This window comes from Tympanuchus pallidicinctus, unplaced genomic scaffold (assembly GCF_026119805.1).
Source record: "Tympanuchus pallidicinctus isolate F22 unplaced genomic scaffold, pur_lepc_1.0 scaffold31, whole genome shotgun sequence".
NCBI classification, from domain to species: domain Eukaryota; kingdom Metazoa; phylum Chordata; class Aves; order Galliformes; family Phasianidae; genus Tympanuchus; species Tympanuchus pallidicinctus.
Genome location: NW_026294749.1, coordinates 3,770,827 through 3,887,685, shown reverse-complemented (window position 1 = coordinate 3,887,685; position 116,859 = coordinate 3,770,827). Strand labels below are relative to the sequence as shown.

At 39.6% G+C, this 116,859-nt stretch overlaps 1 protein-coding gene and 1 long non-coding RNA gene across 4 annotated transcripts; one reads left to right on the top strand and one right to left on the bottom strand.

The window, feature by feature from the left end:
* Positions 1-365: 365 nt before the first annotated feature.
* PRPF4B (pre-mRNA processing factor 4B) lies at positions 366-27,411 on the bottom strand. 3 transcript variants are annotated; one of them, XM_052697566.1, is made up of 19 exons: positions 27,271-27,401; positions 22,893-24,089; positions 19,123-19,296; positions 18,695-18,850; positions 18,007-18,088; positions 16,193-16,403; positions 13,935-14,008; positions 12,453-12,543; positions 11,639-11,786; positions 10,408-10,545; positions 9,032-9,185; positions 6,660-6,774; positions 6,032-6,183; positions 5,493-5,579; positions 3,697-4,460; positions 3,134-3,179; positions 2,521-2,607; positions 1,674-1,719; positions 366-546 (listed from the first exon to the last, which is right to left on the bottom strand). In XM_052697566.1, exons 1-15 carry the CDS (start codon positions 27,306-27,308, stop codon positions 4,257-4,259), a joined length of 3,021 nt encoding a protein of 1,006 aa, XP_052553526.1. In that variant the 5' UTR covers positions 27,309-27,401; the 3' UTR covers positions 366-546; positions 1,674-1,719; positions 2,521-2,607; positions 3,134-3,179; positions 3,697-4,256. The 3 variants fall into 3 exon arrangements, with proteins under 3 accessions (XP_052553526.1, XP_052553528.1, XP_052553527.1); XM_052697568.1 differs by having other exon boundaries at positions 2,521-4,460; positions 27,271-27,411; XM_052697567.1 differs by having other exon boundaries at positions 1,674-2,605; positions 3,134-4,460.
* Positions 27,412-27,465: 54 nt separating this feature from the next.
* Positions 27,466-92,598, top strand: LOC128087735 (uncharacterized). Its single transcript, XR_008209968.1, has 3 exons — positions 27,466-28,754; positions 44,364-44,473; positions 90,802-92,598. It is a non-coding gene; the product is annotated as an uncharacterized LOC128087735 (long non-coding RNA).
* Positions 92,599-116,859: the final 24,261 nt, after the last annotated feature.

Here is a 116,859-nt window from a genome sequence, read left to right as displayed (position 1 = left end):
TAAGCTGCCTGAAAAGGTATCTCTGTGTCCTCCTTCATTTATGCTTTTCCAGGCTCGCACACAAAAAGTTTATGGAAGAAATTCCCTGCCTTCTGTAACCAGTGATGTAAAGCCCAGGTGTCAGCCTCCACTTATAGAGGCCAGTCGTGTTACCAACCAGGCAGCTCATTATCTCATCTCTTTCAACTATTCTTCAAAAAAATTAATGGCTGTGCCACAGCATCCCCCAAGTCTTTAATACATCTGATACCTAAAGCAGACAGCACCATGCAGAAATGAAATGGTATCTTTCAAAATTCTAAACAAACGTGTTTAGAAGCTTTGCAAAAGTAAATTTGTGAACACAACAGAAGACGAGATGCAAGTAAGTTTAAGCATACTTTATTAACTTCAAGCAGCAGCCACTTGCCAACATTCTGCACAGTTACAATCTGACACATGCTGTAGAAGATTGCTTTATCTCCAGTAGTCTCACAGACTGGTCTGCCTTCTGTGTACAGGTCAATATACATATAAAGGTTCTTCAGAGGTTTATTGCCACTTACCCTATGTATGGAGATAAAGTATTATTAAAAAAATTCTACAGGAATCATTACATTCAATCAAAGGCTTTTGAACAGTTCCTATTTTTTTTTAATTAAAGCAGTATACATCATAGTAATAAAAAGACAATCTAACTGCATATTTAATTTGTTTCAGTGCAAAAAGAAGGAAAAAAAGAGCATTTAATCTTCCAAGGAGTTTGAGTTAAATGAATACAAAGGGCTGCTATCTTCTTTAGTTTGCCAAACATTCTGAAAAATCATATTAAACATGTGGAGTTCCTTGTCACCACGAGGGAGAAGCAAGCAGAAGCCAGCAGACTTAACTAGACTTTATGTAGGACCTCAGGTGAAGATGAAAAGTATATCTTAGTGTATAGGAGGAAAAGATAAATTATCCTCTTAGGTCAGCTGAAAAGTAGTTCAGCAAGAAAACCATGTTGTCTAACTGCTGTGTTTGTAGCAAGCTGCAACCACTGGAATTCAGATGACTGCTGTGGCCAGCAGCAGCCTCTCTGCTATCCTCAGAGGCCACAGGAACAGGTGTTGCCCCAAACTGGAAACGTTTCTTAACCGTGGTCAGGAGGTTTTCACTTCTAGAGGCTTTTGAAGCCAGAATTAAAGATTTTCGGTTGCAGCCAATACAAGAGCTGAAGGCTGGGAGTGGATGGAAGACTGAAACCCACTTGTTTTGAATAATGCCTGTCAGCTACTCCCTGCAGCAACAGATGTGTTTGGCAGAACGAGTAAATCTGCTGAACTTAAAGAAAAAAAGCGCATCATCTGCTTAAATCTTTACCAGTTAAAAGTGTTCATTTTAACCAAATGAACAGTGTTTAACCAAGTCAACAGTGGCAGACTTTTCTGAATGACAGGTCTTGTACTGATCGTTCTATGAAAACTGCATTAAACAGCAATGCCTACCTGCCTGCATTTAATCACAATAAGAAAAAAATCTTAAACCAAAAATGAAACAAGCATATCAGAATTAAAAAAAAATTGTAATACAGTTAATATGTCTCAGGAATTAATACCGTAGCAGTGTTAATTCTAAATTGGGATGCTAGAAACCAAAAGATTAAGACAGAAATGTATGAAGAGTATTTTTCATATCTTTTATAGGACAGAAACCTTTGTTCATGTCTTCTGGTAGTCATCATCTTCTTTTGAGCTGCACCTACAACACAAAGAACAAGTGAACGAGCAACTTTACGCTTCTCCAGAACAGCTTAAAACAGTTCTGTAGGTATTAAGGTGCATTTTCCTACTGCTTTGTTTCTGCATCACCAACTCATTTGTTTCACATTCCTATTTTAAGAATAAAGTACAAAGCATCAGCAAGAATAAGCTGCTAATTCCTGTGTAAAACTGCCCTCAGAAGCTCTGCCTATGTTGTGAAAGTGCAGGTTTCTTTCTGCAGTTAACAAGCAGACAACTACTGCTTCATTAAACGTGAAAGCTGAATTTACTTCTGCTACAAACAAGATACCTTAACATGTGGAAATAAGGACGGATTATTTCTTATCAAGAATTTTACAACTGAGGAGAGACAGGTGGAAGGTTCCAAATAGCTTACAAACGACCCATCTCCTGCCTGTTTTTGTAGTTAGGCCATTACATCTCCTCGGTGGGGTATTCCCCACCAGCAGAATGACTGCTTTGCCTCATTTTTCCATTCCTGCGTGCACTTCGCGGAGTGCATGACTGTTGTCATTTACGGACCTAGATGGATACAAAAACCCTTCTTAGTTCAAATAAGTGTTATAAAATAAGTGAAACCAGTGGGTTTATCACAGGTTTTCAGAATATATTGATCAAAAATGTAAAGAGGAACCTCTTAATAAGAGTAGTTTAGAACAGCAGTAAGGATCTGAAAAGTCTGATTCTGTTTTTCTCTTGTTGTATAACCAATTCAAATGTTTCAAGCTGTTTTTAACTTGTTGCTAAATGTTTATCTACACATGCTGTCAGAAATAACCTTGTTAGGAAGGTGAAGTTGGTGTCTCAGCAAATCAGACCCCATGGAGTAGGCGTTGAGTGGCCTGTGACTCGCTTTCCTTTTTCTCTTTCAGCACCATCAAAAGGAAAAGTGAGAAAAACAGCACAAACATTAGTTAAAGCCTGAATTTAATCTCACGTCCTACAGGAATAATTTCATTACAATGAAAGCAGACAGTATCTGTAGGGTTTTTGGCTTTCTTTTCGTTTAAGCAGTGATAATTATATATCTAATTAATATAGCCTATAGCTCTTCCAAAGATCATAGCTTTTAACAATCCTTTTAATTAAATGATTAATAGAAAAGGCAGGGGTGGTTCTTTACAAATTACCTGATTTACCATCACTGAAGACAGATTCTTTTAAAAATGGCTACAAATGCCTTGTTCACAAAAGACTTTATTATCTAATGATGCATACTGAAAACATACAGAAATCTGCATGGTCCACTTTACATGCAGCAGAACAATCTTCACTTTACAATAAGTAAGTGTCAACTGTTTTATGCAAGGAGACAACACTTTAAAGTCACATTGTTGTTTTTAAAGAAAAGCTTCATTTACAAAAGAAATAAAAGGTAAAGAAGCAATTACCGCTTTTAAAAAGCAGCTGCTTTGTTCAAGAGTGGAAGGTTTATGCCTGTATTGAAAGACAACATGATCACAAATAATGAAAACAATGAAAACAAATGAAACACTTTTAGCATAAAGCAGTACACTTTCAAAATGACATACAAATAGTTAAAAAGTTTCCTTATGTGGTCTATCTATCCTTTAGATATAAGTTCTTTCAAATGAGATCCCAACGTATGTAATTACTAAATGAAAACTCTTCCGTAAGTATTGGCTCTATGTCATAGTGAACTGTATTTAACAAAATGTATACAAAGTCTATAGCAAGTTGATTAAAAAAATTAAAGTAATAAGAAACAGTACACTGAAGGCGCTCTATCCATCAAGTGCGCGCTCTCAAAATTGTAAATGTGATGAACAGAACGGAAGTTGTAACTATGCCACAGTTGCAATGCCAGAAAATAAAAACAAGATCATTTATCAAACATGCAGGGAATTCTGCCACAATGCTACTGTCTCTCATTTGTCAGTTGTTCCAGTAAAATAACAGCTTAAACACCGGTGATGTTGATGGGTTAGCTTACCTTCAGTGTACTGAAAGTTGTACACAACCTGCTTTAAAAGAGGAGACCATCCCTGCAGGCAGGCTCAAGAAGGAACAGACCCCCTTCGGCACTGACTACACCAAGGGCATGCTGCTGTGGCCTGCACACACACACCTAGGAAAATGTGAATATAAACAGCATTTATGCTGGCCATTTTTTAAAGACAAAAATGAAGCCAAGTCTGCTAAAAACAAATCAACCACCCAGTATTACTGCTCTTTTTTTTTTTTTTTTTAAACAGATGCTTTTTTTCTTTTTTATAATATATACGAACTGCAACCATATACATTAGCATTGTACTTCTGTGCAGTCTTGGCAATTAAAACAGTTCTACAGTGAAAATTTTCACATAAGACACAAAACAGAATTACTCTAACATTTCTAAAAGAAATATCAGCCTTGACGTTAATTCAAATGTATCTTTTCTTCCTCAACTTTGCAGGGCAAATATTTATGTTTATATACATTAATAACTGCTGTGAAATTTCTTCAGTCTTTGTATCTTAATTACTCAAACCCTTTGAACTTCTTCATCTGGTTTAAATTTTTTCCTGGATGAAGGCGTGCTGCAGAGCCTGGTTGATGCTAATCCGTTTAGCTGGATCTAACATTAGGATCTGGTCCAACAAGTCCTTCAGCTGGTGTACTTTTTTACGCTGGTCTTCTGGGAGTCGCTGGCACCCAATCAAGTCTGCTAACAGGTCCTTAGTTGGATTAATGGTGCTCATTACAGTAACTTTCTCCTACAAACACAAAAATGGCAACCTTGTACAACAGTGGAAATACACAAAACCGCCGTAATTCTTACACCGCTTAAGCAGCTATTTTTTGCAGGGTTTTCTTATCTCTCATCAGCAATGCTCTTCTTCATCACATGGGCTCATAAATACTCATGGCAGGCAAAGGAAAAGAGCGAATATAAAACACTGGGGCAGGCCAGACTGCATCTTTTGCTGGCAGCTAATTGTATCTGATGTTCCAGTCCAGGCCAACTGCCTTTTTTCCTGGTACTGGGCACGACTGAAGAGACTGGCTTCATTTCACTGCACCCTCTATTCAGGTATTTATATGTATTAATAAGATTCCTCGCCCCTGCCTTCCTGTCTTCCAGGCATAATAGTTGTTATTCTCTCAGCCTTTCCTCACAGGAGAGTTACTTTAGTCCTCTGATCATCTGGGCCCTATGCAGAGCTCTTTCGAGTATGTACAAGTTTCTCTTGTACAGAGGAGCCCAGGACTGGACACAGTACTTCAGGTGTAGCCTCACCAATTCTGAGAAGAGAAAGATCAGGTGATCCTTCTTGACCTGCTGGCAAAAACTGCCTAATGCAGCTGAGAATAACACTAACCTTCTTAATGGCAAGGGCACACTGCTGGCTTATGGACAACTTGGTACCTATTAAGACCCCAGGCCCCTTCCTGCAGAGCTGTTTTCTGGCTGGGTGTACTGGTGCCCAGGGCTGCTCCTTCCCTAGTATGGGACTTCGTACTGCCCCTGCTGAATATCATGAGATTCAGGCCAGCCCACACCTCCAACCTGCTGAGGTCCCTCTGGATGGCTGTTTTGGCCCTCTAGTGAATTAGTCAGCCCCACCACTGCTGTGTCACTGTGCATTTACTCAAGGTGCAGTCTACCCCACCATCCAGTCCATAACCATGTAACCTGCGTACACCCCTGCTAAATGACATTCTGATAGTTTACAAAGTTTTGTTTGTAATTAAAATGTTAAGGTATGTTTGAAAGACCAGTAACAACAGACACGTTAAGGACTTACCCTTTCTGTCACTTTATCTACTTCTATATACATAAAGTTGAGATTTTGATCAAAGTGCTGATCTTTGAACACACCTTTTCGAATCATCTGGAAAATCAGGGAAAGACAAGAATTTTAGCTAAGCTCTCTGTGTTAATGAATTTCACAATTAGCATCAACATCTACTAACTGGGAAAACATGAATAACTTACTATTTCTGAATTACTTATCAAATAACTATGCTGAATAAAAAAATAACATTCAAACCAGTTGAAGAAGGACATAATACCTTCCACTGACTTACACTTTTTTTTTTCAGGTCTGTGCCATAGAAGGTTTCTGCTTTCACTTTACACTTAGTCTACGAAAAAGAAGCTGTATACTTTCACTTCATATAATTTTAAATTAATATAAATTATACATTCAGAGGATATCTGATATATACTTGCTGTTAAGAGATGTATCTGATAAAGAATTTCAGGGAGAAAACAAAGTATGTTTCACTGTTCATAACAGCAGTTTCAGATATCAAGTTAAAATCAAGTACTTATTTTTCTTACCTTGTTTGGCATCTTTCCTTTGAGATCCATGGCTAGTTTCAACATATGGTTATTGGTTTTGCCAGGAAAGAGTATTTTTCCTGTATAAAGTTCATATAACGTGCAGCCTACAGACCACATATCTATACCATAGTCATAGATTTTTCCTATAACTGAAACAGAGCAAGTCAAGTTAATTCCATAAAGGCAGCTTTGAAGACAATACCACAAAACCAGACAAATAAAAAAAGTCTGATTTAGAAATTCTATCGGTGCTTCTCCTCTTAGGAATAAGAAGGTGAACAACTGAAAGATTTTTCACTTTTACAGTATCCCAATTACAGAAAGGGAGGTTTTTACCTAACACCCAAACTGATCACCACAGCTTCATTTAGACAAAGTCATAACAGTACCCCTGCATCAAAGCAAAGCTATAACCCATCAGAGTGACTGCATGTTCTCACTGAGCTGACCGCCAGCACGCATGAAGAATCATAAAACATGCTTTCAATTGGCTGAATTTTTTGACTGCCATCGTATTTTCAGAGTGATGGTTTGCTGAGATCAAACAAAGAGTAATCTCAAATCAAACCTTCGTTTGCCTTACTGATACAGCCTGCTTAATTGTACTCAATCCAAATGCACTTACTGATTTCAGGAGCTCGGTAAAATCTACTGACTAGATACGGCGTGATGTCGTTATCTGCAACATGGGAAGCTGATCCAAAATCACAAAGCTTTAATATCGTTTTAGATTCATTCACCTGAAAGTTAAACATAAGTGAATATTAGCACTATCTGTACACAGAATTGGCAACAGCACTTACGACTAACACTGTAAGAAAAACATTCAGCCTTGAAGTTACGGTTTCTTCCCATGTTTCAGTCTGTCTTTGCATTCTAAGAAAACTGTCAAACCTTAAACTGAAAGTGAAAGTTAATACCTGCACATCTAAGAAATACAAAGAAGTCAGTTTCATGTATTTATTCTCCTACAGATTTTACTAGGCTTTTTTTTCTCACTATTAATTCTTTATTGCTGCAGCAACAGTGAATATTTTAGAAGCAGGGGGAAAAAAAATAAACTCTCAGCATAACTTAGCAGCTTCCATCAGTAGAAGTGTTAAAAGCTAAACAGAAAATACGCCCAGAATTAGCTTTCAAATTAGCTTTCTTTGTCTGCACAGACACTAATAGTGACATCTCCCATTGCTTTGGAGATTTGTGGCAAGACACTAACTGAAAGGCACAGAAAGGATTACATATGCATTAATATACATTAGCATCTATTTAGAAAATAACACAAACAACAAAATGATCCCACACACATACATCCAATTACTTTCTAAATGGGTAGTAAATACAGCACATAATTTGACACAGTGTCCATATAACTCCTCCAAGGCAATAGGGCATCAGCTTTGCTTTGCCTCATGCGACTTGGTACCAGAGCTAGCTGGAAAGCTAATCCCTCAAGCAGCCACTAAACACTACCTACCCCTAAATAAGTCAAGTTAGAAACGTGTATAGAGAGAATAGAGAATACCCAGCTCAAGATCAGTCCAGAATGTGAACAAAGACATGTCAAACATCAGTAAGGAACATGTGAGTCACTTCTGTGTTGTGATCTGAGGCCAAACATGTCGGGTGAAGAGCAGCCCTAAGAACAGAACTACTGCATTCAGCTTCATAAACTGGATAGTTACTTAACATGAACCAACAGCCTTATTACCAACATGAACACAAGTCTGCTTGGTGTCAAATTTAGTTTTGAGAAGGAAATATAAGCCTCCCTGTCAGATTCCTGATTTATAAGCCATAAGAAAGAAACTTCAGTACACCCTAATGTAAACAACTGCAAGAAAGTGAAAGTATGCTGCACCTTAGAACAGAATGCAGAAATTTCTAAGAGATGAAGGGAACTGTGCATAAATTGAACATGTAGCAGTAAGAAACTTAATTTTTAAATGTAAAATATCTAGACCAAGATGTATGTAGTATGTAGTACTATTTTCAGTAAATCTTGGATATGTTAAAGACTTCCCATTGTGAAAACAAATCCATTCATATTCCTTCCTGCTTCATCATCACTTTCCAGAATCTACTTGGAAAATGCTACCAGTACGTATTAGTTATTAAATCTGTTAGTTTATTTCTGTTGGTGAACAAACCATCTGGAATTCACTACAGTGATTCAGTAGCAGAACTGGAGGCCACCAGTAATATGCAGTGTTCACAATCTCTTGGAAGTATGGAAAAATACCCTTGCTGGACCTGGATTTCATTCTAGATAACTAGATTTTTATCAGCTTAGACTTCCACCTCTACCATCCAGAGTGCCACTCATAAACTAGAGTACTATTCACATATCTCATGTTCAGCTAGTAAATTTTACAACAGCGATGGCAAGAAATCATAGAATGGCCTAGGTTGAAAAGGACCACAATGATCATCTAGTTTCAACCCCCCTGCTGTGTGCAGGGTCACCAACCACCAGACCAGGCTGCCCAGAGCCACAAAATGGTCATTTTTAAATCTTCAATTTTATCCATAAAAACCGAAGTCAAACCATTTGATTCCTTTGATGTAGCTCTCACACTCTGCTAAGCAGAATGTTTCAAGGGGAAAACAGCACAGTAAGGACTTCTTCAGTCATCTTATTCAAATGAACAAAATCTCCTCCCAGCCTTAACCAAACTATTGTCATTTTTTCATTCTGTAGAAACAAGAACATTTTTCAGGTACTGGTGAAAAAAGTCCTAAGACTTCTCCTAATAAAGAATACTGTCCTTGGAAGACCTACTTTGTAAAACGGTACAAGTGGATGCAGGTTTGTGTAAATGAAATACTTCATTTACATGCTGTATTACACTTCTTTATTTATACCATTATAGCTTTTTTTCCCCAAAACATTAATTTTTTAACATTCGGAGGTAAAGTGAACTTTGACTTAATTTCACATACTTGATTTTACGTTACAGAATGTCCATACAAAAGATTTTTCAATTAGTTATTACTTACCAAAATATTGTCTGGTTTAATATCTGCATGTAGGATATTGCATCTTTTAAGAAGTTTTAAAGCCAGGAACAACTGCTGGCTGTAGGAACGCACAGCTTTAATATGGAGACCAACATCTTTCCCATACTTTTTCAACACCTCTCTTAAGTTCATACTATTGTAAGAAAGAGAGAAAACAAAAGAGCTCTGTGAGGGGAAATATACTTGCCTTCTCAACTGTAAGAAAAACATGAATAAGCTTGTTAACTTCAGAAATTCTGGAGGAAAAGTGACATTCAACTTAAGATACAAACCTCACTATTTATAAAGCAGCAAAACAAAAATGCTGGTTGATCAGATCTGCACTATACCACATACTTACTAGACTGGACATAAACTTCAGAACATATTTATAATCCAGATTAATTGGAGAGAATTGATTTGCACACGAACAGCATTTTCTGAACAGCTGTGTAGCCTTTGGGCTCAGTTTCTTGAGAAGCGATTAAATAGAAAATATGCAAAAGATGGAAACCAATGAGGCAATGCTTCAATGACTTGGACAGCAGATGAAAAGACAAATCCACAACAAAACCATGACTGGGTGTAAACAGTGCACAAATGTCTTATGAAGAGACAGCACAAAGAAGCTCTATTGTCAGTAATAACCTTTATGACAAATATTAGGCACTGCATAAAACTTGCACTGCTTCAACAAATGATTTATCTTCAACTCAAACATCTATGGCAAAAATTAAAATATACAGGGAAAATTTAGGATACAAGCAATTGATACAAACAACATCTAAGCAGGAATAGGAATTAAGGCAACCAAAGTGTCTAGATCCACGATAAAGCTGTCTACAATTAGCCTGCCGAAAAATCCTCATTATTTAAAGGCAAGTTTACAGAGCACTGCAATCATCTGTAGGTTGTTGCTATATATCTGTTTGTCACAAAATATACAGTATTTGCTCAACCTCTCTGATTACACATTCTTAATCCACACCACAAGGTAAAGAATTCTGTAAATCTAGGAAGAATATTTTCACTATAAAAAGGCATTAAGAGGAGCATTAGTGAATTGAGTAATTTATAAATAATTTAATGTGATTAAATTAATAATTTATTAATAATAAATTACATCATTTCAAATATTGGCCAGGGATGGAGTTTACAACACAACTGACTATGAAAAATTTAACTAGTTCAGCAGATTTTGGATTTCTGCCTCTAGATTTTTTTTTTTTTTCAGAATTGCTTAAATTCTTCAATCTTGGCAATGGAACAAAGTACCAAACTTAAAACAGCAGTCAAGAACAGAAAGATACAGATTACTTAGTTGACTTAGTTGTACTTTACTGTTCACAAAGGACACCATACACTTGTCATCTTACCTCAGTGGTTCGAATACCAGACAGAGATGTTGTTTGTGGTAGAAATGCCTGAACAATCTCAGACAGTGAAACTTGTCATCGGGATCTGCATCATTGAGCTTCTTCAAAAATTCCAGTTCTTTTAGACCAGTTTTTTGCCTGCAAACAAAGAAATACAATTAGAAAAGAAAACAAGTGAGATTCGAGTGCCTTGTTTAAACCTTGAGATTTACCTCCGCACTTTTAGTTGTCAGTTTTAATAGTACTACATGATGTAGCACTGCTTGAAAAAACCCACAGCAGTGGTTCACTCTTGTTATGTGTCTTTGATCACCTCTGATTTTGTAACCTAGTTATTCTCCTCCCTCCTGTTTGTTTTGAAGTTACTTTACTTACACTATTTTAAAAATTTTAAACTAAACTGACAGTCAAGAACACACCCAAACCAAATCATCTTAACACACCAAGCTAGCTTACTACCTCTTTTTTTCCCCTGAATATTTCTAGGTACTATTCATATAACTCAAAATGACTCAGTTACACACAAACCAAAACAAGTTTTAAGACTTCCAGTGTAAAATGCATGGAGATTTCCATATAAGTTATCTGTAATGGATAAGTACATAATGCATGGCTGTGGCTGTTATGGCAGCAGATGCTGAAAATGAATATTGGAGATTCTGAGTCCTCACATAACATAGCACAATTTAATACAACATCACCCTAGTTAAGGGTCATTCAGTCTGGAAGACCTCCAGTGATTTTCTTTCCAATAGGCAGAGCATCACTTTCTCGTATCTTCTACACATGCGCACACATGGAGAATATGCAAAAATAATTAAATATCTTTGTCTAAGTTAGAGATGATTGACTAGTATCCAACCCACGGCTTCCCAAATGGATTTGGTTCATCAAGCCAGAATTTCACAGTCTTCGATTCCCATCTCAAAAATCTTAGGGCTGGGCAGACAACATAATCAATGTTAAGCTTATTTCTTGCCACCACTGTTCCCTGCAGTTTTGCAAATGAGAAAGTGCCTGATGAAAATGCAAGTACCCTTCTCCTGTGAGTGCGGATACATAGTCCTCAAGCGCTTCCAATTACATGGCTCATATTAGCAGAAAAGGCAGGAACCACAGCTGTAATCTGTTACTTCACTTGAAACAAAGGAAGATTCAAATCACATCATGAAAAACTTACAAAAGTCTCACATGCTTTACTATAGTATTATTAAACAAAAACATTACTTACATAAGTTCATTGTTCCTGATGATTTTAACCGCTACTTCTTGGTTTGCTCTCGCCATATCCCTGGCTCGTACTACATTACTGAAGACTCCCTGACCAGTGTAACCATAGACATTGTAACGTTTATCTAGAACTTCACCTATATTAACACCTGAAGAACAAAAATCAAGCAATTCAAGTAAGAGTTACGCATCGTACACACAATGAAACGTTATATGAAAAATAAATGGTTCTAAATCATATCAACAGTATAATCACTTAATTTCATAGCATACTAGCACCAATCTTTGTGGAAATTATGGGGAACATCAACAATTCTAAATGTGGAATTCTTCCCTTCTTGAGGTTAAAACCTGCATGCTCATTTCATCCATTACAGGTGTATTTATTTTGGCCCTTTCACCTGCAAATGAGCTTTTAACACTGACAAGTAAAACATGTTCACTCGCTCACTATCTCCATTCTGAATTCTAGGTAACAGCTACCACAAGGGCCACTATATTATCTTGGATGCCAGATTTCTTGGTTTCAGATCCTGGCAAGCATTCCTTCATTCCTCCCTTCCTTTGTGAGAGTGATCTCATGTCTGTAACTATGGACAGGTTTTAGTTTTACCCTAACCAAAATTTTATATCTAGGAGCAACTTCTTGCACAAGTGTGCAAGAACAGAAAACTGCTTTGGGCACACCATATGCAGCATGGCACTCACAGCAGAATATTCACATGACAGCGTTTCAGTACTTTTACTTTTTTCAGTTCTTCTCCATTTAGCACCCTCCTTCTTGCTACAGTTGCAACCCAGTAAATGAAACTTACGATAATAGCCTTCTGCATCAGTCCAGTTATCCCTGAGATTGGGGTTTTCTTTGAAGTCTTTTCCAAATCCAGCAGCCCTTAGACGAGCACTCTGAAACAGAAAGAACAAACGGAACAGCTTTGCCTGTGTGCTCTAGCTGTATGTTTTCTTTAATGTTTACTTATAAAAATCAGAAGTCCACATTACTGGGCACTTTTTTTCCTACTGAAACAATGCTCTTCTCCACACTACAAACACATTTATCTTGTAGGAGAAAAATACTACTGAACACACAATGCTACTTAAATACCAGCATTTGAAGACCGCTGTAAGGAAACAGAATAGGGACATCGACAGAAATATTACTAAATGTGACAAATGAGACACGTTTCAACTATTACCTGCAATGAATTTCTACAAGTCAAATTAGAATACACAGTTTGGACCATATTAAGACTTACTACTTACAGTATATTTGTAGTAATAAAGTTTAGCAATCTAGGGGGTAAATGTAACTGTGTAAGCCTCAAATTACTTTCTGTTCATTCAGTGTCACCTCACAAAATCCATACTGTTACACTTAGAATCACAGTTGCTGCTGACACTGCTTAACTGAATTGACAGTATTATCTCAAATACAAATTCATGGGTAGTAAAAAATATCTGACTGAACATCAGTTTTTGCAGAGCAGAAAGTGACTACATACAAACTGTTTAAATCCCTACTTGTTATCGTGAAGACTTTAAAAGCACCTAAACCACCACTATTCCTGAACTATTTATCTTTCTCCTTTGGTGTGTGCACGTGTGTGTAGGCTTTATTACAGTGACACCTCCTGTCAACAATCTTTCTGTGAAAACTAATAGATTTCATCTGCCATAAAGCATGGTTAACTGCAGAATTTCCATCTTAAGAAGGAACTTGTTGCCTTGACTTTCTCAGTGACTCGTACCAGTAGCAACAAGTATTTAAGGAACTGCCAAGATTAGTAAGCTCCTTCAGCACATTTTGAAAAAGCTGCTGAAACAGTGTAAGAAGTAGAAATGGGAAATGCTTCTCTTCATCCAAAAAGCCTCCACATCATTACAACACATCATGAGCAAATTAAAATACATTACACAGACTTTTAAATTAACCTTACATGAACCTCTGAAGAAGGCACACATCTCTGAAGAAAGAACAGAGCAACACAGCAGCTTTAACGTAAAAAGTTAATATAAAGTTTGTTACTGTGTGCCATGACAGCTCTCTTTTGAACAGTGGGTGAAGTACTTAATTCTTTGTTTACTCTGGCCAAAATCCTACTTGTTGCAGGTTTTCTTTCACTGAAATATTAAAAGCTACTTTGTCTGCTTCAACTGATCAAAATATTAAAATTATCAACTCAGTTACTTTGCTTTTACTAATCAATGTTCCCACAAACCTCAAGTGACAGCAACCCTTCAATAAAAAAAAATAAGCAAAAAAAGAATCATTCATTTCATCTCCAAGAATTACCTACATCAAAGTATGCAGCAAACATATCATCTGATTCTGTGAACATATCAGGAGCCAGCAGTTTCTTCTGAGCTGAACCTTGAAAGGAAATTCACATTATTCAAAGTGAGGAAGATGGCAAGCAGACAATTAGCAGTGCAGTCTGTGACTTTATATTGGTACAACACAACCTCAAAATCAACATGGTGGCAAACTGAAGATTTGCAAGGAAAGTTAAAGCTAATTTACATTATCCATATACAAAAATGAGATGGTTAAGTTCTTAAAAAATTGTACCTCTTTGAAAAATTAAGTATAGCAGCTTTCAAGCAATCCACAAACCAGGAATATGAGGTTGGTACTTTATACGATCCTTACAAGTGACTGCACAAAAATAGACATTTATACGTATTACAAGATGCAGACAAGTGATTTCAATATACAAGTGTGGGGTTTTCTGATAATCACCAAGTATTTTACTAAAAACCAAAGTTGTACAGCCCAGAAACTGTTTCTTTGGAAAATGTTTTCTTCAGCTCCATCAGAAAGGATCTCATGTAGCTTACAGTGAAAGATGAAGCTAATCATGTTTAAAAGACAAACAACCTTAATGTGGAGATGATTATCCCTCTGTCACCTTTCAATCTTTAAAGTCTGAAAGACATCTTAGTTGGTTGACAAGATAAAAGCAAAGAAATGTAAATTAAGTTTACATATGTGAATGCAAACAAACTTCAAACTATTTCATAACACACAGTATGGGAGTAGCATTCCTTCATTACCATGGTCAGACACAGGTACTGTTAAGGGCATACAGCAAAGGAGAAAAATAAACAGTTAACCTTAGAATTCTCCAGTCTCCTGAAGGAACCACTTTCAAACAAAACATCAATCTTCTGAAAGCATCAAAAACTCGTCCATCATACTGACACTGTTATTTCAAGGTACAGACCCTCCTAGCAGCTGCCTTGATTTTTCCTTTTAATTTCAATTACTCACATTTTAACTGGGCTACAGTGATTACTAATGATTGCATTAGTGACTTACTATTGTGCCTTTGTAGAAGGTCAAGTTATATATTGCTCTGACAAAACAAACAGATGATCCTGTTTCCTCCTATTGTTACAGCCACCTCCAATCCAACCTACCAATATACTGAAGCTCCTGCAGTGCATTGGTGCAACTGATCTTTTTGTTTGTTTGTTTTAAAATCCTCTCTAATGTCATTAAAAAGCCCATGTAGTTAACAGTTTTATTTCCATTATCTTTTAGTGGACAAAATTAGAAAGCAAAAAATATATTAGTGAGTGTTTTATATAAAAAGGACTGTTCCACCTTGTGCTATGCTAACAGAGAAAAGATACACAAGAGTTTTCTTTTACCTTCATAACAAGAGAATAATCTCAAAATGCAATCTGCACAAGGGAACACCAGGACAAACTGCTCTGTACCAGTCCCAGAGATGTGCAGCTTTACTATTTCAAGGAAGGATCCACTAGAACATAGCCAAGGATATATCTAGTAGATGATACGAAATACAAGCTGTCCAGCTGTCTCCTGAAGGGCTGGTCAGGTTGAACAGCCAGTTCAAGTATGTCTGCATGGCAACTGGAGACACAACTTTGGCTGGCTGGAAGACTTAGGGTATACCAGCCTCAAAAGAGGGTCCAAAAAAAAAAATATTCCAAACAAACAAACAAGATCTATGGTCTGTATTCCTTTTGCCACAGCGGGACCATGGCAGGCAGGAAGAGGAGGACAACAGTATTCCTTCGGCAGGAAGTTACACATGGGCAAGCTAGCAATGACTCTCAAAAGCCCCATCATTCTAAACAACTTCAGATACACATGCATTCTTCAAACAGTTGCTCTAACCAATAAATGAATGAATGAAGTCATGGTTTGCAACTCTCTCCAAAATGAAGATAAATAAATTAAACTTGTAAGAAAAAAGTATGCATAAGTGAAAACTTTTCATTTAAAAAGAAGTGGTTCTTAATTATCAAATCAGACATCACTATCTGCTCTTCCATATTTATGGAATGAACTGTATTAAGAGTTACTAGAAATGGAGAACACTTTGTTCATGTCAACCTCCTTCACAAACAAGCTTTATTATTTTAATACTATGTTTGAAATATCTTAATGTTCAAGGAAATACTGCAGACTCTGTCCAAAAAGTCAATATGCTCCCAAGTCTAGAGGTATATAAAGAAACAAAGGAATACATCCATTTTGCACTGTTTTAATACACTGCATTCAAGTGAGGTTTCAGATTCTTACCGTTGTTCTGTTCCACTGTCATGAGGTTGTGTTTGGCTTTTACTGATGCCTCAAAGGTGTCCACGTTTTCCCGTTCATACTCTTTCACATCAGCAGCGACCCTTTCCAGGATGTCATCCGGTGAATTTGAGCGACTGCGCGTACTGCTCTGAGGACTGCTTGGTTCAGATGGCACAGATATATTACTGTCTTCTGTCTGGCCCTTGTATTTCTAAACAGAAACACAATTATTAACCTCAGCATTACAGTTTATCACAGTTTAATTATTTTTATTTTCATCCCTAATGGCTTGTGCTGAACATTAAATCTTTGCCTTCATAATCACCTACATCTCTAATGGCAAATTCTACAGATACGTAGAATTGGTATCATAGAATCACAGAATTGATTGGGTTTGGGTTGGAAGGGACCTTTAAGATCACTTCGTTCCAACCCCCTGCTATAGGCAAGGACAGCTCTCTCTAGACCAGGTTGCTCAAAGCCTGGCCTCGAATGCTTCCAGGGAGGGGACATCCACAACCTCACTGGGCAACCTGTTCCAGTGTCTCACCACCCTGACAGTAAAGAATTTCTTCCTCATATCTAGTTTAAATCTACCCTCTTCCAGTTCAAAGTTTCTTTTCATCCTGTCACTACATGCCTTTATAATAAGTCCCTCCCCAGCTTTCCAGTAGGCCCTTTCAGGTACTGGAAGGCTCCTATGAGGTCTCCTCAGGGCCTTCTCTTCTCCAGGCTGAAGACCTCAGCTCTCTCAGCCTGTCCTTGTAGGGGAGGTGCTCCAGCCTTCTAGTCTTCATGGCCCTCCTTTGAACCCGCTCTAACAGCTCCATGTCCTGCTTGTGTTGGGGGCCGCAGAACTGGATGTAGGCTATGAAAACTCATTCTACTACAGCTCAATAAAACTGAAAAAGTGCATGACATTTCAGGCACTTCTGTATTTCTGTATTTCCTTCCTTGTGCCTGCCATAATGTTAGTACTGACAGGTTCATTATGACAACAGTTTGGAAAACAAGGAGTAAAATAAAGTCCTTAAAAAATAATTCAGTCATTGCTCTGAAGGATTTTATCATTAAATTTATATAAAAATCAAAAGATGACCATTATTTTTAGTGCTGCTTAAATTAAGTACTACATTATAACCAGTGTTTTTATAATTAAGTATTAAGTAAAAACGTCACAGAATTTTGCCTGCTGTGTTCTGTGTGCCAAATCCCGCCTTTAAAAGAAAAGCCCACTTGTTCTTTACAATTACATCCCCTCGGCCTGGACTCTCTTTCATTGGACTCAATTACACATTACTCATCACCACTGCCACCTTCTTACCAGAAGCAAAACCTTAATGGCAGCAAAAGCATACGTCTGACTAAATCGACTTTCATGAAGGGGAAAGCAATTCAGTGGCTCTACTAAGTTTTGGAAAGGGACAAGTGCTATTTGAAACGAACTAACCACTTTGATTAACTGATACCTAAGTGTTAAACTGATATTATAATATCAACAATGCAGCCCTGAGGAAAACCTGTAGGTGAGAATAAATGAGAATATTTTTAACATGTCACATCATAGGACCATCAGATAGTGTTTGATTGTGACACAAAAATGACTGATGGGAGAGTTGCTTCAGTCTTAGAAGTAATGCTGCTGCAGTAGGAGTGTCAGCTCTGACCAAGACTAATCTTTAGAATAATTTAATTGGAAAAAAATAGTAATAGTGAATACTATTGTAATAGGCTAATACCCTTCTCCTTCATCACACTTTACACTAAAAACGTGGAATTTATTTCCATAACCCCTGTGATAATAGAGCCATTACCTGCACGATTGCTTGCCGCTGTAACCTTCGCTGTCTTATTTCTGCTTCTTCATCCTCTTCTTCCAAATCAAAATCTTCAAGACTATAAAAATACAATTACTTTTTATGTAGCATCATAAACGTAATATTACATACTGAATCCTACTAAATGCTGTTTTTTGGTGCAGAAAAGCACACAATAGAATATTGAACCAAAATTGTTAACCTGACTCAGAAAGCAAAACGTATTAAAACCCAGTGTGTTCATTCATGTTTCCTTACTGATAAAATGTGTCCACAGATAGCTTGAGATGAAGCCTTTCATTCCCAACTGCAGACTTGACTGTTATGAATGCATTATCTCATGCTGTCAGATTAGATATTTAGCAAATACAGAGAACAATTTGCTAGTAGCAGTTAATCCTTTCTGGTTTTCAAGCAATATCCTAAGATACACACCAGACCAAATTATTTTCAAAAGACATTTATCAAGTCAAAATTAGTAACCAAACCATGCATGAGCCCCTAAAGGTCTCCCCACCAAACAACAGATCTCAATCATCCCAATAGCAATTGGACAAGATTAAAAGTAACATAACATGATTAAGGTTGTAGATGACAGCCCAAAAACTACAGCATGAAGTTTTGGTTGGTTCCCATCATTACTGGATCTGCATTTTAAGACAGTAAATTAGACCTTAAGACTTACTTTTCATCGGATGAAGACTCCTGTTCAGCTTTCATGCCCTCAGAAAGACTGCCTTTAAATTTGTCTTCTTTAACTTTGCTCCTACTCCTACGTCTGTGGCCACCACGTGACCTGGACCTCCTTCGAAGGCGAGACCTACTTCTTCGGCCTCTATCCCTGGTAACAGTAAGGGGGATTTTTTGTTTGTTTTGTTTTGCTTTTTATTTTCTTGTTTTTAAAAGAAAGAGAGGAAAACCTATTCATAAAACAAAGACACACAGCAACTCCAAGTAATACAACAACTGAATTTATGGAGGACAAGATTAATTCAACTATGCCAGCTTATAGATAAGCAGGGACTGAAAAACGCATTATCTCTTTACACATAAGATACCTTGTGACTTTTGTATCCTGTAAAACAAAGGAACAAACCCACGTGGTGTCCTTACCTCCTCCGAGGGGACCTACTCCTCCTTCGTGGAGACCGGCTGCGTCGAAGGGGTGAGCGAGACCTCCTCCGAATGGGTGAGCGGGACCTCCTTCGGGATGGAGACCATCTGCTGGGCGGGCTGATGTCTTTTGATCTTTCACGTCTAGACAAAATATCATCTCTGGTCCGCGTTCTTAAAATGAAGAAAGAACCACAGTAAAATAAGGAGCGAGCTGAAAACAAATCCTCCAGTTCCTTCTAAAATCTCACTGTTAAGTATCTTCCTGCAGGCGAGGATCCATCAGATGGATTTCTGAGTGCAGAAATGGGTATGTGTGCTGCAGAGCTGGCTGCCCTCCATGTACTCGTCTTCCCAACCTGGGAAATATGTGCCCACACACAGGTCTAGCTCAGGACAACTCTGGAAGCAGAGCTAGTTAATCACTACGATAAAGCTAAGAAATTTCTAAAACAAAGCTTGCATTTATGTCTTACATAAATAGCAGCCTGTTTTCATGTTGATCAGAAGTGATATTCAATAAATAAAACCTAAAACCAAATTCTTGAATTTTTCTCAGCAATTCTACAATATGGAGTTTAAATTTAGGACAAACTATTCCATGACAACTTCCATGTGTTTTCCAATCTGGCTTCTAGAAGTGAACAGCTTCTGCATTCCACATAGTGCAGTAGTGCAGCTAAAAGCAATTCTCAATTAACACTTCTCAAATTAAAATAACTATAAACACACACACATCATATATATATATATATACACTATGTTCATTCTTATCTATACAGATGAACAACTATTTAAGAAAAAAAAAATCCTTCATGAACCAACCACACTAAGAAGCTTAATGGTATCCCAAGACAGCAAAACTTCAATCCAAAACAAAAGCTAAAAATATCTGACAACAATTCTGATGAGGCTGTAATAGAAATTCTTGGAAAATATTTCCACTATTGTTCAATTAAGATGCTGCTGCTCCATTTCTTTTGTTTTTACATCTTTTAAATTGAATCAGGACAAGATATTTCAGGTGCTGTATCTCATGAATTCACAGTCTCTCAGGTCTGAAAGATCAACTCTACCCATTCTGAAATGATGTTTTTGGTTTTTTTAGTGACTGCTATTAACAGCTTCAGTTACCCTAGCTGCATATAATGAACACACATGCAGAATTGATGGATAACAGTAAACAGAAACAAAACACACACAGAAGCAGTGCTGGTTTCTGCAAGAATGATGGAGAAGATCCCCTTTTCGCTTTTAATTTATGTTACATTTTTGTGAACAGTGTCACGAAAAAAAAAGCCACACAGGATGAACTGACAAGCCTTCTAGTTTACAACGTGGTTGTGCTGCCAAAAGCCAATCAAAATAGCTGCAAAAAGAATCCCAATCAGTTCAGGGATCGCATACATGTGATAGGAAGTAGAAGGTGATTAGAAACCCATACGCTGTACAGTAACATACTTCAGCCAGGGAACTAAGAAGTATCTTACACAAGTGGAACACTGGGAGCAAATATGAAAAATCAAATTCCTGGGAATTTGTGGTTGAAACTGCTCACTGGAGCTCCTGAAGTTATCTGGCAGCCTGGGTAGTTACAGGCAGTTAAAACTCAAACATGGCAACATTGGTTCAAGATGTCCCACAAAGAAAGCCTGTTCACTTCCAGCAGAAAATATTTCTCAGCAGTCCCCCACTGCTGTGAAGTAGTGTAGCAAAAAAAAAAAAAAAAAGAGGTATTACTAAAGTTACTCTTCTATGAACTTGACAGCAAAATTCTAGACACGTGCATCTCTTGCAGTAGTGTTTAGACAACTAATTCAAACTGGCTGCAACACAGCAGCCTGCACTGAAATGCAGTTTCACTAGAAATGAAAACTGAAACTAAGACAGACAAGTACTATGTCCAAGCAACGTATTGAATGCTCGTTCACCAGGAACTGGTTGGATAAACTGGTGCCATTTACAATATTTGCTTCATCTCATTAACACCACAGGGGCCGTTTTCCAAAGTGCCTGCAGTGTTGCTTGTCAATAGTATACAAAGCAAGCTGGTAGTTGCGCCTGTGGAAGATACCCACGTTTAAAATTATCCATCATCAAGATGCTCAACTCTCGCTTCCTGGATTGTTTTGTTCAATGCAGCCACGTCCAACCCTGCAGCCTGGCACAGCTGGCACTGCTGCTGCCTCTTCCCCGCACCATCACGGCTGTGGCTCTGTCCCTCTGAGCACCCCTGTCCGGCCCTGGGCACTCACCCACTGCTACAACAACCACACAGCGGTGTGTGATTGGGACAGCCTGGGTGGAACCAGGGGAACGGGCACTGCAGTGCTGACTCCGGCTCTCCTGCTCGTCTCAGACGTAACAGGTCTCACTTCCACTGAGCATGTTCCATGTACTTAAGCACCTTGGAAAATAGCACTGTGTTTAATTTGTAAGGAAATCGTGTCAGTTTCCAAAGTTGACAATTTAAAAAGACACTATATGCAAAAACATGCAGCCACCTTCAATGTGTATCAAGGAATGCTTTACAGATAAACTAGTGGAACTGAAAAAAATCTGTCATCTCAAAGATTTTTCTTTAAAAAGCACTCCATTATTAGAGAGAAATATCCCTCACTTCACAATCGTGCCTTATTCACGGCATCACTTTTGGCAGCACGTACATTTGTGAACACCTGTTTTCAAGGATGAAGTACAGGAAGAGCAAAATTTCAGTAGAAATCTCTGGAGAACACCTCGAGAGCTCACTAGGAATTTCAGCCACTGCCACTGAACCAGTCTGGCGCATTAGTATCACAAAAACAAAAAGGGTCAGAAACAGGGTCAAATATCCCACGATGTCTAGTTTTTTTTTTTTGCTTTGCCTTAATAAAAAAATATTTTAAAAGTCCTTTCTTATATACATTAAATATACTATGTATTCTATATGCGGCCCAAGACAATTCCTTCTTGCTCATTGAGGCCCAGGGAAGCCTAAAGTTTGGACACCAATGGTTTAATGGGTTAACTTCCAAAAGTGTATACAATTTTATTGTTCTCTGCTAAGGAGCTTGCTATCCAGGCCTCACCAGATTCAAAAATGCTACCGTCTGATGGTTTATATTAAATCTTAAAGTAACTGCTTTCAGAACCTAAACTGCATTTTAAAACAAATGACAAAAGTACTAAAGTACTAAAAAGATTAAATCCTTCCTACCTCATTTATGCATATGCAAAATATGGCAATAATATACAAGTTTGGGCCCACTATCAAAACAGACCAGTAATGCTACCATGACTCCACCAAATTAAAGAGACAAAACATTTCTAAGTAAAAAAAAGACTAAGAAGCATATCTGAAAGTCTAGTTTACACCATTCACACATGCTATCACTTTTCAGTAGGTGTGTGGGGAGATGCCAACAATGACATTTAAGAGGAGAGGGAAGAAAGTTCTCCCTTCACAGGAATTCCTGAAAACAACATTATATTAACTTAAGAACCAAAACAGAAGCTAAAATCTGAATTCAACACAGCAACAAAAAGCAAAACCTGAGCTACAAAACTTGTTCCGAGACCTGGCGAGAGCAACAAACAGCAAAGCTGGCTTTGTGTGTCTGTCAGCTGGGGTTAGTATTTTTGAAAGATGACTGCATGTAATGGAAACTCATAATACGATACACAACCTGATTCTCTTTTAACAGCTCTATTCAGAATGAAAGAGAAACACCAAACTAGAAGACGGTTTATCCCACAGCACATTTTTGCAATGGTTCATGACATTTTACCTGGGAGATGAAAGACGCCTCCTTTCTGATTCCCTTCTCTTCCTTTCTGCAGATCTACTCCTCAATCTTCTAGCTGGAGAGCGGGTTCGAGAGGGAGATTTACTCTGTTTGGATCGACGATCATTAAAGAGAGGGGACCTGCTTCTTCTTGACTTTTCACGTGGCTTAGGAGACAAGCTTCTTCCTTTTGGGCTTCGGCCAGGTCTTCTGGGGGACCTGTTTTCTTTCCCTGAAGAAGCGTCTTTAGAAGGAGATTTAATTGGCTTTTTATCTTTGTCAGTCTCTGATCGCCTAGATTTTCTATCTTTGGACCGCGATCGTCTATCTTTGGATTTGCTTCTGAGTTCTGCTGGAGATTTGGACTTTCTGCCGCGATCTCGACTTTTGCTTTCATTTACAACTGGAGACTTCCTGCGATCCCTTGATTTACTCTTATCGTCAGCCTTGTTTCTGTCTTCTGGGGGAGATTTAGACTTCCTATTTTTCTCCTGAGATCTTCTTTTAAGCATTGGAGATCTTGATTTCCTTGAAGTCTGATCTTGAGACTTACTTCTTTTACAGGGGCTTTTGGATTTTCTCCTCTCTTTCGACTTGCTTCTGGTTGTTTTCTCTTTGATTCCATCAACCGCTACCTTGCTTTTCTTTTTGTCAGATCTGTGCCTAGTCCTTTCTTTTGATTCACTCTTATTTCCTTTTTTGGAACTAGCTTTATTTTCCACAGGTTCTAATTTCCCCTTAGTGTTTGACTTAGTTGCAGGTCTAGTTCCATTTCGTGCCTTTTCGTTAATTTCCCCCTCCTCTTCAGATCCCGACTCATAACCTTGTAATATTAATCCCATACCAGACTGGACTTTGCCTTCCATTAATTCATTTTCAAGTTCAGCTTTCAATAAAGCTCTTTGTTTCTCCAAGTCTTCCAGAGGAGCTAAAAAATCAATTTTAGTTCTTTTAGCTGGTCCATCTTCCTTGTCAGAGGCATCGGCTACCTCTTTCCGTTTATGTTTCTTATGTTTGTGTCTGTGTTTATGTTTTTTGTCCTTATCTTCTTCTGATGAATGTTTATGTTTCTTGTGTTTACTTCGGTGTTTGTGTTTCTTTTTTTTGTGTCGGCTGTGCTTGTTCTGAGGTTGATCTGCTTCTGACACTTCCCCATTTTCTTCATTTGTACTTTTCTCAGATGCGTTAGCATCCTCAGCCCTGCAAAAAAAGAAAACTAGCCATCAGTACCAGCAATTCACGGCAGCCCTTAAACTCAAGTTAGTTTGATAGCCTCTTTTATGACAGAAGCTGACTGGTATTTAATTATCTGCTTTTGGAGAATTAAAAAAGTACGAGCAATGTAATGAAGTTGTAAGAGCAGGCATAGTTTGTCACCAACAGACAGCTATGACTGCAAAAAGAAATACTAGCTTAGGAGGATGGAGCAAATACACCAACAAAACAAACCACGTAGGTTTGTTACTGGTTCAATGTTACTGGTTCAACACTGCCAATATTATACAACAGTGCTGTGCATTTATACCTCCTGTTAGTCCAGTATCTGTTTTATTCACTGTTCCATTCCTATGCCAAATCCAAGCTATGTCCTCTAAAAGTACTTTCAAAAGACAGAGCGCAGTTTTCCTCCAAAGATCAAAACTTATTTCAGGGGGTGATTCTGACCCCCTAAGTAAACCATCCTGCAGAGTCTCAAGCACAGAGGCTGATTCTCTTAACTATCATTCCTCTCCGTATGTGCATACACATGTTAGACAACACAGAACTGTTCTTATCCTGCATTTATGTATGCGATGCAGGGAACAGCATCAAAGAACAGGATCAATTAAGAACACCTAATTTCAGAAAAGCTTTCCAATAGAATACAGAAGCTTATTAGCTTCCTGAGGAAAAAAAGTATGTTCTCTTTAGACCTGTAAAATGGCACTGGACAGAAACAAAAAACAAACAGAAAATAAGTATAGAACAGGTTATTAAAATAATAATGGTGGTCTCTTTAAAAAAAAAAAAAAAAGAAAGAAATCTAATTTCAATTAGCTAGTCACAGCAACAAGCACTTTAATTAGACAAGGAGTTCAAAAATTACATAAGTCAGTGCGCACGCTCCACACATTCACTTTTATTGTTTTCCCTAGAAGCTGAAATTGGCTTATCAATAGACATAAACAGCTCTCAGCAAATACCTTCAGAACATCAATTACCAGCTACAGCAAGATGGATATTTGCCTTTTAAAACCTGCTGCCAAATCACATCTTAGGTGCCAGCATCGCCTTTCTGCAAACTCACCCCCCCTGCACTAGTTTTGGAACTCGCTAACGCTCTGTGTTTTAGATACTGCTCTATCCCCAGCCTCATTCATTGAAGGGAAGCTCTTGGGGTGTGATGGTCACAGTGATGGTGAGATGCACACAGAAATGTAGAGATACCCTCAGAACCCCACTAGGTTCATCCTACAGAGGTCTCTGAAGAATATGACCCGTGATCCATTGGTATAATCGTACCAGAATTATTCTTAGCCAACTAAAGGATGCCACCTCACTACAAAGTCAATTTACATTCTCCTCATTAAGGACGGGGTCTTCAAACAGCACAGTTAATGATTATCTCCTATGTGAGTTAATGCAAATTCATATACTAGAAAACAATCTAGACTTATTGTCAGCGTACTCTGAAATAATTTGCTGAAACTGTTGACACTTCATTGCTCAAAAATATCCTCAGTCCCTTTCCAAGGGAGCAGCCTATTTGAGTTAAAAATATGCTAGCTTCTAACAGAAGTGTTAATGCTGCACGTTTCTTCTTTTACATCTCTACCACTACTGCTGCTTACTCAACCAGAGCAGGAAGAAGGGCTTTTTTCTTAACTGCCCCCTCCTGTCACCCGACATCACCACACAACAGACTATGCAAAACAAGACAAACTGCCTCCAGAGGAGTTTGTTTAATGGTATGTTTGGCACAAAAGACGCACAAAAAAAAAAAAGTAGTAGATTTAAAACTTTCTCAATTTGGATCTGCAATCCCGAGCAATGAGTTAGCAAAAGGGCAGAGAAACGTGGCAAGGAGCACATTAAGGTGACCGTGCATCTTTCAGGACTTCTCAGCTGGCTACAGGGAGCTGCGAGGGTCCCCTGTTGACACATTCATGTTTTTTCAATACATTATAAGAATATCGCAGGTCCATTCGAACTGCTCCAGAGAAGCCTCCTTTTGCCAGCATTAAATCACACAATAGTTTGGGCTGAAGGGACCTTAAAGCCCAGCCAGCCCCCTGCTGTGGGCAGGGCTGCCATCCACCAAATGAGGCTGCCCAGGGAAATGGTTCGGAGCTACTCCACGTGCAGGCACTGATTTATTTCATGTAACACCATCAAAACACAGGCAAGCTTTTAATTCGTTTAACAGCTTCAGAGTTGTAATTACATGGAAGAGAAACATTTTAAGAAGACTTCAGAAGGCGACGAGGCCATGAGGTATCTTTATGCTTCCATAGGAGTTGTGACATCTGTGTTACAGCCTCACTGTCCCTTTTTTTGGGATTCAAGGAGAAGAACTATGGGAAGCCTATGAAGATTTGCAGAGATTTCACCCATTTCTTCCCTACCTTTGGGCTTTCTATCGCAGTCGTCACTTTATTTCCCTTATTTACGGTTCCCTACAGGGCACTGAGCATATTTATCGGCACGCTCACGTGTTCCACAAGGTTCACACACAGACGAGGAAAAGCAGTTTTCCACTCCTGTGCCTAACGGGTAAAAATCATCCTCAGACAACGGGAGAGAAGGGGAGCACAGACAGCGTTCCACGAGGCCGAGCTACCCGGGCGACGCCGAGGAGTGGCGAGGCGGGCTCCGGGCGCTGGAAGCCCGCGGAAAGCATCGCGCAGCCCCCACCGCCGCCAGCCGCCACTCACGCGGCGGGCCGGAAGGAGGGGCCGCCGGCGACAAATCGCTTCTCGCTTCCAGCAGCGCCGGCACTCTTGGTACCGCGAGAGCCCGCGGCTCGGGGAGTCGGGCTGAGCGCCGAGCGGAGGAGCGGGCCGGGCCCGGCGGGGCGGGAGGCGCACGCGGCCGGAACGCACGCGCCGCTCCGGGCGCCGCTTCCCCTCCCCCGCCCCGAAGGCCATCCGCCGAGCGGCCTCAACCTCCTCCCCGCGGCGGGCCGGGCCGCGAGCGGCTCCCGGCGACCGCGTTCGCACCCTTCTCCGCGGAGCGGCCGCCCGCCGCCCTTTCCCTCCTCGTTCCCCCCGCCGCCTCCGGCCCAGCCGCCCCGCCGCCGGCCGCCCTTCCCCGCGCCGGGGCCGCTCGCCGCCTCCTCCCGCCCCGGAGCGCCGTGTCGAGCGGCCGCCCCGCCTGCCCGCCCGTCCCACCCGTCCCTTACTCGGGCGCTCGCTGTTCGGGCTCCGCCGCGGCGGCCATTTTGAACTTCCAAACTCCTTCGCTGCCGCTGGGGAGACGCGGGGCCGCGGCGCACGCGCAGCCGGGCCGCCGGGAGGGGTTGGGGACGGCGGGGTGGCGGCCGCCGGAAGCGAACCCTGCGTGCGGGGCGGGCTGCGAACCGCCGGCGCCGCCCTCAGCCTCGGGGCGCGCGGGCGGCGGTGGGGAGCAGGCGGGAGCGTGGCGGCTGCGGTGCTGCTGATCCTTCGGCTGTGGTTAAGACGGCCCAGAGAGGACTCTCGTCGTTCTTCTGCTGGTTTGCCCAGCGGCACCGCCTGAAGATGAATGAATTTAACTGCGAACGTGCTGTGCTCCGCCGGCGAAGCCCAGGAAAGCAAACCTCCGGGCGCTACCTCGCTGTGTCTCCGGGCTCCGAACGCACGTTGCTGGCCCGGTGTGAGCGCTGCTTGTTCCAGCATCAGAAGCGTGATCACAGCACGCCTGGCTCCACATTCAAGGTCCGGCTGGATGGGGCTCTGAGCAGCCTGATGTATTGTAGGGATCCCTGTTCATTGTGGGGGAGTTGGACTGGATGACCTGCAAGGATCCCTTCCAACTCAAATGGTTCTATGGTTCTGAGTCAAGTGTCAGTCAGTCCTAGCATGGACCAAGATGGAAGTGTGTCATACAGCACAAGAGATGAAGTTGACCAAGAAAATAAAGAAAACCCTGCAAAAACATCTGTCTCGTTGCCACTGTTGATGTCAGATGCTGTGATATGAGCCTGGGGAGTCAGTGCAGTAGTTCACCTGGCCCTTGCTCTTGTGAAGTCGTGAACATCTTGTTCAGAGAAGAAACAGATCGGTTTCAGCTTGAGGAGCCCCAGCCTGCAGTTTCTGCTTCTCTTTCAAGTTCTGTAGGCTCTGGCAAAAGAACAAAAGTGAAGAAGCAGCCCAGGCTATTGCACCTTTAAGCTTGTATTGTTTCCAGTGTTAGAACTCAGACTATAGTTTGGATCCTAAAGCTAAACTGAAGGCTGAAAATCGCAAAAATTAGAAGAAAGCTAAATGTAATGATAGATGGTTAGCTCATCCTATGAAAGATGTCTGCACCTTAAAGCCGGGCTCTAAAAGAGCACAGTGTTCCTCTGGTTATATTTACAGCGTGGAGCTGAAGTCAAAAGATGTTCAGAAAATCCAGGAAAAGTGCCTTGATGTGGATTGAAGTTGTCATGTGACTCACTGGGTCCTAATGGAAAATCTGTTGAACTTGCTCAAGCAGATACAAGTAACTTAGCAGGGCTTGCTCCATGGAGGTGTTTTCTGTCATCAAGTGCCTGCGGAATGGCACAAGAATTCTTCCAGGGGAAACTTTATCTCTTTTGGTGCAAGAAGTATTCATCACCACTTGAAAATGAGCAGGTGAGAAATCTCCATGCAGCTTGCCATTAATGGGATCCATCCAAATGTCTCCACTTTGATTTTGCCAGTAAGTCAAATATATTTTATATTGTAGTACACCTGCCTCAGCTATATACTTGTCACTGCATGTAACTTTTCATGGTCAACGGTAATTAGTAGAGACTTTCAGCATTGTATATGCTATTGTAAGAAGCTACAGCAAACCAACTGTTTGAAAAAGAAGACCTAAGAATTACAAATATGTTGTACAACTTCACTTTTTGGTGCCGTCCTTTCATTTTGCAAAATCCTGGCTCATTTTATAATGTGAATTCTGAGTAGTTGAGCATCATATTCCAGTAATTTCAAAATTGTTTCTAAGGGTCAGCAGCTTTGCTATTGTTACCAAGAAACATATAGACATGTTACTGAGGAACATGGCACATATCATGGTGGGGATGGATTGATAGTTGAACTAGCTGATCTTAGAGGTTTTTTCCAATCTTAATGATTCAATGAAGATTACTGTTTTGTTTGTTGGTTTGTTTTTTTTTTTATCTCTTAAGTTATGTGAAGTAGCCAATAGCTAAATGTTATCTCTGTTCGTAAGGGTAAGACTGACAAAGTAACTTAATCTGTATTTCCTGAGTCAGAAAAGGACAAAATTCCAGTGTTCCAGGGCTGATCTTCTTTACACTGACTGCAGGTGCTGCCTTTGTACTAAGTGATAAAGGAGGCAGGGAATTACTTTTTTTTTTTTGCTTACCAAAACAAGCTATTGGCAAACAAGCTTGGGAAGAAGCTCTCTTTGGATAGGCAGCTCATCCCACTATAGCTTTATCTCTTTCCCCAGTTTCTGAGAAACTACTGCTCAAATCTGATTTGTCAATTGCTACATTCCCAGAAATAGGCATGGTTGTTCAGTACGTTAATTGTAGACAAATGGAAAGAGGTGTTTCTGTTACTAACTGCACATGTGTAGGGGAACTGTTGTATCTCAGCTTGAACTGGTGATTGAGCACCTGGTGAAAGAGTGTGGCTGACCTAGGGAATACAAATACAGGGCAAATTGTTTGCATCTGTGCTCCCCATGTGCACCCACCAGAAGGGATGGAGCTATCCTGGGCTCTTATAGAGGACAGCCACTGAAAGGAGAGCATCTCTTGGGCTTAGGCTGCTTCTTTAGAAGGAGTGCTGAATAGCCAGAGATACCTTTTGCCAATTAGTTGAGTTTGATTTTTCATTCTGTGTATGACTGCTGGCCTATCCATGAATCCTTTACCTGGTATTGCTAAGAACCTGTGAAAAACTATTTTGCTTTTCAGTGAGCAGAAAAAGGCGTTTTGCCCATGCAAAACCATGAGTTTAGTGCTTGCCTTGAAGTTGCTAGTTAATATTTCGAAAAAGCTGCTTACAGAGGTTACTGAATGTTTTTCTGCTTATGTGGTTGGAGTTACAGATAATACGCAGTGACTGTTATGGCTAATAGAGACCATAGAATCATCAAGGCTGGAAAAGACCACTAAGATCATCTAGTGCCCACTAACCCATATTCCTTAGTGTTACATCTATGTGTTTCTTAAGCACTTCCAGGGATAGTGACTCCACCACCTCCCTGGGCAGCCTGCCAGAACCTTTTTAGATTTTTCCTAATATACCTAATATATTGAGCCTCCCTTGGCTCAACTTAAGGTCATTACCTCTTGTTCTTTCGCTAGTTAACTGAGAGGAGAGGCCAGCTGCCCGAAATTCCTGCCACCTGGGTTGAGCTGTTGGTTCAGTTCTAATTGCCTCAGTAAGGTCTATAGGATGAGGTGATGAATTACAGGAGTGCTTTGGAAATGAGCAGCAGTCAGATAAGAAAACAGTCAGTGTTAACTGCCGGTATGTGGAATTCCTGTGATTGTGGCGAGGCCACACTTTGCATCTGTGTTGTGGTATTGGTTTTAAGGACTTTAGATTCTGTTCTGCTGTCCAGGTTTGAAGTCTACTTGTTTACCTTTGGGATAGGTGGGGTTTTTCTGAAATATAACTCTTCAGTTATTGGCTAGAGATAGACTTTCTATAGAAAGCATAGCAGAATTTTTGAAGGGAAAGTAACTCAAAAAATAAAGTCACTTACAGAGCTGGAAGCAGAGAGTGTTTTTCTTCTTTCGCAATTGCAGTCTCTTCACTTACTTGCATGTAACTGAAAGTAGAGAGCAATGCTGCAGTTCACACTAACTAAAAATGCAGAGAGAGATCTGAAGTTGTGACAGAGCTCCTGCTACTTATGTAACACAATTTCAAACCAGATGATTATTATGTTGAAGAGACTTACAAGTACCTATCCAAGCAGTATTTCCTGAAGTGAAAGGAGATCTGTTTTGTACTGACAATTTCAATCCCTACTTAATGGTTTGATTTCCTTCTTGTTCCTTCCTTTCCTTTTTCTGAAAGATCACAATCCACCTTTCTTGCTACTGTAGTGAGAGGCCATTCTGGGACTTCTTTCTGAGATGTTTGTTTTACAGTTTCCATCACATTCGAGGGGCAATGAATTTTGAAGATAACTATTCACTGTTAACACATGCAGAAAGTTTTCCTAATTTTCAGCTTTCTAGCTGAAGTAATGGTTAAAATTGTATAGGTTGTATAGTGACAGTTTACCATCTCTATCAGGAATAGAGTCAAAAGAACTGATAGACTAATTGTGTTGCTTGTTATCTTTTTATTCTTTAGAACTTATGAGACAAACTAGAAGCTGCACCAGAATGGAATGATTTTATATTAAAACCTTTACAGAGAAGGGTTAGTGGTTTTGATTACATTTACAATAAAACAGTTGTTAATGCAAAACCTACAGCCTCCAGTGAGTGCTTTCTGCAAACTAAGTTTAGGCTGTCAGAAAATGTGCTTAGAAGGTATCTAAAGCATATTGCATCCCGCCACAGAAGTCCTTTGATACTCGCCTATTTTGCTTGTTTCTTAAGTATTTCTTCTTCTAGGGGTTTTCATGTGCTCCATAATTTGATGTGCTCCACATCAAAATAACTGCTACAGCTATATATTTTTTGGTGAACACACTTCAATTTGTGGTTAAGATCTGAGAACTGCTTGCTATCCTTTGTTGTTGTTGCCTGTTTGATGAAGGGGAGAAAGAAGAATCTGAGCATGTTCAGTGCTGAGCTCTCTTTGCTTTTGTCACCAAATTGTGTCTTCGTGATCAGGAGCTGTGCTTTCTTCTGAGGTACTATCTATCTGAACTGAATTCGGCCTCATAGGGCATGAAAAAAGAGCAACCTACAAAGCACTTTATAACTGTATGAAGTTTAACAATAAATAACAACATAATAAATAACAATAACTAATAATCTGCTCCAGCTGGATCATATAAGTCTATAGGGCCCAATGGGATTCATCCCAAGGCACTCTGGTTTCTGTCTGATGTCATTGCAAGACCTCTATTTTCAATCTATTTTAGTGGTCTTGGGAATCTGAAGTAGTTCCCACCCGACTGGAAGCTGGCAAATAATGTCCCAGTTTTCACAAAAGGCAAGAAATAAGACCTTGATAATTACAGGCCTTGTCAGTCTCATTTCAGTGCCTGGCACAAATGATGGAGATTATTCTGGGAGTTAGTGGAAAAACACCTGAAAGCAGTCATTGGGCAGAGTGAGCATGGATTAACCAGGGGGAAGAAAGAATTCTTTAATCAACTTTGAGCAGGTTGCCCAGCTGGCTGACCAGGGGAGGTCATTGATGTAATGTTTTTGGATTCCAGTGAAACTTTGGATGCTAGACTTAATGATCTCTTCCAACCTGGCATGTGCTATGACTCTGAACTTTTTTGTTTCTTAAGGTAAAACAGCTGTTTAGAAACAAAATGAAGACAGTACAGTGACGTACAGGGAATGGATATTTCACGTTGTGTGCATCTTTGTCTTTTTGAACTTCATGTGTTGGTAAGAGTTTCTGATTGGCTCAGTTTCACCATTTTTAGAATATTTTTTAGAATATCCTTTTTAACAGTTCATAATCACTTGATTAGATAATTAGCTGTCCGTTAGTTTAAAAAGATTCTTTTTATTATTTTTTTTTGAGTTAGTAGCAGCAAATTTCTCTTCAGTCATCAGTGTTTCATCTTATTCTATGAGAACTTTCCATCTGCAGCAGGTAAAGATTCTTCTTTCATATGATGAAGGCTCTGTGTTATCTGAAAATTTCACTCCTTTTTATTAATGAACACAATCCTTCAATTGTGGGGAGAGAATATTGTAATGCTTAATATGTCCAATCGAAAGGGTGCTTCAGGTATGAAGCTCTTCTGTCTTTGTAATAATTTGACTGGAATATCAGTCAGAATTCTGATACTTCTGAGTGAAGGCCAGTTGTGCTCCACCTAACAAATTTAGATCATTCTGACAAAGAGCTTGGTCTCTTTCTGATTACCTTCAATGATGTGCATATTGTAGTTCATACTTCTGGCAGTTCCAGTTCCTTAGAACTCAACCTGCAGTTTCCTTGACTTGTGGTGTTTAGAATGTTGTTGTTTGGAATGACCTGACTGTGCTTCTCTGACTTCTACCAGACGTTTTTATTTAATGAGATTAACTAAAACAGAGTGAATCTGACAAGAAAATATATATTTGATAGGTTGCTTTCCATTTCATCTAGTTCCATTCAAATATGGCTAACTTAAAGATTTCTTAAGAGCAACTTTCTAAGGACTCTCTCTTGTTTTGTTTCTTGCAGGAGGAATCGGGCATTCTTGAGGAATCTTGACATCACCAAATTTGCCTTTAATTTCACTTTTTTTTTTTTTAATTGCAATAAAGGCTGATGTATCTAGCAGCAGTTCCTCTTCATGCTGATAAATTCTACCTAAATGCTAAGAATTCATGCTAAGAATCACTTCCTCCGAAAACAAGCATGAGATGAATTAATCATGCCTGCATTTCTCACAATTACTTTGTATTTTAACTGCTAACTTTTACTAGTTTTAATACAAAACCACAAAGTATTTTTTCACTGCTCTAGATAGACTGCTTTGTTGCCACAGTTGTTTAGAAGCTACTCTTCTCCCTTGACTTCTATCTTGCCTGATCTGGTGAGTGGCAACCCTCTCTGCAGCAGGGGGTTGAAACTGGATAGATTTTAAGGTCCCTTCCAACCCAAGATCTTCTGTCATTACTTCTAAGAAACTGCATTGGCTGATGTTTTTTCTTTCCATACCGGTTCTTGGTTTTCAGCTGACACTTTTCTTTTAAAAGATCAAAGTGGTTCAACCAACTTTCTGTGTTGCATGTGGAAGAAAACACAGTGTTCACAGTGTTAAGTGCAAACAGCAAGTGTGCCTTTTATTTAAAGAGTCCTGCTAACCCATGGCTTGCAGGAAGGACCCAAGTGTTTTTCAGATGGTGTCTTCCTTCAGAAGACTTGAACGGTGTTCTCCTTATGCAGAAATCTGTTGAGATTTGGCCTCTCCAGAGCCCCTGAAAAATTCATTGAGTATTGAGGACACCTTACTGTAGAGCTAATAGTGTTTTGTGCTTTAGGGAGACAAGGATGATAACTAAGAAAGCTGGATTGCTTTCCATTGGTTTCAGAGGTTTTGAAATATATGTATTTTTTTAATAGAGCAATTAAAAAAAATCTGAATACCGAAGTGCAGTGGAACTGGAAAAACCTGTGAGAAGTTGCTAGAGCTCAGGATGAGGTTAGGAAATGAACTCGAGTGAAATTTCATGCAAGGGAAACTACTGCTGGAGGCTTGGCATAGTGAGCAAAGAATAAAATAGTATAGTATGTCCTGGAGAATGAAAGTAACTTAGGTGATAGGATCACTTGAAGTTTAGGGAAGGGATTTTGTGTCTCAAGTAAGCAAACTAGCATTAATATAGCAGCGTATGTGATTGCTTCTTTTTCACTCTTGCTGATATTACTGGAACAGGAATTAGTTCAAGCATCAGAAGTTTCTGATGTATCTGATAGTTTCAGTACTGCCAAGGCATTCAAGTGTAGTTTTCCACTGTGGAATCTCAACTTTTGAGTTCTTAAACGTCTTGTTTCCAAAAGTAAATATGTTTGATAAGTCAAGAAAGCTCACAGTAGAAGTTGTGGAGTACTTGTCTGCTTGTCAGTTGCCTGACTGTGTACAATCACTATCTTTTTTCTTTGTGATCCCTCCCAAATTCAGTGCATAGAATTGATAGTGCTTTGTTAGACTTGTCTGTACACTTAGTACTCATTAAACAACAAGCCAAAAAGCAATGAAATTAAGGTTGCCGAGCTAACTTTAATTTTAGCAGTTCCTAATTTTTTATTTCTAGTCTTAGCAAACTTAATGAGCAGCCAGTTTGATTGCTTTCTAATATAAGATATATTTTGTGTTAGGGAGCTGTGTTGAGAATCTATCTGAACACAGTGAAATAAATTACCAAAAAATCCATTAGCTTTACCAGGATATGCTGTGTTCTTAGTTCTCAGGCTATGAAACTATGCACGTTGTTACACGTTTCTTCCTTAGGCCCTGAGACATCTCGACTCTCCAGCCAGCTTCACCTCTATAACTGCATTCTGGTACACGTGCTGTGTTGGCAGTGTTGTATTGGTGACCCTACTCCACTGGAGCATGGAGCTGGCAAGGGCTGTGTGCAAGGTCAGGTGTTTGTTTATTCGTAATGCTTTCTTGAGTATGCTGTATGAAGGAACACATGACATATGCAGGCTTGGTGGGTTTTTTGGTGATTGTTTAGTCTAAAAATGGTCATCAAATTGACAACTTATCCTCCCCACTGAGCCAAATGGTGTTTTCTGTAGATGAATGTATTCTTAGCCAGAGGTACAGTGCTTCTGTCTTTACAGGGACTTAAGCACATCAGGTACCCATTGCTCTAAAACAAACACTGTCTTCTCAATCATGTAGCAGGCTTTTTTTCCCCATATTGTACAAAATGCACTGAACATGAAGCACTGTGTATCTTAAGCTTGGCTTTTTTTCACTGGAAGTATTTGTTGCCTCACTGATAGCAGTTTTAACTATGTAATTATAATTTTGTTATTTTTAGCAGCAGTATAAGAAGGAATGCTTGCAAGTTGGATATTCCTAATAAAATAAAAAGTAACTAATCCAAATCAGTTCCTTACAGTATAATAGTTATATTCTGTAAATATAATAGAATCACAGAATCGTTTGAGTTGGAAGGGACCTTTACAGGCCATCTAGTCCAACTCCCCTGCAATGTACAAGAACGCCTGCAGCTACATCAGGTTCCTCAGAGCCCCATCCAGCCTTATGTTGAGTGTCTCCAGGGATGGGGCTTATGCCACCACTCCGAGTTTGTCTTTTATCTACACTTACAATGGGAGTTGGAAATTCTCCTGAAGAAACTTAGAAAACAATTTAATAAAATGTATATTTTGATGCTGCTTCTGTACAATGAAAGCATTTTTGTAGAAAGCCAACAGGTTCAAATCAAATGAGATTATTGAAAATCATCAATCTCTGCTTTCTCATTTAAAAAAAAAAAAAAAAAAAAATAAACAGGCTATTTTTTTATGGCAACAAGTATATCAAAGATGGAAGTGACTTTCCAAGTGTTACTGTTGTCATTAGCACTTGTGCTTATCTCACCTTGTTTTTGTCTTTGCACTGAGTACCACTGTAGCACTGTAATTTTATGATGAAAGTGTGCATCCAAAATGATAATTTCTTCCTTTATAAAGTGTTTGTAAGTGGCAGTTCAATGTTGCTGCAAGCCATCTGCCTATTTACTATGTTTATAATAAATGTGGAAGTAAAAAAAAGTAACTATTTCCTCAATGTTAAATGTATTCAACAGCATTAGATCTAATTCTGCCCTACTGCTAAAATCAAATATCTTGTCTAGCTCTTCTGAGAAGCTTTTTTCCCCCTGTGAGTTTTTCACAAGCATAATACAGAAGGATCTGCAAGGTTTTTTCTTATTGATTTATAAGATTATGCTATTTCAAATGTCCCTTTAAAACCGTTCTTTACCTAAAAGTGTTTTAAGTCTTTTTCAGTCACTGAGGGTAATATTGGTTGATGCCGTATTTCTGGGTTTCTTTTTGAATTAGTGTACTTAATTTATTTCTTAATTTCTGGTGTGGAGTTTAAAAAACAAAGAAAAGAGGGAGAAATCACAAAACATCGCCATCCCTTTTGTGTTCTATTTATGGTTAAGTACTCAACACCAGACATTAGGTTAATGGACATTGCAATCAAATTCATTAGAAGCAAGCAAATGAAAGAGAGGAAGAGATGAAAGCTGAAGATAATCCCTTGTGGTCCAACAACAAAAAAAAAACAAACAAAAAACTAGAAAGAGGAATTCAAGTGGATTTTCCCACAGTACCTGTCATAGGTATGGCCCACATTATAGCAGAACTTGCTCTTCTGTTTGTTTTGATGTAAGTAGTTGTGTAGATCCCTATTGTAGAGCAATTTATTGTGGCACACTTGCTTATTTAATGCTTGCAAGCTTGCTTACTTTAACAAGAAAGCTTTCCACAGGTAGCAAGCAGCTTTGCTGTTAGCTGCAGAGTAGATGGACATGCTAATGTCCAAGTGCTACTGTTGTCATTATCACTTGCGCTTATTTCACCTTTGTCTTTGTGCTGAGTAGCACTGTAGTAATTTTATGATGAAAGTGTGCATCCAAAATATAATTTCTTCTTTTATAAAGTGTTTGTAAATGATAGTTGTAACAAATTCAAGTAGCCAAACTGTTCTTGTGTTTGCATTGATGTATTTTGAAATAACTTGCCTCATTATTCAGGTGTTTGTGAGATATAATTGTACAAGGTTAAACACTTTACACTGTTCTATAACTACAGCTGGTTTTGAACAAGCAGATTATGGCAACCCAGGCTTAGTATAGGATTATATATGAGGCATGTTGTCTGGTAAATGCTGCACACCTCTGTTTCAGAAGTAAAAGGTGCTTCTATGGAACAGGTCCCTTGAACTGTCCCTGGAACAATGGTTACAGTAAAGGTGAAGAACTTACTTAAATTTTTACTATCTAGTTCTGATTTGAGTTTTGCTGTGCTATCTTTCTGGTAAAACAAGTTTCAGATTAGCTCTGTTTCTTTCTGAAAACTTCTTTGGAAGGCCAAATTAACAACCTGTTGTTGTGTTCCTACTGCACTGCAGCACTGGCACGACAAAGTCTGCTGTGACCTGCAGCCAGCTCACTGCAGTGTCAGGAGCTTAGGCTAAATTGCTGGTGGCAGAATGGCATACAGATAACCTGCTGTGCTGCCTTGGCTCTGAAAGCACTGTCTGTGCTGCTGTGTACAGTTCCAGAGTGCCAAAGCACTCTTCTTCCCCAGTAGTATCTCTTTATGCCCAGGTTATCGCTTGCTTAGGAAATACTTTGGGAGTTCAGGAAATATTTCAGACTTAATTGATGTTTTAAAATTAAAACTTAAAAACAAAGCAAAGCCTTTAAACTAGAAGAGGTCACAAGGCTGAGTTGTCTGAGAAAGTGAGCTTATAACCAAAGGCAGACTGCCGGCAGCCTGGCAGTCTTTGTTTCTTTTTTTTCCCAGAAGATGGCAGCAAAGGAGCAACACGGTGATGGCTTTTGCTTCTCGAATGCTTTTCAGTGTTCCTGTGGCTATAAACCTCGGTGAAGTCCACCTACTCCTGCAAGCATCCAATTGAAAATGATGATTTTTACATACAGAATGTATGGCTTAAGAGTCTTCATTCTTTTCAGTTTTAAAAAGTAGTGTTTGAATAAAATCTATTTCAAATTTATATTGAAAAGGTAGTTTGCAGGTTTAGTATTTTTGACTGTGGCTTTAGGGGTGTGTACACTTTAAAGGATGAAGTAGCAGAACAGCTGAACTGCATGATGCTGTATGTATGTTAGTATCTGAAGTTGTGCTCAGTTTTGTCAAATATTTGGCATTTTCTGTCTTTCTAGTTTAAAAAAAAAAAAGAAAGTTGCATATCAAGATAGTCCTCCCGTGGCCATTCTTTTTCTGACAGAAAATAAAGCTGAATGCGTATTAAATACAGTGAAGCTTTTAATTTCTGTAATAATTCAAATGCAAGAATGGCTCATGCTTTCTGCTGGCAGTGCTTGTGAGTTTATGGCTTCATTTCACAGGGAATACTCATAATACTGAGCAGTGTAAGCGAATGTTATTGCTTTCTTTCAGCAATGATGTATAACTTTGTCATTTAAAAATGTGTGGAGCTGTACTCTATTACCAACCTGTGGTGTTTTCTGATTATGTGCTAACTGCCTAACGCTGTAACTTTCATGGAGATGTGTGGCCATAACTCTATTTAAGTTACAGTAGAAGCAGTTAGCAAGAAGCCTCAGAGATAGGGCGATCTTACCTCTTCAGCTGATGAATTTTATCTGCTAGTTCTTGTAAAGAAGGGAACATTATAGTGGCATGTGTGATAATCAGCTCCTGATATTCACTGTTCAGAAGCTAACTATGAAGAATGAAACTGATTCTCGACAGGACTGATTTATTGAGAGTCTGGACTGACTGTTTCATTAAGATCATAAATATTGTAGCATGGGAGACCTTTATGGAGCCCAAAACTGAAGGATGCTCATTATAATCCATTCTGATCCAAAAATAAAGAAAAAACTTTGCTGTTGATGGGTCTGAATTGCCCACTGTTTCAAACATGACTTATTTACATCTGAAAGACGAAAAATTAAACCATCCATATTATAACTTCAGGTTCCTTTGGATTCTTGTTCCTTAGCCTTAGAAGATCTCCTAGGCACATGGTCCTTCTTTTCTCCTTAAAGAAAAAGAGGAACTATGGGTAGTTTGCACTGCAGACATGGCATGTGATTGCGTTGCCTGCAATGTCTGTAGTGCAGACTACAAACCTTTGTCAGAATTCTGAAATTTGTATTTAAAGCTGTTAATTGTGTTAGAAACAGGCAGCTGGGCTTAAACTTTATAAAGATTAATTGAAATAGCTAGAAAGTCCAAGTAGCTCTACTCTTGTACAAAGCATTTAATCCACCAACAGAAGAAGGTCGTTCTGTTCTGTCACTGTGAAAGACGTCCTTTAAATGTATAAAAGTACAGTTTTAATTCTGATTTCAATGAATAGAAGTGTTAACAAAGAATGTTTTCCCAGTCTGTTAACCAGCACATGATATATGTTTCAACTACTGTGCCTGTATCAGACTAGCAAAAATAATACAGAAATCAACCTCTGCATTTTTTTGGTCTAAAGAATTGTCTATCTTGTAAGAGTTGGGCATCTAGATCTCTCAGTGTTTTTCTGTGATAGTCTTTTTCCTTGAGAGAACACAAATATTTAGGGAAGAAGGGGGAAAATTAATACAAAGAGTTATTCAGAGTGGTTCTGCTTGCCTTTCAGAGTTGGCTTTCATCTTGAAGCCCACTGTTTGAATCCCAGATTTTTTCCCCATCGGCCTTTGGTTCTACTGAGGTCATTGTTTTAGCTCTCATGTCTTGTATGCATCAAACACTTCAGCAACTCCTCTATGTACTTTAGTTCCCTCATGCAAATGAAGGGCTTTTATTCGTTAAGCAATGTAAGCTTTATTTCTTTGGTGCAAGAAAGTATTAAGCTACATGCATAATTGAGGATTAACCCCACTTTTTGCATCTTTCTTGTTTTGAGTCCTTTTACATAAAGTAACAGCCATATGATTCAGTCTTTCTTTGGAATTAACAGGGATGCTTCTACTAGTAGAGTGTAACATAAGCTAGTTTCATTGTTTTCTAAAATACTTTGTTTTCAAGATGGCAGGCCTTTGTCTTCACAAATGTATCCTGAAAATAGCTGTGTTAGGATGTTTAAAGAATGACTAACCTGGTTTATTACCATATAAAATGTGAATTTAGTGCTTGTATTTAGTTAGTATTTACTTAGTAGTTAATTTTTTACAGATATTATTTGAGAGGGCATTGTTTCCTTCTGCTCAGTGTTGATCAATATTCTGAGTAGAGATGTAAGCACCTTTCAATTCTCCTGTAGTTGACTTCCACGGGACATGGGTTTTCAAGTTGTTCCCTAGGTATTTCTCCCTGTAAAATTACTGTGTGCTAAAGATGTGATGTATCCATGGTAGATGAATTTGTGAACGGCCAGCACTTCCTCTATTTCTGAGCTTTGAGGAGTTCTAAATGCTAGGAGTGTAGACTTGCGTATTTTTCAGGTATTACAAGCAAGGTATGGGGAAAAATCTGGCAAAGGAAGGAATTTGGAATAGCACATCTATGATCTGAAAGTGTTTTACAATTTTGTTTTCTAGAAATCCTTTCTTTGTTTATAAGCACATGTAATTCTGACACAATTTTTCTGTTTGAGTTAATTCCTCTTGTGGGCTTGAAAGAGTAACAAGTCATGCCATGGAGAGGCTAGAATCTGTCTTATATGCAGACGGACCATTTCTGGAAAACATAAGTAGGCAATCCAATCAACAAAATACAGCAATCCAGTATGGTTGTGTTGCATTATGCAGTATTGACTGCTAGTAAATTATTTCAGTACAGGAAACTCACATTCTGGGAACATAAATTAGTAGTTGGAAGGTAGCAAAGTAACTGAATTACTTGCTAGACAGATCTGATAGGAAACGTTATGCTCTTATCCCTCCTTTAATGATAGATTTCCTATTTAACTAATATCCTCAAATATTCATGATAAAAACCATCCAAAAACCTAAAATAATACAGTTGCTGAGATACTTTATTCCTTCAGATCACTTAGGCAGGAAAATAGGTGCCTATTTTCCAGCTATGACAAGGTTCATTTCCTTTCTGTCAGGAAGTCTTTTAGCTGGGCAGAGATGTGTGGGAATACATGCGGACATCAAAGCCTTCCACTGCCCTTACTGCAAGTACAAAAGAAGGCTCAAGGCCTCTCTCCGATACAGTGTGTAAGGATTGAAACTGGTGGATTACATGTCCTGTTTTTGTTGTCGCTTAGATAAACTGCTGAAGGAAATAAAATGACTGCACAGTTAAATATGGAATGCTTTTTAAGAGCGCTTCTTTTATGCGATAGAAGGAATTTTCCAAATTTTGGACTTTGTGATTTCTCTGGCATTTGTGGATGTTAGTCTTCAAGGATGTGTTTGAGTTGCTTACACAAGAAAATCCTGGCTTAAGATGTGCATTCAGAAGACGCCTATGACAAGCTATAGGTGTTACAAAGACAAGGACATCTTGCATCCATAGTGCATTGACTGAGAAAGATGTCTTTGCTAGTTTGGAGGGCTGTGGACTTCAACCAGTTCACTGTTTCTAATTCTGTACTGGTACATAATTGCCTAAAAAGAATGGGAATGCCTTTATGAAACTTCTTAAATCAACCTGCATGTTTTTTGCATATTTCAAGGGTTTTTTTTTTTCCCATGTTGTACATTGTTTGTCCATTTTGGCTACATTCCATTTCATTTCCTGGTAAGCTCCTACTTCAACGTTCTGTTCTAAGGTTTATTGTTGGAATATTGAAAGGCACAGCCTCTCTCTGAGTAATGCTCTGGGTTTTCTTCTGTCTTAGTCAAGTAATTTGTTTATGTAGACTTTATATTACTATGGTTATATTAAGTCCTTCATTATGCCAAAATGAAGGCACTTGTATTAGCAATCATGAATTTAAACAGAACATACTTTCACCACTGTCTGCTTGGAATGTTTGTCTGCTCTATCTTGTAGGCACTTGCATAGTGAAGCTTTCTCCTTTTTTGAAGTGAGCGTTTTACAGGATTAGAAAACAAATTTAGCTGAATGAATTGAATATGAATGTGCTATGTTGCTTTAATAGCCTTCTGAAATCTGCTGCTTAATGTATATTGTAGGTGGGTTGACAGGACAGTGGGAAGATGCTTAGCAGCTTGTGGCAGTGTTGAAGTGAATCATGCGAAGAACTCATCCTATAGCATAATATTATAACCACTATCACCTACACTGGGAAAATTAACTTTTAGAAAAGTTTAAGGAATGAAATGCTTTTGCAGTGGCTTGTCAGGAATACGGTGCACTGACACTTGGATGATGTGGGTGGTGCTCCATCTTGCAGTGCTGGAACCCCAGGTGTAGCGCATGGCAGGAGAGAAGGGTGGGCAGATGTCTATCAGCCTCTTCACACTTACGTTTCCTGCCAGACATTTTGTGCTGCTGGCACAGATGGCTTTCAGTCGATGTGGCAGCAAGTGTGCCATGTGTACTCTATTCAGTATTCTTAGCTTAGGGAGAAAGCATCTGACAGGCTTTGAAAGTTAAAAAGGCAGTGGTACCTAAAGAAGAGATAACATCTGGGAGGTTCACGAGGCACTGACCAAGCACTGCTGATGATGTTCAGGTGCAAAAGTAAAACAGGTGACCAGAACCATGCTCAATAAATTAAACTGTTGCCAAAAATGAATGAAGGAAGTTCCTTTTTCTTATTTTAACCTTCATTATCTAGAAGGTCTGCAGTTCAGAGCAATTTCTTTCTGCTATTGTTCTGCCACTGACTTGCTATGTTATCTTCAGCAAATGCATGTAATGAATTCTGGGAAGCTGCTTATTAGCTGTGAAAATGTAGTTTGTTATCTAGATATCAAGCTTTTGACAACTGCTCCTGGAGTTGTTGTCAGCCTCTTCCTTTCTGCTTCTCCATGAACCATTAGAAATGAAAGAGTAAAAACAAAACCTTACAATACATCATGCTGACAAATTACACAGACGTTTAATTACTACAGAATGTTGTATCCCCTGCATTAGTTCCTAGAAGATAACATTAATGAAACTGGAGTTTGAGAGTTACTAGTGATAATGTTGTCTTAAAATGGTGTCTTGAGAATTACTGCTGTACCACCATTGGTGTCAGTACTTCAGTTCTTGTCATCTCTTCACTTTTGTTTAACTCAAAACTATTTGTTTTGTGTGTTTTTCTGTTTAAAAAAAAAAAGAGAATAGATTTTTTGGGGAGGAGACAAGAGGGGTTGGGCCGGATGTCTTCCACAGGTCCCTTCCAACCTCAGCCATTCAGTGATTCTGCAGTTGTGTTTTATTTTCTCAGTTCGTGGTTTCTGTCTATTTAGGTGCATTTCAGGATTGTGGTACATGAGAAAAATATGAAGATTAATATCTCAAATTAGAAATTGCAGGTGGGAATGCAGATGAAAGAAGAGGGTAGTTATTAAATATCCCAATGCCTTTATTACTGAAAGACATTGTTTATGTTTGTATCTGTGACCTAGATGTTGTGTCTTTTCAGAAAATTCCTTGTGTGCTTTCTTCATTAAGTTACAACGACATTCCCTTTATGTTATTTCCTTTTACTTTTTGAAAATTTCCTGTTCTGCTGCATTTTCCTGTTCTGAGGAAAGGATTTGTGTTTCTTATTATTATTTATCTGTTTCTTTGAGAATGCTGAAAGTCAGCACACTGAACTTGGATTCTGGGGGAAAAAATATCAAAGTGAGAATTGGAAATGATTCTGGGCAGTTGATATCAATGAAACTTATGGTGGAAGCAGGTCTTTGACGCATAAAACAGACCATTACCTTTAACTGCCCTGACTGTTATGTAAAATCATGCTTCATTAGCATCAAGATCATGTGAAAGATGAGGATGAGTTGTAAATGTGAATCCACTGGTTTTTCTTCTGAATTTCACCCTTCTCCCCCCTCAGTCTTGTGCTCCCATAGAGGATACTACATATTTGCTTTCTTTTTGTTGGTAGGTAAGAAACCTATGAAGTGTGTTCTTATTACTCCATTAAACCAAGTGTCAGCACTTGTGGAAGCATGCTAGTGAGAGGCCTTGCAGATGTCCACTCTGATCACGAGGTTGGTAAGTAAATAATTCTCTGTCAGACAAATTCTGTACTTTTACTGGCTTTAAGAAAAAACAGTGCACTTTGAGATATGTACTTCTTCCCATTAATAAAAACAAATAAGCAAATAGATACCTGTAGGGAGCTTGGCTCTCTGAAGGCTTTTTTATTCAAAGGAATTGCTTTCTGTCCCCTCTTTACAGTTCAGTCCCCCCTCTGTACAGTTAGCAGTACGTAACTTGTGCACTGATTATTCTAAAAAATGTTTGGAACAGAAAATGTGACAAATAGAAAAAGGTGACGATATCTGTACGTACCAAGGGACTGGACAAATGATAGTGACACGTACGTTTATGCATTCACTCAGTGGTTGTGTTTCCTGATTTCCTGCAGTAGTTGCATATAATACTGTTTCTTCACACTGTTTTGTTTGCTTGTAGTTTTGGTTCCAACCTCCCACTTCTGTTGGTTGAGGAAATGAACACGTTTCTGTTGCTGCTAACTCATTTCATTTTGCGGTGTTGTCAGAGCGTGAGAATGGATGAGAAGGAGCATTAGCTAGTCTTAGTAAAGCTGAAGTACATGTTGAAAGCATGTACTTAGTAGCCTCAGAGACTGTCTAGATGTTGAATTCTTGTGTATTTAAACTCTGTGTGATAAGTGATGTACTATTTGCTTTGCTTTTTTGAAACTCCAAAGGTTAAAAGTAGGATAAGCTGATTTCCACAAGTCACTTCTTGAAATATGCTGTGGTTCGTGAAAAGAGGACTTGATAGTGGTGATTATGATTGCAAATGTAGAGCTATTTATGGAGAATCTTTTGATACCACATGTAAAATCTGAAAAGGCATCTATCAAAAGGTTAGACTGGACATTAGAAATGCTTTACTGTGAAGGTAGTAAGGCACTGGAACAGGTTGCCCAGTGAAGTTGTGGATGCCCGCTCCATGGAGGCATTCAAGGCCAGGCTGGATGGGGCTTTGAGCAACCTGGTCTAGAGGGAGGTGTCGCTGTCTGTAGCAGGGGGTTGGAACTACGTCATCTTACAGGTCCCTTCCAACCCAAACCATTCTGTGAATCTTGAAGTAAATTCCTTCCTCGCTCTGAGCTTTTCAGAAACTAAGTAATGTAATAACAGGCCTTTTTCTAATGTTCTCAGCAGCTGGGTAGAAATACAGAATTGCAAACATTACACTCTTTGATTATTCAAATTGCCTTATTTTTACAAATTTTTTTACAAATGGTTGTTTACTGTTCCAGTTACAGAGGTAGGTATTTGCTTGCATTTGTTTGTTTTCTAGAAGGTATTATGTATGTTGTATGAACAAGAACAAGCAGTAGTTGGAGAACTTGAGGGAAATGGTAGTGGTGGGCTCCGTAGAAAATAGAGCAGAACAGGAGTAACCAATTTCTTTATGCATTATAATAGTAGGCACAAGACATTGTTTCCTTTTCTATCAGTTAAGCTTTAGTTCTAGGACAGAGATGAGCATAGCAGAAGACTCATATTGAAATTGCTCCACTACTGAAAATCTATTTCTTAAACAGTTATGTAATACGTCATAGTATTTTTCTCTCTTTTACAATATGCTTTTTCATTTATTTGTGCTCTGAGTTTAGTGCAGGCACTAGCACCTACATCATTACTGAAAAAGTGTAGTGAAGTCTGAAGGTGGCAACTCTTCATCGTAACTCAGAATTGCCATGAAATTTAATTTAAAATGCATCTCTGCACATATCAGTATCTATGTATGCATAATGAACTCCAGAATTTAAATGTGTATTGGTCTGGTCCATTTACAGTGTTTTTACTTTAAGGGTTCTGTCATATAGAAAGCTCAAAGTGATCTGGGAGGAGAGAGGTGAATTTACATGAGATATCTGCATTACTCAGTGACTGCAAAGTCAGATCACTGCCTTTGGTGGCACAGAGTCAATAGGTTCACATTTTCGATAGCTTTGCTGTCAAAGCCTGCAACAGGATTTTCTGAAAAGTGCTCCTGATGACAATACAGATAGGGATGTAAAGAATTCTGTGCTGCCTTAGTAAGAATGTGTGGGAAAATGTTTACTCTTTTGTCAATCACAACTTGAAAACCCAAGCTTTTCTTCATTTGTGCAGTAAAAAAATTTTCTCATATACCAAATTGCTCAATTATATTTCTTGTTAGGTCTGAGAGGAAAAAAAGAAGTTGTTTGTCTGTGTAAGCATACTCTGAAAAAGTGAACAGTCTTTTGTTTGTTCTGTTCACATAACACCACTGCCTGAGAACCACAACCCTGTATATAGAAAACCCATAAATGCTCACGGCACCACATTTTTAAACTGGTACGGTATATTTACTACGTCTAAGAGTTATGTTTAGTCTACTTTGTTTCTTGTTTAATCTGACATCTCTGTAATTCCACTTCTGTGGTGGAATATGATGGGCATTCCCACAAGGCATCTTAATTTCATTTAAGACACTTAAATGTGTGGGCAGATTCATCTCCACAGGGTTGCTTACTGCCTGCCTGTAGTTAACTTTACAGAGGAAACACAGTTGGCTAATTTAGGATGAATGCTACTGTAGATGATTTGATTTTGATTCCTATCCCATAACATTGTTAGTTGCTTTTGCCAAAGTAGACATCTTCAATATTGGCTTGGGGGGAGTATGGAGTACTCCATACTCCATATGGAGGAGTATGGAGGACACTTAAATACAAAGCATTTTGCATTACAAATTCATAAATTGTGATATCTGGTTGATGTTAGGTAACAAATGCTGAAACTAATGCCCGTGTCTCAGTCTGGATTCTCCTATAGTGTGTATACAGTGGAGTTCTAGTTGGACTTAGTACTGGGGGAACCCAAGGTTTAGATCCTGGATTTGGTGTTTGCCTGGTCTAAAAGATCAGAGGTTTTGATTAGGAACAAATGGTAGTTGTGCTGACTCTGGGCAGGATTTAAGCTCATAGAGAAGTATGTAGCAGGCCTCATTTTTCAATGTAGAATGAGTTCTTAACACTATATGTGTTATGATTCAATTCTTTATTTTGAGAATTGCCCCTTAGGCAAAATTGATGGAATGAGGTTACTTCTCCTGTGTAACTACCAATGGCACTGGAGAGAACGGCCTCCAGTTGTGCCAAGGGAGGCTCAAGTCGTATATTAGGAAAAAAATTACTGCCTGGAAGGGTGATCAGGTGCTGGAATGGGCTGCTCGGGGAGTGGTGGAGTCACTGTCCTTGGAGGTGTTCAAGAAACATTTACATGTTGTAATAAAGGTCATGGGTTAGTGGGAAAATACTAGTGGTAGGTGGACAGTTTAGCTGCATAATCTTGAAGGTCTTTTCCAACCTTGATAGTTACAACTGTGAAGTCAGAACTATGTATTCTGACTCGTCTGCAGTGTTCACTATGTAGAGCTGGAATGATGTGCAGATACACAAGCATGTGCTCAAGTGTGCATCTGTGCTGTGTGTAGTTGTGTACTGGAGCAGTTGGATTTTAACTGTGTAAATGCATGCATGTCCGCTAAAGACAAAAGACCAATTGGCAGACTTGTGCTTGTAGGAGGTTGTGTTTTTAACGTCTGTTGAGTGGTTTTAATTTCAAGGAATGGATATATCTACAGGTAACCAACTGAAACTAATAGAGAAAACTTGCTGAAAAATTGGAGCAATCTCCGCTTGCTTATTCCAGTGGTTGGCAAAAGAGCTGGTGAAAGGTATTGCCTTATTTTATGTGAAAGTGTTTTAAATCTAGAAACTCTCACTCGGGAAGAGAGCATGCTGTAATTGAGGTAGATTACTGAGCTAGGAGTCAGGAGAGCTGTGTACTGGTCCAGCTGTGTCACTGGACAGAGTGTTGTAGTCTTGTTGGTGATTACTCATCCTCTGACCTACTGTTTGGCAGTTCTGGAAGCTGGAGACTGGCTGCTTGTGTTTGTGCGATGCTTACTGCTGGTACTGATGGCTGATACACTTTCAATTTCTTACAGAATCCAGAAGACAAGTTTGGATCTTCTCACATACATTAACATTGTTCTAGCGGGGCATTTGGCTGTAGTTTTTGCTACGATTCTTCCCTTGACAAACAACTTATCTAAAAACTCATTAAGAAATATAACCTGTGTTCAAGAACCTCATTAGCCACTTCCCAGCCCACCTTTACATTCAAATCCCTTTTTATGGGACATTAGGATAAACAAACTTCTAGCAGAGCATCCTGGCAAATAAAAAAGCTGCTGGCATTGTCAGACTTTTGTGCTGAAAGTCAGGAGTGGCCTGGAAGAAGAGGAGATAATGGTCCTTACCTGGCAATTAGAAGCATGTACTCAAATCAGTTGAGATGGTTGTCCTGTGTTATGGTAGAGTTTGTAACTCCAACTTGATATAAGGAGCATGGGGATTTGTGTTGCACAAAGCAACGTTGGTTGTTTTTTTTTTTCTGGTTACATTTTCCTCATATATTCTGCTTAATTACAAATGATTAGTTTGATGCTTGAAGGCAGAATCTGTTGAAATTTACCAAAGCTGACACTCAACTGTATAGGTGATTTCTGTGCTGAAGCCTCATTTTCAGTGTAGATCTCTGTATAAAATAGTAAATTATTCAAGAAAATCCATTGATGTGGTGATTCTCATAACAGGATGAAAAGATCATTGAATTGTTCACTGGCTTTTTTAAAGCAAAATGTGTCTGCTGTAATTTGGCCCAAGTCAAAGCTGTATTTAGGGACTGAAGTCAAGCTTAACCAAATTCAGGCAGATGAAAATTGCTCACTTTAAGGAGGATCAGCTTAGAGGAAATAAATATTTTCTAACTTTAGGCTGTTAGAGGTCTGATTTTATTCTGATGTTCTTTGACTATCATGGTTTTGTGGAGTCTGTCATTAGTTATGAATGCTGCTCAGGAAATGTAACTTGCTAAAAGTAATGAAATTAACATTGCAACTTCCTACTGGGTAGAAGCAAACAGTGGCTGAACTGTGCTTACCCTGTTCTCTTAACATAATTATAAGAAATCCACTGGTTCAACAAGAGAAATTTCTCTTTGCAAAAGTTTCATTTTCCTTAATTTGAAGGAAAATATAAGTAAAAGGAGATATGTGGGGAGTAGCTTTTGGCAAACAGTAGAAGGCATCTTAAAGATAGAAGAGAATGTTTAAATTTATTTTTTATTTTATTTTTTTTCTGAAAGGATGATGCTTTTTTTTCTGTTAGAAACTGATACGCATCACAGACTACACCTTCCTGTTGTACAGCCAGAGCAGGAAAGGTTGGAAACATGCACCAGCCACAAATTCTTGGTCCTTCTTCGTATGGGTGTGTAACAGTTGAACATTGCAGCTGAGGCCATGCATCATTGCTAAGAAGAAATAATTTTTTACACTTTATAAGCCAGTCAAAATGCTGCAATATTCTACTGGTTCTTTAAATTGCTTCAATGGTAAATACTCATTTTAACAACAGCTGTGCTTTACTCAAGTATTCCAGCAGCTTTTCACTAACTTTGCTTTGGGGAAATGTTTTGATCCTTGCTGATGTTAAACCCAGAGGACATTGATTTTGCATGTTCATTGTTTAATAGCATTTAGTAGCAGCAAAAGATATGAACTGCAGAAAGGATGTAGATGTGTGGAATTTAATTAACTGAGCTGGAATTCAGCCAAAATTCAGATCAACAGCCCCAATCTTGCAAAAAGCACGAGGGGACTTCTAATAGTCGTTAAGTGGACTGAGCTTTAGTTTTAATGTCACCTTGACAATTGCGGTGTAAGCAATTTAATGCCTACGTTATTTAGGGAATTTTTTTAGTAATGTTGTGAAGAATGGTCTATACCACTTAGCAAATTACTAGAGGTTACTTTTGACAGTATTCTGTCTGGTTTTTGTTTCATTCTTGTAAGCATTAAGCTCAGCACTAGCATTTGAGAGCAGGCAGAAGTACAGCTTGGAGCAGCAGAGCTGCAGGCAAAGCATGGTGCAGTTGCATGCTCACTGGAATTTTTAATGTGCTGACTTTCTTTTCTTTTTTCCCCACTGTTGTTTATGCAGGTTGCACAGTAGCAGGTTGTACAATTAAGAATTGATTGTGAATATAAAATAAGTGCTTTATTTCTTATTTTCTAATATGTTTATTAGCCCATTGTAAGTTTGCAGAAATATTCAGCATTAGCGTATTGAAAAGAGTGTCTGCTGATAGCAGTTTCTGTACATGGAAGGTATGATTTATAGAGCCAAATCCTTTCTTTACAGTATCTTCAGGCACTGCAGTGAGACTGTTGTGAAGTATTTTAGTATGCCTGTTTTTAATAAGAATGTGACGTGGTCCATCAGAAATGCTTCTTTGCACTGTAGAAAGGGAACAAAATATAGGTACAGAAAGTGGTAGTCCTAACATGTTTCTCATTTTAGTATAAGGCATCTTGGGATCCTAGCCACGTCCACACACCCTGATCTTTCAGGAATAGCTATTATGGAAAACTGATGTGTCTATCATATAAAACTATCATTTACTAATATTAAATATTTTTAATCAGTAAACTGTTGCTAGCTCAGTTTTCATATGTATTACAAATTTTCTTAGTCATATTCTGGTTTCAAGCACATTTTTTCTAGGAATATCAAAATATGCCTTGTTTTTTTTTCCTGTGTAAACCAATAAATGTAAGCAATATGACCTCTCTTAAGTGTGAATGTATGCAATTACAAGGAGAAACTGAGGAATGTTTTCTGTGCAACTGCTATAAAGTTGTTAAATACTTTTTCCTTTTTAACAAACTGTCCCTTGCATTCCTTTTCCTTCCATTTCCCTTGTCTGTACTTTTCATAGAGTGCTTGTTCCACGGAGTGCAGCCTCAGCATAGGTTGGGGATTGTAACAGAGTTGACAAAGGACTCTTTGTCTTGTTACGTTGAGCTGAAAGTTCTGCTGCTATAAATAATGCATATTTTAATTGGAAACTGCACAGGGAAATATCTGTCTCTACAGACTCACTGGTATCAATGTAATCCTTTAGGGACAGATTCGGTTTATGTGCTGGACATTCAACTAATTCCCCAAATTTGTGGTGGGTTGCTTTTTTTCTTTTAGTACTACCTGTGGTAGAGTTCTTTTATCTAAATCAGGACAAACGTCCTATTTAGCTAACCATCTGGGAGTTTCTGCTGTCGTATATTATGAAAGTTGCCTACAACACTTTGCTAGGCAATTGCAAGACTGGATTCCTGCTGATATCAGAAATTCCATTTTCCTTGATCAAGTATTAATAGGATCAGGCACTGTACCTAATGAAAATACGTATTACTATTAGTAGGGGATGAGTTATACAACAGATAATAAACATATTCATTTCTTGCCAGATTTCCCTGGGATTAATCACACTGTCTGATGTTGGCCACAGGTTTAGTCTTGCATGCACAATTACTCACACATGGCTGGAACATGAAGTTGAAACACTAATGGCATCTCAGAGGATTAACACAACTTTCTGTACCATTTTAATTAAACTGATTTAAACTCACACCTTAGGGCCTATTTTAAACATCATTCTACCAACGGCGGTGAAGATGTTTTACCACCTAATTGGTGCATAAATGTCTGAACGCAAGTCTATGTGAAGGCTACTAGATGGCTTTGGGATAGAATGATTTTTGTCTTGATTTGGATCATTTCTATGTTCGTATTTTTGCCAGTCTTATCATAGAATCCTTAGAGTTGGAAGAGGCCTCTGAAGGTCATGTAGTCCAACTCCCCTGCAATGAACAGGGACATCCACAAATAGATCAGGTTGCCCAGGGTCTGTCCAGCCTTCCCTTGAAAGTCTACAAAGGTGGGGCATCAACCACGTCACTGGGCAGCCTGTTCAAGAGCCTCACCACTTTCACTGTAAAAGATTTTTTCCTTATGTCTAACCAAAATCTACCCTCCTTGAGTTTGAAGCTGTTTCCTCTTGTCCTACTGCCACAGATCCTGCTAAAGAGTCTGTCCCTTTTTTTCCTGTAGCTCCCCTTTAGATATGGAGGAGCTGCTTGCTTCAAACTGATTCAGTGGTGCCAAGAAGAATTTAACATTCTGTGTTTGCTTTGTATTTCATGTATGTGTGTATTAGAACAGTGGATAATACTTCTTTCTCCCTCTCCAATTTGCCTATCTGTAGAAAACCACGGATTAGTGTGGTCCATCATTTGACTGCCAGTGTTGTTTTATTACTGTCCAGTTTGCTGTTTGTAGGCAAGCCTGTGAAAAACAAACCTAGGTTGTTCCTAAGGATAATAATTTAGGATTAAAATAAGGCTTAAATTTATAGAATTCCAAATTGACATGATGTCTTTCCAAAAGTAACTGAAGGTTGGATCCAGAAAATGTTGTAGCAGCAGCAGACACCAAGCTTTGAGTGTCTAGAGCAACCTGGTGTCTTGGCCTGGGTTGTATACTGAACTACAGGTGAGTGTCTCAGAGTCTAGTCCAGAAGATATTGATGCTGTGAGCAGAAAATTTCTCTTCAATTTGAGAGTCAAGGCTGAATGTAGGATTGAGTTTTGCCCTCGATCTTCAGATTTACATGCTTCCTTATGGACAGAATTCAGTTCTCGTAGAATCACTTGAGTTGGAAGGGACCTTTAAAGGACATGTAATCTAACGCCCTTGCAATGAACAGGGACTCTTGCAGCTACATCATGTTGCTCAGAGCCCTGTCCAACCTGACCTTGAGTGTCTCCAGGAATGGAGTATGTACCACCTCTCTGGGCAACCTGTCCCAGTCTAACCCTCTGTTTGATGGCTACAGTTTGCTCTGACCGGAAAAAGTAATAACTTATAGATACTAATGTTTAGATATCACATGGCAGTTTGAATCACTTTTCTTGCATGGAAGGGCAGAGTTTCATATTGTGTTTCCTATGAGAATACGAAAGATGAAAGCCTTTTGGAAATGGGTCTAATTAAGTGCTCCTGTGAAAGTATTATTTATGCATGAAACACGAGGGTTTTAATTTCTATTCCAGAGGATATTTAGATCTTTTATACTGAATGGAATGGGAATTAGTCCTGAAAATTATGTTGTGTAGACGTTTCCTTCTTTTCCTACTGACTAACAGATACTACAGATGAGTTTGTTTGAAGCAGTGGTTTCAGATGTTCCTCTAGGTTTTTATGGACAGGGCCCTTTCTTTAGAAGTGATGAGAATATCTGGAAAAACAGATTTTTTTACTGAAGACTACAAAGCAAGTCAAGGGCGAAAGTTAGAGAGGGGATCACAGAATGAGTCTGGTTGAGCTGAAAGGGCCTCTGGAGGTAACCTCGTCTGCTTCCTCTGCTTAGGTAAGCCCACCTAGAGCCAGTTGCCCAGGCCTTGTCCAGGCAGCTTGGAAATATATCTAATGGAGACTCCACAACCTCTCTGGGCAATCTGAAAGAACAGTTTACGTCTATCAGCACTTTAAAATATACCTGTGCTTTTTTAGGACAGAAGTAACAATAGAGAAGAAAGCTAACTTCTTTCCCCAGGAAGATCCTTCTTGAAAACAAATTCAAGGTAGCTAATAAAACTAAAAAGGAGGGAGAAATCTGACTTTTGTAGAGTTACTAAAGCCTTATTTTTGTTATTGTTGGAAGACCAGTGGTTAAAGCATTAGCTCTGCTCTGCAAGGTAATGCATTGTTTTGATACGTTATTCTTTTCATGCTTGTACCTAAGGAGGAGTTATAGAAACATATGATATACATTTGTGGATATTTGCATTGCTCAAAAGCATCTGAGATAATTTTTCAAATTTATTGAAAATCTAAACTGTTTTTAACTTTTAAGTTCTTTTGAATGATTATTGTGTGTATGACAGTATAAGGCCAACAGAAATAAACTGACTACAAATACAGCAGCAGTGCATGTAGGAAGTATCCCAAAAACCATGCATGGGTTACCTTTCCCCACGTACAGTGCATTGGTTATTTTCACAATAAGCAGCTGCCTGTAGAGCCTCAGGTACAGAAGGTATGCAATGAGGTGACACACAAAGATGCACCAACAGATGAGGGGTAGGCAAAAGCTTCATTCTGTAAACTGATGTTCAGCATTGTTTTGGGCTGTTGCCTTGGAAGCTCCACACCCACTGAATAATAACACCCAGTGAGTGGTGACAAGGCACCACATAGCCCAGGAAAGCTCTCTGTGTTCCTATCCAGGCATATTCAGAGGTATGCCCGTAACCTCTTGCTGGGAGTGCTGACTTGCATCTAATCCTTGTTAACTTGCTCTGTTCTGAATTGTAGTGGTTAACTGCTGTTAGGAGCTGAGGAATTTTGCTCTTTATAGGTGGGGCTCACAGCCTTGTCTATTCAAGCCTTGCAGGAGAACAGAATGTGTTGCTGTAATTATTAGTAATTTTTATCCTCAGGGAAAGAAGTGTGCAGTTCTCCTTTTCTGCGTCATGGGGAATACTTTGACAGGAATTCTATTGCTTCCTGTCAGTGTGGGTCAACAAGGAGCTGGGGCTTCTTGTCCTGTGTGCATGTCCCCACTAGCCCTGCCTCTGGAGTTATGTGTGTGAGCAGCTGTCCGGGATGAGATTGCTCGGGGGACTGACACTGACTCACTTGCTTTGAGACAATCTCTTTGGCTCTCCTTGTATTCTAGCAGTGGGTGTGTCCAATGTTAGTGTTACAGGATCAGAAAATGCCATGCGATGGTAAATAGCTGTGTTACCATTGTTGCTATTCTTTGATCGTACACAAATACAAGGAAATGGCAACCTAGTGTAAGCATTTCACATACTCAGTACATCACTTCCTCAGCATTAGCATGACTGTGTCGAGGCATCTGTTTCTGACTTTTGGAAATGATGTCTTGATGATTGGAATGCCTTTTCTTTGTGAGCCAACCACTGTATGGAGATGCAGCATCTCCATTCTTACATCGCAGTTTTAATTCCTGTTTCCTTAACAGCAAGTAAGCAATGCAGTGCACCTTTCACAGGATGCAATTAAAGCTGTCTTAGTCACAGCTTAAGGAAAAAGCAGATACAGGTCATTTAATAGAATATCTACTAATGAAGTAGACAAATATGTCCCGTTAACTTTGGAGATTTTTTTTTTCCCAGTCAAATACTTGCCTCTTAGTGGATAGACATTGCATTGTCTTCATTCTGTTTTGTTTTCCTTCCTGTAGATAACAGATATGTTTAAATGTTGGTATCAGACATGTTACTAACATTGAATCCATGCGCTGTTCTGCTGGCATTTTACTCTCCAGTCTTCTTAAAGAGACTGTGCTAGTCAGCACTGAAATCTCCTAATCTGGTATCAAATCCCTTGGAGCCAGGTGTGTAATCCAACTTTACAAACTTTAGTAGCTGGAGAAGTGCTTTGTCTAAAATTAGGCACTTGGATTTATTCTAGAGCCAGTGGAGGTAGTAGTTAATTCCTGGGTGTAATTAATCCTCCTTGATGGGAGCATAAGGGGAGAGAGGTGGGGTCTCTGCTCCCTGCAAACCTTATGTTGTGAAAGCATCTACCAAGGGACATTTTTCCAGCTTAGATTTTTTGTCAAATGTTGCCAATAATCAGACTACTTATTAAAACTTTTTCTTTCTGGAGTTTCTGCTAATTGCAGTCCATGCTGCCTAATGCTGAATGTGGAATTCAGTTGAGTAAGAAAAGCAATATTGTCCATCTTTTTTTTTTTCTGCTATACCTTATAGAGTTCCTCAGGCTAAGATTCATGCAAGATGCCTACTGTATAACAGATTTGAAGAGGAAGTAATGCACTCTTGTTTAGATTTTAGGGTCAACACCAAGATGCAGGCTGCATTTTAGATCAGTAGCATAGCATGATGTTGCCTTCATTATATTCTCACACAAAACTAAAGCAGCATTATTTCAAAGTTTGTACATCCTGCCTCGTCGCTTGTGGATTCTTTGGTGTCTAATGCTGTAACCCTTTCCTCTATGGGGAATGTGAGATCTCTTCTGTCTTCACAAACCATTGAATGATTTAGTATTTTAGAACCCCCTTGCCTTTCTGTTGAAGTTGCTTAAAACTGGCATTGGTTTTCCGAATTACTTACCAAGAGGCAGAGGGACAGACCCACGTCTGTGTTGAGCACTAAGACGTGTTTTGTTTGCATAGGAAATTTGGCCAAAGTGTAGAGTTGTCAGTGTGTTGGAGTATTGAGAATTGACTGATTTCAAAGCAGAATTGGCCCCAAAAGCCTGTGTCACATCTTCTACGTTGCTGTTCTTTGCAGTCCATTCCACAGAACTTCTCTGTGCCACCTCACAGGAGGTGGGTTGTGTTTAATGAAAACATTATCTAAAACCAAAGAAGAAATGTGCTACTTCTATTCATAATCTGTTTCAGTAATTTGTCAGAGCTGAACTATTGCTTATTTCTGAATTTGTTGCTATTTTTAGCTTTAATGTCTTACTCTTGATTCTTGCAGTGCATTTCTGTTGTAGGTGAGGCAGCCCTTAGACACCAGCTGTCTTTCACCATGAAGGTGTGCATGCACACCATAATCAGATCTTTTATATTTTCTTTTTTGATAAGCCAGGTATGCCAGGCCCCTGTGGAGAAGCATTTTCTCTAGCCTTCCTGCTACAATTATTCTTTATTCTGTAATTGCAATCAATGTGGTCAAAAAGCAATGTATAAGTTGTCAGTCTATAGTGTGTTTTCTGGATGGCACACAACTCACAGGAGTGATATCCTGTTTCCTCTCTGCTTTGCACAATAAAAATGTATGATAATCTGAGAATGGCAATGCCAACATTTTTTTGTTGTGTTTTTTTTTTACAGTGTGGCTATGAAGATGCTAGTACAGCACAAGCTGTAAAACAGCCAATGTACCCCATACATTTTTTATCATCTTAAGTTTTCCTTTTACAACTCTTGCATTCATTAGCAAGCATTTGTCGAATCACGCTGTTCCTTTGAGTTTCTCAGATGCCGCACTTGAAGTCAAGCAGTGTGTGCATTCATTAAGATATTGGCCTATCACAACACATTTCCACTTTTCTTACTATGAGATCAATTTGAATTCATTATTGCCAGCTGTTTCTACAGTGCTGTGATTAGTGATCCTTATTCAGTCAACTCATTGCCCTGTATAGGAGAAATAACAGGGTTGTTCGGTTATGTTAATTTTTCTGGCAAACTTACCATCACAAAAGAACAGCATTTGTTTGACCTAATTTTGCTCTTTTAAAATGCTTTCTGAAATAATATTTCACAAAGTAATACAATTACAATAATAAACAAACATGGTTAAGCTTACCATTTTTGTCAGACTTTTATCCAGAATGGCTTTTCTATTATGCTTCTCTTGTGTTAATAGTCAGGTCAGTTTTGTTTGTCCCTCTGTGACTCAAGAGATCATCATCTCACTCACTTCTTTACCCTCTTGTTCATGAAGCTGCCACTGTTCCACACAGAGTCACACTTAGTCCTTGATCTCTGAAGTTGATCAATAGATTTAAGTTTACCGTTTCGCTTCATGGCTAAACATTTATTTTACAAAGTGTAGTCTGTATAATATCTTTCGAAATGTTTTAACCATGTGCTTTGAATGGTTAAATGCTGGCAGGTCATCTTTTTCTGTACTGCTGCAGAGTAAAGTTAAGTTTAGTTGTTTGAAACTGTGCCTCTAGCTGGGTGATGAGTTGCACGGGTTGGAAAAGGTGCTACTAGAGAAATAGATGGATTTTAAATCATTTTCTATTGCTGTTACAAAACAGCCAGGCTAGAATGAAATGGCAGTGGTTCAAGTGCATGCTAGACAGACCATATGCTCCTTAAAATGGAATGAAGTTGGTGTTGTGTATCTATATTGCTAAGCATAAGGACAACAGATCCAGCTTCCAGAACTGCTGGCAGGAGTCCTACATAGAAGAACTGTTTTCTCCTTCTACCCTTTAAAAATTGTTTAGGAGTGAAGCCAATGCCTGTTCCTGCCTGTCTCATGCTGGAGCAAAATATAACTAGGAAAACATGCCTGTTGTAAAGGAGTGGATATCATTGCTCTACTTTAACTATATGTGTAGCTAAGTTCTAGAACTGTTAGCTAACATTGCAATACAGTTCCTTCTGAAATGCGGGTCTGCAGAGAAGCTCTTGGGTCACTGAGTCTAATCCCTTCTATCCCAAGAATTAAATGAATTCCGTTTAATTTATCAAATTCAATTCAGAGAGTTTTCTGTCTTATTGGAAACCTGCTCCAGAGCTTTGCTTTTCTGTCTCCGTGAAGTCATTCTTATTTCCACTATAAGCTCTAGACCCATTTTTCTGAATTTTTGTATGTTTTCATTTGCTCTTAGAACTGTTCTTCCAGTGAACATGCTCTCTTCTGCAGAACTCGTAAGCAACCAGAGGCAACAGGAACACTTCTCTGGTGTCTTGCACACCAGCATTTTGGACAAGGCTTCTTTCATGAACTGTGCTTAATGCCATAGAAATCAAGGAATCGTGCAGTATCCTGAGTTGGAAGGGACCTACAAGGATCATCAATTCCAACTCCTGGTTCTACATGGAAATTGAAAAAAAGCCCAGTCTTAGGAACATGTGTATATTGCCCTTAAGCACACTACTCTGGATTGGAATCATGCTGTTTCTCCCTAGGGTTCTCAAAGTACTTTTTAGATGATTATGATAACACTTACGAAAGATAATAATGGGAACAGTCAAAATAAAATCAGATGTTGTAGACTTGTAGGAGATCATCTACTTCCACTGCACTGTGGTCTTTGTCACGATATCTAGTGTGCAATACAGTGAAGTGAAAGTTATTTTCTGCTTCCAGAAGTGGAACATCAGCCCCCTGCTTTCCACCCCTCCTCAAAATGGCCTGTAAGAAATGGACTTGGACTGTACTTTCATTTGCACAATTATATAGGCAAGTAGCTCCATTTGATAGAATCACAGAATGTTGCTGGAAGGGATCTTAAAAGTAATCCAGTAGGAAGGAATAGGCAGGAATACCTTCTGGTAGATCTGGTCGCCCAAGTCCCATCCAAACTGGCCTTGATTATCTTTAGGCAACCTGTTCCAGTGCTTCACCTTTTTCATTGGGAAGAAACTCTTCCTAATATCTAAACTAAATCTATTCTCTCTCAGTTTTAAGCCATTACCCCTTGTCCTATTAATACACATTCTAATAATGTGTCCTTCTCCAGCTTTCCTGTAGGCCCCCTTTAGGGACTGGAAGGCTACTATCTGGACTCCCCAGAGCTTTCACTTCTCTAGGCTTAACAACACCCAGTTGCCTCAGCTTCTCTTTGTAGAAGTGCTCCAACTCTCTGGTTTCTTTCTTCTACGTTAATATTTCAGCAGTGCGCAGGGTACTTCCCTTTTGGAAAAATTATTAAGAATTAAAACTAAGAATTGGTTGGCTGGATGGAGCCAAAGGGTTGCTATCAATGGCTCTGTGTCAGGATAGAGGCCGGTCACAAGTGGTGTCCCTCAGGGTTGGTCTTGGGACGGGTGCTCTTCAACATCTTTACCAATGATACAGGTGATGGCATCGAGTGCATCCTCAGCAAGGTTGCAGATGACGCCAAGCAGAGCGGTGTGATTGATACATTGGAAGGAAGGGAAGCCATCCAGAGGGACCTGGACAGGCTGGAGAAGTGCGCCCATGAAAACCTAAGAGGATCAATAAGGCCAAGTGCAGGGTATTTATACAAACTGGGGGGAAGAACTCATTGAGAGCAGCCCTGTGGAGAAAGACTTGGGGGTCCTGGTAGATGAGAAGCTGGACATTAGCCAGCAGTGTGTGCTTGCAACCTGGGCTGCATTAAAAGAGGAGAGAGAGGTGATTGTCCCCCTCTGCTTGGCTCTTGTGAGGCCCCATTTGGAGTGCTGTGTCCAGGCTGGGAGCCGTCAGCACGGAAAAACTGGCTCTTTGTCATTTGGCCAAAGAGACGAGAGAAAATGTGGGGTAGAGCAAAGTTCTCCTGTCCCTATGCCCTGCACAAAACTTTCCCCGGTCCTGGTTTATTGGAGTAGCAGGGGCTGGAAACAAGTGGTGTCATTCTTCTGCTGTCCAGAGTCTTATTGCTGGATAATCTCTCTGCTTTTGTGAGGCTCTTGCCTGAATAGAAACACAGGGGCCAGCCTTAAGATAGGGGTTATTACAAGTAACTATGTAACTTTACGTATCGGCAAGTGGCAATTAATTAGTCACTTTTCTAGACCTATAAAATGTGTGCTAGGGCACTGCTAGTAGTAGAGGGATAGAGAGGTAGTGTTAGAAATATGAATATTAGGTCAATTGTGTCTGCTTTGATTTCTTGAGAAAATTCTGGCTGTCATCTGTTTCCCAAACTCTCCAAAGGGGGGAATGGGGTCCTGTGTTCCTGGACACTGAAAACTTGTTCTGGTAGGTGGAAACCTGCCTCTTCTATTCTACATGAATGCTGATATTGAAAATAACAGAATCTTAATTTTAATCTATCCTTAAAGCTACAGTTTATTTATTTTTTAGTCACTTGTGTAATGTAAGTCACTTAAAATCTAATTCCATTGAACTGTGTTTGATCTTGAATATGTGTACTTCAGGTGTTCACGTGTCCAAATTGCCTTGAGGAAATGGAGGTGAGATAATGTGCACTGACAGAAATTAAGGTGAAAATACATTCCCTGTGTGTTGTTTAGACAAGGAATTCTTCAACATCTTAACTAAGGCTAATACTTTTTAATATCTTCTTTCTGTAGATGAATTCTGAGTGAATAGCAAATACCTTGCTCTTGTGTGAGAGATTCATTCCTGTGCTTAACTATTCATGGCTATTTGGGGATGCTGTAAACATCCTTGTGATTTCTGAAGAAAGTCCCACTTGCTTTGTTATTGGGAGAGGAGTAGGTGATTAAAGACAGTATTTGGAGTAGAAATGATGGCTAAAGATTTTAGTTGTTGACAACTTAGAACTGTTTTTTTTATAAAAAAAAAAAAAGATCTGTTCCAGTGTGCAAGTGGTGAGTGTGCCAAACTTTACTGGGGTAGATTTGCTGGAAGGTTGGTGGTTTTTTTTCCTTCTTCTCAAGGAGGAAAGAAAATAAAGAAAATAAAGAAAAGCAAATCTTTGAATCATCCGAGTTTTAAAGATTGCATTCCCATAATGAGTGGCTGTACAAACATGAGTTGCTGAATCTCCATGGGAGGATAGGTGTGTAACCTTGTGCTTTTTACAAATCTGCTGTCTGTTTTGTAGTGTTCCATCTAAATCAGAACCTGGATAAAAACAACGCTTGGAGAGGGCTGGCAAAAGTTGAACGTGTTGCCAGTGCAAACCTGGAGAGCTCTGTTGTGACGCAGACATGGGTGAGACAATGACAACCCAGTCAAACACTGAAGCAAACTGCTTTGGTTGTAGGAGAAGTGCTCCTACACTCTTCATCAGCATCACCCTTGGGATCTTTCTCTTGTCTTTTTGGGGTATGGTGCTTCACTTCCCATATTGGGTAGTGAAGTGCACTGGTTCTATTTGGCGTTGCCTTCTGACTTGCGTGCTCCTGCATTTGATTACAGTGTCATTTAAAAAGCAAAGGGGGATCAAGCCACTAGCAAAGTCATTTCATTCTTTTTTTCTTTTCATTTTGTGAATGCTTTCACACTGTTAAGCAGAATATTGGCTCTGCATCAAACCTGCCTGAAATTGTATGTTGTGCTGGCTGTCATCCAGCAGGAGAGAGAGAACAATTTAAACATCTCTCCATGCAGTGATACCTGAAAAGAAATGGGAGCTGCTAAGCAACTCGGAAGCGTGAAGGGCATGTGTCTTGGTGCTGACACCAAATTTGGGGGCTATTTTCATCATAGCACTGTGTGTATGTAGCAGAAGTAGCAAGAAGCTCACTGAATTAGAAGAAACTAATACATATCTGAAACTTTGTTACTGCTGTGTCCTCCCAGAGAGTATTAGAAACACAATGTTGCTAGAAGAAGTCTTGAAACTGTGAGAAATGGCATTATGTCATGGTATTTGACTTGCACTGCATGCGTCAGCATGGATTTTTGAGATCAGGTCAAGCGCTAGTATAAATCATGATGGTAAAAAATGTTGATGCAAATTTCCCTCAATCTTTACATCATTTTTCTAAATCATATTGCAATTGCAAAGCAATTTGTCTTTGTTATCCTGAGGCAAAAATCCTGGGTTCTTTGATAATTTAAGTGGGGGAAAAAAGATCTAGTGAAGAGGTAACTAGGTCTAGCTGAAAGCCACCCAACCCAATCACCTGAAAATGAAAGAAGCTCAGAATTCAGCGTCACTAGCACCAAACAGCATTGATTTTAGGGCCAAGTTAGAAACACAGAATTATAGAATGTCTCAAATTTGAAGGTACTCACAAGGATCAATGAGTCCAACTACAAAACAAGAACTTGTCTTCTCTTTCACTGGTATAAAGCTGGGTCACATCTGAAGAAACTAGTAGGCTTGCACTGATTCTGTCCTGGTAGAAGTGAGGAGGCTATAGTCTGTCCAACACTGGAACGTCTTCTACAGAATCTGACATCCCCTTCTACAAGGAATCCCCTTTCTAACAAGGAATGATATCAGTTTAGTATGGTAGTTTATAAATCTCCTTACATTCTGTAAATACAGCTATGTTGTTTGACATGAATCAAATCTCTCTGGAGAACCACGCTGCAGGCAGATCTATGTTGCAGGCTTCTGCTGGCACAGCAGTAGCAACCAGGGGTATGAAAAAGTGTGATTTCTAGCTAGTGGAGCTGGGCCAGGAAAATTTCTTCATACGAATACACTTATACCAGTATAGCTATTACATAGTTATAGGTTGACTTCAAGGAGGGTTGGCAAATATTGTGGTTCTGCTGTCGTAAATTACATCCGTGCTGGGGATGCACTGCTGGCTGCGTAGACCTGAATTAGTTAATCCAGCAACAGACCCTGTTAATATAAATCAGATACATGTCTTTTAAGACCTAGCTTCTTTATCACAGCAGTGACTAATTAGCATGCTTTAGGCCTATGGAAGGTGGGTTAAAGGTGCCAAAACCAAGCTGTGCATCATGGCTCTCATGAAGCAGTAGTTACAATTCCCTCTTGCAAGTACAATGTGGAAGAAAAACAGATTTTAAAAAGTGTTTTCCCTATAAACCAATAGAATTCTTATTTAGCTATTGTCGTTGCTAGGAGTTACCAAAATATGTGATGTATCCTACTGTGAGAAGTAGAGATATTCTGCAATGATTTAAAAGCCTAACGTAGTGGTTAGGTTTGAGTGATGCTGTAAAATAGAAGGAAAATCAATACTGCATCTCATCTGGATATGTAGATGATTGCCTTAAATCTAACTCAGAATGTTTTTGGAGCTCATCCATGAACCCAATCCCAAAATCACGCCTCCCTGGGAGCAGCAGGTGCTCCACATCTCACAAAGTTCTTTTCTCCTTCCCCTTCCTTATATCTGGAGCCTTTCCTATGGTCAAGAAGAAAACTTTGTTGATGTTTTGCCTGATGAAAAATAGAGGAAAGTTCCAGAAATAAGTAATAAATAGATGTAACAAGAATATTAAATCAAGCTGCTCTCACGAAAATGAGAAAAACTAAGTTTTTCCAGCTATTGTTTTATTTCAGCAGTATGATTTGCAGTAATGCTTACAGTGCAGAAATTGCTAGAGAGTTGTAACTCTTCTGCTCCGTAATTTGTTGTGATTTTGGACAATGTAGGCACTGATATCAATGGCAAAATGGGTAAGTGGGAGAAATTTGTTCCAGTGTATACACCAAGACTTGCAGTAATCTCTGGTTTATACATGCCTGGAAGGATTCACATCTCTCCCCTTCATTAGTGGCCTGCGTGTGTCTGGGATTTGTCACATTCCAGTCAATGCAGCGTAAATCTTCCTTGGATAGGTTGTAATGATTCTTACTTTTCAGTTAGGGCATGTATTTGACACCTGGAACCATTATCTAGTAGAATTTGAAATGTGTTTCTGCTGAAATATGTTTAATAAAATGACCTTTACATTTTTAATATCTTTCTGAGTAAGATAGTTTCGTTAATTCTGCTCCTGCGTATTGACTTCTTAAGTAATCTCCCTGAATATATTGCCAAATTAAGAGATTGCAGTGGTAAATATTGGAAGAGAGGGGAAAACCTCTTGAGCTAATGGGCAAGAGAAAGGAGTTTCTGTATATGTGATTTGAAGTGGGGCTGAGAACCACCAGCAGAACTGCAGTCAACACTGCAAAAGGGGGAATGCTAATTCTGATTGAGAAATGCAGAAACTTTGAGGCTTTGTTGTTCTGCAACACATCTGGGACGCTTAAAGCCTTCTTTGATGACATGAATGCAAAATGATGGAAAATAAGGCTCACTAGTCAGTTTTAAAGTAGTAAGTAAAGGGTTGTAGAACTTGATCCAGGGTTGTTGAGAGCATTCTTTCAATACCGTTCACTAAAACCAGACAAGTAAAGCAAGCTTGTTCCAGACAAGCTCTCACAGGTCATGCACTATATGTCCAAGTACATCATAAGAAAGAGATCATCAGCTGAGATTTAGGGTAAGCTGTAGCAAGTTTATGAGCTCTTCTCACTCATCCAAAACTGTCATTTCTGCTGTGTTTAAAAACAGTCTTTTCTAGAATTTCTGTTGTGCATCTCTTAAGGAGATGACTTTTGGGGGGATAATTTATGATTTTACCCTTCGAGCTTTCTATTTTCTGCTAGTGTCTCAGCTGAGAGCCAAGCGGCAGTATTTCAGAAACAGTTTGATGTGGAGCATCCACTACAGTTTAGCATCTGTTGCATCACTGATCAAATTGGCATCACTGAACCGTTCTGCAGTTTTATCACAGGAGTTGAACAGAATAGGCAGACCTCTAGAAAATGAGGAAGCTCATATGCTTTAGAAATACAAAATTTGACTATGTTAGATGGGCTTTGTAGAAAACATTTCAACTTCATGGGCTAATTGTGGAAGAGGCTTTAGCATTTGAAAATGCTACGCTTTTACTTGAAATGTTACCATTGGAGTAGTGTGGTTGTCGCAGTATTTTTAGTAAGTCCTGCAGAAATAGATGTAATTTTGACAGTATTATGTGATTTGGCCCACATCAATCACAATTATGAGTAGCTCAGAACTTATAAGCAACTGAAAATATCTAAACTTACAAGGTTCAGTTTGCATCCTTCCTGTCAAGAGAAGCCAATCAACCAGGTCCTTGTTCCCCAGGGACTGCTGATTTGAGAGGAGCGAACTGGGAACTTAACTTTCTGAAAGAGAAGTGCTTTTGGTATTCAGGTGAGTTCTCTTAATTCAAATAGCTATGCAAGTAGCAGATCCCTTTCTTTACTGCTGATGTCTCTAAAATCTGATTTCCAGGTGGCAGCCTGGTATGTCTTCATGTTACCCAACTTAACTCTCTCTGTTGTTATTGATGGAGAGACTTATAAATGGCTTCACAGTATGGGACAGGAGTAAGTTGCTACTTAGAACAGGAAAGGGAGTTTTATGTGAAGATGGAAAAGCTTACTATGCAAAGCAAAATAAAACAAGGGATTCAAAGCTAGTGGCTAGAAATGCTTCTTAAAAGACTTGCCGTTCTGACATGGTTAAAAAACACCTGACGTTCTCCTGGAAATTGAAAGTACCCCTTGAAAAGGCTGAGGTGGGACATTCCAATTTACTGGCTTTCAAAGTTCAACATCTGTCCAGATGTTTGAGCTATTCTTGCAGCATTTGGAAATGCACCTTTTTTTAAGAGGCATAATGTACTGCTTTGGTTGGAAGAGCTCTGCCATTCTCATCATCCTTAGAAATGGATGATGCAAGCTGGAGACAGACAATACAGCCAGCTCTCTGAAAGGTCCTGATATGTCATTCGTAACCTTCAGTAGCCTCATGATTGTTCTTCTGTGTTTCTCAGAGAAACTGCCTGGGCATAACTCACCTAAGCTGCTGCAGTAATTTGAGAATACTCAGAGTGTCTGTGCAGGCTGAGTGGAAGAAGCATCTTGGAAGTTCTTGCTAGCTTTTGTAAAATTTCATCAGTACATGTTACAGCAGAGCAGTCCAATATGCACGCCATATACAGGTGAGATATCTATCTGGTGCTGATGACAACGGGTGACTCAGGGTAGATGCAGCTCTGAGATGCAGCTCTTGCTGACCTGCGTCTGCATTACATAACAAATGTAAAGAAGATAACATTCTACTGAGGTAAAACAGTGCAGGAGAAGACTGCAGCACAAGGCAACAGCAGTCTGATCTTAACTGTCATTGGTTTTCCCAATCCTCACTTTTCATTAACCAGAATTCAGTGGCACTTCATTGCCTCTTCTTCTGGGCTTAAAAAGAAATTCTAAGTAGCATGCCACAACCAGCTTACCTCCTGACCTGAAATGCCCTATGAATTTTCACCCTGGAACAGTAGCATTTAAAGTACTTCTGATTCAAGTTGAGGTTTTCTGAACTAAAGCTTTTGGGAGTGAGACACGCTTGTCTCAACAGTAAGCAAAGCCTGGAGGGACCCAAAGATGGGGAGCTCTACTCTCTCACCTCAGTCTCCCTGCCTGTATTGAGGTGATGAGTTGCAGGGAGATGCAGCAAGGATAGTTTTGAGTATTTGGGATTTTGTTTCCAGTCAATCTTGTTTGTTTGTTTTGTTTTGTTTTTGGTTGTTGTTGTTGTTATTTGTGCTGAACCTGAAACGATCTGTCTGGATTTGCAACAGTTTCTAAGTAAACTATAAGCAGCTGCTGAATGGGGTACATCAGTGGTAGAACAGTGAAAGTGCCTCTTCTGCCAGACCATTTACCACTAAGAAAGGATCTGTGTCCCTTCTATGTTACATATATCACCCTTGGGAATCCATTGCAGGTAATATGTTTTCTAAAAAGAAAGTTAATTGACAACCTGCTCTGGTTGAAACTGAGGCATACAGTATTAAATCCAAACCTGTGAAGTCACAAGCATCTCCTCAAAATATGTGAGCCTCCTACTTCTCTTTAGAGCTCTTCCTGCCTTGCAGAAATACGCCCAATACTTAACACTGCAGAGCAGGATGCCAGAACTGTGCAAAAAGATTAAATTCTTCAAGACCATTAGCACTGTGCAGCATGTGTTATTTTATGCTTTTTTCTGGGTCTAATTTAAATTTTCTGCAATATTTTTATTCTTTGATATTGCTTATTTAAAAATATGCAGTTTTCCATTTGAAAACTAAGAATGTCTAAAGTATTAATAGGTGAAATATGAGAAAAGAGCATTCTGTTCCGGGCCAGTTTGTTTTGGCATCTGGGATGATGCAAGTCCTTAGCTAGTTGCTAAGCATTAATTCATGCTCTTCAGATAGTCTGATCCAGCATTTCCTTCTCTGGCTTGTACTTGTCCCACTTGTTCTTGGTACATCAACCTTTTTTTCCCCTTCTTGTTCTACGAGAGTTCAGCAGTTTTTCAAGATGGAAGAAAAAATGTTTGATTTTCATTCCCAGAAAAAAAAAAGCAAACACCTTTGCAGCTTTTTCTTATATTGTTTATGACTTCAGCAAGAGACTGGAAAAACGTTTAACAGAAAACAAGGCACTGAGTATGGAAAACATTCTCAAGTGCCACCTGTATTTTTAGCTTCTGATTGTAACTGGGTTTGCAGCATATTTGAATAAACCTGGAATTAAGCATAGGCTTGAATTTTTACAGAAATTTTATCTCTGGATAGTTGATATGTCTTCTGGTGCTGGGAAGAAACAAGTTATCAGATGATTGAATTAACGGTCTCTTAGAAATCTGTCTCCTGTGTATGTGCTGTTATTGGTCATAGAATAAATCAAGTTGTCTCTGCGCTTCATTAGCTTTGCCCATGCATGCGTGCATAAATAGTATGGCAGTGCCCATTGAATAGACGCTCTCTCAGTGCTCCATTGTGTTTGCACATGCATGCATAACAGTGCTGCATTTTAATATATAAAGGCCCTTGTTATGTGGGCTGTAATGATGCTTCTGAAAGAAAGCTAGGTTCCTGGAGGGTTCTGTCTTGTGCTGCTGGAGACTATCTCGCTGTTTATCTGCTTTGGGCAAAGGTGTTTGGTTTTCCAGCCCCAGTACGATACTCATATTTCACATGACTGGATTTCTGTATTAAAAACAACCTGCTCTCCTTCCTGGAGTTTCCTTCTTTTAAAAAAAAATGTCACTGAAGTCACTGGAAAGAGAGAAAAGTTGCAAAGTTCTTAAATGGCTATAAATTCTTCAAAGCATTTCACCTGTGCAAGTTTAATAATGCTCCCTTTGGGATATGAGATATAACTTAGTGTTTTGCACATTGTAATTCATTTTAGTTCTACAGAAAGAATTGTTCAGGCTGGATAAAATGATGTAGAACTGTACAGCAAACAGTGCTGAAGATAAAGACTGTAAAACAGCTCCCACCTCAAGCATAACAACCAGAATCACAACAGTATTACATCGCCTTGCAGTGTTGCTGCATTTCCAGACACTGTCTTTTCTGTGGAGGGAGCAAGATGAGGCTCCTATAGATTAAACAGTATATGATCAAATGGTTAAGAAGTTTGCCATAGTGTATAATACACTGAAAGCATGATTGAATATCCTGTTGGAACTCTCAATGTGGGTTTCTGTGTAGGAAATCAGACAGGTGGTACCTAATTACTCAGTAATTTAAAACCACGTAATGTATATGCTTGCACATATATGTATACAGTGTAGTGGAAAAGATAAGTGATGGAGATAACCAGCTGTGTAAGATGATGCTGAAGAGAAGGCATACAGCTTGCCATGAACCGAATGTGGTTTGGCTGTGAGCTAAATGGTATTTTCCTCCCATTTCCTCCCATTCTAGTATTGAAATGGCTGTGCAGAAGCGGTGATCTTATTTGTGTGTTAGTGTGAGCTAGAGTCAGAGGAGAATTAGATCATTGCTGCCTCATTCAGGTAAGAATTTATTGAAATCCCATTTTAAATATTAATCGTGGCAGAGGGAAGCATTTGGCAGAACTGTTCAACCTGAGGTCTCTTCCTTGACATCCTTGCAAACTGGCAGTGCCACTCTCCCATGGTATCCCTTGGTATCTCCCTTCCCCATGGTGTGTGTCTGTTTTTCCTCCAGGAACTGGTAATGCTGACTCCACCATCGCAGTGTGTGTTGATACCTTTTAAGGTCCATGGGCATCTGCTTAGTTAAGCAAATGATTATGAAAGCGAACCCTCACCTCAGGCAATTGCAATGTGTCCTGTAGCCATTGGGGAAGCATGAATTTCTGCTCTGGCAGTTTTTGGGCATCATCTTCCCAGCCAGGCTATCAGAAAGCCCAACTCGGTAGCTCGATCAGTAATGTTTGGGGACATAGTATGGTTAAATGCTTCTCCACCCTCAGCTGCTGCCCTCAAGCTGCCTTCCAGGAGATTCCTGCTGGACATGGAAAATCTTAGAAACCAAAGTAATATGGCAGAAAGTGGTGACTGCACGTTTCCTCTGATCAGCCTCACTGTTTTTACCTGTCTGGGGAGGAAAGCAGGTAAAGGCAGCTAAATCCTGGCTTTTGCTGGGGATGGCCAAGTACAACTCCAGGCAGTAACATGAGTAAATACATAAGACAACGCAATGGTTGACTGACCAGATGATTAAACAAAGAGTAGAAGCCGCCATGAACATTCATCTGTTTTCTCAGTCAGAAACAATTCCTGAAACCGTTTGGGTGCTAAGAAGTGCTTTGGAAATTAGAATTTATAAAGCTGTAGAGAGCGGAGGGGAAAAAAAAAAAGATCCATGGTTTTGATTATTTCTCTACTTACAGCTCTACAGTTCTGTGTTATGCATTATTCATGCCCTCAGCGTATGCTACTGCTGACATTTGTCATTGCTGGTTTCATTCTCTGCAAATCTGCAAGCCTCTTTTGTAGACACTTCATGAGACTTTTTTCATTATGTGGAAGACTGAATGTGTAATTAACAGTGTGCTGGTGAAACCAGCACTTAGTTGGCCTATCATAACAGGAATCTGTTCTCCTTTAATAGCATTTTGAGTTCATCACACATACCCTATCTCCTTGGGATATGAGTAATAACCTTGCCTTTCTTGAGTCAGATTCAAATAGATTTTTTTTCCTTACTGCTGTAAAAGGAATCTGAACGCCGTTGTACGTGGTAATTTAAGCTACCCCAGTTCAGATATTGTTGGCCTCCACTGGTACATAAACCTCGGCAACATCAGGCTTTCATTAACCATAAGCATGAGAATTAAGCTCTGAATGTGGTTATCCCACTGCATCTCTGGAATATGTCTGTTGAGAGCCACGGCCTGATACCAGATGTTGGTTGTACCTGGAGTGATGGAGACAGCATGCTTTGGCAAGCAAGTCAAAGGCAACTGCTACCCTGAAAATAAGGCCCCTAGATTTATGTGTAAATAAGAGAGGATTTTGGCTCCAGAGCAACAAACGGTACTCGAGGGAGGATGCTTTCATTGCATTTATTTTAAGAAAAATCTACTATTGGACCAGGAACAATTTAGCTCTTATTATGTTCAGATCCATGTGGTTCTCTGAAACACTCCCTGACGGAATATTATTTGGAGGCTTATTATCCCCATATAAAGCTCTTCATTTATTTAAAGTTTTTTAGGTTAAAATTTCACATGCTAAATAAATTTGTACAACAAGTGCTTTCTATATTTCAGAGTTCACCAGACTTTTCAAACAACAAAAAAAACATTGCCCTTTTCCCCTTCTGTGAGGTCTGTGTTCACCCTTCGAACACAGTGCTCAGGTGAAAAGGTTCTGGTTTTAGCTCTTTATGGGAGCTGTGGGATAGTAGAGAAATAATAGTTTGATACACTTCATTGTGCAGAGAAAAATACCACAGTGCCATGTGTGAAAATCTCTCTGGAAAGATTTCATGTCAGGGCCTCAGTGGGGAGATCCAGACTAAGTCAGGAAAACAACAGTGCTTCTCAAGGCTTTCCTTCCTTGTTCCTACAGGCTGTGCAGTGAAGGAAACAGGAGCAGGGAAATTTACATGTTATGTTTCTTAAAGCATCCAGTATTTGTAGTTTTCTAGCCTACCATGGCTGAACCAGAAGGCAAGGCTGTACCTCAGAATATTTGTTCAAAACACTTTTTCTCCTTTCTTAGTTTGATTTTTGATTTTGTCCAAAAAGGGATTTTTCTCTAACAAGGAAAATGTTGCATTCAAAAGCATTTACGGCAGAAAAACCCTTTGTTTGTTAAATTAAAAACAGAAACCATTTTACTTTGGAAACCCCTATCTTCTCTTTTTTGAGGTCTCTATGGAATTTTTTTTTTAATCACCATCACAAATCATAATGCACACTGGACTCTTAGGAACTTTTTCTGTTGTTAAGAATATTGTAGCAAATTAAGCCTTCCCTAGTCAGTGATTTCATTTCCAGACCTCTACAGGCACGTTAATGTCAATAGAACTTAAAAGCTGTTTGCTGCAGTGAAACTAAACTGAACCCCACCATGCTTCCTGCAACTCAGTGGATGAATTTGACCTCTGAAATCTCCAAAGCAATTAAGCAAACCTCATTTTCATGATGGATCAGGTGAGAAATTGTTGCTGTTCTATCTAATCTCATTCAATTTTCTGGATGAAAAAGACTGTGCTGATCCTCCTGCTCTGCAGCAGGATTTGTGGGGCATTGTGAAGGGCAGACCTGAAGGTCACACACTTGCCACTTCAGCTGGGTGGGGTTTTTTTGTTGTTTTTTTTACCTCTGGAAACAAGAACTTCTCAGAAAAGGCATAATTGTTAATGCTACTTGCATTTATCCCTTGAAAGAGCTGCCATTATGTAGTAAATTACAGTGTTTATGTATGGATTTGAGGCCTTGAACGAAAATAGAGAGTTTTCTTAATCCTGTTTGTCAGAGGCTAAGATTAAGCATAGATGATCCACTAAAAGAAAAATTGAACGAGTGTCTGGATTTGATCCTGGCCTGACAGAAGTGCTAAACTAAGGATGAAGCTATTCACTCTTAAAGCTGAGCCAGCAATTCTCCTGGAAACCATTACAGTTAATGATAAATTCTATAGGAATCCTTAATGTATGAAAATACAGCATGTACAACGTCCAGAGAGATATAAACAAAGCCAAGCAGAATTCCTAGACATTTTTGGCACTATTGCACAGAGAAGTCTTCGTGGTGTGCGAATAAAATGTATTTAACCGCTGGCAAAAGCAGTTTGCAAGTACTGTACATTTCAGAGTAGGGGATGGCTTTACAATGTGGCAGAGGAAGAAATAGAAATTCCACCTACGATTCCCAGTGATTCACCAGGGCCTGGGTGTTACATCCTGGACTCCTGAAGCATCTTTTGCATGGTAGCTTGATGCCATTGCTGGGAACATCCTCCTCCCAGACGTGGAGCTCTCGGTTGTAAGGTGCAGCCAGAAGAATGGATGCAGTTGCATTGGTTGTGACTTTCAGAGGTGAAATTAAGGATGAATCTTAGATTTCGTAAGTTCAGAAGCAATCAGGCTCAAGATCACAGCTTGGGTTGGAAGGGCCATTAAAGCCTACTCAGTTCCAACCTCCACATGTGGGCAGAGCTGCCCCTCACCAGCTCAGACTGCCCAGGGCCCTATCCAACCTGGCCTTGAGCCTCCAGCGGTGGGGCACCACAGCCCTAGGTCAGATCTCTGAAGAAATCTGGAACTGCTGCTCTGTTTGTGCAAAATAATGTGGATGTTTTGAAAGGTAAAGAATTCCAAGAAAAATATGATGTACGCACTGGTTTGGTTCTTTTTGGCTAATGTGAACAGGAACTCTACCAGATGCCATCCCTGTAGCATAGCACATCGGAAAGCAGCCATGAGCTGGTGAATTCATTAACAGGAGGAAAATGGGCGACAGAAAAGAGGTGAGATTTTTTAGAAGATCTTCAGTGTAGAAATTAATTAAAAAAAAAAAAAAAAGAAAAAAAGAAAAAGCACTGTTTAGAAGAATCTGAACTATGACAAGCTTCTCAGACAGATGCTCATAAACCTAGTTCTAGTCCAGAGTGCTTTCTGCCATATCTGGCTGTAGTGGAAATGGATCTCCAAAATTATATAGTTTATTATATATTATATAGTTTCTGTCTGAGAATTCAAATCCATTCTTACATTTGGAAAGGCTTCAATGGGTAGATGAGACTTCAGAGGTTACAAGTGTGTTTGTGTGTGTTCAGATCTTTGGATTTGGGTCAGCTGTAGAAGTGAAGAAGTAAGACTTCTGCTCAAAGCATTTGAGAAATGTAACAGGGAGAGGTAGATGAATAACTGTTTATTAAGGGTTTGCAACTGAAATTTACACATCTGTGAGAGAGAATGTGCTGCTTGTTTATGGCTGGGACTTCTAAAGCCTTATGGTCAACAAATGCTGACAGTTTATCTTATTCTCTCTGGAAGTGATCACTGTGAGAAGTCACTGTGATCAGCAGAATGCAGCTTTGCTCCCAGCAGGAGAGGGAAGTATTTTTTCTACTTTGAAAAATTCAAAAGTTGACTTCAATACACGTTGTTGTACATCTATCACTGTGCAGGAATCATAGTTTGGCTACAGTATGCTTTGTAAGAACAAACAAACAAACAAAAACACCAAAAAGCAGATGCATTTTCTTGTACACTCTAAAAAGCTCTTCGTTTCCAAGAAAAGACAAGAGTGAGCAAAAGTAGAACAGTAGGGACAGGCTTTTGGTACATAATGGTGCTGCCAAAATATTTCCCCTTTCTGCTTGGGGGAGGAGCAGGAGAGAGTTGAAGTCCTTACAAACATAACAGCCAGGCCTGGATCATTCCTGTTCCATACAGCACAGTGTTCTCCCCACCATTGCTCCTGCAGTTTGTTGTTTCTTTTTGCCGAGTGTGGAAACAGACTTTTACTTACTCCAAGGTATTGAATTCACACAGTAAGGAAAGTGTAGTGATAACATGCCTGCTTCGGTATGTACAGCTTTTGGGCGGAGAGTTCTTCCAGAAAATGGTGATGTTGTGTCTGATGCCCTAAATTTCCCTACCCCAAAAGTCCAATTAAAAGTTTACAAACAAAATCAAATTCATTAATATATTTCCTGCCTCTTGAAATGCTATTCTAATAACAGTTCTTGTCTCCCAGAGGAGGCCATTGCTGTCATTCTTTAGTGGACACTGATAGGATTTGAACGTTTCTAAGTTCTGCTTTTCTATTTAACACTTTTCTTCTGCTGCTCTGCTTTTTCATTGTCTGTGGCTCCAATTTGCTCATCTGTATTCAATTTATTTGGTGGATTTGAGAACTGCAGTAGTTAATGCTGAAAGCCATGAAGGCTGATAACAAACTAAGAATCCTTTCAGTAAATCCATTTGAAATGAGTGCAGTGCTTGAGAAAGGTCTTGAGCAGACAGGACCAGAACCCAACCATGTTCCTGGTGAGCAGGAAGCCCTACCAAGGCACCATTCCCCTTATTTTAGAAAAATGCTCCCCTTGCATGTGACTGACTCAATGGGACATGGCCCCATAGCTTTAGGGACTCGGTTCTGCAGGTGAGCTGCCAGCTAGCTGCTATATGACCCGTGCCTCATTTTACTCTGCAGAAAGGACCTTGCTGCTAGCCATAAGAGCACTCCTGCAGAAGGCATGCTGAAGGAAAAGGGAGTGCAGCTCAACAGCTATTCTAGACTCACAAATGAGTTTGTGTATGAGTGCTGACTCATTAGTATTGCTCTGCCCTCACCTTGGCCATTTATAGCTCTGAAAAGTCTATCTCTGCCTGTGCTGTGTAATTCATTCTATACTCTTATGTCATTGGGCTCATAAATACATTAATGTACTGTAGAATGAGTATACCTGGCCAGTACTGGACTCCACGAATGGAGTTGCTGCCTTTTGGTTACCCTAGAAATATGCAATAAAATATCATTTAAGTAATAGGATGAAGTTAAAATCACTCTTCTAGCATGTTTCAATGTAAAACTTGGTTAACCAGTAGCCAGAGCAGTACAAGGCAGAATTGCTTCTGAGTGTTACTATTAATTATGTATTATTATTTATTAATAATTGATACTGCTTTTTTTAGATAGGCATGGGAGCTTTGAGCTAGTTAAAATGCCTAAGAATGTCATCTGTACAATCAGAGGTCAAAATTAGCAAGAATTGCACCGAGAGATCAGCACAAATGTAGTCCTGCACCTTGTTATTTCTGACAACAAGGACAGGAGGGAAGGGAAGGTACAAGCACAGCTACAATTTGCTCATGAACAATTCTGATGACCTCACTGTGCCTTGTAGCAAACTTGCAAAGCTCTTTTGAACCAACAAGTTACTTTAGAAGTAGTGAGTGCAGTGGCACAGTGCATGTTGTTCCATGAGGGTGAATTCCGCAATGTGCACAGCAACAGCTGGGCTGGGATATGTCAGCAAGAGGGACCATGAGCTGCAGGTGCTAAGAAAAGGCACTGACATGTAGGAAGAACCTGCATGCAAAGTGGTTTAGTTGATTCCAAATTATGATCTCAGCTTTTTCACTTACACTTCTGTCTGCATTAACCTCTTTATCCGTGATATTTCAGACTAGAGAGCCCTAGCCAAAATCCCACTTACAAGCACTGCCCATTTTTATTCTGTTGGGGTCTGGATGGAAGGAGCCCACATCTCATCTGCCATAAAAGTGGTGTCTTTAGAGTTTTCAGTGCATTTCTGCACTATTTCTAGCAGCCAGCAGATTTGCTGAGGGGCTGAGCTGGAGGATAACCAAGGTTTTTGTAATCTTGAAATTTTGCATCTAGAGATGTTTCTCTTGCTTTTTTTTTTCTTCTTTTCTGGCAAATATTTCTTCTAAAATAGTACTCAGAGAGTCACAGGCAGACTTCAGACCCCCAACAGTTTCTCATGACCCTTTGCTTTCATTGGTGACATTTACCCATGTTTTAGTTAACTTTTTTTTATCATTTTGAGTTACCCGTTTCCTTCAGGAAACTTAATTTATTTGTGAAACTATCTTAAATGAATGGCAACCCTTAAGCCCCTTGTTCCTCTTCCTCTCTAAGGTTCAATGATTTTTAACAATACAGAACAGTAGGATAGGTCACTGCAGACTTCACTAATCGTGTATATCAGATATTCAACATCCTTTCTTCCTGGGAGGAAGTGAATTGAGCATCCTTTGACTTTGGCTATATAAATGGTAAAAGCATTGCTTCAGTTTTTCAGGAGTCAACATAATAAAGTGTCAAAAACCAAATGCACTTTATAAAAGAGATGTTACTGTTTGGGCTAAGGGAATGTATTACTTCACTAGTGGTAATATTGATCAGATGTATGCACTAATTTATAGTTGCACCAAGTGAATAAATTGGCAGTGCAATGAAGACAGTGTTTTCCATGGGCTATAAGACAACTGTACCATGGAAAGTTTGATGCATATACCAGTACCAGGGAGTGGATTGGAAGTAGGAAATGTGTATTATTAAAAACAAGCAAACAAAAACGTAATAAGACTTATTTCAGTCTAAGTTTTGTGCAGAACCTGAAGAATGTAACCTACAGTAGAATCATAGAAGAGGCTGACCTCCTCTCACTAAAACCTCCCTTCAAGTTGCTGTGGAGAACAAGGTCTCCCCTGGGCCTCCTCTTCCCCAGACTGAACAATCCCACTCTCAGCTGCTCCATAAGACTCAAGCTCCAGATCCATCACAGCTTTGTTGCCCTTTTCTGGGCACTCTCCAGGGCTTCATTGTCTATCTTGTAGTGATGGGCCCAACACTGAACGCAGTGCTTAAGGTGCTGTGTACAATGGGGTGATCATTTCCTTGTTCCTGCTGGCAGCACTATTTCTGGTGTTAATATAGATGTTAATTAGATTAGATTAGAATTAGATGTTGATTCTGGTTATGTCCTTTCATGGAAGAACTATGAAATATTTTCATGAGTTATAACAGGGCTTTGTTGTTTCCGTAAAGATTCCCTCTCTATATAAAAGCATAATGTAAAAAAGGTGGCCATACAGTCCTTCTGGTCTGTATTGCAATGATGTTAACATGTTTGTGACACTTTCCTTCTAGAGACTATTTTAGTATTTCTCTTAAAGAAAAGCACTGTGTGTGTGTGTGTATGTATATGGTGGTTCACAATCTGCAGCTGAGAATTGCTGCTATAGGTGATGGTATTTTTCTTGTTTTTGCCCATCATAGGTAACAATTTTAGAGACTCTCAGGACAGCAGGCAAAGAAAAGAACAAAAAACACCCAAAAAACAAAACAAAAAAATAGGATGTATTCTGATATACTTTTAGCTTTCCAAATTTGGCCTCACCACTGATACGAAGATTTTTTTACTTATTTTTAATAAGTGCCCTGCAGACATTTTGCACTAACTGGGAACTCTAAATAGCTGAGCAAGAAAAGAACTTACACTGAGCAGAGACCTGCAATAGGGAGCCGAAACTAGGGGCCTAGTACAGAGCTGAAGAATTTAGAAAGCTGAATTGATTATCTCTGAGGAATTTCCCTCCAGAAAGCTTCTGTTTAAGCTACCAGAAGTTGAGGAGGCAATAATCTGTATGACAAACATACTGGAGAAAATCTGTGGCTCTACTGGCATTGCAATTTTTATGTTAGCTGCTCCAGAGCTTGATTTCTGAGGGTTGTTTTTTTTTTTTCCTTTGTCATCTGATGTCCCAAAATTTGCAGCTTATTCTGGATCAGTTTCATTCATCCTGATGCCAGGCCGTGCACTGGCTGCCTGTGTATCAGTTCTCAGTGCTGTTGATCCACCGATGTTGCTAATAAAATCAAACTAACAGAAAGTTTATTTGTAGTACAGCCCATTGAAAGAAGCCTTTCAGAGATATTCTTGATTCCTATATTATTGGATTATGGTTGCATCAGTTACTATGCTTTAATGTTTTCTTAAGATAGTTGTGCTTTTAAAAACAGGTAAAAACTGCAGTAGCATATAAATATGTGGTGTCCACAGAGCCTGGACACATCCTCTAACATTTCTGCAGAAAAATTGGACTGGCATTAGGAGTTTCCAAATGCTGGAATAGCTTCTTAGGGTGTAATATTTGTATGTGTAAGTCTGTGATAGACTCCCAGCTTACATTTATGCTTTCTTGCTGTAGCTGGCCTTTTAAAATAAGTATTTCAAAGATGATGAGTTGTTTGGAGGGCCTCCTGTACTTAGTATGAACTGGTGGAGATCAGCTCAACCGATAGCACTAGGTAAATGATGAAGGTGTGTCTATGTGTGCTCCCCTAGTGCTGATCTTTTTTAATGCATCCAGGTTTTATGATCTTGACTCATACTTATTTTCTGATCTCCAGCAGTTAATTGTTCCCTTGTGGGAATTCTAGGACAAAATGTGTTCCCAGCACTGTCCTTGGAGGAAGGCAGAATACACGTTTCTTGAAGCACATTTCTTTTTCTAAGGCTTTTTATTCCTGATGGTGTTGCTTGACTTATTTTCGTCGGTTGTCAGTGACAGAGCTGAATGAGGAAGAGGTAATGATTCTTCTTAAAATTTGCTATAGAAAATCTGCTTGCTTAGTTCACCTGTGAACAGGCAATCAGAAGACTCAGTAAGTGGACTGTGGAACCAGATGGCTGTCATGTGGGACAGTCCACCTTTGTCCCACGGGGCTACTGTCACCTCCGAAATTGACCTCTTGTGGTTGGAACAACCTCTTGGGAAAGGTCCCTAGACCATCCCAAGTTTCAGGCTGTGTATGGTGGTGTTTTGAAGAGGGTGTCTGAAGTGGTAAACTTGTAATGGAGAGGACATTTGGGAAATTAGTGGATGGACAGGAGCATGGTAAATTGCTTTGGAATGCTCCTGAGCACGGCTTGTTGGTTAGCCTGGTGAGTATGATGTACTGATGCTGCTTTTACCTGGAAACGGTATCATATGTTGCAAAAGTACTGAAACAGGAGTTGTGAAAGCTTGTTTCTTATTTTGCCTCCAAAGCAAATTTGTTGCTTGAGCTTCATCAAGATACTGTGTGACTGTGACTCTGGCTGAAAGCATGTACATTTCTTAAGTGGCTTCCAAACACCTTACTACTATTGCTACTACTTAGGAGAAGTTTGAGGATCTATACTGTCTGGCCCTACTACTGCTGTTCTGGACAAGGACCATTGCAATTTCAATGTCACAATGGGACACTGTGAGAGGGGGCAGAAAGCCAGTGACAATGTTAATTTTCTAAAGTCTGAGTACTCTTAGCATGATATCAACAACACCCAAACATTAGTAGTGGTTATAAAATTGCACAGCCTTAAAAAAAAAGTAAGATCCAGACACATGCCAGTTCTATTAGAGATCCCATCTGTGCTTCTACTGGTTCAAAATGGAGAAAATCCCTTGCATAGCATGTTGACCAACTAACTATTATAAACTGTATCTCATAGTAACATCTTGTGTCAGTGGTGTACAGCTGCTTCTGTCTCTCTGTGTTTAATTCTCCATTTTTGTATCTTTTCCCATGCTTCTTTCTCAGAGCTTTGCATCCAATGGAGGAATTCATAAAGTCTTTAAAATATTTGATTTGAAGTCTGAATCTGAAAAAGCGCACTCAGTAACAGCCCTTCAAATGAATTCAGTGGACTCTAGATCAGTACCTAATCATAAAAGGCAAGGAGCAATGATATACACTCTGTTCTCTTTCCCCACTAAGCTATAGATGTTATATCTTCTTTTGAAGACTTGCAGGGATTTAAAGCTGATTCTCAGGCTGCCCTGTGCTGTGGCATGATCCGAGGGGCGCTGCAGCAGCAGAACTGCCTTACAGAGCCCACGTCCCTGTGGGGAAGATCATGATTTGGCAAGGCATCGTGCTCGCTCTGTCTCTGCCTGCTCTTATTTCCCACTCTGCTTTCCAGGATCCCCACCCAATTGGGCTAACACAGTGGCTTGTGGGATCCCACTCTAAATGAGATCGGGGAACCAGTTTAGATTATAACTCCTTATCCCTTCCTCTTCCACAAATGATTATGGCTTGTTTTTTTGTTTGCTTGTTTTTAAACCAGATCCTTCCATTAATTGGTTTTACACTTTGGCCTCACAAAGAGGTGTGTTGACAGAGCTGAAGATGAACCATCTGCAGTGAGGAGCAGGCACGTTAAGGGAATATCCAGGGAATTGTTTGAAGGGTGTTTTCTCCTGATTATGCAGTGCAGGAGCTCAGGGTAGTTAACCCAGGAGACTGAAGTGAGAGGCTCCTGCTCATGGTTTAGCTTTTACTCTGGGAATATTTCCCCTGAAATTGCTGCTTCCAGGAAGAAACCTCAGTCTAACTGTATCAGCTTTTGGTTTAAAGGAATACCTATCTGTTGATGGATCTCTTTCAAACATGAAGTAAATTTAGACTGATCTACACTTTTAACTAAAAGTCATGCAATACTTCAGTTGATTACGAATCATGCAGTGTTATAACTGTGTTTATTTTAGTTGTTTGTCATTGCAAATCAGCTCAGACTGAAAGCAGAGAAAGATTTGCATGAATGACTGCAAACAAAAACTTGCTGATTTCTCCAGACTCTGGTTAATTGACCATCCACCAACTCTGGGAAATAATTAAAAAAAGAAAAAAAAAAAAAAGAAAAAAAAAAGACAAAACAGATGTAAACTGTGACCAGAAAAATAATTTTAAAAAATATCCTTGAAACACCAACAAAGAACATACAGCACAAGGCAATAGCAACTGCTGCCTTTTGGAGTCCTTAGTATTCATTCAGAATAGGCAGCAGAGCAAGGGCATACATGACCCTTGGACCTCACTTCTTGTTGGCAAAGAGCCACCCAATTGTTGCCTGTGATAAACATCACCTCCTCTTCCTTGGCACTGACAGCATTTCCCACAGGGATTGACAGCAGCACTGCAGGATTTCTGAGAGCCTCTCGGATGAAGGTTGTGACTGAAAATCAGAGTCCAAGTGGCAAGCCAAGGAAGGGCCTGTGCAACAAGTCATGTAGAAAAGATAGAAGAGCCTTTGTGTGAGGAGGAAGCTGTCTGCCAAGTTTCAAAGAGTATCTCTGAGGAAATGCCTGTGGAGTCTATGAATATGCCCAAGGAATGTTTCTCCTGTCTTGTTATGTTTTGGAGAGTTATTTTACTGCAGTGTATAAACCAAATGCAAGGTCTAAAACAGTTTGGTGTTGGTCTCTTGGCTGGTCATGTAGGAGGGACGAAGAGAGGATGTACAAATGACCTTACTTGCACTTCTTGTTTGAAGGGTGCATTGTACAAGTTTGGACAATGGGTGAGATTAGTCTGCTTGGAAGAAGCTGCATGTTAATCTTTGGGAGATGCTTAGTGCTGGGGGGGAGACGAAATGTGTCAATGCCCGAGGGAGAAGTGCAAGAAAAAGTCAGCCACTGGTGCAAATTTAGATATTTTGTTCTGCTTTTGCAGAGCTGGCACCATTCTTAAACATTTTTGAATGTGCTGATCAAGTGTGGTGCAGTGTGGAGCCTCCTGCACAGACTGCTGCAAGATCAATGGGCAGGAGTGTAGCTGGGCTTGCTGACTCAGCCATAGTGATTCCAGTGTTTCCCCACATCCTGCTGGTTTACCTCCTCAGCACCGATGTCACCGATTTCAGTCAAAGGCAGTCATGAATGTGTCACCTCTTGCAGTCAGTGAAGGCAAACACAGGGGCGAGCAGCCCCCCACATGCACATATGTGGTAACAGCAGTCAGTGGATGCTGGCAGCTGCACAGCAGCAGCGCCTTTACGACGCACACAGCTGTTCCACATCCGAGGCAAGGATGTCCCTTGTGCTGCTACGGCAGATGTCAGACATGGCACATTAGGGGACAGGGTGCCACTGCAGCCCAGCCAGGAGGCTGTGAAAGAAAGGGCACAAAGCAAGGCTGCATCTGTTCTGGAACAAAGGACATCTGTCCCTGGCCTGAGCAGCTTTTGGCATGATTTCACAAGGACAAAGGCTCAGGTTGGCTGATACAAGGCTGGTACTCCATAAAGCAAGCTGTAGGGTCGTAGGCTGTCCAAATGTTTGCTGACAGTGAGGCAGTGATCTGGCAGAAGTGAGGTTTTATTCTATCTATGGGGAGGGTGTAGCACAGGATGAGAACCATCCTTTAATCATGCATCTGTCTGTGTTTTAGAATCTATGCATTACAAAAACTAAACTACTATCAGATTATGCACAACAGATGTTCTGTTCAAGTACACTTATGTGTGACATCCTCGTATCAGGAAAATGTCTTGTTTTTTAGAAACTGGGTTTATCTGTTGCTTTCTCTGGGTTGTTGAGTTTTTGTTGGGAGGACAACTTATTTATTGAAAGGCTGCAAACCACAAATGCACATCTGCCTTCTGCATGAATGTGAGTCTTACAAGGGGGAAAATATTTTAGAAAGGGCATTTGTACTGTGCCTTCAGTACAGTATTCTGGAATGAGCTGAACATAACAAATTCTAATTAATAGCTTGCTTAGCATCATTGTTCAAAAATATGCTGTACTTCCTTCCCTGCTCTGCTGGTGCCAGCGCTGGCTGTAATACCCTTTAGCTGGTGGGATCACAGCAATTTATCAGAGTGTGTGTGCATGTGTGCACACAAGTATAATGCAGAGGAGATTTAGGAGAACAATATCATGAGAAACCAGAACAGACTGGGTTATTCATTACTATGACGGTGCTAACAAGATGAATATGTTTAGCTGTTATGTACTGAAAAACAAAAGAAAATGGCCATTAGTATTTTAACACCTTTCAACTTTCCCCTATGTCTTCCTTTTTATGTTCAGCCCCAGTTGCCGCATGCCTGCTTCTGTCAGCATGAGAGACAGCCAGCAAAATCCTCACTGAGAACTGCTACACAAGTGTACAAACACACATGAACTCTAATGGAACCATAGAATTCTTTGAGTTGGAAGAGACCTTTAAAGGTCATCTAGTCCAACTCCTCTGCAATAAACAGACACACCTACAGCTACATCAGATTGTGAATGGAAGTATCAAAAAGCTCCAAAATTTGTGGTTGTTACATATTACCTCTTAATCATTTGCTGGCGCCATTGTGTTCTGCTCCCATGCTTGATAGCGTAAAGATAGAACAATGAAGAATTATTTTAGCATAGTTTATAAAGCTCTATTGGGGGTGGTCTCCACTGTCCAAGAGCCTTTAACTTTATATTTTGTAATAATAGTTACTGAAACCACTGTCCTTATCCTGCTGTATGAGAAGCTGATTTTCCTCCTGCATCTTTCAAAAAGAATGAAGTGTATCTATAGGGAACAAAGAACAGAGATACATATCCTCACTCTACTCAATGAATAGGAAATTTGAACAAAGAAAGAAAAAGAAGTTCAAAATTGTAACGTTCTCCTAGATGGTCTGAAACTTAGCTGCTTCTGGTGCATCTGCTGCAATTGCACTCTTAATGGAGAGTTGTAAGGCAAAAACACAAGATCCAGATGAACTTTGTACAGCACCACGTATGGAGTTAAAACAAAAAAGGTGGAAATTGTTACTGTGTGTACAAGAGTGTCCAGATAAAATTTCAATGTCTGGCAATTATATGAGAAATTAAGTAAGAGAATATTTAGAAACTGTCTAATTTTCGACTGCTAAGTGAGGATTTTCTTTTTCAGAACAATTTGTAACATACTGTTGTTTGAATGGCTTTTGCAAATATGCATTTGTAATAGCTTTTCTGAGATATGAGCAATCTGCAATGCTGGAGAACCTGTTGATTTCCTTTAGCCCACAAAGTGACAAAAGTAAGTACAGAGATATAGGGAATATTCACCTCAGCTGGTTTTCTTCATCTAGTTTGAAAGGCTGAAATAAAACCGTAGGCATCATGTGCAGCCAGTGGAACCTCTAAGGAGTGATTGAAAGTGCCTACATGAGGGAGGTTTCTTGACTCTGTTAACTAAAACAAGCATTCTGAACTTGGGCAGTGAGAATCCTCCACTTGAACTGAGCTGATATGCTGCATCCTGAGATAAACCCCGGAGTCCTTCTGCAATGATTTAACCACTTGGAGCCTAGTGGGTTCATCCCAAGAGCCAGATAACATCATCACAAGACTTCTTTCCCATATTTTTCAGGAATCTGGGAATTTCCAGAATTTGGGAATCTGGAGAGGTCCTAATCAACTGGAAGATGGCAAGCATCCCTGTTTTCAGAAAGAGCAAGAAAGAGGAACCTGATAATTACAGGCCTCACGTTAGTGCCTGGTGAAATTATGGAGATTATTGTAGGATTTGTTAAAAAACAGCTGAGTGACAGTGCTGTCATTAGTCACAGCCAACACAGGCTCATAAGGGGAAGGCCCTGTTTAACAAACTTAAGTTTCATTTTATAACAAGGTACCTAGTTGATGAAGAGAAGTTGGTTGATGTAATCTTAGATTTCAGCAAAATGTCCAGCACACAGCTTCAAAAAATGCAGTGCAGTGGGTGAGCAACTGACTGATGAGTCAGGTTCAAAGGTTTGACTGTTTCTAATGATTGGAGTTACATCAGGCTGGCAGGCAGTCACTGGTGAACAGGACTCCATTTTAGGGCCAGTTCTCTTTAATTCCTTGTCAATTACTTTGGTACAAGAACTGAAGGTTTACTAAGTTTGCAGATGACAGTAGATTGGGAGGAGCTGTTGACTCCCTTGAAGACAGAGAAGGCCTTGCAGAGCGTTCTAGACAAATCAGAGAGCTGGGCAGTCACCAACTGCATGAAGCTGTACACCATCAGGTGCACTTTGCTATACTGAACCTCATTAGGCTCTTATTGTTAAAGGCCCTCCTTTCAAGTTTGTCGAGGTCCATCTGGATAGTGTCCCTAACAGCAAACTGATTCCACCTAAGGTTTATTCAAACATGCATTTCTAATCTACAGGTGTCCTGGCATCACTAGGAGGGTGCTGGAGTACTAAAACTGAATAGCTTTGAAGAGAATGGTAGCTGATAGAAGTTCATGAGAGCATTGTCACTGAAGGAGATACAGAATCCACACCTTAGGTGGATTGGAGGTGTAATGTACTAAACATGGCCCAGCAAAATATCTATTCCATTAATTAAGAAGTGCAGGGATAGGTCTCATACTTCTACCACAGACCTGTTCAAATTAATCTGCTGGAGTTTTTCATTCCCTGAATTCCTCAAACACTGAAGAAGTTATATATAGCCTAAGTTTTTGGAAGGCAGCCACTTGTGAGAAGGACAGTAGCTGGCATGCATTGCTGCTATGACTGGCACTGAGCGAAAATCTAATGATACACAAAGTCAAATAAGTGTTGTGTTGAAAGGTAATGAATTCCTTAAGCAATCATTACTATAAGGTGTTTGCTAGGAGAGCAAAACACCAATATGGCATTTATTTTATTATCAAAATAAGAAAAGCCAGACAATTTTTTTCCCCTGATTTTCCACCCCCTCAAGCTATCTGAAACAGAACAAGAGGCATTGTTTATTTACTGGTTTAAAGCCAATTCTCTTAGTAAAAACTTTTCTATATCTGAAATAGGAAGGATCAGTAATTTGCAATGTCTATTATAGCCTTTTAAGATGTGTTTTAGGTTGTTGTTTCAAAATTAAATATTTAAGGTTTTCACAGTACTGAGATAAATTAAGAAAGTTCATCTTTTACAAAACTACGTTCTCACTGTTCTCAGTTAGCCTTAGCCCTCAGCCAAAATTTATATCCAAGTTATGTGCCACACCCCAAATAAATGCTAACATCATCATAATAAGAAAAGAATGCTTTGGAATCACCACAATGAAAGCTTCCAGAATTATCTTGGTGACTGAGTCATAAGCAAAATCGCAGTGACAAAGATGGATAAGTCATAGGGATTAATGGAGACCTTGTGTCTCTGTAACTGTTAATTCTTCTACATCATAGGCTCCATTTCTGTTGGGGAGGTGAACAGACAATCTAGATGAAGAGTGTGGACATGGTGAGTCCTGAACATGTGCAGAATTTGCCCCGGTTCTGGTCCTTGTTGCTCTACCACACCTCTGCACTTAGCCAAATCCAAGCTCTACAGCCAAATATCTGCTTATCTTGAGCTTACACTGATACCTTAGCTATTCAACTGGCCCTAAAAAAGAGTTGGGATAGAATTGCAAAGAATGGGAAGGAGAGTATTTCTATTAAAGTTACTGGTGGTAAATGAAACCCATCATTTCTTCACAGGATTTAGCATGTGAGTTTACTTAAATACACTCTGGGTTATTACTGTCCCCAGAGAAAGCTCTCCCAAGGCTCCCTTTTTTTTTTTTTAGGTCTCTTGCTAACTTCTTTACAGTTCTTGACATTACAAAGAGCCATTGATTCTCTAGTAGAAAGTAAAAAAATTAACAATGGTAGCTCTTAACTAACAAAATGCAGTTTTAAGAATCTGAGTGCTCTGCCCCTCTGTCCCGAGTTCCCCATTGCTTCCTGTTGTACATCGATGCCAGTCAAAGGCATGCTATTGTTGGTTTGGTTTTGTTTTGAACAGATCTTTCTCTCTCCATTTTATTCCAAGACTTTTTTGATGGATGTGACAGAAATCTGAAAGCTGTAGTTTTTATTTATTTACTTAATAACTTATTTTTTAAGCTCCTGGAACGGTCATTTGCTTTACTCTGAGGAGTTATTAATTATGTGGTATGAATATGCATGGTTTTAGAGACTGCAAACAGTCTGCTTGCACGATGGTCCTATGGTAAAAGGCAGAGGAGCCTCATCATGGTACCCGTTAACACTGTTTTAGTTAAGAACCTGTCAGTCTCCACTGAAACTCCCATTATTCAGGATTTTTGAGCAATCTATAAATATTTGCTCTGGTAAAAAGAGCTCAGCTGAAAAGCTCCTATTTTTAGCTGGAGGTTAAGTTTGGTTGTTTTTGTTGTTTTCTTTTTCCATCTCCTTTTAAAAAGATGCTCTCAAGGTTAATGGAACTATAATTTGACCTCCCTTTATAATACCATGTCTGTTTGCCCTCTGTTTGTATTATTTCTTGTATGTATGAGTATTCCCCTGACAAATGTCTCACAACATGAGTCGCTACAAAAGATGCAGACCAAATAACAAAGCTCATATTAGCAGCCTGTTCAAGACTGAATTAAATAGCAGTCAGGTTATGGTATATCATCTGTCACAAGGTTTTGAATCTTTGTTAGAAAAAAATGTCCTGTAATTAATCCTATCAATGCTTGCTTAGGGAACTAATCATGCGACAGGGTGTACCTGTGCTGCCCTAAATGCTCAGTGAATGGGATAGTTTCTTGCCCTGACCCAATAAAGTGTTTTCACAGGGAGAGTAGCCTTTGTGACACATAGGTTTGATGGATTCATGTCTGATTAAATGGTATGTGGGTACTCAGGGTGAAGAAGTGGAACTTTTTTTCTTATTGTTCATCCTACAGCAAGCCTGTTAGTGGGAGCAATCAGAATTATCATCAATCACAGTGAACTGAACTGAGCTCAGCTGTCCTTATTATTAAAGGCCCAGACCAATTGCTTTAAAGGTTGTATGTTATAAACTCTTTTAAGGACTGTTGCACATTTTGATTATTTTTGTTGGTGTTCATCTACCTAGCTGGCATCATATACACAGATATAGACACAAAAGGGAAAATATTTGTTTGGCCCTCACTCATCTGTGTTTTTAATTTGAGAGGTAAGGAGTGGAGTTTTAAACACTGAGCTTTCTGTATTCATTCACATAATAAATCATACGTTTAAAATATACTTTCCAAATCTTGACCTTGGAAACTGAGAAAAGCAAGAATTCTGGTCGTAGTGCAATCTGAGTTTGGCCCATTAGGCCATAAAGAGAAGAATAAAAATGTTTACAATTTTGGTTCACATCACTGACAAGATATATGTTTAAAAGGTACAGAAACCACATCTAATTTCATGCTTACTGCTTCAACAGAGTCTGTGACATACAAATGTTACTACTTTATGTAAATATGTTAGGGAGTACTAAATTAGTGTCACATACAGACGTACATAGGACAACAAATGGATGCACCAAAAAGTGAGAATGAAGCCAGCTGTTGTAAAAGAGTGGCTGCTCTCCATCTGTTTTAAAAAGTTGCAGTGATTGAGATGGGTTCCTGATGGCTGGGAAGAAGGAAACATTACACCTGCTTTCCCTCAATTTATGGGAAGGTTGTGGAAGCTTGTGAAACAGCATCTGGAGTATTATGTCTAGTTTTGACCTTCCCAATACAAGAGACACACTGACACAGGGGGGCTGAGGTCAGAGGAGGGCCACCAAAATGTTTAGAGACTTGGAGCACAAGATGTTTAAGAGGATGGGAGAGCTGGGTCTGTCACCCCATGGAAAAGAAAAGGCAGAGGAGAGATCTTACTGCTGTCTACAACTGCTTAATGGGTTGCACCATGACAGGACAAGAGGCAACAAACACATCTGATTTCATATAATTTTTTTTCCCCATTGAGATGGTCAAACACTGGAATGTGTTCTTAGAAGAGCTATAAACTCTCCACCCTTGAAGATGTTCAGAACAGAGCTGAATAAGCTGCTGAACAACCTAATTTAACTAGGTCTGCTTTGAGGAGGAGGTTGGACTAGAGACCTTTGGGGTTCCCTTACAATTTGAATGCTGTATTTGAAGAAAATAAGATACTCTATTTATTGCAGGAATTGAATGGAACAACCCTAAGTCATGTGACTGGTGTTAAAAACATTGTACTTGAGAGTTCGTCAGTCCTCCAGTCCTTCACGTCTGTGTTTCCAAGTTTGCTCTGTCATAAGAGAGCAATTGGAATTGTTTCAGATTGTGCCTATCTCTGGGGTGTGGGGGGCAATTACAGTGACACAGGAGAAAATTTTCATGAGATTGTCACATGTGGAAAAGATTTAGCAGTAGCAACTTAGGTCATGGTGAAACTTGTCATCAACAAGGTTTTTTTAGGCTCATCCACTCCTGTCATTCTAAAGGATTTGGTTCATCCTATAGCCTTTCTGCAGGAGTTCTGCATCACAACAGTTCTACTGTTAACTCTACTGTAAAATTTTAGCAGTGTATAGAACTGGAACACACTAATTAGTGTAGCAAGCCCAGAAAATGCGTTATGTACAAAACAGTACACAATTAAAGCCATTCTTGTAACGGCTTTTCAGCAAGGATTTTGTAATTTTGTAAAAGGACTTAGGCTGGGTTTATACTAGTAAACTCAACTTGCCTGTGAGTGTTCCCAACCACTGAGGCCAACTGCTGTGGAACAATCTCTATCTATACTGCTGAACTGGGTTTGTCTGTGCTAGGTGGCTACAAGCAAGCTGCTGCTCGGGGGTGGTTCCTGGCATGTTCTCACTACCAAAACAGGTGCAGAAGTTGCCTGGGAAAGCAATAGCTGGAGCAGGCTAGTTTCATGCCAGGGAACTCTCTCACAGTTTATTAGCATAGGTAACAGTGTTGGAATTTCATAGGCACATCATGAGCGTGCTTGAATTTACTAGGTTTAGCATCTAAGGCAGAAGAACTAATAGATCTTTGGGATGAGAATGGAAGATTAAAACTTAGGCTGTGACCTATTCTTGAGACATCAAATTCTGTCAGATAACCCAGATTCCTTCCCAGTACTAGCCTGCTGAAGACTTTGGGAGGGGATGGCTCAGCCTTTTGCATTGGCTTCTGTCTTTATACCAGAACTTTTCTAGTTAATGTTACTTTAATGCTTTTCTTACTAGCGGTAACTGATATGGTGAGCCTTAGGTCAAGAATTAGTAAGCAAATTTAAAACTCAATTAGATTTCTCCTGTAACTGTTCTCATCCATGAATAAGTATGTGTACAGAGTCTCTTGCAAGGAAATAGTGCAGACACAAGAGTGAGAGTCCTCTTTAAGACAGTGAATTCTCTGTGACTTCAGCTAATAACAGCAAAAGTGTTTTGTTGTCCCCATGTGATACCTTGAAAAATCTTCTGTGGTATAAACAAGATTTATGTTTCAAATATCTCCAAATGAACAGAACTAGAAACAACACCCATTGCTACGGAAACCCAACTGGGCATGCACTGCAAACCCTAGAATGACAGAATAATGGAGAAGTTAAAGCTCAAGGGAGTTGTTTACTATATACGAGTAGAATGCTAGCTTATGCATACATAAAACAAATGTGCAATTTGAATGAACCTGGTCAAATAAGGACAATAACTGTTCTTGAGATGGAAGAATAGTAAGTGTTGAAGTGGGGCGATTGCTTGAGTCAGTTCTGACATGTTTTTTGTCTTTTTTGAACATTATTTTTATTCTAAGTATAGAAGAAAACCCTCCATTTTTTATGGCTTCAAAAACAGCGTAGGAGGAAAGTCAGTCCAATATTCCAAGGGCGTTACTGGTGCTCTGGCTCCAGTGCCTGCATACATTTCTTTGTTTTTGTTCATAATACAATTTTTCAGATGTGAAGGACAGAAAGCAAATGGCAGTGAGAATCTCCTGGCTTTCTCCTTTTCCTGCCTGTGGAATGCACTCATGCAAGATAGTATGGTACCAGAAGGTGACATGTTTTCACTGGATGGTCTCCTATTGTGGCAAACTGATGGTATCTGCTGCAATGATGTTATGATTACTTCACAGTTGATGGCAATCCTTTCTGAGACTGCAGGAACAAAGTCACTGAAATAATTGCCAGGTAAAGCCATTCACTTTTCAGTGTGAGGTCATTTCTACATCTGGCCTAGCAAAAGAAAATGTCTGTGGTCTTTCACAAATTTTTGAAAGCTTCTGTGCATGTCCAAGAATGCTCCTAGGAAAGCATCCACCAAACTTCGCTCCATGGAACCTACCGTGTGCAGGAGGATACGGAAAATAATTTTGACTGGTTGCAGGAGTTGTATCAGGATTTAGATTGGATATATTGCAGTAAGTGGCAAATGCTGGGGCTGCAAGGATAGATGTAAGAGGCCTCACTATTTTGCATTACATTCTACTTCTGACTAAAGAAGGAAAATTTTGTGAACTTGAAGAAGTTCATTGGCTCAAACATTTGGAATCACATCTCTGAAGCTGTTTCTCTGCTGAAATCAGTGAATAGACTTTCACTTAAGTTCTACTCCCTTAAACCTGTATGTAGGGATAGGAACAATGTCAGTGTGACACAGTAGACATCTCACAAACTTTTCAATTTATTTTCTATCAGCTGCTTTTTGAGTCTAATATTCAATTGTAAAACAACTATACATGATATTAGCATTGATGGCCAATAAGCCATCCATCTTCTTTTTATAGAAGCCACATATTGCTGTTTAATATTGGAGTCTTTCTCCACAAATATAAGGAATGAAAGAGTTTTGTTCTAATTTGAGACATTTTTTATACAAGTTTTAAGCTGGTCTTCAAAAACGATCCTTTTTTCTCCCTATTTTGAGATTGTGGACTTTAATACTAATACCACAAATATTTCTGGTCACTCTCCTTGAAGCAAGGAGAATTAGAACTGGTAGATGCAGAAGAGGGCAGTGAGAAAGATCAGAATGTGACAGTGATCCTGCCTTACAGTAGGAAATTGAAGGGAATGATTTGTTTAACTTTACAAAACAAAAGCAGAAATGGGATGTGTTTGCTGTCTGGAAATGTATCAGGTGGGTAAATACCAGAGAGGAGAAAAGGAGCCATGGGTGCTCCAGAATACAAATGTCTAGGAATAAATTTAAGCTTGAAATTGGAAAATAGTTTCTAGGCATTCTAACAGTAGCCCTGCAAATAGGATTCATGACTGCTTTTAAGATTAACTTGCTATGATTACAAATATGAAAGGTTGGTGTGGAGAAATAAAGCTGTTGTCAGGATACCTGTTGCAGAATGCATTGTGAAGAGATACTCCTGCATATTTTAACAGATATTTCTACCTACTCTAGCACTGATAGTTTTCAGCAGTTTTCAGCAAGGATTATTGCAGGAGGGCCCAACAGCAGCATTCTCAGGCAAGCAGTTCCTGAAATATCCTACAAAAGGGACATTTGGGATTGCCCCTTCCCTCACAGATCAAATCGTGCTGGTGAATTTCCAGCCACATGAGGACAAGAAAGATTATTCTGTGTCGTGGAAGAAAAACATAAGTAAAAGGCTAAGTTAATATGGACTGAAAGAAATGAGAAAAAAGCAGATCCTGTACACTGGAAACTTAGATTGTCCTAAAAAGTAGACAAATGGAGGCCAGTAAGTGATTTTTTTTTTTTATTTTTATTTATTTTTTTTTTTTTTTTATGTTTCCTGAAAGTATAGGAAGAAAGGAAGAAATTTCCCTCTTATCATGGAGTCAAGTCTCATCAAAATGGGTGAGAAAATTTACTGAATCACACCAAGAAGGTATGAGTGTCACAGTTTGACTGAAAGACTGCCCTTAAAAGATGAGAAGACTGGTGCCTTTCTGTGGAGAATGGCTCTGGTCTGACTCATGGGTGATGACCAAGCCATGAGCAGCTGAGACACAGCAGACCTGTATGGCAGATCCTGAACTTGTACCTGAGGGCTGAAGGCAGAAGAAATGCCCTAAAGCATTCATTGGCAAAATCGTTGAAGAGCAGCCTTATGTGATGAATAAATGTGAGTGTTTGAGAATTTTACTATTTTTTTCTTGCTTCATTATTATTTTGATGCTTCTTTTTTTCTTCTTGTGATCACTTCAAGGAGAGCTCTTTCCTATCAGGAGTTTACCAGAGATGCTCTGACATCAATTCCCATTTTGCACTCGAACCTGTAAAAATGAGCAACAGAGTCCAATCATGGATAAGTTAATAATCACAGGAGTGATTTGGACATGTCCAACAGAAAAGGGCTCCAGCCTTCAACAAGCCCAACTGTTTCACATGGTGATAATCACCATGTTCCCATGGTGATAATTCTGAGGTACAAACATGGTCCTGTCAGTCTTGAAACTGTTTTCATGGCTGTATGACTGTGGGTCTGCTAATCCACTTGGGCAACACAGAAAGTAGCAGAACAGAGGTCAGAACAGGTGATATGGTACATTCAGACATGACCTGTCCAGTAGAAGCAGTGCCCACACAGGTCAGCAGTGCCTCAAGAAAATGGCGTAGGCCTATTTGGGGTCTGCCTCCAATATCAGACTGCCCCAAACATGCAGTAACCTTCTGTCACCACTAATACCTACTGTCTAGATCAATGGTGTACACTGGAAAATAGGTCAGCTAAATTCCTCTCACATGTCTACATTATCCTTGTTGTGGAGCATACTGTACAGTGAGATATTTGGCCCTGAATGTGATTTATTTTTTTGCTTGCTTGCTACCATGCGATATTACTCTCACATTTTTCCAGTATGTCAGAACTCTGTGATACTTCTCCTTGCTCCTGCTTAGATAACACTATTTTATGTGTAGTTCATCCAATCCACCTAACAAAGTATGTAACCTTTTTACTTTAATATGGACCATGTGAGTGATACAGAAACCCAGTCCTGTTATTTTACTCATGTTTTAAAGGAGATTTATTGGCTGTTGGCATAAATAGCTGTTCTTGCCCTTGACTTGTTGCCTTGTGTTCAAAATGGAGATAAGATAGGTAAAGATTCTTCTTTACTTCACAGCAGTTTTTCAAGGTTAATGTAATTAATATGTCCTAACTATTGTCTGGAAGGTGCTAAGAGGATGGCAGGGTCTTATCACTATTGCAAGTAAAATGTCTGCTGCCTAATAAATACCTACAACGGTGCAACTGGAGCCATCAGAGGAAATTTTTCCTCTAACTTGCATTCAGCCAAATCAATTTGAGATGCTCTCGTCCCAACTTCAGTATAAGAGTTTAAGGAATATATGAAGCCATACTGAAAAATATTAATCAGCCAGCTGCTGGTGGTGACATCAGCTTGCCTCATACAAGGAACAAAGCATGTATTGCTAACTCTTTCTAAATAAAGCAGATGACTTTTCATTTTTCCTTTTTAAAGAGCAGATTTCCTTATGGAAAAGGAAAAAAATACCGCCTCACAACACCAAGGCAACCAGTCTCATTCCAGCACTTTCAGGTTCTGTTTTTATTGCTCTGGGCTCCCTCTTACTTCCAATTATTTATGGAACAAACTGTGAGTCACATGGTGGAGCTGGAATGATTCAGGAGTTTGTTGAGCGAAGAGAAACAGGAAAAGAAGGGTTTAGCGGTCCAGGCAAATGACATCAGTGCTTTGGCATCCTATCCCAGGCCTTGGAAAATGCAGCCCTTGCTGCAAGAAGGGTTGCAGAGCAATGCTTGGAGGCAGAAGCAGTTTGGCATTTTGACAAGCCAGCAAAATAATGCTAGTCATGGTCTTGTAAGATGTACCAATAGAGAGTAGTTAAGAGAGAAGTATGGATATGTAAGTTGTAGCAAGGGAAGTAGCTGAAAATACCAAAGAAAAATCCAATCTAGATGGGCAATTCTGCACCTATAAAAAGTACAGAAACTGTTAGGAGCATCTGATCTTTTTTAATATTCTTTATTGGATTGCCAGCACAGGTTTGCGTGGCTGGATTCTTTTTTTTTTCTTTCTTAAAAGTTGAAATTATGCCTAGGTGACAATTCCTGTGAATTCTACAAGCAAAAAGCCAGCAAAGAGTTATTTATGTTCCAGGATTATGAAAAGGAAATTGCCAGACACTCATGACAGCTATATATCTTTTGTCCCTTGATTCTTGAAACTGTGCTTTGGTGCCTCAGAAGAGATTATTTGTAAAAATTTGAGATGCTAAAGTAGCATGTTTGCAATGACGTATTTTCCTTTCAAAGAGGAGCTTTGGCTTAAGGACCACTCAGTGGCATAGCTGATAAGACCTGGTGAAAACCAGCATGTTGCTGTAGCTCAGCAGACAGTGCCTAGGACAGTGGTTGTCTCTGCAGTTCCTACAATACACAAGCAACACAAAAATCAGCAACGCAAAAATCAGTGGTGCCTGGTTCTTCTTGCAGTGCCTAGTTTTTCTTGCATGTATATACATTGGTATATACCTCAATGGAAAATCAAGTGAGTACTGATTTCAGGGTTTTTTTTTTTAATTTGATTTGTGAGGCACTGGCACAGCTATTCCCTTATTTGCTTACTTTTGTCCATTATAAACCATTTTTAAGGAATACATATATGTTTACTGTAGCAGTGAAGTTTTACTGACATGGTATCTGAAGACACACCTTGTGACAAGCTGTGGAAAACTATCATCTAAAACAACAAGCTCATAATGCAGAATATATTTTACAAACCACATTGTTAGGATCTTTCTGGTGGAATCATAGAATCATAGAATGGCCTGGGTTGAAAAGGTCCACAGTGATCATCTAGTACAACCCCCCTGCTATGTGCAGGGTCACCAACCACCAGACCAGGCTGCCCAGAGCCACATCCAGCCTGGCCTTGAATGCCTTCAAGGATGGGGGCATCCACAGCCTCCTTGGGCAACCTGTTCCAGTGCTTCACCACCCTCTGGGGGAAAAACTTCTGAAAGTTTTAGCTTCTGCAGGTATTCAACGCTGCTTCAGAGCCTCTCTGCCCCACACCCGGGAACTGCATTTCCTTTTTTTGCCTTTGGCTGTGGTTCAGTGCGAGGAGGAAAGGTAGTGCGAGGAGAGTAACAAATGTCTTTGTTTGGAGAAGTGACCGTCCCCACGAGACCTTTCCCTGCCAGTCGCTCCAGTGCTGCCACCACGGGCACGGCTGGCTCAGAGTTGCAAAAATAAACTAATGACTCAGTGGGAGGAAATCTGAGGAATGACGAGTGTTTAAAACAGCCTTAATTGAAGCCTTGTATTTTGTCAGCGTAGGCACGTGTTCAGGTTTACAGCACTCCAAGAAAGCATAAGGCTATACAGGGAAATGCTGCGGCAGCGGTGGGTTGGCGTGTGGGAAGAGGAGCTGGATGTTCCCCTGACAGTTCAAAGAGTGCACAGGAGAATGGCGAGCACTCCCATAGAGCAGCAGCCAGTCGGAAGCCAGCAGGCCCTGTGTGGTTAGTCGTGTTGGGTCACAAGATAAGACATTCACCGATGACTCCAGCACATGCTGCAGATTGCTCGCTTTCATATGTGGGAAGCACAAATGAAATCAGTTAATTCCCCTCTTTCCTGGCAAAGTAAACAAAATGGCTGTTTTGATTGGGTAGAATATTTCAGCAGCATCCAAATTTTGTTGACCTACTTCAATTTCTTTTCAAATCACATTTGGTCAATTTTTGAAGTAGAAAAAATGTTATATGAAGAAGTAGTCAATTATTTTGGCTATCTGCAGTTTTCACTTTTTTTTTTTAATTTAAACTGTTGTATGATTTTGTACCCAATTTTTAGGTCACTTACCCCCTCCAAGAAACAGCATGAATATGCTGTAGCTGTAGTTATAGCACATTGTAAATATATATACACACACACACACTATTTTAGCCCTAACTTGCCCAGATCTGGGTATAAGCAAGCATCAGCATCATTCCTCTGCTTTAGTTGCTCTATTCTGAAGAGGAATTCAGGTTCCTATATGTATTTTCATGCGTAATAGAAAACTATTCACTGTGATATTTCCCAAAATACTGTCTTCATTCTTCCCTTTAAAAATCTGAGACTTTGCCTGCAAGAAAGTGGATTTCTTTTCTCTGCAAGGAGAGTAAATAAGGATATTTCTGAAGAACTGAAATCAGAATTAGAAGTCTGTCTGCAAAATCTCTTCAGAGGAAGTCCCTAAAACCAGAGCTATGCCAATTATTATGAAACTCATTGTGAAACTGCATGGTTCTGACACAGGCAGAAGGTCCAATGGTATTAAAGACTATGGCTCGATATGGGATCTGGACATTTTCAGTGTTTTTACGTGTTACATCTTAGGGTTTGCTCTCACAACACTTTAGAGGAAGAGACTTGACTATGGGAAAAAAAGATTAAAAAAAAAAGAAGCAAAGGATTATTTTGCATTTGAAATCTGCTGTCCCAAAAGAGCTAGATTTTGCCTTGAATGTGTACATTATTAGGGGAAATCTGCTCTGAGCTAAAAGAGTAAAATGTGTTATGAAAACTGAAGGCTATGTGGATGTTTCTTGTATACTACAGTGTGAGAGAGGAGGATGGAAGTTGAATGGTTCCTGTGTTTTCAGCTATGGCCCTGGCAGCTGAGAAAATAAATGGCTGATTTAGCAAAGCTGAGGTCTGTTGCAATAAGAGAATAATTGTAATTACCAGTGGAATACAAAGCTTCCACACAAGGCCATTTACAGATGTCCCGTAACACCATGACTATTTTTAATTAGCTAGTATGTGAGAGAGGAAAAAATATCCTATTTAGATATATTGTTCACTGCAAAAAATGGAAGCAGTAGCTGCATGACCCTTATGCCAGATGACTGAGCTTTGCCCCTTCTCTTAAACAGTAGTATATGACTGTAATGTATGTCATACAGTCTGGGTCTTTAGTTTGTAAGTGTGTTACTGATTTTTTGCTAGCTGCTAGTAGCTTCAGTGTCATTCCAGCAGCTCCTTCAGACACAGTCCATTCTTGCTTTGTGTGGGTGATGTGTGACATTTGTAGTCATCAGGACTAGCGAGGTGATCATCCCGCTCTACTCTGCATTGTTGAGGCCGCACCTCATGTACTGTGCTCAGTATTGGGCTCCCCACAGGGAAGACATTGAGACCCTGGAGCACGTTCAGAGAAGCTGAGGAGGACCTGGAGCACAAGTCTTATGATGAATCGCTGAGGAAACTGGGATTGTTTAGTTCAGTGAAGAAGTGGCTGACAGGGAGACATTATTACTCTCTACAACTACCCAAAGGGTAGCGAGGTGGGGATCGGCCTCTTCTCCCACATAACTGATGATAGGACAAGAGGCAATGGCCTCAAATTGCGCCAGGGGAGATTCAGATTGGATGTTAGGAAAAATTTCTTTGCAAAAGTGGTGAGGTGCTGGAATGGGCTGCCCAGGGAGATGGCGGAGTCACCGTCTCTGGAGGTATTCAAGAAACATGGAGATGTGGCGCTGAGGAATGTGGTTCATGGTGATGGTTGGTGATAGGTGGTGATAGGTTGGCGATTGGAATGGAGGATCTTAGAGGTGCTTTCTGTCCTTAATGATGCTATGATTCCATGATTCTATGATTTGATTGAATCTGGAGGGTAGATGATCAGCTCAAGTGCCCTGGACCTGTGATTCTTTTCTCTCATGAAAATGTCTGGAAGAGAACCAGAAGCATTCTTCTGTGGGAAAAAAAGTGGTTTTTTTTCTTGGTTTCTTTAGTTCACACTTCTTCTGCAGTTTGTTCCCAGGTACATTCCAAGAACAATGTTACTGCCCTTGTGCCCATGCTGTCAGCACGCACAGTCTGGGCTGTGGATTAAAATAACAGTGATATGAGCACATCAAGGTCCCTATCCAAAATAGTGACCATTTAATGATCTGGATAGTCATATTGAAAGTCTTGATACAGATTTTTGTCTGCACCAGTATGAACTCACACATGCATCTATAATGACTAGTCACATAAATGTAAAGAAACAGTTGTTAAAGTGTTTGAGGTCTTGTTATGGGACAGCGATTTTAAGGAAATATGAAGATAAACACAGTAAATTGATACTCTAACCACTCAACTTTCATAGTATTTCATAGACATTAGCTTGTTCTCAAAACGCTTCTCCGAGCTAGAGAAATTTCACCCTCAGTTTACAAAAGAGGGATCTGAAAAGCAGTGAGTTGGAAATTTCAGAGAAGCTCCTGACTGTTGCATGCTTTCCTTGGCTCAGTACAACTGGCTTTCTCTCCAGACACTGAAACATTCAACGCTTCGTATAAAAACTACACTGCAGGTCTTCCAAGCCTGCAAAACCAGCCTCCCCAGCGCAGCCATGACCATTACAACAATATTGACCACTTATCAGGTGCTTGGCAATGATTTAAGTTTTTAAGTAATTTTTCTTCACAATATGGCCATGATGGACTGAACTTTGTCATTCTGAAGTTTGCCCCAGACCATTTTTTCAGCTGCAGAAATAACCTCTGTATGAATAGAGGCATCCTGTAGTGCCTTCTTGCTCTGCAGCAGATAGCTCCCAACAATTCTCACCTCAGATCCGATGTTCCCTTGGATGTACTACTCTACACAGTGATATTTTCATTCTTTTATTCGGAAGTGTTTAATTAGAGAAAATGTATTTGAACCACTTCATCTGCTCACCCAAATGGCTGAATTATTTCTTATGCACTCCCTTTTTTTTTTTTTTTTCCTTTTACCCACATAAAGTAATGCTTTCCATGGGGTTTTTGGAGACAACAGGGATATTTAACGATAAATCATATTTCCCTTCCTAATACTTGTAGCTCCAAAATAAATACTTTTTAAATTATTGCTGGTTGGCTCACTATTCCAGAAGACCACTCTGCTTTTGTGTTTTAAAGCAGAGTGTACCTGGTAGATCATCAGATAGATAGCTCTGGTGTTTCTAAAGTACTGCCTGTACTATTTAGCAGGTTTATCACTTAGTGGTTTGTTCCTTCTACCATGGAAAAGAAAAGGTGTGAATGCCTTAGAAAATAAGCAAAGGGTAAACTGCAAAGGTCCATAGTGAATGGGGGCAAAGGTCCATAGTGAATGGGGGCCCAGGCTCAGATTTTACAGGTTATTGGGTGTCTTTCCACTGTTTGCAAGGCTTGTGCAATGGACAAGTAGAAGTCAGGCTGTGACCCAAATGAAGCCCTCTTGTGCATCACTGAGACTTTGTTTCACAGTCCTAAGTCACCCCTGGAAATGACATCTAGGCTTCTTAATGCCCTAGATGTATTTCCTGAATACCTGTAAAAATTGAATGCTTTCCTCTGTTTTTGTGCCCAGACCTTCCTCCTATAACTGCATCCAATTAAGTTTGTGATGTAAGCTATGAAGCTGTATCAAAATTCTTATTAGGTTCACAAGTAGCTGCAAGAGGAGGCAACACTGATGACTCCTCCTTATTGCCCGAGGAAAGATGTGTTTACTACAGGTTGGGAAGGCAGCTGAACACCTCCTGGAGGCTATGTCACCCAGTTCTGCATCAGACTTGGCTCTCCTGACTCCTTACTTGTTCCTGTGGTTACCTACACAGGCTTCCTCCTTGTGTGTTTACTTTGATGCCAAGAGACAGTGATAATTGCAACATTGAGAAATACTTGGAAGATTGGCTTGTCTGAAGGACATAAATCTAGGAGGGGAAGTGCTGGGAGGATTAATGATTTCACAGACCGAAGGCTTGCCACGTTGACATGATAGCAATAAAACTTCTTAACTCCAAGCACTGCAGTTTAAAGTGAAAGGAAACCCTGACGCTTTCTAACGAGTGATGCATTTCAGACCTTGATTTCCTTTTGCTCCATGGCCGGTGCAGAGAATGGAGACTGGCACCAACACTGTTCCACATGAGTCAAAACAAGAACTTGGCGGCCAACACTGTGAGCTCATGGAAGAGTGCAGGAACAGCTCTGGGTTATTATTTCACTGAGCTGGCAGATGCCAGAAGATCACGCGATACGATTATCTCAGCCGCCAGGTAAGAAGCAGACACTTTGACTACCTGCTGTGGACTGCATAGTAGTAATACTCACTGGACACAGACTTTTCTAAGTTATTTTTTCATTGTTTGTTCTTTTTTTTTGTGTGTTTTCATAAGAACTGTGGCATGAGTGCTACATCCTGATGGACTTTCTAGACTGTTTACCTTACTATAAGTTACTGATGCTAATTTGAAACAGTAGGCAGAGAAAAATACTGAAGAACAGAAGTTATTTTTCTTAATGTGGCAGCTGTTACCCAGTGAAAAACAACATGGCGGTGATGTTTTCCCTTCACCTGTGAGCCTCCTGTGAGGGTTGTGAATCTTTGAAACTTGTATAACGCTAGCAAAAAAAAATCACAGAGGAATTTGAAGAGATGAGATTTAAAAAACAACTGACCATGCACCACAAGGGTTTTCCAGCAGCAGTTAGCTGCTGTGATTTAACTGACTTCTGGGCGATGAAGAGAAATTAAAATGAAGTACTTCTCAAAATCCTTTCTGCAGAGCTTCTTGAAGTCCTTGTAAGAAATTCAGCCTGGTTAGCCCAGATGTCTGTGCTGCTGATTTTTATTATAGTTGTCCCTTGTGACTCTCTTTCAATTACAGGATTGCTATTGTCACTCTAGCATTGTATTTGCCAACACTATAAGATGCTCTGCAGACACTGTAGTTGATAATGAAATGGTAGCCAGCAAACTGTCCCTTAAAGGTTAGTGGTTTTGAACAAACAAGCAAATTATGATTTTCCTAATGAAAGTTAGCTGTGGGAACTCCTAGTTCTATGCTTTCACCACTGTATATAGGTGAGGAAGATGTGGGTGACACAATGAGACATTTATTTTAGATTTCATTTCTGGCTAGAAAAATTTTGGATGTTACTCTTTGATCAGTATTAGTTGAAGCATTAATCTATACCATTATTTTCCTCCCTTAATAAGATATTGGTCTATTTGTGTTGGAAAAGCAGTGTTCAGGCTCATTTGAACTGCTCAGGAGCAAAAAGTAGTTGTTGATTTTTTTGCAAGTGTGTAACTTGAAGGTTGGAGTCTGGGGCCATAGGGAGAGTGTCTTCAGGAGTTAAAGGTGTTAAAAGGGGATAAAAAAAATAAGAGCTGTGAGTTGCAATACCTTACTGTTCCCTCATACTGAGTGTTAACTGTACTGATTTCAGGGCAGGAAAGTGCCAGGAAGTTGTGCAAGAAGTGTCTCTCTGACAGAGGTTTATTAAAGAGTTTACACTGCTTGAGGGGCCAGAAAGGTTTATTTTAAATCACGGAGACAGAGTGTAGTTGAGCCCAGAGACAGGGAGAAGGCTTGTTGTACACTTTCCAGGTTGTCTTGAAATGCAGTCATTTGGGGTTGGAGATAAGAAGACAGAAAATAGTGGCTGACTTTTTCAAAAGAATAAGCATGCAGATTGAAAGAGAAATGATATACCTACTGTGGGAGAAGTAGCACCAAAGAGGGCTTCAGAAGGGCAGTGGGACGATACCAGTGCTCTTTTTAGAGACGTTTCCGTTAGTTTGCAGTCACAGAAAGAGAGATGCAACTTCTAGGTGTGTGTTGTGGCTTGAAATGAATGCAGTTATTTTTGTGTCATCTCTAGAGCTCTACTTTGAGGGCTTGCATGTCAGGTGAATATAAATTTGGGATGGGCTTGGGAGAAGGCAGTCCTAGATATGCTTGTACCCTATTCCATAAAATTTAGTCATTCTGATGAAATGTGCTGCTTTTGTGTTCTGCCCTATACTTTTGTGCAGCAAGATAAATTTGATATAAGAGATATTTGGAAATCAGTCTTTAACGGAGACCTGAGTATTCTAGATAATGCTTTGAAGCAGGAACAAACTCTGGGGGCTGTCACTACAAGCAAGACATTAACCAAGGTTACCAGGCCAAAGCGAGTCCTGGCATGAATGCTGTTACAGCAGAATCAGGGGAAGTTGCACAAAGGCTGTGCTTTATCCTGGCTTATGCAAAGTCCTCTCTGTGCCATATTCAGTACACTTGAAAATATCTCAAGAAAAGGAAAGAGGGAGGAAATTACTCGCTTTCCTTTGCAGCTCAAGGAAATTACTTTGTCTTGCCCTAAAGAAACCTGCAGTGAAGGCTTGACTGCACTGAAATCAGTGTCAAAACGCACATTATTCTGTGAGCTGGGGTTTCACATCTGATGTTTTGGGTTTTTTTTCTTGCAATTAACTTCTCTGACTTTCTCTGTCACATGTCAAATTTTGGTCATGACTCCACTTCTTTTGCCTCCAAACTGAAAATTACTGTTCATGGACGAAAGCACTTATTGCAAACACGTCCTCCCTATTTTGCATGGAATCTCATATTTTTCTTAACTCTTGCTATTTTCTTTTCCCCTAGGAAGAAGTTCAAGTCATACATTTTCCCCTGTTACATATACGTATTTTCCAGATGTCAATCTCCAGCTGTGAATGGTAGTTTTAAGTGAGATTTGAAATTCCAAGATGTTCCATCCCTCCTAGATCTGGGATTTAATTTGGGAGGGACCTTGGGACAGGCCTGGAAGTCTTTGCAGAGTGGCTGTTGCCACCTGTGAAGAGTTTTCTGGAAGCTTTGGTCAAAACTGAAATAGAGCCATATTCAGATGTAATCTTTGGTTTCCAACTCTTCAGCTCTGTGGCCTTGGTGAGATGAGTTAGACTGTAGTAGCTTGCCCTAGAAGCCTATTAATATAAACCTTATCTGAAACAAACCCATTATTCTGAAAAGGCTTGTCATTTTATATTCAATCATTGCTGCTGACTCTTCCTTTGCACCTAACTGTCTCATCTTGTTATGAATGTGTACGTACATCTGAGAGGTCACCTACAAAGAACTGACATAACTTGGTTTTGCATTTGAACTGCAAGGTTACACGCTTTGTTGCTCCCATAGGCTGTATTTCATTGCACTTGAGAGGATTTTTGCATTCCTGTACTTTCTTTTTTCTTACCATCCCCTTTTTCAGAGTGTGTCCCGCAGCCACCTGGCAGGGGATATGAGTGCTGTCCTTTCCCATATAGCAGCCTCTTCTGTGCTTGCAATGTGGGGAGGCCACCAGTATTTTTTCCTCCCTGCTCCATTCTACCAGGAGTTCTGATGTTTCCCAGACTGGTCAGTTCCACCCTATTTCATTTTGCCTTTTGAAAGTGTGCCAGAAGGCCACCAGGGAAGGAGAGGAGCATCAAGGCCTGCTGGTCTGTCACCTGTACCCCTGCAGATGTGGCCCAGCCTGCTAACGAGGTACCATCAGGTCCCTTTGACATCAGCACCTCTCACTTTGGCCAGTTTCCAGTTTCCAGTCTCCATTATTGAAGGTATCTGTGGCCTTCATGGAGGCTCAGCTGGTAGAGCGGAGGACTGCAGAGGTGCCTCCTGTGGGAATCCTTAGGTCACTGGTTCAATTACAAGGGTGGCCAGCATAGCAAGGGAGGTGATTGTATCTGCCCTTTCCTCTCACTCTGCTCTCATGAGGCCCCACCTGCAGTGCTGCATTCAGCTGGGTTTGTGCAGCCTGGAGAAGAAAAAGCTCTGGGGAGAACACAGTGCAGCCTTCCAGTGCCTGAAGTAAAGGGAGCTAAGAGGGAGATTAACATTTTGTATGGTCTGATAGTGATAGGACAAGGGGAAATGGTTTTGAACTAAAAAACAGGAGATTTAGACAAGATGTCATGGGGAATTCTTTACCCAGAGGTGGTGAGGCAGTGGCACAGCTGCCCAGAGAAGCTGTGGTGCCCCATCCCTGGAGATGTTCAAGGTCAGGTTGGATGGGGACCTGGGCAGCCTGAGCTGGTGAGTGGCTGCTCTGCCCGTAGAAGGGGGTTGGGACTGAGTGAACTCTGAAGTCCCTTCCAATCCAAGCCATTCTATAATTCTCTTGTATCCTAAACTAAACTATCCTATTTGTAATAAATTGTAGGTGAATATTCAGTTACCAAAATTACCTGTTAATTGGCTTGTGTTAACCTTCTAAGTGTTGTTTTCTAAGAGTCTCCTCTTTCCTGCATTGTAAGCTCTGTTGCTCCTTTGCATTACTGAATTCACCAAGTCGAAGTTTGCAGTTGATGGGATTTGCAGTTTTGCAGTTTGCAGAACTCCTCAAAGGCAATAGGCCGATATACAGCAGTACAAAGATACCTTTCTTATCTTTCTTCCTTGTTCACATTTCTAAATGCATACACCAGCAAGCCCAGTGAAGATTTTGTTCAGTATTTCCTATTTAAAAGTAGCCTAAGCTTATAGCTGAATTGGTTTTATAAGGCAGTACAGCGGTAGTGTCCTCTACCATTAGATTTAGATTTTCAGAACAACTGACCTGAAAATAAGCTCTTTTTGGATTAAGTGTCCAGAGCTGCAAGCTAAGTCTGCTGCTGCTGGAAGCCCCAGAGCACCAACCATCTTCAGTGGCAGCAAATTTGAGCTGAAATTGTAAAAGGCTGTTTTTAAAGACTCCAAACCTTTCGTATTGTTTTATTTTCATGCTCGTTTAAATTGTATGGTATGTGATGGCTGGCTGTGAATTATTTGAGTTGTATGAGTCTGTCAAAAAGCATTAATTCATCTTTTGCGAGACAAGAAGGAAGTGACACAGTAGCTATCAAAAAATTCCCAAACCCGTCCTTGGAGGGTGTCCTTAAAAGAACCCTTTTCAACTGATAAAAATCTGGTTTGTGTATGTGCAAAGAGTTTCCTTTTGCTCTCTTCCTTGTAGAGGCTTTCATTACCTCCATACATGCCCTGGTGGGTTCTGTGCTGCACTCCTGGTGCACCCAGATAATTCTGGCCTCCACTAATCTTGGCTGAACACATAGCAATCCTTGAAAATGTTAACCCTTCAGTTATTTTTATCGGAAAAAAAAAAAGAAGGAAAGGAGTGAAGGAAGAAAGAAAATGTTGGGCAAAGCTGAATCTCTCTTTCTTTGCACAGCAGGATGGCTCTGTGCCTGGGAATGCCCTGCCTGATTCATAGGGAGCACCTTCTGATAAGGTGTTCATCCAAGCGAGCTCTTAAAATGTTTTTGCTGTTACGGAGTGCTGACTGAAAATAGACTTCATTTTCTGCAGAGATGAATAAAACTGTGAAGGGAAATGGAGCTAGCATGCTGAAATGCTCTTTAATGTCCTAGATTTCTAATAGAGAAGATGAAAGTGTTAGTGTATATGTGTGTGTAGAGAGCCCATCATTTCCTCTCAGGGTTTTTTTTGATTCCTAGTGGAGAAAAGAGAAGCTGGTATTGCTTTCTGTCTATTACTTTTTATATTCTTTTCCAAGGAAATGTTTTGGTTCTGAAATTGAGGAGAAAAAAAAACTTCTGATGGCTTTCAAAACAGCCAACCAAATACAAAAAAAAAAAGCTCGTTCTTCAGCTCCTTTTTGTAACACATCTGAAAATGAAAATGTAGGCAAATGAAAGAGGGAAGGGTTTCAGTGCAAACTCATTTTAAAACAGTTTTCTTTGGGTCTTCAAACTATCTGTAAGGCAGGTGAGTGCTGCTTCTGTGTGAGAAAAAATACCATCTTTATCCTCCTTTTGGATTTTGAAGGGGAAGGTCTTAGTAGCACTTACCACACAGGAGGGAATTATTGCTCAGAGCTGAGCACAACTGAGAAAATAGTGTTGACCTGATATATAGAGGTAATGTCTAGACAGAGTGCATTTGAAGTGCTTAAGGGAAAACTCGCAATAGGAACCTGTTATGACAAACTGTGCTTTTGAAGTGACAAATAAAAGCAAACATGTATAAACTTAAGATCTGTTAAAAGTAAGTGGGAGAACTGCTGCTGACTGAAACAAAATTAAAATACAGGTCCGTTCTCAGCAAGGAAGCCACTAAATTAGAGTGTGGTTTGTTTCTGCTGCTCTCCTGTGCCAAGCAGGAGCCAGAGCAATGGCGTGTGGGGCTGTGCCACAAAACCAGAAGGATGAAGCCACTTTTGTTTTTTTCCACACACAAGTCTTTCTTCTTTTGCCTGCTCCAATGTGCAGTTTGGTCTCAGAGAAAGGTTTGGTTTTACAGTTTCATCAAGATGATTTACAGGTTCATGAACTGCTGCACGTTGGCCAGAAGGAAGCGTCCCTACAGGTTCTGAATCAAGACATTCAGGCTCCATCTCTGCTAGTCTTTGGCTCTGACATAAAATAAGGAAAATACCAAAACATTGGAATTTCTTAAAGTAGAGGAAAATATTTCACACCAAACACTCATTAGAAGAGACTCATTAAAAATTTCAAGAGAAACTTCTCTTTCTGGGGAGAATTGGAGGTGAATGTCCTTTAGCCCAGTTAAGTGTTCTGCATTAACCATTCAGTGTCCCTCAGTCTTACATTCCAACTACAGAGAAGAACACTTGTCCCTGCTAAACTGCATTGTTACATATGCTTTCTTTACATCTTCTTCCATCATATTTAATCAAATGTGGTGTAATTGTTTGAATGAAGAGTTTTGTCTGTACACAGCGTGTTTAAAGTTGGTATATCTGTAATTTTTAACTATTGATCTATTTCAACTTCCTTTTGTCTGAATAAATAACATAACGATGCTTTTATGAAATCACAATTAATTACTCTGAAAGTGAGTGCCACGTCATCCTCCATTCCAGCATTCGTGACTAACTAAATTAAGCAGGACAAAAGTGCTGATTAGATTCAGTACTTGGGGTGAAGAAAAGCAGAATGCTCTCCTGTTCCCAGGATCTAAAAATATTGTTTCTGGTTATGTTTGCTGGGGGCATATCACAGTAGAGGTTTGGGAGATACCAGGGGGTCTTTGGGACTCTAGGGCACCTTCAGTCTCACTAATCTCCTCTCCTGTTCTTTCATTTCCCTAACTACAAGATGCTGCCTCCATGTTTTAGCCCTCAGTTTTGCCTTGTGAATTATTTAGGCCCCAGAAGGAGATTGTTTTCTCCAGGTGTGATTTAGTAAGCACTTGAGCCAAAATCCAGTGATGTCAGAAAGATGAGGAAGGAGCACGCTTTGGCATTTCTTTTGTTTCCTTATATTAAAATAGGCACACCAAATAAGTACCGTCTTCTTCTGTCTTTCCTCGGACTCTGATGTTTTCATTATTTCTTGGAATGTTTTAGCCTACAGTAAAACAAATAATAAATCCTCACAAACTTAATGAAAACAACAACACAGAGCGTTCTTTCCTAAGTTATTTTAGACCACACTGCTCTGCTACCACTTTGTATGAGAACTATTTAATTTTGTATATTATTGAAGATCTTGATTACAGATGCTTTGTCAGATATCAGCTTCAAGAATCTCTGTGGATGTGTTCTACAGACTAAAAGATATTAGAGCCAAGCTGTGTGTTCCCTTTAATTCTAAATGTCTCCTCTAGGGCAACTGATTCAGCAGTGGGAAAAGTCAACATGAGTCTGGAACTGTTAGGGGATCCAGTTCAACGTTCAGTAACAGTATTATACTTTGCTTGTCTAAAATGATTTATTCTCTTTTTTGAGAGAACGGATGCCAGGGAAAGATTTTACTTCGTTTATTAGTCTAAATGACCAAAGAAGAGTGGCACAAAATAGGGTTTTGCCACTTACATGACTGCGCTGTTATTCACCATCAATCACCATAATAGCTATTGAAATTCAAAGAACAGCAATTGTTTAAGAGAATCTTTTCTTCAATAGTGTGCCAGCTTGGCTTTCAGAGAAATGACTTCACCATGTATCAGTGGACAAGGAATGACCATAAACATGGCAAAAGAGAAGACAGTAATATTACAGAATTTAGCATTTCCGATGCATTAATTTTCTTTGGGTACAAGGAAATTCAAGGTTTAATCCTTGGAAGTACTTTAAAATGAAGGTAAATTATGATAATGCAATATGGAAATGTTTGTAATGTTTTACTGAGATTGACTCGGGGCACAATAAAACGTAGCAGCAGCATGGTGTTATGTGTTGCAGAAGAGCAGATGAATTGTATGTCAACTGCGGTGTACTTGATCACACAATATGCCATATAACAAAAGGTATCTTGGGTTGTAGTTGTAGTCCTATACCAGAAATGAGGAGGAGGTGGGAAGGAATGACCAGGGAGACATTAACAAAGCTTCCCCAAAACTGTTACTTCTGGGCAAGTCTTGGTAATAATCTGTGTTAAATGATCTGATCCAACGAGAATTACAGGCTTAAAGACAAGATGCAAAACATAATTTGAAAGCAAGGTTAACAAAATATATGTGATAGGACTAGATAGCAGTAGTGTTCGAGTGTGCTTCCTTTTGAACTTACTGGTAAATACTTATCATGTCTGACCTGGATCACTGATCATCAGTGCATCACTGTGTGCCTGTTCAGTATGCTGTAACAAGGCCATTATGTATTTACCCTTTGTGAATCGGTGTAGTGAAGATGAAATTGTCCTTAAATCCAATTGAGAGCTGCTGTTTCATCATAATTTGGGATGGTATGCAATTGCTAGCAAATACACTGCTTTTTTCTGCTTACTACCACTGCAAGAGAAACAGTCTCTTTTGATTTCCTTTGTCTTCCTTTTTGTGCAATGCACTTATTGTAGACAAGCAAAAATAAGCAAGGAGATATTCCTTTTTAAATGCATTTCCTTATTTTTCTATCTGTCACTTACTGTTAGTAGCAACCCTAGAAAGATATGATGAAAGCATTCCAGGAAAAGGAAGAAATAAACTTTCTGATTGCTAGTAGCTCCTTCTTACATGTCCCAGAATCTCATGACATGTAAAAATTACTATTCCTAATCTTTGTTGCATACAATCTTTTCTGATCAGTGGCCTTCTTCCCCCACTAGAAACACAACATCTGTTACTGGAATATCTCTCCCTATGTAGAGCAGTGTGTTAGAGACACACAATGCATTCCTAAAAAGAAAACAGTTTGTACATGTAATGAATTTCTTATTTTGATTATAAAGAAAAATATTTGCTCTGAAGGAAAAAAAATACATATATCCCTTATGTTTTGTTAAAAATAAAGACTTTGCCCACTTATTGTATTATGGACTGCTAAATATTACCTAGAATAGAAACTTGTTCTTCTTAAAAGTATGGAGATCAATTCTCTATTTGTCAATGACGTCCATAATATTAAAGAAAGCTTCATTTTTTGTGTATGAAGCAAATAATTTTGCACACCCAGGCTTTTTTACTTTTGGTACGTGGGAGTTGTGTGTCATTGAAAGTCATCATTAAAACTAACAGACCTAAACCAAAACAAGGAAGGGGTCATGTCCTCAAAGGGAAATTCTGAGGGTGAAATCTTGTGTGTCGACTTCAGCAAAGCTAGAATTTTATCCTGAGGCTTTACCACCTCCATTATGGGCATGGTCATTACAGCTGGAGGAAGCATGTGCTTTTTATTCCCCCTTATTTTGTATGATGATATGTAATTACAGACCCAATGCTCCAGATTCAATTTTTTCCTATTTTACAAATGTGTTAGGACTTCAAAGCAAGAAAATGCATGGGCAGGGCTTTCCATCACAGAACTTCCAAAGACCAGAACAAATGAAAATGCCACTTTTTGAAAATTTGGTTTCCTAAAAGGCATTATATGATTTTAATATTTTATTCTGCATGCTGTTGTTAAATTTCTGATCCTCCTACAAATTCCCAAAAGCATTTTTCCTGTCAGGGGAGAGGGTTTCTTTCTGGAATGCTTTTTAAAATACAGATGTGCATGAAAGAATATTTAGACATGCGTTACTCAAGGAGGAGAGGAAATTATTTTGAAAACACAAGTGTATCATTTCAAAGCATGAAATGCACAGATCTTACTTTTCACCCTAGAAGTTGCCATAAAGACTGTCTGTCTAGATCAAAAGGCTAAAATGTGCCCAGGGTTTAGTTAAAAGCTTTTCTTCATGTGGAACCAGATCCTGAACATCTTTCTCAAGTTGGTCATCGTCACTGTAGTCATTATGAAGAATTAAACCAGGCCCATGGTTCTCAGTGTCTAATGAGTTAATGCAGCTGTATGACTTGCAAGTGGTTTCTGACTCCTTTCATTTCTGTAAGAAGGCAGTACGTTGTCTGGCCCTTTGATGGGAAATGCAATAATAAGCACTCTGGGCATTTCATGACTATTCTTATGTTGTTGACAGGACTTTAGAAGTCCTCATGGAGCACATTTCCCTGGCTCAGGTCCCACAGACCCCTTCGACCAATTTATATAGCATGTAAATTTCAGAACTTATGAAAGCGTTACGAAGCTTCCTGGCCTTATGGCCTTATGCCATGAGGAATTATATTCACTCATTGTTTTCTTTTGATGACTTTTCATTCTTCTTAAAAAATACATAACCTGATTGCTTTTGTTTGTTTTGGTTTGGTTGCTTTTTTGTTTCTTGTACAGTCATTTATGCTGAGATTCAGAAGGTCACTCATTTCTCAATCCCTCTGGTATACATCAGGAGAAATTTCTTTCTTTGGGAGTTATCAGACTCAGGCCACGATAGACAGGATAAGAATCTCTGGATGACACAAATGGATTTAGTCTGGTTTTATGTTTGTACAGTGGGGAAGCAGGGATTTTCTTGGAAGAAACAGGCAAAAGTCCTATTTCAGAAGCTTAAGCAGCAGTTAATCTTTAATAATTGCTTTGCTATGGATACCTGCCAGGAGAAATGAGGGATTTCTTTCCTCTAAATCCTAAACTCGTTAATCTCTGAAATGACTAGTCAGAAAAAAAGTTTACATGTCAAATACAATATCTGGAATAAATTTTAATGTAACGTTCAGTATTATACACTGAAGAAAATGGATGTTGTTTGGTTTTTATTCTGTATATTGAATCTGGAAAGTTTTGTTTCCTAAATCTTTGCAGATCTACTATGACAAGGATTTTTTTTTTAACTTGTTTGCATAGAAATCTTTCATCTATTAAAAAGATTTAGATTAGAAAGGATCTTGGTAGGTCTTTAGTCCAACCTCCTTCCCAAAGCAGGATTAGGCATGAGATAAGACCAGGTTGCTCAGGGCTTTGACCAGCCACGTTCTTGAAATCTCCAAGGTCAGAAGTTGCACAGACTGTCTGGGCAAACTGAGCCCCCGTGTCTCTTCTCAGAGATGTCAGGTCCTTGAAGCTGTCTCTTCTCAAGGCTGAGCAATCCCTGGTCCCTCAGCTCTCCTCACTGGCAGCCTGCCAGTTGCCTGGACTTGCACTGCATGATCATCCGTCTTGTCCCAAGGGCCAGCACCAAATGCCGTGTTCCAGTCTTAATGCGGTGCCAAGAAAAAGGGAATAACCACTGCCCTCTATGCTGCCCGAGGTGCTGTTGGTGCAGCCCAAGCTGCTTCTGGCCTTCCTGGCTGCTGTGCTGCGGCTCCTGCCCAGCCTGCTGCTCAGCACCACCCTGGCATCTCCTCAGCAGTGCTGCTGCTGGCCAGGCAGCCCTGAGCTGCTACTGAAGCCAAGTTCCTGAAGCCTTGTTCCTCGATAGCTTTCCTCTCCAACTCAGGGACAAGATGTTGAGCTTTCTGAGGATCTTTACTTAAGGAGTTAAAGAGCTCAGCCACCCTTTCTGAGCAAAAGAAATGTGTGGCCTAATAACTGTGATGGAGTCCTTCCAATGGTCTTTCCTGTCCTTGGGAAGTGAAAGGCAGCGATGATGCTTCTGTTAACAATCTCCATGGGAGACTGAGACGTAGACAGGAAGTTTATCCTGCAGGAACACTTCTATTTCTAAATGATCATTAGTTGTAACAGCCATCATTACCTTTCAGAAATACCATGGTGCCTTTAATGAGGAAAAAAACACTGCAAAAAATGTACTTCTAATTACTAACGTAGAGATGAAGTCCTAATTCTGTAACTGAAATCTATGCTTTATTTTGATAGAGAGGAGAGGCTGCCTGGTAAGAAATTAAGAAGAATGGAAGACTGAATTCTGATCTCAGTTACGCCAAACTAATGCTCAGGGTAGCTTGGATCCAAGACTGTTTTAGGAGGGAATTTAAGATTTAGCTTGTTAAGTCTGTACAAAATGAATTACTTTAATAGAAGAAGAAAGAAAGCCTTGTAGTGACAGGACAATAAGAGTTTTATTCTTGGTTTCTTTTCCACAGACTTTCCTTGGTGACCTTGACATTTTTAAGTTGTATGACTTGGTCAAGCTTGGTTGCCTGTGGGTAGGCACTAGATGCTCATATGCAGAAATGCTTCTTGTAAGCAGTCTAATTTTCAGTTTGGTCATTACACCTCCCAGTTCTCACCAGGACAGAGAATGTTGTGCTCCACTTGGCCTCTTAATCTACTTGATGTGCCGTGGTTGGATCGGATCTCTCCAAATAAACCACTGATGCTTATACATATCTATATTTCATGCTTTCTTGTGGAACAAACCTCAAGACCAGACAAACAGGATTTGGGCCTCCAGTCCTGTTCACTGTTTTCAGATTTTATCTTTCAAGTCTCTAAGTGAGTGGGAACAGCTGATAACGTGGGTGTTCCCAGCACTCAATGGGAGATTCAAATGAGTGTCAGCAATGAGAGAGGAAAATAAGATATGACACTTGACATTCTTCTCAAATAAATCATACTCAAATCTCCTACTTCTTTAATGTCCTCTGCTACTAGAGGAAATCTGTGCAAGATTTGAATAGGGAGACCCTTATAGAGATTATCTTTTCAGATATATTCAAGCAACCTGCAATAAATTATGCATTTTAATAGTTTTGTGTTGATGGTGGAAAGCAAGCACAGGACAGTGGCATCTTCATAAAAAATAGAACCTGCTTTGTATTCTGATTTTTATTTCCCTCAGTCCTGTGATGGGTTTCTGCCTGGCAGCGGCAAACATATGAAGGGCGAGCTGCGCAGGCTCCATCTGCCATGCTGTTCAACTGGACAACTCTGTCATTGCTTCAGAAAGAAAAGGGGGGTTGTTTTTTTCTGGGAATATCAGGAGAACCCATTTGGATACCAGATATGGCTTTGGGAAACTACTTTTAGTGCTTCAAGATAAACAAGTTTGGAGCTTACACCAAGAGAAACTGCTAATCTAATCAAGTTGAATTAGTGAGATAGTGTTGAGAAGGATATGAAGAATAACTAATGACTCAAGGGCCAATCTGTTTCACCATCTTAGGCATTATGGCATCATCAGTCTTTGAAACTGAAATGAAGATGAGAAGTGATGGCTTTGGGAAAAAATGAGCTCTTCTGTGTTAAATTAGACTGCCATGATTTTATGTTGTATTATTGTAAATTTCTTTGTTGACCTTTATATTCCATCTATTTTTGAAAAATAGATAGTTCGTCCTAGCAACCATCAGAAAAGCTAAAAGATGAGTTAGTTGGTGACTTTCAACACACCACATGTAAAGCAGAAATGTAATAGGAGCTCCAATAGAGCTGCATTAGAGCTATTCAATAGTGCGTAGCAATGCAAACTTATATTTTAACAAGTCTTTGCAGAACCATTGATTGTAGCCATCTATTGTTCTCCTGAGCTGTGCCTCAGACAGGGAATGACAAGTTTCCTGGGATTTAGTTTGGATCTTTTGACAGGAAGCTGGGGAACAATTAGGAGGCAGTTGAAACTCTTTCCCCCACACACACTTTTTTAAAATGAAAGCTGGGGAGGAGAGGAAGTCAAAAGAGTTTCCCTTGTTTTACTCAGCTGCTATATACAAAATACTTATGTTCCTGATAACTTTGGAGACAGGTGTTTGGGTTGTTTTGGCACTCAGTGGGAATCAAGTCTTTCAGAAGACAGAAGTTGCTCAACTTCTAGCTCAAAAGAAGGTAGCGTTGTGAACCCAGGCAAGGCAAGAACAAAAGCTTGTGGCCACCCCACCTGCCAGAAGGACATGCTTGTTTCAGTCCATCACATATTGCAAATCATGCCACTGACAGCTCCCCCCAAGCAGATGGCTATTATTTAGGCTGTTTTGCCTTTGTGTTTCTTGCTTCCTTTCAGGATAGGAGGATGTAGAGCCCTGGCATTGATTTTTCTGTGCAGCAATAAAGACAAGAAAGCTGCTGTGCTTTTGAAGCTATAGACTTGTCTGTTTCCTTATTCCCTGTAGATCTTATCAGAATCTTCATCTCTTTTTCATCTTTGCAGATGCCTGTGTCTTCATTAGATCCTTCCTAGTCTTCTTTCTGGAAGCTAAAAAGAAAAGAAAGCTTAAGTTGTGCCCCCACCGAAGCATTTAGCTGTAAATCTCCGATTGTCTGCCTACTTCAGCATGGGTTTAACTGGCACCTGTGTTTAACTGTGCTGACACATGCCTGTACATTGGTGCAGTCAGAGCTCCCTGAAGATTTGCACTGATGAGGCTGTGTTTGTGTAGTGACATCACTCCAAAATGCTCAGATGCAGAGAACCTTCCAGTTCTTAAGGGAATTAATATCTTTAACGCTAAGGAAGAAGGCATTTAGTCCTCACAAAGATCATTTCCCTTTCTGTTCCCATCCACTCTTGCAAGCTGAATGATCAGACCATTCTCGAAGAAACTAAAAAATCTTGATTTGCATTTGGTACCCTGTGAACAAACAGTATTCCTGTAATGTTAGCAGTGCTTTTATTTCCAGATTGTTTTGTTTGGGAGTTGCACTTTGCAGGCAGTGTTGTGTTGTTTGGATCACAATTGCTATGGGAAAGCAATTGAATGGCAAAGAAAACATAGTCTCATAAAACTATTACTTCCTTGAAGCAAAGCACGTGCTTGGAATCCACACTATCAAGTGGGTTTCCAAAAGTATGTAATTCAGGGAAAATTGTGCTTACTAGTGGAATATACATCTCATTTGGAGAAGAAACATTCAGCTAATTGTATATACCTCTTATTCAATCTTAACTTTTTTGGTAGGCCTATGTGTGGTTGTTAGCATGAGATAATGTAAGAACCAGTGTAAGATGTTTGCTAAAGATTAAAAGAGAAAAATTGTGAGTCTGTATAGCAGCTGCATGTAACCATTCTGGGCAGTTTTGTCACCTGTGCTTGGTAAGGGAAATGGGAAATTAGACAACTGAGAAACCTAAGTGATAGGAGAAAAATAAACCTTAGATTTTTCCAGGCAGCAACTGAAGAGAGCCAACTCGAACAACAGATCAGTCAGTAGATGCAATTTGTACTGTATTTACATTAAGATAAGACTGTGCTATCCTATCTCTTTACTTATATAATTGCATCATTTAATGTTACTAATTAAGCTGCTAGGGTCTGGGATGAGAGAGCCAAGATGGTGTTCCTGCACCAGTGAATCCCTGTCTGTGTAGAAGCTCCCATCTACAGAAGCTGAGAAAACCTCTTTTACTCTTGGTCCCTGAACTGAAGTTAAGAAAAGCTTTCAGCCTTCATTCATAAATTCCCTAGCAGAATTCTTCAGAAAACCTCTAGACATCTTCAATTTCTTCTTTGGTTAATTATTTTCCTTAGTATCTGTATAACAATATGCATGTCCCATCAGATGTCTGCATTACACAATTTCTCATTATATTACATGCTTAGATTTTTGAAGTCACATTCTTTTGAACTATTGCCATTAAAACCTCTGCTCCTTGAACTGTCTTATTTATCAGCTATTTTCAGGGGTCAGTGATTGTATGCACAACTGCAGACTTCTAATACAGTTAATTTCTATTTGTTTGTTTCTGTTCTCTTTGTATTAGTTTCACTGAAGCAGCAGAAGATACAGATGGTCCTGGATAAAGGACTGCATCAGGCTCGTATAGTGATGACTAGGGCTAAAACTATGCTGGGGAGGCCTGAAGAAGATATGCATTAAAATTACAGTAATCTTGCAATAGAATATTGCATTAGCACAGGCTCTGCTTGCAGCAGTAATCAAGGTCTTGTACTTCTGTAAATACTCCTGTCTCACAGAGTGAGTTGGGTTGGTGCACCATGTTACAGTGCATGTGGGTTCTGTCCCATGGGACGTGACAACACTGTGTGCTGAAACAGGAGGAGTCTGTAAATATTTTAGCTGGTCTAATTTGAGCCAGACCTTGTTTGT

Excerpts from the sequence above, each read along its gene's own strand:
- PRPF4B (XM_052697568.1), bottom strand. The coding sequence starts at position 27,308 with ATGGCCGCCGCGGCGGAGCCCGAACAGCGAGCGCCCGA. Across the intron at positions 16,404-18,006 it reads AGCGGCAAGCAATCGTGCAG|AAATACAAGGGCCAGACAGA; the intron begins GTAATGGCTCTA and ends GTTTCTGTTTAG. Across the intron at positions 5,580-6,031 it reads AAGGAAAGATGCCAAACAAG|ATGATTCGAAAAGGTGTGTT; the intron begins GTAAGAAAAATA and ends CTGATTTTCCAG.